The 130,491-nt window shown below is 52.8% G+C and overlaps 1 protein-coding gene and 1 long non-coding RNA gene across 3 annotated transcripts; one reads left to right on the forward strand and one right to left on the reverse strand.

Annotated features, from left to right (window-relative positions):
- The first annotated feature begins 53,874 nt into the window (after window positions 1-53,874).
- On the forward strand, window positions 53,875-118,099 carry Shisal1 (shisa like 1). The gene is made up of 5 exons (XM_040754051.1): window positions 53,875-54,017; window positions 77,187-77,282; window positions 80,414-80,627; window positions 91,482-91,799; window positions 112,671-118,099. Coding segments are annotated over exons 2-5 (600 nt in total). The 5' UTR covers window positions 53,875-54,017; window positions 77,187-77,215; the 3' UTR covers window positions 112,672-118,099.
- Window positions 97,591-100,594, reverse strand: LOC110340403. Of its 2 annotated transcripts, XR_002382205.2 has the most exons (3): window positions 100,478-100,594; window positions 99,819-99,986; window positions 97,591-98,283 (listed from the first exon to the last, which is right to left on the reverse strand). It is a non-coding gene; the product is annotated as an uncharacterized LOC110340403 (long non-coding RNA). The 2 variants fall into 2 exon arrangements; XR_005880089.1 differs by lacking the exon at window positions 100,478-100,594 and having other exon boundaries at window positions 99,819-100,211.
- Window positions 118,100-130,491: the final 12,392 nt, after the last annotated feature.

Here is a 130,491-nt window from a genome sequence, read left to right on the forward strand (position 1 = left end):
GTGAGCAGCAGCTCATCCGCCTGGCGCCACCCATGCAACACACACCGACACATGACGTTTTCCTAAGAATAGAAAGGGTGCTGCCCTATAAGTTTATTGGGGTGACTTGGGACAGTAGGGGCACACAAGTATATTAAAGTCATATCAGGGAAAATAGATCCAAGAACTTATCAGACATGCTAGACCAAGGAAAGGCTGTAAGTCTCTCACCCGGACACACAGAGAAATAGACATCTAGCACGGCAGTGGTGATGTCCCCACCAACCGGTCAACCTGACCACCCAGAGTATGTGCCAGGGGACCGGAAGGCAGAGAACTCCTAACTGTCCCGGGACTTCAGCTCGACTCTGTCCCCACTGTTGACATGGCCTACTGGAACTGCCACCTGTCCATCTTCATATTCATCATTAGGACCCACCATCCATCCACCTGTCTGTCTGCCTGGACCTGGTCCTGCACTTCAGTTAACTCCTGCAGCCCAGCTCTGACTCTGGAGCCTGACTCAGTGGCTGGCAGCCTCTCCAGCTCAGCTTGATTTGTTTTCAATACAGAGACTCCTACGACCCCATTTGTTTCCCAGCTTGGACCTCTCAGGCCTTGTTGGCCCTTGACAGTCATTCCATAACCTGCCCATACACGTTCTTTTTGTTTTTTTTTTAAAGATTTGTACATTTATTATGTATACAGTGTTCTATCTGCATGTATCCCTGAAGTCCAGAAGAGGGCACCAGATCTCGTTACAGGTGGTTGTGAGCCACCATGTGGTTGCTGGGAATTGAACTCAAGACCTCTGGAAGACTAGCTAGTGTTCGATCTCTCCAGCCCCTATATACACATTCTATAGTGAGATTTACTGTGCGGTGCATCGTGTGTGATTTTGGAGTTAAGATTAGTAATTAAGATCAAAGCAAAAGCCTGCATCCTCCTCACCATAAGGAGAGCGGGGACATTAAGCACATTGCTGCCACTGAAACCACCGAACCATGAGAATTGTTATTCAATAAATTCTGACACTGTGGAAAGATGCAAATGTGTACTAACAGCATACTCACAACAGCGACCCACCCTGTCCCTAGCACCCTGAAGAGCTGCCCAGGCAGGTGACTGGCTGGTGCACAGTCCTCTACTTAACATCTAACATCAAGCCAGGGGTAGCGTGCTCACCTGCTAACGATGTCCTCAAGCCCTCTGGCAGTCAGGCGCACGGGCCCCGAGAGGTACTGCAGTTTGAGCCTCTCGTTGAGAAGATGGGGAAACTGAGGTCAGAGAGAACAGGGACCCGCCTGAATCACACTTCCGTCAGGCCTGCACTTCTTTAGAGCTAGCTCCCACTTGCCAGGGCTGGCCCTGCCTTTCCTCATTCACTCATCTTTCCATCAAGGCACCGTCACACCCAATCTGATTGGCCTTAGGGAGTGTGGTTTCCTCAGAGCAAACATTCAGAATGACAGCGCCAAATTATTCCCCCGAAGACCCTGGTGTCCAAGTGCCCAGTTCTCCCATGAGTCTCCAGGGGCTTCCCAAGGCTATCCCTTTTCCACTGGCCCCAGTGAGGCCTGGCTCTCATTTTCCTGAGGTCGCTGAGTCAGGGAGGGCTTGTGTCTGTATCTTAGGGTCAGAAGCAGAGGCCTCTGGAGCTATTTGCCTGGATGAAGCAGGCAACTGAAGGGACACTAGGAGCCAAGCCTCCTAGAGGTCAGAGGTCACTGTGGCTGTCACGGCCACCATTCCTGTCAACCACGGACTCCTCTGGAAGAGGAGACTGGAGATGGGAGGTGGTCGAAGGATGGCGGGGTGAAGAAGACTCCCTTAAAAAGTGTCTCGTGTTCTTTTCGGAATCCTTGAACAAGCCCTCCTCAGGATGTAAAATAAGGAAAACCCACCAAAACTTCAACCGGAAAAGGAAAGTGTCCTCGCGCAGCTCTCCTACCGGGCTGGTGCTGGGAGCTGCAGCAGCTCCCGTATCCAACTATAAATATATGCCTTAGACAAAATTGAAATCATTCTATATTTACAGCCTGTAATCTACTTTACTCCCTCACCACCATTCCCCAGGATATTAAATAATTTTTAGAAAACAGTTTGAGATGCCCCTGTGGTATGATGTCATGGGAAGCCCATCATTTCTTGCCCCCTCCTCTGGGAGACCCTGTCCTGGAATAGGAATTGCAGGACTGGCCTTTTGAGGGTGGGGTCTTGTCCTGGGGATTGGCTCCCTGTTGCGGGGCAGTGGTGTGTGGAGTCAAGTCAGGGCACCAGCAGTAACTCCTGCAGGGCAAGCTGGCTGGCACTGGCCTGCTTCTGTGAGGTAGGAGAAGTCCGGACCCCTCCAGGGAGGGGGAGATGGACAGGCTGCTACCTCCCCAGGCATTTCTGTAATGTAGGCCTGTCGTATTCCTCTGGCTGAGCCTGCGGAGCCCTCCTGGAATGCATGGCCATGGCTGAGAAAACGGTGGTGGTGAAGGGGCTCCCCATTTCCTGATGCAAGGCTGGAGGCCCCCAGTAGACTGACTGTGTTACAGCTCAGATGGAAAGGTATCCTGGCAGTCAAGAGCCAAGGAAACCACAAAGTCACACTACACAACAAGCATCAAGCAAGAAATTTACTGGGGGGGTGGGCGGGCAATGACCCAGGACAGTGATTGCCTCCGCTTGGGTGAGAAGCAGCAGAGAACTGAGCAGAAGATGGGGCGGCAGTGGGGGGATGAGGGAGTAGGAGGGGCGGGGGCGGGGCATGGTTAATATAGGGTTTCTGAAGAGGAGGGCAGAGTTTACCAGGGATTGGAGGGATTATGTGACCTGATCTTGGGGCAAGCACAGGTATTGGTGGGATTTTTTTTCCTGTAGGGTGGGGCCTGGATGTTGGAGCTCCTCAAGGGAAGGGCTTAGCTGGTAGAACTCCTCAGATGGGGATGAAGGGTGGGAGGCAGGGGTAGGGGTGGGGAGTAGGGAGGTGAGGGGGCCTCGATGCTTGTGTGCCTCAAGAGGTCAGGTCCTACAGTCAGAGTAGTCTAGGAGCCTGGTGGTCTGGTGGCCCGAGGTCTCCGGGGACGGCGCTTTCAAGAAGTCTGTGAGCATGGCAGAGAAAGCAGTTCTGCGGTGTGAATAGCCAACACTGATGACTCTTTCCGTGTGGGGAGGGGATCTCTGCCTGTGTCCCCAGCTGCCCTGATACACCATCTGGTCAATTCCCTCTTTCCCCAAGAGGGTAGCAGAAGACAAGAATTCCTGACCAGAGCTCTCCGGGACCCTGAAAGAACAGAGGTAGTGGTATCAGCCTGGAGGCTCAGGCATCCTCCAGGCAGTAAAGGAAGAGGAGAGATTTCCTAGGCTCTGCGCAGGCTATAAGGGTCCAGCTTCCTTGGCTCAGGTTCAAGTACCTGCAAAGAGAACACTCGGCTGCTACATTGAGGCCAAATCTTGCTGAGTCCAGTTTGCAAAGATTAGCAAATTTCTGTCATGTAGATCCCCCTGCTGCTACCATTTGGTGGGGCCCTGTGCAAGTCTCTTGCCCTTCAAAACCCTGGATTCCATCAGTCAGAGTTGTAGGATAGGACGGGACTGAAGGTAGTGCACCGGAGGGGAAGGCTTCGGTCCCCTGATTTATTATAGACTGTCCAGGACTTTTGTGATGTGGGCAAGGGGAGCTGTGATGGGGCCCCATGTGTGACCCCAGTTGGGAAAAACATGGAATAGGAATTGCTGGTGACACCAACCCAGATGCATGCTGGACAGGCAGGTCTGGTCTGCTTCACCTTTGGGATGAGGAGACTAAGGTAGTCAGAGAAGGGAGCACCCTCCCTCACTTCATCCCGGGCTTCGGCAGCCTATCATCAGAAGGACCTTGAGACCCAGGCCCAGTCCTCAATTTTTACATGAGTATGCATAGGACCAAATCCTTTAAGGGTCTCCACTCCCTTCTAGAACATTCCCAATCAGGGACAGCTCTGCCCATAATGGGCTAGTTTGAGTAGCTGCAAATCTCAGCTGGGATCCTGGCATCTGGGGAAGGGCCGGGCTCTAAAAATAAACCTAGCCTCAGCCTGAGAGCAGCCAGCATAGCTGGAGTCTGAGCACAGTGCCTGACACTTATACAGATGACAGTGGCCCCTGCCTGGCTGGAAAGCCCTGCTCTGGGGTAGTGCCCCCCCCCTTGGGTGAGTTAGTAGCCAGTGACCTCTAGGAATATCAGGCCTAGGCTCTGAACACCCCCCACCCCCACAAGCACCTGCACGTATGTGACCCGGCATGAGATGTGCCTGTCTGGGGAGAGTCACTTGGGGGCTGCATTGAGGTAAGATGTGGCCTGGCCCTGGAATGCCCGAGTAGCTTAGAGAAGCCGCCTTCCCCTTCTGCAGGACAGCGGCCAGCTTCTTGGGCAGGTAAGTGAGGGATTGCTCCTTGGGAAGGGGCTGCCTGTGGTCCTGGGATGAAAGGGGCTCAAAGGGAGGCAGGAGGGGCTTTCTATCGTCCCCATGTCTGCTCTGCTTTAGCTGGGGAGACAAGTATAAGGATCTGGCTCGTGGGAGGGGGCCGTGTCCGTGTCTGCTTAATACCCTTTCTGTCTTTTACGACTCCTGGCCACCACCCAAGCATCACAGTCTTGTCCCCTTCTGCGGATGTGCTGCAGCACAACCTCAGGAGAGAAGCTGTACTAGGTGGCAAGTGGCCTGGGTCTTTGGGAGAAGGGTGGCTCCCTTTTGTTCCGAGGGGTGAGTGGAGGAAGTCTGGCTGAGGATCTGCTCTGCTGGGGGACAGCCACTGATCCCCAAAGTAATAGAGTAAGTTCTGGGCCGGAGTCTCTGGTTTTCTGACTCTGTGGCAGTTTTCACGGCTCACCAGAAGGAGTCTGTTTCTGTGGGGTCTGCTCTGGATGCTAAGCCAGGTCCAAGGGGGCTGATGGGAAAGCACATGACCCATCATGCATCTGGAGCTCAGAAGGGCTGTCAGCTTGGGCTTTCTGCCTCCCTGGTTTTCTGTGCCTTGTCCCTGGACACAGAGCATCTTCCCCCAGTGGTGAGGCCATTAATGCTGATGGGCTCTGTGGGTGCAGGTGCTGTGGGCAGGCCTGAGGGGCCTGGGATGATACTCAGTGGACTCAGAGAGGGAGGAAGGAGCTGTGATGGTTTTCCTTGTTGTAGAAGAGCTGGCAATTGCCATAGTCAGTTCCAGTCAGGCTGGTGAGACAGGAATGGTGGTGCAGGGGTTTTCAGGAGTATTTGGCTCGTGGATGTGGCTTCAAAAGGGGCATAGGCCCTGGAGAGGGGCATTCCACAGTGGTCAGTTGAGAAATGTCAGGCAGTCCACACTAGGGCAGAGACTGGGCTGGGGGCTGGGGACTGGGGGCTGGGACAGAGGGTAGGGCTAGACACATGACTCCTGCTACAAGTACCCGTGACTCCCACGTCCCACCCACGCCTCCCTTGCTGCCCTCTCGCAGTCATATAAGGGTTGACTCCTGCTGTCTCTTCTCTAGCTGCTTCTGGACCATCTGCTTAGGGGTCTTGCCCTCTGACTCTATCCCAGTTCACCTGCCCCTAACTCCCAGCTCCCACACAATGCCTAATCTTTGTATGTGACCTATGTGATTAAAACCAGGTGATTGTCATCTTGGTTAAAATTCCAGCATGGGCTTGCTCCTGGGGCCAGCACAGCTTGGCTCTGTGAACTTGACAAAGCCCTTGGTCCCTCAGCGACACCATCTTCTCATCAATAAAAATGGAGTGAGGCTCCCTTCTTATCAAGGAGCCAAAGGATTAGCAAAGCAGGTAGAGGAAGCAGGAAGGGGAACAGCATGGGGTCATGCCCAGGGAGGAGCATGCCTCCTGCGTTACCCTTGAGGTTGCACCCAGGGAGGAGCATGCTTTGCACATAGCAGTGATTTTAGACATGGTCTGACTCTGTAATCCAGGCTGCACTAGAACTCGTGATGTAGCTCAGGCTGGCTTTGAACTTGCGGTAATCCTCTTCCCTCAGCTGTGGCAGTGATGGCTCCTGTCTTCTGATTAAAGTCTGTGCCTCCAGAGCCAGCATATCTCAGCATATCATAGGCCTGCAGCAAAGCGTGGTTGAACATGAACATTTACATGCTCACAGCACATGTACTGGTACTAATACATAGACTGGGCAGCCTGCAGTAATTCCGCCTGGGCCTCATCTCCTTGGCTCCAACTTTCACACCAAACTCACCTGGTAAGGATGATGACCTGGAAGCAGCCCCTTCCCTCCTCCCCCCACTGCTTCTGCACTCAGGGTCCAGCCAGTACTATAGACAGAGGTTGGACCACAGCCATTCAAAACCCTTTCTGTGGGAGAGTGTTCATGCTGAGGCTCAGTCCAGAAGCCACTGCCAGCTTATTAACCACTGGGTCTCTGTCCTGGGAGCAGTAGCTTTGTGTCTGTCACTTGATTTCCTATCTAATGCAGGCTTGGGGTCATGTCCTTTCCCTTGGTGCCTCTGAGTTTAGCCTGTTACCTAAGGCTGCTCGTATACCTGCGTGGGGCTGAATGAGGTTCTGTGTCCACAGTTTCCCACTGAGACTGAGGAGTCAGAGATGGCATGACTTAAGAAGGGCCCAGGCCATGGTCAGTCAGGCTTTGCAAAGGATGCCTGGAAACCAAAGCAAGGTCCTCAATGACAGCCTACTTATCCCTTAGAGATTGGGAGGACGTTTAACTGGTCATTCCCGCTGAAAAATTATCTGACTCCACTCACAGCAGATCCAAATGCTACTCTGTGTGTTGCCTTTGAAGAGACCTTGGGGTCAGGGCATCTGCTGGGCTGGTGGTGCAGAGGATGAAGTTTGCCCATAAGTGTTCATTCACATTAACTGCCCACCAGGGAGGAAGGAACCTTCCTTTGGTCACCATGCATCTCCACTACATGGGTCAGCTCTTGAGGCAGCAGCGCTGTGTAATAAGCATCCCCAGTGGCTTGCAGAAGCACACCTGGCTTCTTCTCACTCCTTCTCACTGTGGCGTGGCTGCCTTGGTGGGGGATGCTGCCTCTCAGCCGGTCTGGGGCCTATGCCTCTCTTGGTAACTGCAGAGAGACCAAAGCAAACTCCACCGGCCCACCGAAGTCTCGCCTGCTCTCACAGCAGCTCACTCACAGGGCTGCACCCCAGGCCACAGAGTTCCTTCACTCTCTTGGACACCCTGCAAGGTCAAAGGGTAGAGAAAGTGGAGAACAGGCAGAGACGACCCTGTCCTCCACACCCACCTCCGTCTTCTTCCTCTCTCTGATTCATCTACCCTTCTCTGTCTTTGCCATGACTCCTTGAAGGCGATCCACCCATGCCACTGTTCCCACGGTGGGAGAGGGCAGAGTGGAGGTGTCCTAAGCTGTGGATGCAGAGGTCAGCAAGTGTGGTGGTTAATATCAGCAGCTCATCAGGATCTGGAATACCCTAGGAGACTAGTGCTGGGCACGCCTGTGAGGGAGTTTCTAGATTAGGTCATCTAAGGAGGGAAGCCGCTGTAAACATGGGCAGTATCATGCCATGATCTGGGATCCTGGACTGCTGAGCACCAGTGTGCATCTCTCTCTGCTTCTGACTGTGGATGTCACGTGACCAGCGGCTTCATGCACTTGCCGCCACGCCTTCCCCGCCATGATGGACTGTGCCCCGGAACTGTGACCTAAATAATCCTCCCCTTCCTAACTATGACAATGAACAAAGCCAAGTTCAGAGACATCACCAGGTGGAAACATTCCTCCCAGTGCACAATGTCCAAGACCAGCAACGGAGACCAGCAAGCATCTGAAGATGCTAGAGAGGACAGGAGACTCTTCCAGGGAGGTGTCCCCCAAACAGCAAAATGCCTGGGTCTCAGCAGACAGAAGAGGGGACCTGGGATGAGCTGGAAGGTTATCTGTCATCTGGTTCCCTTGCTGTTTCATGCTGAGCAAGTCCATCTCACGCTAGTACGGACCCACAGAGGGGTCAGTCCAGGACCCCAGCAAAGGCCATGCCACTCGCCAGACTTGATCCCTCAGAACTGCTATGATCCCTTTTGGCTCCAGCCCTGGATACAGTGCCAGGACCCCATGATGCCGAGCCCAGAACTGGAATTGCCTCCTCTTCAATCGCTCATGCCAGTGCAGCCTCAGAGGCAGCGGCTGGGCTCCGGAGAGTTAGCCAGCCACACAAGTAAAGAAAGACCCGTGGTTTAAATGTCACTCATCAGCACTGCTTCACATTCAGCATTCACCGGTAACATAAAGAATCCGTAGTTCAGTGCCCTTAACCGATGAAGGTGTTTAAATGTCAGCAGGTGCAGACGGCTAAGAAAACTGGACTTATTTTTCCTGGCTAAACACCCTCTGGTCCCCCAAGATCTCAAGGATCCAGGCAGAAAGCTAACACTCTGGACATGAATCTAAGATCAAGGCGTTTGTATGAGGCGTCTCCTCCTCATACAAGCCTTCTGGTGAGACCCGAGATGTAGGAGCCCAGGGTCCTTGTGTCTGGTGAGGGTATATTCTTAGCATATCTACGGCACCTCAGAGCTTCTATTTATCCCGTATGTGGAATGAGTTATGCTCTCTTCTTGGGACCATTCTCCAAGAGGGATGAGAGAGAGAGAGAGAGAGAGAGAGAGAGAGAGAGAGAGAGAGAGAGAGAGAGAGAGAGGGAGGGAGGGAAGAGAGAGAGTTAAAAGAGAGGGAAGAGAGAGTTAAAATGTAGAGGCTCTGGGAGTGAAGATGTTAACAACAAGACCAATGGGGACAAGGTCAAGGGGGGATACGGAGGGTGTTAGGGACACAGAGAGAGAAGGGATAGGAACCTAGTCACCCCGTATCTTTAGTGACTGTGCGCTCAGGAAGTGAGGGACTCTGAAGCCAGGCCTGGGGATAGCCCTAGACTGCCACATGTCACCATGATAGCTAGTGGTCACTACCTCTCAGTGCCTTCATGGCAGCAGCGCCTGTCTCTGCTCAGAGTGAACGTCCAGAACGGGAGCTGTGGATTAGTTAGGAGTGTGCTTGCCTGGCATGCGTGCAGCCCTGGGCATGATCCCAGCACTCTGGAGGTAGAGGAAGGAGGATCAGGAGTTCAAGGCCATCCTCAGCTACAAAGTAAGTGTAAGGCTCACCTGAGCTACTTGAGATCTTGTCTCAACAACAACAAAGTGTTCCTTGGCACTCAGGAAACCTCCCTAGCCCTAGGCAGCAATGTCCCTTTCACAGCATCTCCAGGGGAGGGATAAAGGGGGAGGGGAGAGGGAGGAGAAGGGAGGGAGGCTAGCTTCAGGGCCTTAGATGGGCATGACTTCACAGTGGACTGCAGTGTGACGGCTCTGAGCCTCCCTTTGGTGGGTTTTTCAATATCATCTCTTCTAAGGGAATGCCCTGCTTGTGGGATGGTGTGGGGCCAGCTTCTCCATGTGGGGACCACCCCCTTAACTCCTGGTTAGAGACAGTATGGCAACTCCTGTGTGAGCCTGTGTCTTCCAGAAGGCCCATCTATCTGTGGGGCAATAGACAGTTGGAGGCAGCAAAGGACACAGGGACTTCCTTCCTGGGTCTCTTTCCTCCCTTCCCAGCCTTCCCTGGGCTCTGCCTTAGACATACCTTCTGAGCTATGCTAGGGGAGCAGGACGACTGACTGGAGTCACCAGACTTGTGTGGGCAGATGGGTCACCTGGAATCCTCTTGAGGTCCCTCTGAGTTCCTGGAGACAAGCGCCGGTGGCCCCCTGTGTGGGATACCTGCCTCTCCTGGCCTCTACCTACCTCTCTTCTCTGCTGACCCCTCTCCCTCTTCTCCCTCTCTCATCCCAAATGGCCTCTTCAGCAATTCAAATGCAGCGTGTGTTTTCCATTCTTGATTTGAAATGTGGACGAGTTGGGCATTTTCTCTTCTCCTGTCTCACAAATGTGCAATAAAAGCCACTCGCCCGAGCTAATTGAATCGTCCTCCAGCCCTCCCTGAGAGGCCTCTGGCCCTCCATCATTTATGCCAATCCTCCCCAGCAAGAGGTACTCAAAGCTAGGAACCTGCCCTGTCGGGCCTGCAGGTCCAGCCCCAGTTTCTCCTTGTCATCGGGTGATGGCAGTGCTGGTGATGGTGAGGGACACACAATAGCTCATCCTCTGCAGCGCAGACCTCCCCTCCCCTCTGTCCTGTGGAGCCCTGCCCTAGTACACTGGAGCAGAATGACTGTTAGGGTCTCAGGCACAGGGGAATCTATCAGGTCTGGGGTTCCTACTGGCCAACCTCTTTTCCTAGCGACTTTTTTTCCTAGAAGGTGTCATCCACCCTTTCCCCTTCTGAAGAAGAGGACCAAGGATGAAAGGAACTTGCTGGCCACTTAACTAGTGGCCATAACTAAAGGGACACAGCGTGTATTACACTGACCCAGAAAGGCCAGCCCATACCTGGGTACTACAAAACCATGTCTTGCATCTCTCTCAACTGTTCCTTGGCCCTTCTGTTGGCCCTGCTGTTCTCCTTGTCCCAAGGACACCTGACCTTCTGATAAATAAGTAGTCCCCATTCAACTGTTGTCCAAGAGCAGGAGCAGTGGCGGATGGGGACCGTGGCGTGGAATCTGGTGAGGAGGTAGCCTGAGCGCCCATGAACCCCAGCAGCACAATGCGCACGGCACAGGATCCACCTTCTCCTTGGCAAGATCTGTCCACACAGTTGTGTTGCTCCTGCAATCCCGGGACAGTCCTGAGGCCAGCTGGTCCCTGGATCTCTGAGATACAGAACTGGAAGAGAAGTTGTGGCTAATATGACTGAACCGAGGGGAAGGGCAGAGCTGGGCGCATCTGGAGCCTTCCTCACTGTGGCTGATTCTCCTCAGTAGTCGGTGGAGTAGAGAGAAAGCTAAAAAAAATCATTGAGGAGGGCTGAGGTGGTGCTTAAATGATATGCAAATGAGCCTGAGATATGCAAGGAGACCTGAGATAGTTGCTAGAAGTGGGCAGTACATGTGCGTGCGTGCGTGCGTGCGTGTGTGTGTGTGTGTGTGTGTGTGTGTGTGTGTGTGCGCGTGCGTGCATGTGTGTCTGTCTGTCTGTTGGTCTGTCTGTCTTTCTGTCTGCAGGGTCTGGACATGGGAGATTCTGGGAGATCTGCAGGCTGGGTAGAGAGGAACTTGGTCCCTCTTCTCTGGTCCTTTGAGAACATCAACCCACTGCTGTGACTCACTCCTGATTATTTGCTGTTTCCTTGACTGGGGTCCAGCGCTGGGTCTGAACATGGGACTGGCAATTCTTTGGAGTTAGGTAATGTAGAAATTCCCCTGCCTGGTGGCTGTCAACCTGCACTGTGCCCTCACTGTCACTTTAGAGACAAGACCCAATCCCTCCTGACCTGGCCAGCTTACCTCAGAGTGGAGCTCCCAAGTCACAAATCTTCTCACCACCCCTGTGCTGGAGCCCCCAGCACTGTGCGGTCCTGTCGCCGAGCCTGCTCCGAGCTTCTTCAAGGGGTGGCTCCCAGCTCTCTGACCTCCTTGAGATTGGTTGCTTGGAGGGAAGAACCGCTCCTGGCAAACTCCTCTCACCTGCCAATTAGCCCCGTAGATCTGTGGAGAAAGAGCCTCCGCACCCGATGAAAGCCTGGAAGGCAATTAGGGTCACTGCACCTCCTGGTTCTCATCTCTTCTGCTCCCCAGAAGGGCTAGCCGCTTCACTGAGGACTCTGAGCACTGTTGAGACTGTTGATGTTCCCAGTCTGAGGTCAGAGCTACAGAGTGAACCAAGGGGACCAGGGCTAACGGGGCCCAAAGGGACTGGCTTCACCCTTCTGTCAAATCTGAGCTCTCACAGCAGGGTGCTGAGGGAAGGCTGGGGATGAGGAGGGAATGGATTCATCCCCTACTTGGTGCCCTGTGTGACCTAGGTGAGTGACTCCAGACCTTCCCCAACCTGTGGTCAGAGCCGTAGAAGCTGAGAATGGAACCAAATGTCTGTAATCCCAGCACTACGAGGAAAAAGAACAGGGCCTTCAGAATTCTGGCCCTGGCCTGTGGGTCTACTGGCATGGGTGACGAGGTCTGAGAGGCCAACACAGTCAACGGTGACAGCTCTTGGTAAACAGCTACTAAATGCAAGGCTAGCCAGGCAACAGGCACGGGTAACTCTGTCTGGCTCATCATGTACCTGGGCAGGCCCCTCCCTCTTCTCTGGAAGCCAGAGAAGCTCTGCTCACCAGGTTGCTGGCTTCATTGTTTTGCTGTCAATAGTTCTGCGTAGACAGCAAAGGAAGTTGCTAGAACTCATATGTGTTGTGAGCATGTGTGGTCAGGGCCTCAGACTTTACTGTGTTGGTCCTAGGAGGTACAGTTCAGGAGGCAGGAGGATGTGTTCTGAATGAAGACTGCCTTGGCTATATGGCTGTGTATGATCTCTCTTGACCTGGAAGTATCATGTCTATAAGTGGTGGTCACATTAACTACCTCCCCCTTTACCTACCCAACACTGCACAGAGCTGGGGCAGTTCCTCCTTAGCCTTTCCCTCTGGTACGTCCCACACTCTTGTAGCCTGCATTTCTGACCCATCAGCTGCCCTCGCCCCCACCACAAAGCCCCTCCCACCTTTTGGTCCTTTCTCACCTCTGCAGCTCCTTCTGGCTTCTGCCGCTTGTCCTGCTCCGTTCCAGAAAGCCAAGGCCCCAGTTTTGAGATGATTCCTTTAGAACCCCAGCATCTCCAGCCCAGGGAGCCAGGGACATGTAAGCCGATACCTGGGGTATTAATCAGGAAGCAGGACTGGTTGCTGCCACCTACCTCTGTGCTCTGGGGGTCTCCAGAGACCCAAGGCTTCTGATGCTGAATTGTGTTCCCTGGAGAGACCTGGAACTGATTGGTACTACAGCCATGGAGTCTCCTTGTGAGGACAGGCTTCTATTTCTGCCTTTGCCACCTGCCTGCAGGTGGAGACTGTAAGAGGTGGCCCTATTCCTTGATGGAAGCAGCAGGACTGATGGACAGCCAGGGACCTAGCTATCTTGGTTGAGGTCCTGACCCTGGGTGAGCTAATGTCCCCATTGCACCCTTCACTTGGTTTTCCACACAATGAGCACAGTTGTGCAGGCCCATTTCAAGGGGTCATGGAGCAGCCTGTGTGCTGTGCTTAGTGTGGGCATAGCACAGAGAACATCTGCCTGCAATGACCGTCAGACATGGCCATGAGCTACACATGGTGCCAGGCTTGCCCAAAATCCAGGGATGCCTTCCAACCCTAGGCCAGAGCCTTCGCCTGCCTCATCTCCCTCCCTGCCTCACCTGGTGGGGCAGTCTCCCACATCCTCACAGCTTCTCTGGACCCCATAGCTCCCACCTCCCCAAGACTCACCAGTCAACACTTGCACACCCTTTAGTCTCCGGGCTTCCTGGATGGATTGCGTCTTCCCATCTGCTTCAGGATCACAGCTGTGTGTCTCAAGGTAACACTGCTAACCATGTGGTCTCCTCCCCCACAGGGTTGGTCACCCTGGAGGGGGGCCTGGGCCACATCTTCCTCCTTCTCAACTCCCCTCCTTTTTAATTCAAAACGTTACACACGAGCACAGCCATGTGAATTATACATGTAAGTCTCACAGATAGTATAAATAGTGTGCCAGCCTCCCCCACCTGCTCCCATCCTCCACTCGGGCTCTCTCCCCTCAGCCTCAGTTTGGGGTTTGAATACTGTTAACAACGCACATCCACACGTATTACCGGCTCAGCAGCACACCTGGATCCCCTGCTCTGAGATGAGGCTTTCTCCATGCCCTGATCCTCCCTCATCTCCTGCCCATCCCCCTCACGGTGTTTTCTTCCCTTACTAACTCTAATTGGTTCCATGATCTCAAACCTGGGCCACTTAGGCCTGCCTGACTCCAACCGTGGCTTCCTAATTCTGTCATACTCCTGTCCTTGTGTTCTCCATCAACCAGATAGTGCTGGTGACATCAGGGCTGCCCCCTGCTGCAAACTTCCTAGCATCCTCAAACAGCTCTGGTCAAAGCTGGACTCTAGCTGTCCAGGGTCCAGAGCCCAGAGCATACGCTGAACTCACTCCACCCCAGCACCCTCCCCTCTCTGTGCCTCTGCTCACCCTGTGTCTGCCCCACCAAGCAGCAACACCCCTGCCTCAGTTTCCTTGAGTCCCCCAGGCTGCTACCAACCGTCCTAGTTTGCCTTCTGTTGCTGTGGTAAACACCATGACCGAAAGCAATCTGCAGGGGAAAGGGTTCGTTTTCTCACAGGTTACAGTGCTTTATGGAGGGAAGCCAGGGCAAGAACTGGAGGCAGGAACTGAAGCAGAGACCATGGAGGATCCTGCTCACTGGCTTGCTCTGAGGTCCATGGACCAGGACTGGGCCCTAGGAGAGACTCAGAGCATCACATCACATCCACATTTCAAAACCACACTGTGTACAGGGGAGATTGGCGTGAAGTCCGTGTCATCAAGTGGGGATGGCGCAGGCACCAGCCAGCACCCAAGACCCCTGTGTGTGGTCCTCTTTGGTGAATATCACAGAGGATGCCTGCCACTTCCTCTTGCCTTCCTTTCTGTGCCCTCTTCTCTCTTGTGGGAATCGCCTCTGTCTGCTCTGCTTCCCAGAGGACAGTCAGCCCAAAGAAGAAGATGAAATATGACCCAGAATTCCCAGACTTTGTACAACTGAACACCAACACGCTGTGTGACCTTTGGGAAGCCACAAGACCTCTCTGAGTCATAGCTCTTATACACCAGAGAACACAAATAATATCCTCTCTGCCAGGAGCCAAAGTGTGGCTCCAAGAGGTGACAAATGAGACCAGATTCTAAGAAGGACAGGCAGCTCATTTGTGGCCAAGTTGGTATTCATCCATCGCCGTCATTGCCTGAAGAGGGCGTCTGGCTATATCCTGCTAGTCTCCGCCATTGGTCGTGGGCCCTGAGCTCAGCCCATCAGCATTCAGAAGTAATCATCTAGTGTGATTAATGTTCTTTCAGTCCCCGGGAGAGACCATGGGCTGTGGTCATTGTAATCAGACTTGTGACAGCCAACGGCATTAATAAAAATCATTAGTTCCCGGCAGCTAATCCTGTGAAGAGATGGACAGACGGGCTGTTTGAATTCTGTCACTTGGTGTTCTGTGTTTAATCAAGAACATTTTTAGACAACTTGTCAGGGAGATGCTGTAGGCAGCCTAGGAAGGAGCTAGGCCTGCTGGGACCTCCTGCTGTGACGGAGCCCCAGGCCTGGCCCCTCCTGCCCCACCTTCTCAGCAAGGCTGGCCTCTGACAACTGTGCTTGCAGAATGTTTGGGGCAGGGGTAATGCCAGTTTCTCTAGACATAAACCTGCCCGGGTCCCTCTCCCTAAAACCCTCTCCTTTACTCCCAGCTATCCACACACCAAATTGTCCACTCTTTGAGGGCCTGGGATCTGCTCCTATCCCCCTGACCTCTGCAATACTCCAATGACCCTCCCTTGGCCGCCTATACTTTTTCCTGTGCTGTCCTTGACACCTGGGACATCCCCTTCCTCCCCTGCTAGGATCCTGCATGTTTTCCACCCTGCCTCAGTTTCCACAGGAAGCACCTGCTAGTCCCCCCAACCATCCACCCCCACTTCTGCAAGCCCCATCAGTCACTTGTGTCTCTCTCACACCCCAGCAGCTGCTTTGCTTGCCAAACCCACGGATACTTAAGTCTCCCCATCATCACCACCCAAGCCTGAGCACCCGTCATGAGAGGCCCCTCCCTCGCAATTCCTGCAGCCCAGGGCCTGGCCTAGTGTGGGTGTTAACTGCACGGGCATTGCACAGGGCAGAGGAGGCACACGGGCACCAGTGTATCCCTGGCCTCCAGAAACGCCTGGGGACAACAGACACAAGACCCCAGAAGATGCCATGTGAGGTTAAAGCGAGAGGGAAAGGAAGACGTGTGGACCGGCTGGTGTGGCTTGGCCGTGCACAGTTCTGGGTTCAGCCCCTCCCCTCGCATCTTCCCTGCTCAGGCAGCCATGTCTCCAGCGACAACTCGAGGAAGCAACCTGTGACCATCAGGGTAGTCTCTCTGTAGACCCACTGGTGTTAGGACCACCAGTCTTCAGCACCAGTCTTCAAGCAGAAGGTGGGGGAGGGCCTCATGGTCCCTGTCTATCTTTTGGCTCTGAAAACACCTGCCATGAGGATTGGGGTGAGCCTGTCATCTTTCCACTAACTACCTGGGTCTCTGCCAGTATCTCCTACATTTCCTTGGCTCTTTGCCCTGAGGATTCTTGTACCTCAGGGTCTGCCAGCAGCCAGTGAGGACCACTGCAAGCTCTCAGGCAGAGCCTTCCCGGAGGGATTTTATGGTGGATTGCTTTCCTTTCGTTGTGTCCCCAGCAACTACAAGCTCAGAGGTTTAAACAGCATTTTTTTTTTTTGGCTGGAGGATGGCTCAGGGATAGAACGCTTGCCTAACACATGTGAGGCCCCAGGTTCTACACCTGTGCAACCCGAAAGAAGCAAACAAACAAACAAACAAAATCAGCTCCAGAACTACCTATTCTCCCACTTGTCTGTGGAGAAGGAGCCTGGTCACTTTCCCTGGCTGAAATCAAGCCATAAGCACCTGCACTCCTCGTGGAGTTTCTGGGAACTTGGGGGCTCTGGGGAATCGGCTCCTAAGGAGGAGGACTGGGTCCGCTGTGTGCTTGCTGGGTGAAGGCAGAGAACCATTCTCATCTTCCAGAAGGAACCTATGGTCTCAGTTCACAACACCCACCACAGTGTCCGGGCCCACAGTGGAGGTCACATCTGTCCGTCTCCCCACTTCACCCTCTTCCTGGTTCCTCGTCCAGGGTCTAACACAGCCTTGGGCAGGTTGCAGGCCCCGTTTTTCCCACCACAAGGCTCCTCCCCCCAGTCTAGTTGAAGAGTCCTTTTGTCATAGAAGGGGGCAGTCACAGGTCCCCCAACGTTACAGTGACGTGCAGTCAGAGGGCTGGGTCCCTGCTGGCCAGGGCCTTGCACCCCAGTGGGGAACAGAGAAAGCATGTAGCTACCCCTGGTGGGTGGCCCCTTTGCCACAGGAGGGTACACACAGCTTCTGGGGATACAAGCGGAGACACCATTGAAAGCCCCTTCACAGTGAGCACAGGCAGTAAAGAACACAATGTCGCTGTCACTGCCTGGGAAGTTGACCTGAAAGGTCTGGGAGCTGGCCAGCATAGTCCTCACCCATCCTACGACAAGCCTCTGAATTCACTCTCCGTGGGGATTAGCACTTTTCAGTGTATGAGACAGAACTGTTCACACATGCCTCTGTGTTGGGTCGCACCCGCAGGATCACAGTCATCTGCCCATGGCAGCAGCAGTGGTGGGGTGGTGGCCTTACAGGAGCTCAGCATGAGGGCTCTCTTACCACAGTCTCCCACCCCACACCTCTACCCAGTCTCCAACTCCAGCAGGACCCCGCCATCGGGACCCCTAGCTCTTCCTCAAGCTTGTTTTTTTTGTTTGTTTGTTTTTTGTTTTGTTTTGTTTTCTATTTCCAGGTCCTGGAAGGCACTCTCCACTTTCCCCTCAAGGCAGACTGTTCATAGTCTTCTGCCAGTGACATACCTGAAAGTGGTCAAGCCCAGGGTCTCGGGAGAACCTGGGGGTTTTGAGTTCTTGGACCCACAGATAGGCAGCCTGGAGCCAGGGGAAATCAGTGCTTGTAAACACTGGAAACGAGGGCAATTAGGGAGAAGTTCTCCCCCACCCCATTAATTCCAGGCAAGTGCGCTTCATGTCTCTCTAGGGCCCCGTGAGCTCCTCTCCCCACTCCGCCTAGCACGATAAGCCATGGCCCAGGGGACTCAGCTCTGTGGGCAGTAGGAGCTGCAGGAAGGGTCTGTCTGAGTTGGAGACAGGGCTGCACTGAGTTCACATTGCACTCCTAGTGTGTGACCTTAAACAAGCTCTGTGCTGAGCCAGGCTCGGGGACGTTGGATTGTCTGGATGGGCTGTGGGACACCCCTCTGGTTCAGTCTTGTGTGTGTTCGCTTTTGCTCTCAGAGTGAAGTGTCCACGTGACTATGTCTGGGGCCAACAGCAAAAGTGAGCAGAGGGGTGGGAGTGGGGTTGACTGACTGTGATGGGAGCTGGGAGCTTCAGGCAGTGGGTGGATTTGAATTCAGTAAACCCAGATGGAAAGCCAGGGTGGGGGGAGTGGGGAGAAGGCTGAGGCAAAGACGGAGGAACAGGAGATGTGCAGAATCAAGGTAGGGAAGGGGGTGCTGAGGGCCTGTGAGCCCACAGCAGAGGGACAAAGCTAAGGAGGGCTTGGTCAGACTCAAGGCTCTGTCAGAAGCTTCTGGAATCCCTGGGGCACCTTCTGCCCTGGGGCCTTGCTTCAGAAAGTCTGGTCATGCAAGGATCGACCACCTCCACCCCTCCCGTGTGGTCTACTCCGGGGCGGGAAAAGCAGGCTGTTCTAGGTAACCCGGGAAGGCTTCCTGGAGGCAAAGACTGACCAAGCCTGCACAGCAGCCGGGCCTGGAATGGGGAACGGTCTTCTCAAAGACACAGAGCTAACCCATGGGAAAGGTGGAGGTAGAGAGGCAAAGGAGGTTGACCACTGCACTTGTCACCTGACTTGTTTCCTTAGCATCCCCTCCCCTCCCCAGTTCCTCTGAGCCCACCATGACACAGATGGGGAGCACGGGGGTCCAGAGATGCTTGACAGCCACTGGTGGGTGCAGGATTGGCATCTACAGAGGAAACCTGGGTACAACAGCCTACCTAGCTGGGTGTCTGGGCAGGGGACAGACAGCATCAGCTCTGAACTGTCCCAGGCTGCTTTGGTGTGGGGAGGAGAGCTGGCTGGCTGAGTTCCTGTGCAGGGAACAGCTCCCAAAGGCGCACATCCCCACCCCCCAGAGTCCTGTGAGTGTGGCCGAGGCTGTGGGGGCTGCCACTACTAGGGGCCTGGCTCACTTAGCTGCCCCTCGGCACAACCCACACCTGATTCAGGTGGGTGGAGGGTGAGGGCCTCCTGGGAGCTGGCCGAGACCGCTGCTCATGTAAGCCCTGGCAATGAGGCAATGATGTCCTGAGCTTTGCTTTAAAGTCCTTAATGGATTTTTTCCACTCCATAAAGCCGCCCTGCGGTCTAGCAACGCTAATTGAGATCTGGAATCAAGACGAATGCTCTGAGGGCCCGAGCCAAGCTGAGTGTCGGTCCCCAGGCCCACACCCGACCTCCCAGTGCTTTAATGACTAGAGGAGCCAGGCATCAGGTTGAATTGCTATCTGTCTAGATCCCACAAGCACAGGATGGCGTTCCCAGCCAGTATCCCTGTACACCAGCAATCCACCTCAGCTTTGCAAACGAGGTGTGTGCTCTGCACTCATGGCAACCCCATAAACTGGCATTCATCCATGTGTCTTACCACCCCACAGGGATTTGGAAAATCAGAGGCACCTCTGGCCCAGGAGCCCCTCCCACACCCCCAGCCTGTGCATGCACACCCTGAATGCTGGGGTGCTCACTACCAATCTTCACTATCCTGGTGACCCAGGTGCTCTGACCATGTGGGTGTTGGGTAGACATTACACCTGACTCTCCCCATCTCTGTCTCTTCCTCTTGCTCCACACCTGATCCCAAAGGCCATGATGGTGTGGGCCACACATTCCTCATAGCCACAGCCACACTGTGAGTTCATTCTTCCTCCTGAGTCCTTCTGATCATGTAGGGATAAGGGGCACATGGGGACATCCAGTAAGATGTTTCCTTGCTGCAGAGTCACAAGCCTTCCTGGCCCTGGCACCCCCCCCCATCTACTCCTTTGCATCCTTCTTAGCACAAAGCCTACAGTAATAGCACCAATGGCAGCAGAAGATATATGTCAGGATCTGCAGGCCCCGCAAGGGCTGTTCTGGGTAATTCATGGCTCCACTTTCCTTTGCTCGGGGGACAGGTGCTCAGGTGGTCTTTCTAGGGGCCTCCCAGCTATGGCTGAGCTCAGTTGCACAGCAAGGGGTCCATTCTTGCCTTGCTCACCTGCTGCTGCATCTTCTCACCCCCTTCCTCCTCCTTCCTTGCTGCCTCTTACAGCTCACTCCCCCTCCAGACCCAGGAGGCATAGACAGAAGCCACCTGAGCTAGATGCCACCCAGCTTCGGAGGCTGCAGGGGCCCACAACCTGCTGACGGGAGGAACAGTGAAGACAGTCCAGACACACTGTGCCCACCTCTCAAAAGGGTCTAGCCTCTGAGGGAGGATGCAGGCGAGGGTACCTCTCTGGTCCAGGCCTAGACTATTTGTGAGAATCCCAACCTTGGGTGACTTGGGGTGAGTGATTTTTCACTCTCTGAGCTTAGTTTACCTACCTATGAAACGGGAGAACAAAGGGACCCACAGACTGTTCGTGAATGGGTTTGTGATGTGTTCTTTCTGTGTTATCAAGCAGATAGCAGATTTCCTTGTCACCCTCCCAGGACCTGCCCTTACTGGTTGCTGTTTTTGCACCTCTGCTGCCTACTTAGCCTGGCCCTCCATGCTTAAAGTCATATGTGCTGGACTCACTAGGAAGTCTCAGATCTGGTAATGTGATATTCAGCTCTGTACTGTTTCTCTGCAACTTTTAGGGGCCACTTATCAATTTCTAAATCTATACCCCAAAGCCTGCTGGTTTGGGAGAGTGTGGCATGCACAGGTCACCATGGGTGGGTATGGGTATCTCTGTTGCTATAAAGCCTTGCTTCCTTTTCTTGGTAATTTTCTGACACTTCTGGGCGGATCACACACGACTTTCTTTAGATGCATTCTTGGATGTTCTGTGCTTCTGATGCTATCATAAGAGACTTAAATTTTAAAATTTTGTCTGCTAGTGAGGGGGAGGGGGGAAACTCTTTCTGAGGATTTACCAGATGAAGAGAAGGGACCCATAGTGAAAGTATGTCCTCTGTCCCTTTGAGATGCTAGGTTTATATCACCAAGTGTCCCTCCCCAGTTCAGCAGGGCTCCTAGTCTCCTCCTTGAGCACCCTACACAGCCCTGGCCATTCCATGTGTCCATTGTGTGTCTCCTTGACTTGGTTTAATCTCCTCCGCCTATGCTCCAAACAGTGAGCCATCCCCAGTCACCACAAGAGAACCAAGTGGTTAAAGATATGAGGATTTGATGAACAGTGAGCTGGGGTGAGACAGGAGGCTCCTGGAAACCACTGCTCTGCGCCCTGCCCAAGCTTGAGTGGCATGGTGAACCTGGATGGTCCCCAGGCCCCATACCATCTGTCCCCTAGGCAGCTGGCATGCATGGACCCAGTTCTGACTGGGCCACTGAGTCCCAAGCCTATTGCTCTGCTGCTCCCTTGGCTTTGGTCTGTTCTCAGCCTTTAAGCACTCTGGGCTAAGCCTCCTCTCACTCTTAGGTGGGAGGGGCTTGGGGGAGCCTGTGCTCGCAGCAGCCTGAGAAAGCTGAAAGGCAGCCATCACTAGCTGTGACATGTGGAGGGCACCTGTGGAGTGGGCCACAGCACAGGGGGTGTACAAGGACACAGGGGCAGAGGTGACACAGGGACAGAGGGAAGAGACCTGCTGAAAGCCACCTGCTGAAGACTCCTTCACTAGGACCCACTCACAGGTGTCATATGGAGACTTCCGAGGGCCTGGGATGGGTTTGGGTTCTGAGGTGGGGCCAGACGAGACATGTAAGGCAATGTGGACTGAGGCATAAGGGATGGATCCGGGATGATTGATTCTTCTAAAGTTCTAGAATATTCTTGGCCTACAGCTAAGCTACTAACCACTTCCTATAATCTCTAGGGCTTCATTGTGGACTCCTGTCCATCCCCCAGAGGCTGAAAGCTGTCTTCAGTTCCCTTCCACATCCCCATCATACCCCCAGTCACATCCCATCCCACCCATCCCACCCCATCTCATCCTATCCCATCCCACCCTATCGCCTACCCCACCCTACCCCACCCCACCCCACCCCTGTCCTATACTCCATCCCATCCGCAGCACTGGTCATACTCGAGGCTTCTATTCCTAGAGGGCAGGGAAGGGGACCACATTCAGCAGACACTGGGTCCATCAAGAAACACCCTGGGCGAGTCCCTTCAGTCCCACTCCTCTGATGGTGGCAATGGTACACTTTCTGGGAGCTGCATGGTATCCGAAATAAATCACATGCAGGCCTCTGTATCTATCATGAGTGGACAGAGCCTGGGGAAAGGGAGCATGAGAGTTTTCTTACCAACAAAACAATTTTTAGCTTAAAAAAAAGCTATATCTGTATTTCTTTTTTAAAAGAGTTTATTTTATTTTATGTGTGTGTGTGTGTGTGTGTGTGCCTATATGCATGTCTGTGTACTGTATGTATACAGAGGTCCTAAGACAGTAAGTATCAGATCCCTTGAAACTGGAATTACAGATGATTGTGAGCCTCCATGTGTGATGGGAATGGAACCCAGGTCCCCAGCAAGAGCAGTAAGTTCTCTTAACTGCTGATATGTCTCTCCAGCATATCACACTTAGGAAGTGTCATCTGGCAATCCCAACTTCCAGCCACTTGGTGGCTCCTGGTGGCCTAGGACCTAGGCATATCTGGGCATCAGACCCCTGGACACCTTGCAAGCACTACCCACTGATGGCCTCAGCTTCTCCATACACTCTCAAGTGCCTGTTTCTGTGCCTCTAGGCAAAGCTCTGGTGAGCCTCTGATTGGCTAAGGTGGTCACATGATCACCATTGCCTAATGGGACATTTCTAGTCAAAAAGGCATATGATAGTGGGGTCCCCAAAATGGGTGAGAGTTCAGGTGCCTTGTGTCCTCGAGTCATCTGGTAGACAACGGAATCATCCAGGCAGGTGTCTCCTGCCACAGTAGTGCAGGCATCCCTGTGGGATGGAACCTATGACCATTGTCTAGAGCTGCAGGCACAGGTGACCTCATACCTGAGGCTGAAAATGACAAACTTCCATCTTTTCATGGTGTCAGCAGAACTGGCCCCTTCCGAAGGCCCCAGGGAGAAATCCTCTAGACTTCCTGTCCCTTCTAGACCCTGGTGACTGCAGTGTCCCTTGCTCTGCTCCAGTCTCTGCCCACCTTACACCTGTCCCTTCACTGGCTGTATGTCTCTTCAATGGGCATAAAGCCCCCCAAATCCAGCACAACCTCGTTTTGATGAACCACATATGCCAAGAGCATGTTTCCAAGTTCTCAGTTGGCTTTAATTGCCAACATAACACAACCTAGAATCACTTGAGAAGGAAGTCATAGTCGAGAGTGTCTAGATCAGATTGGCCTGTGGGCGTGTCTATGGGGGAATTGTCTTGACTGCTAAATGATGTAGGAGGGCACAGCCCACTGTGGGTGGCAACATTCCCTAGGCCGGCAGCTTTGAACTGTACAAGAAAGCTGGCTGAGCATCAGGCAGCCAGCAACTCTTCTGTGGTTCCTGCCACACGTCTTTGGCTGTGAAGTGAGCCCATTGGTTGGAGATAGTGCCATGTGGATAGCAAGCACGATTGCCTTGAGCTCCAGTTTTGACTGCCCTCAATGATGAACTGTGGCTTGGAAGTGGGAGAGACTTGTGGGTATTCACAGGTGAGCCAAAGGAAGTGTGCTATCACATGTAACTGCCAAGGAAACCATCACACTTTCTACACAGGGTCCAGCTCCAGTCAATTCCTCCAGAACCAGAGCCAGGTCACTTTCCCCAAGGCTACCTTGCGGGATCCTGCACTTATAATCATCCTTGCCAGGAGCAGCTGCAGTCAGTTCCCACCCTCAACCAGGAAACGGGTTCCGGATGTTCAAGCATCAACACTTCATTAATGCTGCCCATGGCATCTGGTTTGGATGCTGCTGGAGAAAGGCCCCAAGTGCTTCCAGAGACCAGGGTGATGGCTAAGTGGGAGCCCAGGGGCCTGGTGACATTATCCACAAGAAACCTTCAAGTACTCCCAAATCTCAGGAAAAAAAGCAAACATCTCAATGGAATTCACAAACCTCCCAGTCTTGTTTGGGCCACCCTGGATCTTTCTCTGCCTCAGTTATTTCCCAAGGTTCTGCCTCATGGCCTTTGCATAGGCTTCCTCCAGCCCACCCCTTCCACCAACCAGCCAATCCCTGACCAGCCCCTGGGTCTCGGCGCTAGGGCTTTTTGCTTGGTCTGGGGTAGGTCACTACGAGCCACTCTCCAGATGCAGCACTTCAGTTTTTAGTTGCTTTATTACTGGTGGTGATCATGTGCCTCAGATAAGAGTTGATGCTTGTGTGGGTATCTGTGCGTGACATGTATGTGTGTACATGTGCCCATATGTATACATGTGTCTCTGTGTGTCAGTATATAAGCTTATGTGTGTGTGTGTGTGTGTGCAAAAACAGGCACGTGTGTGTATGAATTAGAATGTGTGTGAGCATATATGAGCATATATGTGCATGCGCATGTATGTGTGTGTATGTGTGCGTGCACGCACTCGAGAGCATGAGCGTGTTTGTTGAATAGCCATCCCCTCTTTTGTGCTAAGAACCTAAGGATAGATCAGAGCTGCAGCCCAGATTTGGCTTCTTCAAACTGTCATTTACGCCATGAAAAGATGCATTTGCTTCAAAAAGCTTTTGAAGGCCAGAGCTTCTTTTCAATGTCCCTGGCTTAGATGGAAAGGCCTGTCATAAAGGCACAGCTTCAGGAAGTGTGGGACACTCAGATGGGGGGGAAGAAAGACTCACTCTATGCTGAGATGGCGCTGCCATCCACAGCTGGCCGTGGTTAATGTGGACTTTTGGTCTCCCAGGACAAGCACTGACTCTTCTGTAGCCATAGCCTTTGCCCTGCGGTGCCCCTAGTCTCCTGGGACTTCTGGGTCTGCCTTTCTCCATGCCCACACGTGACTGGCACAGCCCCGCTATGCACCAGGCTGTGGCAGTGGGTGACTACCTTGGGCAGGAGGACACATTCCCAGCTCACAGAGGGTCACTAGCCCTGCCTCTGCTATATCTTCTTGTATTGGGGAACCCAATCCTCAGACGACTCTGCCCCATAACCTAGTCACCTTCTCTCAGCAGCCTAGGCTTGTGAGGGTCTCCATCGGTGATCTTGGGTACTCCAGACACTGGCCCGGAGAGCTGGAAGTCGTGAGGCCAGATGTCTCTTCTGCCCACAGGGACCATCTTTTCCTGGAGCCCTCACGTGGACTCAGGGAGACAGCAGGAGCTGACTATGGCTTGCATCTCTTCCCTTTTTTCTTTGGTGACCTTCTCTACTGGCCCCTGGTGGCCAATGCCCCCATTATCCTCAGCTTTCCAGGATCTGCTGGCCTTTCCCAAATTCACACTCGTTACAGACTGGACTGAGTCCCTTTGTCTTGTGACTCCTAGTGCATCATAACTTCTGGCCACCATGGCATGTGTGTCTAGCTCTTGAGTAGCTGCTTGTCCCCACCCCTCTCCATGGCTCTGAAACTTGCCTCAGATGCAGACAAACACAGCCAGGCCCTTCCTCTAGCTTCACCATGGTTTAGCCGGACAAGTGGCTGAACCCAGCCTCTGTCACAGCCCAGGGCCCCTGCTGACCGTTCCAGGTAGCCATTGGCTGTGGCTTCTGCCTGAGTCATGGCAGTCAGAGGACACGAAAGGCCAGTAACACAGAGTGGCTCATCTCTGAATGAGCTTGCCCACTCAAAACTCCTCCCCTCCCAAGTTCGCCTGGTCACACCATGTCCTTCCCACAGTGCCGTCAAGGAAAAGAAAACTTCCTGGACAGGACTTGGCGCCAGCGAAAAAGGGGTTCATAGACAACTGAGGGCTTCAGCTAGTGTGAGAAAGCCGAAACTCCTTGGAAAGAGGGACCAGACCCAGCGTGGCCCGTGGAGGTGGGTTTCCTGAGGGTGTCCCTGCCTCTGCTATGGCTTCCTCTGCTGAAGGAGGGCTTCTTTCTTCACCCACAACTCCTGTCTTCCCAGGGCCGAGTGAGTCCCCAGTAGCAGGAGATGGTGGTCCTATCACACTGGTTCTACCTTACATGAAACAGGAGGAGGAGAGGTGGTAGTGATGGACAGGAGTCAGGCCCGAGGTCTTGACCTTTTCATCTGCTTCAGGGCTGTGGCCTCTTCCTGTACTCTGTCCCATCACCGGGTCAGCTCAGAGCCAGTTGGTTCTAGTCCCAACTCCAGCCTCATCAGACTGAGAGCCAGGGCGGGATTCCCGGAATGTCCTGGGAAGGCCCTGGACACTGTCCAGGCCACACCATCCACTGATGGAACCTCTCCCATTTACAGGGAACCCCCTTTTTCACCTGCCAGCATCCCAGATCAAGTGGGAGGGGCCCCTTCCTTCTGGAGTGCTGGGAGCCATCAGGGCCAGGGCTGTCCTGGGTATGGTCACCACGACCTCACAACTTGGAAGTGAGCCTGACTGGCCTTAGGGCATTAGGACTTGCTAATATGCAGGTGGTCCTGTTGGAGGTTCCTTGAGCTAACTCTGGGACTGCAGAGGGACGGAAGGTGCCGAGGGCCACCATACTTGGAAAGCTGAGCTTGCTTTTGTCACCCGTGTGCTGTGTGTCCTCCCAGCTTCCAAGTCACTGGTGGACTTTCATGGCCACCACCCTCTGCATCAAAGTTTGTCACACACACAACTGGAAATCTGTTTCCACTTATGGCCAGTTCTTGTCAGATTTCCCCACAGCACCCTGAGGGGGCTCTGGTGGGGACAGAGGCCCAGTTGGTAGGTAAGGTTAAGGGAATTGCATGGACCTCGTAGTCATTCAGTATCAGAACCACAGACTCACTTGTCACTCAGCAGCTATGTGCTGCGAGTCAGGAAATGATGGACTCATCCACTGAAGTTCTGGCTGTATTTTGTTGTTGTTGTTGGTAGTGGTGGCAGTTTTTTGTTTGTTTGTTTAGTTTCTTTTTCGAGACAGGGTAGCTCTGGCTGTCTTACCTAGAACTCACTCTGTAGATCAGTCTGACCTCAAAGTCACAGAGATCAGCCTGCCTCTGCCTCCCTGAGTGCTAGGATCAAAGGCATGAGTCACCACTACCTGTCTTCTGTCTGTGTTTTGGATGTTTGCCTTGGGCGGGTCACTTGGACCTCTCTGGACTCCATCTATGAATCTGTGGAATGGCCACAGTGGGCCTGGCCACCATGGGCACTGGATATGAGTTAGCATGTCCTAGGGTACTGCCCAGTGTTTGCTTCCCTGTTGTTTTCTGCCATAAAGGCTTCAGGGTGGTTGAAGGGATAAAGGAGAGGCAGAGAAGTCACCGTTCCTGCCTTCACCATGCCTAGAACACTGACAGACAAAGACATGGCCAGAAAAGTGTGAGCCTGGATGGCAGCGGTCTCATGGAGACATTGTGTGGAAACACTCTTGTCTGTTTTTTGTGGTGGTGTTTGAAAAAAGGCCCCCCTAAATCCCATCACCCTCTCCTGGCCAGGGTCCCACTGCAACACTCACCCAGCTTCCCCTATGCCTGGATTAAATCTGTGTCAGTGGGTCAGTGAATTAATCCCAGCACTAAGGCTAACTGCTGCACACTCTGGAGAGTAAAGCCAGGATAAAAATATCCACTGTGCTCAAGTGATAAGAAAACACATAAAATAAAAGGTGGGTTGGGGGCCAGCAGCCATTTAGGAGGCTATGCGCTAAGTTCTCTGGATTCCCAGGCCCTCATCTCCAGGTGTAATATGTAGAGCCATCAGGTTTGAGCGGATGCAAACTGTATCGATGCACCCCATTTCCTCAGTGACTTTTGTGAACAGGGTGACATCACTAGGAACAACTGTGTGCCTCAAACTGCTTCTCAGGTTTGCATTGCTGGCCATGGACTCCAGAACCTCACACACATTAGGCAGGCTTCTGCTACTCAGCGGCATCCCAGCCTGGAATCTCCAGGTGTGAGCAGAGCTGCTTGATGTCAAGGAGACCCCGTGGTGACTACCAGAGGCTCTGACCCTCAGGCCGCTCTCTCCTCCTCACCACTGTGGCACTCAATTACCTGCCCCCTCCACAAACACCCGAGTTTGTGTGCCTGCGTTAAATGACAGAGAGATTTCACTGTCTTCTTCTGCAGGCCCCAAGTCCAAGATCAAGGCATGGCCGGGAGCCCCTCTCCTCTGCTGTAGAGACTATCTTGCCCTTGTCCTTTTAAGGTTGTCTGTGTTGGTTGGTGTCCTGACCCCTTTCTGTTAGGACCCCCACCATCTACACTAACCACCTTTCTGACCCGGTCACTTCTCTAAGACTGTCTCCCACATTGCCGCATCTTCAGGAGCTGGGGGGGGGGCTGAATTTCATTGAGAAGGGAGCACAGTGTGGCCCCAGCCACAGGATTAATCAGGACTCTAGAGCTATGGATCACCCATTACTCATGTCCCAACAGTGTCACCCAGTCAGACAGACCCATAACTGCACCATGAGACCTGCCATCTCACCAGACCCAAAGCCTGCTGTCTGCCTCCCTACCAAGCACTGCAGCTTCCTAAGCCGCCAGCAGTGGCTATGCCGCGGACACGCTGGAGGCAGTAGCCTGGGGAACCTGGCACACCTCTCTCTCAGCAACGGCTGCCGCCTGGACGCTGCCGGCTGAATCTGTGGGTGGTGGAGTGCTGGTTTCCAGCCTCGAGAAGTGTACATTGTCCTCCAAGTGGCAGGTTGGCCAGTCACACTGGACACAAAGGATGACTGAGAACTAGGGTCAGATTCCAGTCTGGCTCCACATTGGCTCCGCCCAAAGCCCTTACTGAGTGACTAAGAAGGTGGTGCCTTCCCCAGGGAAATCTGGCCCCCATCTGTTCTTCCTACCCCTTCCTCACCATCCGGATGGAGCCACTTGACACACCACGCGAAATATGCATCAGGGACATGTCTTGGCTGGAAGGACATGCCGTGCTGGCCCCAGCCCTGAATTCCTCCACTTTGGTCCCCAGGGCCTGCCAGCTGTCACCAGCCCAAGCCACTGCAGGGCACGAAGCCGCTGTAGTGAAGAATGTGTGCCTGCCTCCCGCTGAGAATTTTCTCCCCGGATTGTGTTGCATGTGGTGGGCCTGACCTGCGAAGGGTCAGTTTGCAAAACCCTGTGCTACTGGGTGGAGGAGGACCAGCAGGCGACATATGACAGTCCTTTCTGTGTGCACAAGGTGCTCCTAGCCACCCACTTAGGCTGTCAAAATCCTGTATCAGAAGTCAATTCAACAGCGCAGACTCTGCCCCAGGAAGGGACACAGTGGAGTTTTGCCTTAGGGGGGCTGTATACTTGCAGTGTAATTGGAGTATGTTCCAGGGGATGCCTTTTCTCACACCCGCCTCTGGTTTGCAGGTCCCATCTCCTTCCTGCTTCCTTGGAGTTGTCTCTCTCAGCCTACATCAGCTCCTTTAGGGGGGACCTATGTAAAGGGAAGCCTTTCCCTTGCCAGCGGCTTGGTGTCCCCCCCCCGCCAGTTGCCTGGGCTCTACTGCATTGTAGTCCCCAAATAACACACAAGACACTGTATTAATTATGAAGCTGTTGGCCTTGCTTGTTTCTTACTGGCTATCTCTGACTTAAGTATTTATCCCATAATTGCTAATCTAAGTATTTCTCTTACTGGAGAAGTTTCCAGGCTTCTTATCCCTATGGCGGTTACATCTTGACTTCCTGTGTTTCTCCTACCCAGAGTCCTCCTCGACTCCTAGTCCCACCTATCTTGCTTCCCTATTGGCCAACAGTGCTTTATTGACATATACACAGGACTTCCCCCATCAGACCTAGGCAGCCCACCTTTCAGTACTCGCTCAGTCTCTTCCTCCATTGAACAGTGGTGGACTCGTGAGCATGGTCAGGTCAAAGGTCATGAAAAATGGATGGGAACTGGTAGGGAATGGCTTTCTAACAAGAAAGTGCGGTGCCTGTACCACAAGCAACTCCAAGGTATCAGGAAAAGAGAGACAAGACGTCCAGCTGTTTGTACTAAGAGAATGCATGCCTTTATTGCTAGGAGAGTGTGTGTGTGTGTGTGTGTGTGTGTCTTCATTGCAAGTGCTAAGAGGTCTCTCTCTTGTAGGAGGGAGGAGCTTTATATACAGGTTTACAGCACAGTGGAAAAAACCCCAGGTAGAAGAGAGCATGTTTTCCTCCTGCTGAATGTTGATGTCAGAGGGTCAAGGCCAGGACAGTAAGCCAGGACTAGAAAACAGGAAGCACTTGGACTGGAAAACAAGTTCCACTTGTAGGCTGAGCAGCAACTCACAGAGACCCGGTGGGGCTGGGGCCCAACACCTCCCACCTTCTTTATATATAAATTAGCACCTATCTCAGGTGACTAAGGCATTAATGCCAATCTTAGTATCAATAACCAATCCTGTAAAAATGTAAACAAACATTTATAAACAATATTTGGAAATGTGGGCGTCGTTCTTTCCAAACTACTTCCTGCTGTTAAGGGGCACTGAAATACCATGGGGATCATGACCAAAAAAAAAAAAACCAGAAACCTGTTTAAGTTCTTGTTTTTGTGGTCTGTAAGGCTGCCTCATCTCAGCTGTTTTAGATGTTGGATCACCTGGGCCACTGCTTCAGGTTGTCTTGCTTCATCAAACCATACTGGAAGGAACCCACAGCTTTTTATTTTCTGTGGAAACAAAAGCAGAAATTCTTTTCCCAAGTAACCTGTCCTTATATTTAAATTTAGAAGTCAAAGAATTTTCAAAATATATGTTGGATTAATTTAGCAGCATTAATAATCAAATGTCTTTTAGCAATTAAACAATTTAAAGACAACACAACTGTACACAGTATCCAGACTCTCTGTGTGTTTTTCATTCCATATACTTTTATCTTTTCCTTTTCTTTTACTTAATACCAGTACCTCGTTTATTAACTGTTACCAATTTTCAATTCACCCACTTTTAATCCATCCTCCAACTGAGGGTGATCTCTCAGGTTCCCCTTTCTTTCCTGACCTTGGTGTCAGGCGAAGGCCTGGAGATTTAATCCAATATACCTTCTCCTTAGAAGGTGATCTCTCAAGCAAAGCCTGGAGATTTGACCATTCACGTTTACTGTTAGAAGTTGAGGTACCTGTTTTTAATTCTTTTCTTTCTCAAGTCTCTACTCTCCTGAGTCTTCTCTGACCAATCTTTTCTAGTCTTTCCAAGTCTCTCTGGGTCTCGATGGGACCTCCAATTGTGGCGCCAGCACCACTTGTTTTCACATCTCGGTGGGACCTCCAATTGCAGTGCCCGAGCCACAAGCAACTCTGAGGTATCAGGAAAAGAGAGACAAAACGTCCAGCTGTTTGTACTAAGAGAATGCATGTGTTGCCTTTATTGCCAGGAGAATGTGTGTGTGTATGTTTTCATTCCAAGTGTTAAGAGGTCCCTCTCTTGTAGGAGGGAGGAGCTTTATATACAGGTTTACAACACAGTGGAAAAACCCCAGGTAGAAGAGAGCATGTTTTCCTCCTGCTGAATGTTGATGTCAGAGGGTCAAGGCCAGGACAGTAAGCCAGGACTAGAAAACAGGAAGCACTTGGACTGGAAAACAAGTTGCACTTGTAGGCTGAGCAGCAACTCACAGAGACCCGGTGGGGCTGGGGCCCAACAGAAAGTGTTGAAGGATGTCACCACCAGCTTCCCCTGGCCCTTTGCTCAATCTCCTATGCAGCCCCACAGAAGAGGGGCTTAAAGCATCAGCCAGGCTTGCCTAGCATGAGCCTAGTGGGTAAGCTAATTCTTCATTATCATGAAGTCACTACCTGGGCCAGGCTAAGGTCATGTAAACCTCATGAGAGTCCCCAGGGAGCAGGTTCCCTGGTTACCTATTTTCAGGCCATGGAACTGGGGCCCAACTGACCAATGTGTTTCCCTGCCTGGACATGGACAAGCTGGATGGGTCTCTATAGTCACAAGGACCCTGGCTGTTGGTCTCACTAGAGACCCTGGGGTAGCAGGTAGAGGCCCTGACCTGCTCCCCGGCCCCCGCCAGATCTCTTGTCCTGGTTTCTCCCTATGAGACTGGGCATTTTGCTATCTGAAATGGGAGACAGCTGCCTGAGGGTAGTCCAGTGCCACCACCTACCCATCCACCTGAGAAGTGCTCTCAGCTATAGGCGAGGACCTCCCCTCTGATGCTGTGGGAAACAGTGTCCATACCAGCCCTGAGTCCACTGCCTTCCCCCGTCAACTCATCCTGGACTATCACCCCAACCCCTCACTCCTTTCACAACCATGCTGGAAACCCCATCTCTGTCAGAACCCACAGGGGTTCCAGACTCTGGGTACTAGCGCTGTCAGGTCCTCAGTGTGGCTTCATTCATGCTCCTCCTGATCTTGAACACCGGTCCTCCACTGTCACCGTATCTAGGATACTGCTGAGCCTTGCCAAGTGGGTGGAGGCCTTGGCTGGTCCCACTATTACAGATCTCTGGTTAAGCATCCCTGTGAACCTGACACCAAGCTCCAGCAGCTGCCCTGAGCTCTCTAAGAGGCTGTTCCCGGGCACTTGGAGCCCTGCTGTTCCGTTCAGCTCTGGGGAGCCCCATTTCCAATCAGCTTCCTTGCTTCCCACCCTTGCAGTCCCAGCCCTCAGCCCCTCGGCAGGATTCCTTCCTTGATGGACAGCTTGGCAACAGCGCACCACCTCACCTCATCAGTCCTGGATCTACTTGGTATATCCCCGAGGCTGGCCTTGAACTCCCAATCCTCGAACTGTCCACTTTAACTAGCACCTGGTGCAATTTCTCTTCCGTGGACATACCCTGAGCCCCCAGCAGCTGAAAGTCCCTGAAACTAGTCTATGACTAGTTCAGCTGGGGCCTGACATTCCAAGGGGTGGCTTTACTACCGCGCAGCTTGTCTTAGTCTGTTTTCTGTCACTATAGTAAAATACCCAAGGCAGATTGTTTTACAAAGAAAAAAAAAGGCTATTTAGGTTACTGTTTTGGAGGCTGAGAGTCCAAACAGCAGAAGACTGGCTCTAGCAAATGTCGTGAGGCAGAAGGGGGAGAAAGTGTACGGGAGAGAAAGAAAGAGGAAACCAATGTGCCTGGGGTCAGGCTTGAATGAGCCCAGAAATCCCATCGAAGTGGGCATGCTCCCACTAGGCCCCGCCTCTTAAAGATCCGGTTGCCTCTTAAACACCCACACTAGAGACCCACCTCTTGACACCTACACCTTATGGAACACACATTTAAGCCACATGCAGGCTGTGAAACTCCTGAGTGGGCTCAGCCCCTGCTCCTTCATTGCCTTCTGCTAAATCGTGGTATAATGAAGAAACCACACGCAGAGCCCAGAGCCCAGAGCCTGGCCAGGAACGGATGTTGGCAAGCCGGTTTCTTTTTCTTTCTCCAGCTCCTGTTTACATGACGACTTAAACCTGCCAGCACAGAGAGACTGTGTGTCGCTGAGGCATTCTGTCTTCAATGAGAAAAGCAAAATCTCTCAGAGCCGGCCACATCTGCCAGCTTCCCCATTTAGCCCTCCTTTCAGCGGACAAAAGGACCGGTGGGTGGCCAGCCTTGTTCGCCAGAGCGGGAGGCTGTTGGCGGCAGTGGTGCTGGGCATAGGTGTCCCTCCAGATGGGCTCTGCCTTTTGTCAGGGAATGTTCAGCAGCCGGTCAAAGGGGCTTTTCTTATCCTCAGGCACGTGGCTCTGAGCTCTAGCTGTGAGGTCAGTACAGCTAGTCTTACCCTTACCTGAGTGTCTCACAGGTGACATGTGTCCTTATATCAGCTGGCTTTAAGAGCAAGGCCTGGGGGGATGCCAAGGCTCAACCAGTGTGCCTTCTCAGAGCCTTTCCCAGGGGAAGGGTGACTAGGGAATTCCTGCTTCTTGTCTGTTATGAAACATCCAAGGCCATCTGTTCTGTGGCACTTTATGGATAGCCTGGCCTCTCTAAGGCTGGGTCAGGTTCCCTCTGAGCCTTCAAAGCCCCTGAAGTCATATCCGTGGATCCCTGATCATCCGAGCTACCTTTGGGCACAGCTCCCTCCTTGGAGGCTGGTGTCAATGAGCTTGCAGAGTGGCAGGAAAAATACAGATGCTGGTGTGTATGCCCACCATGCCCTGCATGACTTTAGACTTGACCTGTGGCTAGGGAGGAAAGGAGGAAGGACAGATATACAAACACAAGTACAGAAAAGCTGAGGTCAGATGGGTTGCGTGCACTCTGACGAAGCAGCATCAGAACAACATCTTGGAACCCGGTGCATTTGCTCTGTACAGCTCACTGTGCAAAGCTGGGTTGGGTGTGTGTGTGGAGGGGTGGGTTCTGAATGAGGTCTCTGGAGGTGGGAGATCTGGGGTTGCACTCATCTAGGTCCTAGATTTCTTCTAGAATCTGGGAGGAGAAAGCTGTGGTTGCTAGTTTTTGCTTGTACTGTCAACATTTGCACTCGGATCAGAGGAAGGCTTTGCCATCCCTTTGAGCTAACCCCGGGGTGGGGGGGTGGCTTTGCCATTCCCATGGGTCTGATGCATTGGACTGTTGGCACGGCTGTCAACAAAACACATTTACTCAAGACTTCCTGAGTTCTTTACACATCCACTCAAGGCTTCCTGAGCTTCCCACACACATGTCAGAAGTGCACGGAAAACTACCCAGACAGGATAAGGCAGAAAGTCGAGCAACAGGTACAGGCTGGTTCAGTGTGGTGACACCATTAACTTCAAAAGGCTATCTTCACAGGTGCCACTGACTAAGGGGCGTACAACGTGATATTCACAATCAATGACCAAAGTGTGGGCAGGTGAATCTCCTCCTGTGGCATGCTTCCTTCAGTGGGTGCCCTTGCCCTCCTACACCACCCCATCTTCACACGCACGCACGGTTTCCCTGGCGTGCCAGTTCCTGTGTCGAAACTGAGAGTGTGAGACCCTGAGACCAGCTGGGCTAGGGGAATAGCTGGCATACTCTCCTCTCAATCAGTTACAGGACAGGCGCTTCCTTCTACACATTCTGAGGCCCAGGGCTTGGACTTTACATATGAATCTGGGGACAGTTCAGCCCCAGGCAGCAGCACCCAAGCATAGCAGGAAACCAGCTGCAGACCTGGGAAATCGGTTAGTGTTGTGGTCCATCCACCAGAGAAGACTACTGAGACACTGGCTTAAGCCAATAGAAGTTTTTATTAGCTAGTTACACTACAATGAATGTTCAGTCTCCCAGTGTAGCTCTGAGTCTTCCTTGGGCTTTTAAACACAAAGTCCGTATCCTGAGTTGACATACTTCAGTTAGCAATAACAGTTAGCCAGGAGCAGAACTGCCAAAGCCAAAAATTAAGGTTAATACACTTAGAGACTTTCCCAGAACTATAAACTTGAATGGATTATGTCTTTGTCTTCTTTATGGCAGGTGGGGCTGTCTATGTGCTTAGTTCTACAGCCTAGATGGTACTTTCATCATGGAGTCAGTTATGCTAAGGCCTGGGGCCTGCTGGAGTTAGGTCAATTACCAGGTGTAACTAGCTATAGCCAAGGTGGAGAGGGGACCATGGGACCCTGAGACCACTGGGAACGTGTGGAAACCTGAGCTTGCTGGGCAAGTACTGTCTCAGAATCTCTTCACAAGGCAAATGGCTTCACCTACACCTCATTCCCTCAGACCAGAAACTAGGGGATCACTCTTCACTCCTGAGTCTTTCTGCCTCCACTCACATAAAGTCTAGAGAATTCTGGAATCCAGCTGCTCATTCTTCATAAGTGTGTAAGTCAGGGTGGGGGTAGGGAGAGAATGGTGGCTGAGAAGGAGGAGAGTGAAGAGTTGGGTGTAGGTATGTCAGAGACACTACCCTGAGAAGAGAGAAGAAAAGTTAGTTAAAAGGCCTTGAGGCAGGAGACTGCTTAGCTGAAGGCCCACCGATCTGAACGGGGGGGGGGCCGCGGCCACTCTGGGTCCCGTTCCAGCCCAGGACTTGGTTTCTCCAGAGCCCAGTCCCTTCTACTTCCTGCCCCTGGTGCCAGGGGGAAGCCTCCTTATTTCAATCACAATTCCAGTTCACATTCAAGCCCCAGCTGCTGTTCTCTGTGTGCGCTGAGCCTGGTCTACACCAGCAAGAACCGAGCCTCATGAGCTACGTTATTGAGGTCTCTTTATGTAATGATATCGTGCAACCCGTGGGCAGAGAGCTGAAGAAAGCCCCGGAAATAATTAAACAAAGCCCACAGCTGTGTGGGAATCAGATCCCTCCCTGTAGAAAAACCACAAAGGAGTCTGCAGACTTCCCCGTGGCCTCTGGCCTCACCTCAATTGCCACTGAGCATCCCTCCTCTCCTAAGGTGTTACTCTGCGTTAGATCCATGGCTGCTGATAAATGAAGAGGGAAAACTCCCATGCCCAAGTGGGAGCCACCTGCCCGGGCTCCCCCCAGTTTTCAGAGCCCCAGGCAATTGCTGCCCTCAAAGTGGTACCCGAGGGTGCATCTATTCATCTGGCAGTTTATCCCTAAGACCTAAGGGAGGCACACATAGACCCACCAGTGCCTACCCTCTCTGGAGATCAAATCTAGATCAAAGGGATGAATTTGTAACAAGGATAAAAAAAAAGGCAAGCTGCCTAAGGGCTGGGAGGCCATCAGAGTAAACAAGAGATAACATTAGGAAAGGAACAGATAGGACATCCAGGGGTAGGTGAGCTGGGCCAGGACCCTGATGAGACATGTGCATTTGCGAAGGCTCATATGAGCCAATCCAGTTAGCCCTAGGTTGGGACATTTTAGAAAGAGGGGACCAGCTTGGTGCTGCACAGAGGACATGGAGGGCTGAGGAATATGGCATACCATAACTGTAATACCTTTTCCTTGGATCCCTGCAACATGCCCAGTGCCCAGTTAGAAACAGTGGCTGCACAAGTCCCCCACCCCATGACCTCTGCTGACTGTGACTTGCCATCATCAACGCAGCGGGCTTCTAGGTAGCCCACCTGTGGGCTCCTCCATGTTCCCCCATCAGCATTCCTGGGCCTCCTCGTTCCCAGAGGTCTCTGGAGCATTTCTGTTGCAAGTTGATGTGCGAGAGCCCATTTCTGCGTCAGCAAGGGTGCAGTGGGCAGGGCTACAGTTGGGTAATCACTCCTCAGGGCAGCATGAGGGAGAGACTCTTCCTGCTTCCATGTAGGATGCTGCCTGTGATAGCTATCCCTGGTTGTCAACTTGACTGCATCTGGAATGAACTGTAATCCAGAAATGGAGGGCACACTAGTGATCTGGATCTTGAGGCTGGGTGACACACACCTTTAATCCAGACCTTGAGACTGGAAGGCACAGCTTTAATCTGGGCCATACCTTCTGTCGGAAGGACAATGGAAGAAGGAAGCATGTGGTTTTCGCCTGCTTGCCCTCACCTCTGTCAACACATTCATTCTTTCTTTGAGATCCCAGCAGACCAGCCGAGACACCCAATTTCATGGACTCATTTAGCTAACCATTGTTAGATTGCAGCCCGTAAGTCATTCCAATAAATTTCCATGTGTGTGTGTGTGTGTGTGTGTGTGTGTGTAATATACATGTATGTATACATATACATATATGTGTATATGTATACACATGTACATATATATATATACATAGAGAGAGAGAGAGAGATTCATTCCATAAGTTCTGTGACTCTAGAGAACTCTGAGTAATATAACACACTGACCCTTTCTCTCTGTTTTGTCAATAGATTCTTCTGAAGTCCAAACACTGCCCAGTCTTTAGCTGAGCCCCAGTCTCCAAGTAGGAGGCGGGGAGGAAGACCCCTAATGTGAGATCTATGTTCGTTGGTCCTTCTGTCCTTTGCAATGTGACACAGATCTCCAATAGGGGACTGAGGGGGCTTGTAAGATCTATTTAGTCTGAATCTGTTACCTGTGGCACTATACCACCCACACAGCCGTGAAATCCTATGACAGTCCCCGACCCACATATGTGTACCTGTGCTGTGCTGTCCCTAGGCCTGGAGGATACTTGATAGCCTTTATGAGTGGGAAGCATCCTATTAGGAGGAGCAGCCCATGCAGATGTTCTTTTCCAGCTCAGAAAGTGACTGCTGGGGCTCTTGTTCAGGCATATCCCCTGGATCCCCCTACCCTCAGACACAGTGAGCAGGGCTGCTTTTTGTTCTCCAAGCACCATCGCCAAAGCAGCTGACCCATGAGGAAGCAGGAGGTATCCTACCGTATGCCATGCACATGAACATCTCCGTTTGATACAGGATGGTAGTCTGGGAGAGGTGCAGGGACTCCTCCAGTGCCACCAGGTCCAGGAGAGCCTGGCCTGAGCTTTGCTCCAGGCATAGGGCTTGGAGAAGCACTCGGCCGTTAGTCTTTCCTGCTTCTGCAAGTGAATATGGGCAGTTGAGGCCAAGCAGGTAGCTAGCAAGACTGGAGAACTGCGGGGCTGGATGGGGCCTGAGAAGGGACCGCTATCCTTGGGTCACTCAATGGGGGCAGAATCAGGGTAGTAGGGAACCATTCCTATACCTTGAGGCCAGGCAAGGCCAGGTTCTCCTGGGCAGCAGGCTTGAGGTCACCCCTTTGCAAGTGGCAGAAGGATGTCCTCAACTTACAGAGACTTCGGAAATAGGACAGCCAGGTGCTGGCTCAGCACATTTAAAGGTGGAAATTCTCCCCACCCAGGCATCTTTCCTGTCCTCCAACAGCTGGTAGGGCTTAGCCATGTGCCTAGAGACACCAGCAGCAGCTGTCCACACTGCGGGGAGCATGGCACACAGCAGGGGTGGGCAATGGGACTGCTGTGTCCCAGGCCCATCTCAGAAAAAGTCACCTTCTATCCCTGGGAGGGAGCTGACTTCGGTGGAACACTCTGATGGAGGGCCCAGGCAGGAGGGAGAGTGCTTAGCACCTAGCAACTGCCAACTGTCTTGTCCCATTGCTGTCATTTAAACAGGTCCATGATCCCACCATTTGTCACTGTTCTTCAATAGGTGGCAAGGACCTGGACTGTGTCTTGGAGTAGTCCATACTCACTGAGGTGTCCATCTCCTAGGCATCTTATAAATACTTCTCAGATGTAACTATGCATCCCCGGGGAAGCTGGGGTCTCATTTTCTAGAAGCCCACCATCTGGTGGGGGGAAGACAGACATATCACCGTCCGATGCAGATGCTGCAAGGTGTGGACCTATAACACCATCTACTTAAGAAAGAGGCTCAGGCAGAGAGTGGCAGGCAAGTTTGAGGTAATCCTGAGATACACAGTGAGCTGAAGGCCAATCTGAGGAAATCAGTGAGATCCTGTTTCCAAATGAAAAGTAAAAACAAGGCTATAGGGTGGTGTGGCTCATAGTGGAGCACTTTCTTTTTTTTTTTTTTTTTACGAGACAGGGTTTCTCTGTATTGTTTTGGAGGCTGTTGGTCCAGCCTGGCCTCGAACTCACAGAGATCCGCCTGCCTCTGCCTCCCGAGTACTGGGATTTAAGGCATGCACCACCACCACCCAGCTGGTGGAGCACTTTCTTAGCCTGTGTAAGACTCTGGCTTTGGATCCCAGGACTGTGATAATAGCAACAAAAGCAGAGCTACTTCTCTTGGTGAGTCCCCATGACAAGACATGAGCTAGAATCATTCACACCCTCCTGTGTGCCTCTGCCAGCTTTAAAGCCACATAAGAGGCCAAGGTTACCACCTCGTGTTGGTCACAGACCCCGAGTGGAAGAGAGGTCATGCTAACTTTTAGATGATGGTGGTGGCCATGTCAGGAGATGGAGGGGCCTTGGGCTCTGGCATAGCTGGATGGTGGTCCAGTCCTCTGAAAGCTGAACCCATTAAATACGTGTGACTTGGGGCAGAACAGAGCAGGGCTTGGGGCAGGGAGGCAGTAAAATGAAGTTGGCTATCAAGGCCCTTTTAGCTGCCATGGTGGGAGCATGTAAGAAACAGCTGAGGAGGGTGGGAATAAAATCCCGCAAGATTTTGAGGGAAGTAAGTCGGGGTAGACACTCAGAGCTCTGAGAAGTGCAAGGATGAGTAGCAAAGCATAGGCATCCATCCACTCACCCATCCACCAGCCCACCCAACTGTCTACCACCCACTCATCCATCACCACCATCCATCCATCACCCACCCATCCACCCATCCATCACCCACCCATCATCCATCACCTACCCCCCCACTTATCTATTAATCCATCTACTTGCCCATCTGTCTACCCACCTACCCATGCATCCATCTATCCATTCATCTATCCATTCATTTATTCATCCAACCATTCACACACCTGTTCACCAATTCATCTATCCACTCACCTCTCCACCAATCCATCCCCCCACCCTCCCATTCATCTGTCCACCTACTCACCTACCCATCCATCCATCCATCCATCCATCCATCCATCCATCCATCCATCCACTTACCCATCTGTTTGGGCATGGTCAGTGCTACGGGTATGTAAGATCTCTCCCTACACCCACCCACTCACCTTTCTATCCATTCACCCACCCAGCTATCCATTTATCTGCCCACATATCCATCTTTTTTTTTTTTTTGTTACATATACAGTGTTCTGCCTACAAGCCAGAAGAGGGCACCAGATTTAATTGCAGATGGTTGTGAGCCACCATGTGGTTGCTGGGAATTGAACTCAGGATCTCTGGAAGAGAAGCCAGTGCTCTTAAGCTCTGAGCCATGTCTCCAGCCCCCATATCCATCTTTCTAATTACTCTTCATTTACTCAATCCTGCATCCACCTACCCACCTGCACAATCACCTTCTGGATGCCCACTTGTCATCATTTCCCAGGATGCACAGCCATGGAAACTTGAGTCCATGGCGAAGCTTCTCAGTTTAGTCAGGGAAGCCAGGCCTCTAAGGATGGCAGGACGCTGCAGAGTGCAAGGCCACCCTGAGTGGACTGGCCGGGCCTGGGAGGCTTCCTGGAGGAGGGAAGTTTTGAGTCTCCATGTCCCCTGAGCAAATCCAGTAACTTGTGGGAACCCCCCAATTATCTTATTATCTTTCCAGTGACACTGCAGAGATCTAGAGGCAGAGATCTTGCACGTAGGTTTATAACAATAGCACAGTACATTGACACCCCTGCTGGAATCACCAATTTATCTGTGAACTTATGGGGAGGCCAGAAGGTTAAAGAGAAAACCCTAACAATGTGTAAAATTGATTACAACACCTTCATAAAAAAATAAAAGACATGGTATGTCATTATCTGTAGCTCGAACTCTACTTGGTCTTAATAATAAAAACTTGGAGTCAGGTATAGGGGTTAATGCTGAAAGATCAGAAAAACAGAGCAGCCAGCCACTAGTTCTTGCCTCTACTGAATCCTCAGACCAAAGGGCCAATCCTGTCCCTATGAATCCTCAGACTGAATGCCATGAGCTCCTATCTCCTCCTGCCTTTATTTCTCTCTCTGCCTAGCCATATCTGTCTCCACCTTTCCTAGTGCTGGGATTAAAGGCCTGTGATCCCAAGAGCTGGGATTAAAGCTGTGAGCTCTGTTTCTCTTTGAGGCTGTATCAATCTAGTGTAGCCCAAGGTGGCCTTGAACTCACAGAGATCCATCTGCCTCTGCCTCCCGAGTGCTAGGATTAAAGATGTGTGTGTGCCATCACTGCCTGGCCTCTGTGGCTACCTAGTGGTTTAGCTCCACACTCTGATCTTCAGGCAAGCTTTATTTGTTAGATTACAAGCAAAATATCACCACCTATCTGCTGTGTGAAGAGTCTCTGTATTTAGGCTGTGGGGAGAAGTGATTAAGCTTGGGGATACACTCAAAGGGAACGGATAAAGGTGTGACACCAGTGACAGTTGTGCTCACTAATAAACCACCAGCAACAGGTTGTACAATGACCGGACTGCACATGACATCCCAGGAACTTTGAATGCTGTCACATGTCTTTCTTCCGGGAGGAGTCACTGAGCCTGGGCCTTTGAGGATGCTATGAAGCCCGACACACACAGAGCCCTGTGACATAGACAACACTATGGACACTGAGTTGAGTCCCCAATGAACTCCATACAAGCATAACTCTGTGCTGAGGGCTGAGACAGGCATAAGGCCTAAGGGAAGCAGGGCCCTGAGTGGCCGCAGTGGCCCGAGACTAACAAGGACTTGAAAGATGCTCAGGAAAGGACACGGTGCCAGCCCCGGTGGCCTTTAGGACCCATCTAAGCAAGGCTGAGAAGATGAGCTACCTTCTGGTAGCAGGTTGGCAGGAGCACTTCAGCACTTAACCGAGGGCAATGGGGAGCCAGAGCAGGGTTGTGAGCAGGGAGTGACACTTCAAACTGGAGTTCCATATACATCTTCCTGCTGTATTTAATTGACAACTCAGGAGCCAGAGAATGGAGTTGGAGTAAGGCTTAACGACTGTCACACAAGCCAATGTGGGGGAGAGTGAGGTGTGGGCCAAGGGGCACCTGTGGGTATGTATCAAGGGGAGCATAAGGAGGCCCAAGGAGAACAGCTTTGCTCAGGGAGGCCAACATTCTGGTGATGGGGAGCCTGTCTGGAAGGGTGAACAAGCCTACAGCGGCAAGGGTGGGTTCCTCCTGTCATTCTCAGACCGGCCCCCATGCCGCCACACAGACCCCCTGACCTGAGCTCCAGCCTTGCTGACATCCATGGAAGCTTTCCCTGTTGCTTCTTCTGTCTCTCCTGCTAGGCAGCTTCTGCTGCAGAGCCCCAAACTGGCTGAGGTGTGTCTCATAGGGACAATAGGCTATTGGCCTACAGCTGCGACAGTTAATCCTCACTGTCGGTGGGTTAGAATGATGCAGAAGCACAGCCCTGTGTGTGTCTATGACGGTTTCCAAGGTTTCACTGGGAAGACCCATCCTGAACGTGGAGAGGCATCAATGCAGGGGCCTGAGTCCCCGAGTGAATGCAAGAGAGAAGCCAGCATTGCTCACCTCTGCTTCCCCACTGCAGATGCAATGTGACCCACCGCCTCTCACTCCTGCCTCTGTGCCTTCCCCACCATCACAGACTGTGTCCCTTCTTAAACCACAAGGCTCGCCCCGCCCAATCTGGTTCCTGTCAAGTATTTGCTCACAGTCACAAGGAAGGTGCCTGAAATAGAAAGCTGGCGCTAGGAAGTAGGGATGACACTGTGATAAGCCTGACTGTGTGGTTCTCAGGACTTGGGGACCACTTTGTGGGAGGGGTGTGGAGCAGTCTCGAGTTACAGGTTAAGCAGCCCCAGAGTGCTGTAAGTCAAGCTTAGTGGGATCGCGAACTTTCAGAGGGGCGGTGGGACTCTATCAGGAATTGGGCTAGACCCACGTATTTGGCAGAAAATCCAGCTTCATTCTGTCCATGTCCTGAGAACTTGGGTGACACTGGACTCAAAAGTAAAGGACTGATCCGTTAGATGGGGAAATTACGAGACAGTCGTGTGCCAGGTTAGTGCATGGGGCTGTGGCCTGGTTACTGCTCCTTAGTGCGTGGGGCTGTGGCATGGTTACTGCTCCTTAGTGCGTGGGGCTGTGGCATGGTTACTCCTTGCTGCTTCTCTCCAGGTCATAGTAACAGAAAGTAACAACTGGAAGAGAAAGATGTGGGAAAACCTACAATCTGGCTAAGGGGAGAGAATGAGAGGGCTCACGGTGCAGCTGAAGCAGCTATCACAGTTAAAGAGATCAACACCACCAAAGAGAAATTTCCTGTCTCCACTGGGACACTGGGAGAGAGGCCCTGAGGTCAAAGGCATCACCATTAAAGGCTCCAGTAGAAATGCAAACTCATCTGAAAGGGGAGAGGCTGAGCTGAGGTAGTCACCACAGGGATCCCTACTCCAGAGTCATCTTTGAAGTTGAACAGAGATCACCTCAGCTAGGGTCCAAAGAGGCCCACTACTCTTCCAGCTGACAGCATGGCCCAGATGTTTTTATAAGCACAAAAGATACAAAAGTAAAGGGACTGTACAGGATTTGGGGATTGCAGGAAACCACTTAGACCAGGCTCGGAGTCTTTGCAAACAGGGCCATTGCATGAAGCTATGAAGACGAAGCCTAAAGAACCATGAATATCCCAAGACTTTGGAGATGCCAGGACTGTCAGAGATGGACACCCACTGAGGAAACCTGCTGGCACAGAGTGAAGCTGGCCCGAAAGAGAGGTCAGATATGCTTAGGTGGCAGAGCTAGGGAGGCGGGGTGGCCCAAGGCTGTTGGCACGAAGATAATTCCATCCTGAGAACCAGATGCCAGATATGGATCTGCAGTGTTTGGTGTTTTCCTCGCTGGGTCTGAGCCTTGCTTTGGTCTGACCTTTCACTGCTGTGTTTCCGTTCCTCCCTTTTGGAATGAGAGCATTCACTCTGTAACACCATTGGAAATATGTGACTGTTCTTTTTTGTTGTTGTTTTTATAGTGGTTCGTGCGTAGGGGATCGCCTGGGTCTCAGAAGAGACTTTGGGCTTCAGAATGATGTTTTCAACTTTTGAAGGCTCTGGGGACTTTCAGAGACGGACTAAATGCATCCTGCTGTGTGAGATGGAAGGGAGGCTTTATGGGCCAGGGTGAGAACCTGTGACTTAAAGTGATGTGTCTGTGTCAAGTTTGTGAGGGATGGAGCAGCAACTGCTCGTTTCCATCATCAACTTGACTGGATTTAGAATCACCATGGAAACGCACCCCTGAGTTTGTCTGTTGGAGTGTTTCCAGAGAGGTTTCACTGATGAGGGAGGACCCATCTTGAATGTGAGCATCACCATTCCCTGGGCTGGGGTTCTGGGCTGAATGACAAGAAGAGAGGAAACTGAACACCAGCATTTATTTCCCTCTGCTTCCCATGGGCACAAAGTGAGAACCTGCCTTGTGTTCCTGCCTCCGAGTTCCTTCCTTGCCTTGATGGGATCAAACTGTGACTGGAAGCAAGTCCTTCCTTAGGTTGCCTGTGTTGGTCACTGGTCACAGCAACAGGAAAGGGTACCAGGCTCTGGTCCCTAAGCACACTGCTTCTCAGCCTTGATTTGTTTGTGAGGTGGGATTGGTGATGATGGCAGCCACCTATCACAGTAGGGCAGGTGACATCTGACTCCTGCTTGAGTGCTGTCACCCAATACATGGTGCAAACAGCAGCTTTGGCTGTAGTTGCGAGTAAAATGAGGACATTTTGCTCAATGGCAACATCCACCACATAGGATTATGAGAGTAGAAAAGCTCCTATTGTCCAGTAGCACTGCAGGCAGTAGGGGCCCTGTGTGTCTGTGGTACTGGGGTAGAGATCATATGGCACGGTCAGTGCACAGCTGGGTTCTAGGCACTGGGTAGTGGCCGTGTAACCAGCACTGCCTGACCTGATATTGTTCTTTTGGATTGTGAGCTCTGTGCTCACCAGGGAGGAGTTAATAGGGGCCAACCTGCTACGCCCTGCCAGCTGTAGTCTTGCCCTTTCTGTGCTGACCACAACTCTCAGTGCCATTATTTTACCTTATACTTGAGTCACCCTAGTGTGGATTTGCTCACTGTGACCCTGGGAGCAACAGTCTATCTTACTATGGAACATTTGCACTGTGACATAGCTTCCTAATGTCCTTGTTCTCAGTGGCATCCATGTCATTAAGTGGCAGGAGCCCTCCACACAGGGGACCTAATGTAAATGAAGTGGCGAGCTCTGGGTCTGTGTCTTTAGAGGGCTGGGGAAGGTGAGGGTCAGTGGTCATGGGGGCGCTGGTGAGACTTATGAGGAAACATGTAAAGGAACCCAGGCCTGGCCTAAGGTGTGTGGACCCAGGTTCTGAGCATCAGCATTTCCTTCATTCCCCTGTTCCAGAGGAGCTGAGACTTGGCTGGTAAATCAGCTAGGAAACCCCTCTGACAGGGCCACCACACACCCTCCCTCAGCCTTCCACTCCACACCCCACCGGGCCTTTTGGAAGTTTAGAGTCTTCATGTATGTGAGCCCCTGTGACTGGCTCTCTACTGGGAGTCTCCCCAGAATAGAATGCAAGCCCTTCGCTCCCTGAGCTGTACAGAAACACAATTTTTCAGTGACGAAGGCCACTGGGGAGGTCAAGTCAACAATCTAGGATGTTAAAAAGGCTTGGAACCCCATGGGGTTCAGGTGTTTGAGCCCTTGAACCCTGGATAGCCAGCATCCCCGTGCCTGGGTGGAGTCATCCAGAAGCCAGCAAGGCTGAGCTTGCCAGAACCTTGTACTTTTGGCTGGCAGTAAGCAAGCTGGGAAATTGAGGTCTACAAGGCAGAGAAACTCCTCCACCCCCACCCCATTCCAGAGCCTTCTATTCTGTCAAGGGTGGCACTCTCTGGAGAGAGCGGTGGTCCTAGCTGTGTGATTCTATGTAAGTCACTTAAGATCTCTGGGTTTGCTGTGTTCTCTAACAGGAACTCAGAAGTGACTTCCATGACAGTTGTGAAGATTTGAGGGACATCTGGGTGGTACTAGGGTGGGGGTTAGATCACCCCACCTGGCTTTCAGTTAAACAGACATGTTATTACACCCAGCCTCTCAACCTAATCCTAGAAGGCAATTTCCAGCCCCATCAAGCAGATCAGAGGAAGACGGCCAGAGTGTGTCCGCTTGTTAGGTGAAACCACACAGCCAAGCCGAGTCTTCTGCTCTGGCCTTGCTTGGCCCTTGGAAACTTAAGACAACTGGTTTGTGGAGCAAAACTCTCCGCACCAACCTTCTAATACAGAGTCTCCCTTCCTCACGAAGGGGTAGCCCAGGCCAATGGGAGTCCTCAGATTTCTCCTCCTGCCCAGTTTCTGAGCTGTGCGGCTTGGGGCCAGTTAGACAATTTCTCTGAGCCCCCATCCAGCAGTCTAAACACAAAGGTTGGCCCGGGACCTGCTCCCTGTACTTCTCAAGGACACTTGGTGAGCCAGGAAGGCTTCTGTTTGTGCCAGGGCCATAATTAGCCTTATGTTGGCACCAGGATTCTGGGTTTGCCGAGGAGTCAGGGCTGGGTGGAGGTCAGGCCTGTGGCTAGGGTTCTCACCCAGCCAGCTGATGTATATACTTTGTTAATTTTTGTGGTCTCTGATTTGGGTTTAATGGTACTTCTGCGGGAAGACGAGGAGAGCTATGTATGAGAGCCACCAGCTGTGGAGAATCCAAATCCACATGGGCCAAATGAGGGAGGTTGCCACTGCCCATACAAACTGATGTTCCCAAGGCCTGGGCTGGTCTTTCCCTCTATCAGCATGAGCACTTCCTGTTGTGAATAAACAGTGAGGAGCTGGGTTTTGGGAGACCCTCTGCCTGGGTCACCAGCTGGCACAGGATGGACTGGGACTGAGGCCCAGGGTTCAGAGTGTCACTGACGCCTGAATGGAAGCCCACACCTTGGCTTGTCACCCCTAGAGTCAGCTTGCCACCTGGGGACCTGTTTGCGAGGACAGGCTGAACCATCAGCTCCCCCGGACTTGTTACAATTTGGTGTGCCTTCTTCCCTGAGAATGGAGCCTGGTGCTTCCTCGGCAGGGAACTATTAGTGAAGGTGCTGATGAGGAAACTGAGCCATGATCCTGGTCTCTGGGGCCTCTTGTTTCCAGTTTTGGGCAGTGAAGTAGGTGACCTATCCCTTGGCTCCTTACTGACCCCAGAGGCAGATGGCCCCGGTAGCCTGATATCCTACATAACAGGGCCTGGCTTAGAGAATTCAGTAAATTGGGAGCCTGAAGGCCCTTTCTACTGCCTCTGATGGTGGCAAGTCCTTGTCTTCCCAGGGTAAACAAGCAGAACAGGGCCCAGTCCACTCCTTAGGCTAGACCACAGTCTCCAAAGCAGGGGGATAGGAGGTCAGAGCTGCGCTGCCCCGGTTCTGTTGGAGTGGGGCAGATGAGTTATCAAGCAGAGGATGACTTCAGCAGTCATGGGCATGAGCCCTTTCATGAAGGTTAGAAAGTTATGCTTGGCACACCACCAGCATCCCTTTTGGTCCTCATGGTCAGCGGCAGACAGACATTCAGCTGGGCTCTGGGGTCCCTCTGCTCAGGCCGCACAGGCTGTCATAATGGTACTCAGATGGAACCCAGGCCCTTGCACTTCCTGCTGGGACCAGAATGCCCTCAGCCTTTCCCTTCCTTGCTTGGAGAACTTCATCAGTACCTGGCAGTCTCACACCCAACCCCTGCCACACTGGGACACTGGGAAAATCCTCTACTTCTGTTTTTTTTTTTTTTTTTTTTTGGTTTTTCGAGACAGGGTTTCTCTGTATTGTTTTGGAGCCTGTCCTGGAACTCACTCGGTAGACCAGGCTGGCCTCGAGCTCACAGAGATCCGCCTGCCTCTGCCTCCCGAGTGCTGGGATTAAAGGCGTGCACCACCAACACCCAGCTTAAATTCTCTACTTCTAAGGGCTCATGGGGTACAGTCATCACACCTCATAGCTTCCTCGTCCTACACTCGACAGATCAACATCCTTTGTAATGTCTGTGCCCTTCCCCCCTTTCTTCCTTGCTGTAAAGCCCCAGGTCAGCTGCTGGAGCCATCTTGAACCTGGGTGAGCTATGAGTGCCTGCCTTAGCTGTGAGAAATGTGAGCTGTCGTGCCTCACCTCCTTCAAGACTAGCCGGGAAAGTGGTTAGGACAGCTGCAGTCAAGAGGGAGCAGGCAGGGACACAGGGGAGGATTGGGAATCTCCAAGGAGTCCCAGTGTAGGCAATCAGGTCTTTGGCCATTCTGCAGGGCATGTGGCCTTGGAAGTTTTCAGGGCTCCTGAGCCAGTTCCCCATGTCTTAGCTCCCAAGCCCCCAAGCTGGCTGCGGCATATGCTCTCTTCAGTGTGTCTGACCTGGTTAGTTGGCTGCATCTACCTCCGTGAAGAGTGCAGCCAGGGCAGCCTGGCACTAAGCCTCTGAGCAGCCTGGCTTTAGCAGGCCTGCTCCTATGGCACAGGGAGGCCAGGGTGGTGCTGTGATCTGTTATCTCCGGAAGACACTGTGGTCAGCCGGTCTCACTTTCTGACCAAGGCAGAAGGGCAGCAGTGGCTTTGCCTGGGTGACTTTCACCTCAGGGTCCTCCATGTACTTGTTCCAGCAACTGTCTCTTATCTTTTGTAGAGAAGCAAGGATTGGAAAGTCTGGTGGTCCATCATGGGTTTGAAGACGAGCTGAGGCCTGGTGATGCTTTTTCCTTACTTGGGGGAACAGGGACCTCTGCATGTATTGTACACTGGGGAACTGGGGCCCAGGGTTAGAACCCCAAAAGCTTGAAGACGAGGAAGGAAGAGACTGATGGTCCTTGGAAGGTGGGGGCCACTCCCTAAAGGAAGTCAGGGAGGGACGTGTCACAGCTGGGAAGTCAGCTGGCTCTTACCCCCTGGGGCTGCGCCTCCCCCTCAGCCTTCCCCAGGAGGATTCCAGAGAGAGCAGGGTGGAAAGCCTTATGCCCCCAACTTCTAATTAAATGGCAGCGATTTTGACGTGGCAGGTGATCTTCTCGGGAAGCCTGGCTTTAAATTTAGCTTCCTCCCCAGCCAGCCCTTTGAAAAGGCTGCACTCCGCGGAGAGAGAGCATGAGTCATCGCCAGGCCGGCCCGCCTGCCTGCCTGCCGGTCGCCTGCCTGCCGCCTGCCTGCCTGCCCGGTGAGCAGTTGCTTTTGCGGGGGAGCAAGCCTCCCGAAGGCTGAGACATAGTAAATAAGGCTGGGGGGTGAGGGTGGTGCTGGGGTGCACAGCAGGGCTCCCTACTGCAGGTGCTGAAATGGGCTGAGAGCAGCTGCCTGATCTGCTCTGAAGAAACCAAACCCACCTCCCAGCTCTGCTCTGGGTGGAGGAGGGGACTCAGCACAGATGTATTGATGGTTCCATAGATGACCAGTGAGCCGCCTGCCTCTCCGGGTCCTTCCTGCTGCTCCCTGCTCCACAGATGCAAAAGGGAAGGAGGCTGGGAAACACCCACCTTCACCTTTGGCCCCTCAGCCCCATTCCCGAGTCTGTGGTAGGTCCCTCGGGGGCTGGCAAGATGGCTCAGTGGGTGGAGGCCTTCCTACCTTCCAAGCCAAACAGCCCTGAGTTTAACCCCTGGGAGCCATGTAGTAGAAGGAGAGAACAGACTCCCAAAAGCTGTGCTCTGACTCCCACATGTGCACTATGGCACACGAGTGTGTGCGCACACACACGCGTGTGCACGCACACACAGGACACGTCAATACAATGAAATACAAAGAAGAAAATGGAGGCTGGAGTGTGGCCCAGTTGGTAGAGTGTGTGCCTAGCATACTCATTTAGATTCCATCCCCGGCAACACATAAATCGTGCGTGGTGGTGCATGCCTATAACGCTAGCCCTTGGGGAAGTGAAGACAGGAGGGTCGGGAAGTTTGAGGTCACCCCTGGCTGCTTGAGAGCCTCTCTAAAAGAAAAGAAAGGAGAAAAGAGGAACTAGGTTTGTGTGGGGTTGAGGTGAAGATACTCAGATAGGAGGTTGACAGGGATAGTTGGGGTAGCCCCTGGTGCAGGCTGAAGCAACACAGCCACAAGTGAAAGGGAGGCTGGGGTCGCCTGGACTGAAGATGCCGGAAGGAGCCCCCAGGGAAACACGGCCCCTCAGACACACCTTGGTCCAGGGCCAGCAGAACTGTTGACTTAGGCTTCAGAACTGTAGGGAATGGAATAGTTGTGTGACATGTTAAGCTGCCTCGTGTGTGGTCATTGCTATAGCAACCATAGGGCTCTGGGATGCGGAAGGGACAGCGAAATGGAGTGGGGACAGACAAAGGACAAAGCCTCCTTCTCTCTAAAGGACAAGAGGGCCGTGGCAGGACCTACCAAGCCAGAGCTAGCTGGTTGGGCTAACAGGGCTGAGGTGATGTGGTCTGTCATTAAATCTTCCCACTGGTCCTGGCCGTCATTCTACTTCACAGATGAGGAAACTGAAGCTCAGGGGGCTAAGGGATTTTGTTCAAGGTGGGGGCACCTGTGTAATGGGGGCATAGTGCAGACTCGGGCCCTGAACACGTGGAAGAAGTACATGTGTAGGGTGTGAGGGACCTCATGCGCCCACGCTGGCCTCACTGTGGCTGGCACAGGCTGGCTGCAGAGGAAGTGGTCAAGGGGTGAAGACAGGGGCCTGGGGCTGTGTCTGTGGAATTGGCCTGGCCAGGGGCCAGACTTCAGCTGTCGTTAGCAACTTGTGAGGTTCACGGCAGTGAGCCCCACACGTCTTCGGGTGCCTACACCCATTGCAATATGAGCCTGCTCTGCATCAACGTTGGAGGGACGAAGAGGACACCTCCACCCAGATTGCACTGTACCCAGACCCCTCTCACCCAAGACAGCCTGCTCCACATGTGGGACACACGCAGGCATGCCTTGCCTGGGGGACATATGGGAGCAAAGTGAGCTGCCCATTCATCCCACCCACCCCTTGTGTCCAAATATCTGTTGACACATCCCCCAGATACCATCTACACCATGGCACACTCACCTCATCCAACACACACCACACATGTACACATAAAAAACATGCCACATCCAACTCCCTGCACACACCACATACACCATACACACATCCCACGACACCTAATGCCCCATCACACCGTATGTACAAACACCCCATACCATATCATATAACACACATGCAAATGACACACACAAACATAACAGTGTCACAACACATACAATATGTACTGCACAGTACTCACACCTACACACGTATATCAGATATCACCCACAGGCATCCCGCACAATGTATCACATGTTACGCCCTGCTCCCCCCAGCATGCACTGCTCCTTCGAGGTCCACATGAGAGTGTCTCTGGTCACAGCCTCCACTTCTGAGAGCTTGAGGTCAGAGTCTCAATGGAGCCAGAGATCCCTAGCCTTACCTAGCCCTGCTCCTAAGAGGACCTGCAGCTGCCTCCATCCCTCTGGTCCCATGCTGATATGGAATGGTCAGAGCCATCAGAGGGGCCTCCTGCCATCTTTGACCTCAGCTGAAGTAGAGTCTTCCTCAACTTCCTCTTTGGAAGGAGAGGTTTGTGTCAGCCAAAAGCCATGTGGCCAAGAAAGAACACACAGTTGCTTCGGTTTGTGTCCAGAACGCTGAGTGCTGGGGAGCCCCTCCCTTCTGTGCCCCCCATCCCCTCCTCCCAGTTACCAAGCAGACTTTGCCCCCCAGGCTCTCTCAGAGCCTGGCCTCGCCTAGCTTCGGTGCTAAAGCCGTTCCCATGGGCAGCCCTGGTCTCAGATAGCTCAGTGAGTCAGTCCGGCCTATATCCATGAAAGGAACCTGGGCATGGATGCTGTGACAGATGGAGGCCAAGGCCTTCATGGACACAGGCTTGAGTGAGAGACCGTACTGGTCCCTTCCATCTGACACCTCTTGGAGCCTCCTTAGCCTCAAAAGCAGCAGAAGTTCCGGGCAGGTTCCAGCATACCATGGAGCTCTTTCTAGAGCCTGCACAAAGTTCAGTCTGGTCCTACAGTGAAGGGGGAGGGTCTGTTCTGGAAGGGTCCATCCATGTCCATGTGTGCTCCTGGAGAGGAGTATGAGGCCCTTGGGCTTGGCTTTGGGCCTTTGTTCTACCCCTTGTCAGATGTGTGGTTCTGAGGTACTATTCAAACCTCTCTGAGCCTGTCTGTCTGTCTGTAGAGTGGAAAGGAACCACTCAGTGCTGTGGCAAGGAGTCAGTTCAAGGTAGGAAGCACTCAATCCTGTTTTCCTTGAGGTTCCACTGAGGTCTCAAAAATCGAAGGGGGGGCTGGAAAGATAGCTCAGCGGTTCGGGGTACTGACTGCTTTCCCACAAGACCCAGGTTCAAATGCTAGCACCCACATGGCAGCTAACAACTGTAATTCCAAGATACGATACGACACTCTCACACAGACTTACTGCAGTCAAAACACCAACTCACATAAAAGTAAATAAATTTTTAAAAACCTCAAAAGTGACCCGGCTATGTGGTGGCAGCAGTTTGGACCTGGAGAGGTGGATCTGTCTGTCCAGCTGCTCAAGGGTATTCTCATTCTTCAGTGAACAGTAAAGTTGCCCTGTCCTGATTGTCCCCTGAGAGCAGTGCAGGGTCCCCATGAGCCACCCACCAGGCTTTCTGAGGCTGTCCAGGCAATGGGAAAATATAGGCCCACAGGCTTGCGGCTGGAGCCCAGCACCTCCTTGACCTTCAAGTCAGAGATGAAATGGGGTGAAGTCAAGACTAGGGGTGCTCTAGGGAGAGACATGGGGTGAGGGCTTAGACCCAGATCTAGGAGGCTAGGGAAGCAGGGATCTCTCCCAAGGAAACTCAAACCAAGTCTGCCCCTGCCTGCCTGGCTCAGGGGTGTCAGGCATGAAAGATCTCTCAGCCGGAGGCCGGAGATGTGCACAGAGTGGGTGGGGCAGAAAGCCATTGGCTGCACGGGGCCGGGGTCTGTGCTGGAAGGAGAGGAGGCTGGATCCCTCCCTCCCTGCAGGCAATTGCTGGTGACGAGTCTTTCTCCGAGCAGGTATGAGGCTGGGTAGCAGGTGGGAAGGAGGAGATGAGGGGAATTGAGGGGAACCCCCTGGTGGAGGTTGGGGAGGGGGAAGGGAGAAGAAAGAAGAAACTGGAAGAGAAGAGGAGGAGGGGGAGACGGAGGGGGAGAGGAAAAAGTAGAAAGCTAGGAAGAAAGCGAAAGGATGAGAGAGAAAAGAAATGGGGGGGGAGAAAGAGCCAGAACTAGAGAGAGATGGAGAAAAAAACAAAGGCGGAGCGAGAGCAAGGTGGAGAAGGGAAGTGACTGGGGTGGGGAAAGAAAGGGGAGGGAGAGAGAGAAAGAGAGGGGGGAGAGAGAAAGAGAGGGGGGAAAGAGAAAGAGAGAGAGAGGCAGAGAGACAGAGAGAGAGAGAGAGAGAGAGAGAGAGAGAGAGAGAGAGAGAGAGAGAGAGAGAGAGAGAGAGAGAGAGAGAGAGAGAGAGAGGCAGAGAGAGAGAGAGAGAGGCAGAGAGAGAGGCAGAGAGAGGCAGCGAGCGGAGCACAGGCCAAGCCAGCGCAGGGCAGCAGAGGGCGCGGCGGCGGCCGGGTTGAACGCGGCGCGGGACGCGCGTGGGGCGCAGCGGGCGGAGCGCGGCCGGAGCCCCGGAGCCCCACGCGCCCGCAGCCTGGCGGACAACTGTTGCGGCGGCGCGCGTGGGCAGCCCCGCGCCCCTGCAGGCGGCTCCAGCGGGCGCCAGCTCCCGGCTGCATAGCGAGGAGCGACCGGCGCAGGCACGAGGTGAGCTGGGCGCGGAGCTGCGGGGTTCACGCGCGGCTGCGGGGCGCTGGCGGGACGGCGTCAGGGGCGCCGGGGAGGGGCGAGGTGGTGGTCGCCGGATCCGGGCAAGCGTCCCAGAGCGCAACGGGGCCGGGCTGGGAGTCGCCGCGGAGCGTGGACAGCTGGGTTCCCAGTGCGCGGGGCAGGGCTATGGAGCCTCTTGGCTGCTTGGGGTCCCCGCTTGGCAACACCCGGGACCCCCTAGGCTGAGCCGCCGCCTCCCAAGGCCGGATCGATAGTAATCCCGCGCCTGGGGTTGGGTGGCCGGGCGGCAGCCTCCGAAAAGCTCATTAGCACCAGCCGTTGTCATAGCAACGAGACCCCAGCGTCTTCGGGTTCTATTTATTCTAATTATTATTATCATTATTAGTATTAGTATTTCTTATCCAGCCAGAGGGAAAAGAAAGGAAGGGGGGGTGCAGCGCATCCTGGCGCCTCCAACTGTTCTCCTTGGAAGGAGCAGCGCCGACTGCCTGATGGGCCAAGTAGAGTCTGCTTCTGGACCGGGTCCCCCAGACTAGGGTACCCGGGTGGGTGACAAAGTGGCTGCTTACTGCCCCAGTCAGACCCCTGGGACCATGGAGGGATGGGGAATCATAGTTACATAATGTGTCCCGAGAGTATTTACATGTAAGAATTCTAATGCTCCCTCCCCCAAGACTTTTCTGTGTTTTCTGGTGCCCTGTGTTTAGTGGGTACTCCTGCCCCGGGAACCCCGATCCAGCATAGGAAGAGAAAAGTGCCTTGTGTGGGAAACTACGGGGACTTCTCTTGAGGCTGTGTGACCTTGAGCAGGGCTCTCAACTCCTCTGAGACCATCTCTCTTCCCCATCTATAAGATAGAAGGGGAGTGGTCAGCAGAGGCTGCTGTAACTCAGGTCATGCCGAGAAAACAAGCCCTGTGAAGTTGCAGTGAGCAGCGATGCTATGTGACCCCAGGCTGGTCTTTGGACCTCTTTCCCCGGATACTGTCTAAGATGCCTTGGTCACTGACACTCTATGACTCGAAATACTGATGATCCTGCAAGAGGGGCTCCACCCAGAGCCAGGCAACCCAGAACTCCCTCCCCTCTGACCCCAATTTGTTCTTTTGCTTGATTCCAACTGCCTAAATGTCCCTGGGAACATTTGAGACTGTCTAAGTCCTGTTGGCTGTGGGGGCTGATTGGAGATATCCTTTGGAACGACTCTAAAACCAGACTTGGGTCCCTGGTATCAACCCAAGCTGTTCAGGGCTTCACAGAACTGAGGTCTCTCCCCAACGCTAAGACCTCCCTAGGAAATCTTTTTCCTCTACACGGTGTTGCTTGCTGGTCCTGTCCTGGTGGAGGGAGGATCTGGAAGAGAGATGACTAGAAAGTTCTACCACCCATCAACCCCTGAACCTCCCACCTAGCTCAAGCTAAGCCAAAAGCATCCCATTAGGATTTATTTTTGAATTTTGTTTTAGCTTAGTTTTTTGTTTTGTTGAAACACCTTGTCATGTTGTAGCCCAGGCTGGCCTGGAACTCAGGCGGTAGCTTAGGATGACTTTGAATTCATTGTAATCCTCCTTCTTCAGCCACCAAAGGGCTGGGATTACAGGTGGAAGCCACTACTGCCAGCCAGCCATGGTCTGGTGGGGTGGGGTGGGGGTGGGAATGGATGGCAGTGTTAACCTCACTGGCACTCTGGGTTCCTGCGCTGACTCGAGTCTCTATCAGGGCAGTCAGGGAACTGATAGACTGGGAGTGGGGAGAGAGGCTGCTGAAGGCAGCCACCTTGCTGTCCTAGGCCATCCAGCCTGGGACTTGTTGGGGCAGCTGGGCTGGAAAAGGAGGGGCACGGTTGGGGTTGCGGGCAATTCTGCTTGCTCAGACCCTTAGGGAAAAGAGTGCAGTTGGGACCTGTCCAAAGGAAGACAGCTGAGGGCCACTCCCTGATCACCTGCCATCCATCTGTTCCCTCACTGCTCTTCTTTGGGGCCTTGGGCCTGGGCCTTGCCCTTGATGGCTCTCGAAGAAGCAGCTGAGGAGAGGCCCCGATGAGCCATTTGATCGTGGGGCACAAGAGATGGGCATACAGGAGAGGGTAGTAGGGTTGAGAGTCGTGGAGGAATATGAACTCCCTACAAGCAAACTTGTGGGCAGTGGGGAGGGGACAGCAGCTCGTTGACCGGGCAGGGCTGGGAGATCACACTGCTAGGTAGGGAGGGCAGAGGACATGACACAGTAGGGCCCTAGGAACCTACACCCATATCTGGGAGTGGAGATAGGCAACAGGGGAGCCGGTGAGGAGCAAGGCTTCCTGGGTCTTAAGGTTCCCAGAGGGGAGCACTGCGGAGAGGTGGGTCAAGCGAGGAACTGCCCCTCCAGCACAAACGCAGCCCTGCTGTTTGGGGCCTGGCTTCTGGGGGAAGGTGGCAGGTGGACTCCAGGACTGGCTGTGTCAGCTGCCTGTGCCTGCAGGAAGGGACTTCACTGACACACACTCTAAGCTGCGCCTGCAGTGATGGGATTCCATGAGGCAGGCAGTGCCAGGAAGGGCCATTGTTCGGAGCAAAGCCCAGCTTTGTGCCGTGCCTTATGGACTCTCATGTGAGCCCCCGAGGGTACATTTGCTGGTTCTTCTGTACTAATGGGGGACCAGGTGGGGAGAGACCAACAGTCAGAGCCCAGCTAGCACCCTGCTACCGAGGACCAGGCCACTTGGCCTGGAGCCTAGCCTTTCACCCTTGCGAGAGAAAGGAGTTGGCTGTGCAGATGTTGTAGTGACCACTGGGGGTTTGGCTGTGCAGATGTTGTAGTGACCACTGGGGGTTTGCTCGTGAGTATTTCCCTATTTGTTTTCCTTGTAATAGTCTCAGAATATGGCTCCTTCCTTCCTGGAGGTGCTCCACCTCTGTTAATTCATCCTTCATTGCTATGGCAAATACCTAAGCATCGGGAGGCTTTATTTCCCAGCCATTGTCCTGTACAGTGGTTTTCAGAAGCTTGGCAGCAGGTGTAAGTGGGGAGGTTGTCCTGCCTGTGCTGGGTCACACCTCCTTGGTACATTGTACATCTCCTGCCCTGGAGGTGCTACTTTACAGGCCTGATAGATGAGGTCCTGTCTCCTCCTTCTCCTCATTCCTGCCCTTCCATCCTTCCAGCAAGTTCATCACATTCCAGGGCCCCTTGCTGTGGCTGCTTTTAGATGACACACACCCATCCCCCTACCCTGGGAAGGTGGCAGGGACCTTAGGCCTGCTCATACTTACCCTTAGGAAGCCCCATCTAGATACAACTAGAGCACTGGCTGTCTGAACAGACACTCTCCAACTGGGCCCTGGCTGTCCCAGCTGCTCTGGTCCTACTGATGTTGCCCTCATAGACACACAGCTCAGTCTACTCCCTCCCTTTGAGGATAATCAGTGTTCTCTGGGTATCTTCACTTAGCCTGTCCCTGGCAGGTTGGGGACACCTTGCCTTGGAAAGTGCTGGGGCCTGTGAACCCCGCTCTCTGTAGCCTATTTTGGAGATGGGTAGATATGAACACTGGGTATCTGAGTGGACCATATCTCCAGGAGGTTCTTGAGAGCTGAGGTTATCTAGCCAGTGATGGTGGGAGTCACTCAGAGCCTGAGGGTAGGGGTGTAGATGCCTTAAAAGATGGACTTTCTCTACCCCCATCCCTCACCCAGACCAACTCTGGAATCCCTTCCCTGGCCATGCAGACACTCACCCATTTGTATTTCCAAGTAAGTCTCAATGAATAGGCCATGCAGGCCCCAATGTGCCCAGCACCCTTCTCTCACCCCCTTTTGGGGGTACTGAGCACCCCCAGCCAGATGTCTGCACAGCTGACCCCAGAAGACATGGATACACACACCTTGGAGAATAGAGAAATAGTCTTTGCACATCCCAAATGACACCCATTTAACAGTGAATTAAGTTCTGTGAACCCTGGGAGAGAAAAAAAATAATTTTGTTGTTCACACTTCCCTGGAAAACAAGAGCAATCGTGGTCTTTTAAAAGCCAGCTCTGTAATCTGCTTATTCCTGCCTGGCAGCTTCTTAGGAACAGGCAGAGGGAAGGCTGGAGGAGGGACAAAGCTGCCCTGGCTGAGAGCCCTGCACTGGGAAGTAGGACTGGGAAAGTTCGGCTCCTGTGCCAGGTCCTGAAGCTCCTGGATACACGAGGGGCTCATGATAAAATGTCACTTTCTTAGAGATCAGCGCAAATTAAGGCAGACTCCTTCCAGCGTCTCATCCGTGTTCCCAGGCGTGCCTCGGCGGCAATGGGGACTGCTTCACGAGGCTTGTTGGGAACCTGCAGCTGGAATCCAGCTGAGAACAAGTGTAGTTAGCGTTCATTCACTCCCAACTCCCAGAGCACCTTGCATGCCGTGCATGCGGAAGCCAGGCTCGGAGCAGCAGAGAGAATTTGACCCATTTGCCCTGCTGTGCTGCGAGAATACAGAGGTACCCGAGAGGGGCCAGGAGGGCTGTCGGAAAGGGGAGCTTCAGCAGGCACCTTGAAGGGTGTGCAGGAGTAACGCCCAGCAGAGGAGGCGGAGGACGTTTCTAGTAGGAGTGTTATCTGTCCCATAGAAGCCTGGCCCCAAAGTGACATCTTCAGGCTTGAATACATTTCCTTTGTTACAGTCTAGCTTGGCATGTGTCTGGTTCCTAGCCCTTTGTGCCCGTTGTCACCTGTCACCCTTAGACAGCCTGAAGCAGATTTCTGATTCTCTAAGGAGAGCTGAGCCCTGAGAGCAGGAGGGATGGTGGCCAGTCACAGACGGATGCGGCTTGACCCTGGCCTGAGTGGGCTCTGTGAGGGTGGGAGACAGCATGGAGGTTGTTACTGGAACCCAGCACTAAGCTGAAGAGCTTCAGACTTGGGGATGTGGGACCTGGGGCTGTCCAAGTTCTCTCGTGCTCCGAGCCCCACTCTATGCATACCTGGAAACAGGCTGATGGAGGCTTCATGAGTCTGCAGGCAGGGTGGCATCTTTGCTGGGCCCCAGATGCCCAGCCTCTGTCAGCACAGCAGGAAGCCCACAGCTCCATGCCCTTGGTTGTGCCACTATGATGTCTAGATAGTCCAGGCTTCTGGGAGCAGGTTTGGGATGTGGCCTTGCTGGGTGTAACTGCCTAGAATCAGAGCCCTTCTGGGACTGAGCCCAGCTGCTGTGCTAGGGCCTGTCACCAAGGCAACGAGCCCTGGGAGTCATGGAGGCTATACTGGGCTCCATTCTGGACAAGTCTCTCCTCTGCATGCTGCTCGCTGGGGGACCCTGGGTAAGTTTTGCAGCCCTATAGCCTCAGTTTCCTCACCTGCAAAATGGGTGTCTGTTTAGAATGCATTTGCTACTGCCTTCAGCAGCAGACCTGCTGCTCTCTCAGAAGCCACACTGTGATGTAAACTCGTGTTACTCTGTTGTCATTGCTGCCTCAACGGCTGAGCAAGCCGTTGGTGCCCTTGGTGCCCCGGCCCTGCAGCTGGGGTATCCACAATGGTAGTTGTCACTGGAATATCAGAAAAGGATGCCGCAGGCCAGTGTCATCCCCACCCCAGCACCATGGCAACTGCTGAGCAGGGGTGAAGAGGCAGTGATGGACTGGGAGTCTGTTCCGCTCCACGCCTGTCAGCCAGACAGGGGCCCGTGCTTCCTTCTGAGGGTCTTAACATCAGGGGTATCTGATAGTGACACAGGTGCAGAGAGGATGGAGCCCGGACTGTAGCATTCTGAGTACCCCACCAGTTCCATCGGTGGCTCCTCTGTCCCACTCCAGCTCTGACTCCTCTCCGAACCTCCGTTTCCTCATCTCAGGGTTCCTGTGGGATTTACGTGAGCCTGGTACATAGTAAATGCTCACCACACACTGACAAGGGATGACACAGATACCACAGAGGCCAGGGCAGGGCAGGTGTAGCATGTTGGACAGGTTTGTTCTAACTGAAGGGAGAGAGGGATGGCTGGTGCAGAGGCGACACCCTCCAGTCTCTCTCTCGGCCACTATTTGTTGACTGGGTTGGTGGCCCAACCTGGGGCCCAGGTACGTTGGTGTCCCAGAGTTTGGTCCTGCAACTGGGCAGAGCCACATTCTCTGAACTCTCCATCGCCCTGGAGTGTCCCTCTGACTCTTCCCTCCCCATCATGCACGAGGTCTCCTTGTGCTGCCACTCATTGCTCGGAGCCCTGGGAGCAGAGGCAGTGTGTTCGAAGGGCACCTGCTGCCTGTAAGGAGAACAAAATCAGAGGAGGAGCCTGGGCCCAGAGCTGCAGCGATGGGAGGGATTGGCGCCCAGGAGCATCATGGCATTAGCCGTGAGTGCCACACGGCGCTGGATGTTCTTCTCCAGAGCCCAAGGCACAGCACCGAGAAGGGAAGTCAGAAACCAGAGGTGCCGGAAAGCAGCCACAGGGCTGGGCAACTTTGCCGGCTCCCCCTGGAGCCCCACTCCTGACCGTGGCTCCATTCTGCTGCTCTGCAAACAGCACATGCTTTCAGCTTCATAGCCAGTCCCAGCAGAGGGCTTTCTAATGCAGGACTCACCAGAACCCAGGCAGCTCGGCTCCCTCTCCCATCTGCGGGAGGAGAATGCCTTGGCCAGCAGATGCAGGCGGCGGGGAGGATGGTCTCTGTCTTGGGCCCACCCTCAGCATGGTGGCCTCACTGGGTGCCCTTTCCCCTCTCTACCTCAGTTTGCTTCTTTGTAAAGTGGGTCCACATCAGGTGGCTGAGGACACGGGGCCATTTCCTCACCTACTGTTACCCAAATGCCTGGGACAGCAGGACAGGGTAGCCAGCCTGGGGAAGCGACGGTCTGTAGGAGGGGCGTGGAACTCTTCTCTGGGTGGCCTGACTTCTTATAGGGTACGGGATGAGTGAGGAAGGGCTAGAAGCCTGGCTTCCAGGCTAGAAGGGAGACTGGGAGGGAAGCACAGGGAGGCAGGACTGGGAGGGCCACTTGCCCCGTGCGTCTGACCCGTAGGACTGCCCAGCAGGGTCAGAGCCTGTAGCCTCCAGCTGTGGCCTGGCATCCATGGAAAGCGGAGTGGACGCAGAGATCATAGAATCCATACCTCATCCACTCAGATACAGCATGGAGTTCACTACCACCCACGGTTGTGCCCAAAGCAGACATTACTAATCAACTCATCCTAGCAGGACAGGTGACTCTGTGCACTGCGGTCTTATGAGCCCCTCGAGAGGACAACTAGCTACCGTGCCTGCTGTGGGCTATAGGATCACAGAGCTGATGTAGTCCTTTCGTGTCTGTGGTTCAGCTTTGCACCTACAGTAGTCTCCTGGACAAGGGAGCTGGAGGGTGGGGCTCCATGGTCCCAGGGTGCCTCGAGGATCCTGTCCTTTCTAGGGAAGTAGAGATATCCCACCAAGGGCCTCACATCATTATGGGTCCCCAGTCAGGGGTTCCCCTGTGGAGCACAGACCCCCTCCCCCCCCCCCCGTTCTGGATCCAGATCCTCACCTGTCACCTGCAGGTCCCAGGTCCCAGCATGAGCCCCGGACAGGCTTGGGTCTCCATCTAAACCCTGGCTAAAATAGGAGGGGAGGATGTCACCAGGAGAGAGACCAGCCCAAAGGCTTGCGACTTCTCTCCTGAAATCCAAACAATCGGACAATCTGTTCGGGATCGATTTAGAAGCAGCAGAGTGAAAAAAAAAATCAGCAAATACAGTGTGAAAGCTATTTTTTCTCCCTCAGCGCGGCTGGGAAGCGGCTGGGCTGGAGTTTATTTGTAACCTGGCCAAGGCTAGCCAGGCCTCTCCCCTCCCCATAGTCCACTCATGCCCTCCCTTCCCACAGCCGCCTCCTCTACACCCACTTCCAGCTGGACACCTGGGGGCTCACTGAATGACATCGCTCTCCTTCAGCCTCTGGGAGCCACAGAGACAGCCATGGTGGGCTTTGTGCTCCCCAGGCACTTGACTGGGGTGGGGGGAGCTCCCAGGAAAAGCACTGGGCCAAGGCCCTGCACACCAGCGACCCAGGATGGCACATATCCCCAAGTCCTAGGGGGCATATGTAGTAGCTGTTCAGTAAACAGTTCTAATCTGAAATGGTGAATGGACGGGGGAAGGGAGGAGGATCAAAAATAAAGCTCAAAAATGACTCACGTGTCCGGCTCCTGGTCACACTGCTCTTGGTGGGGATGGCGCTGCAGCCGATCGGTCTCCAGGGCCTTGTCTCTGGGGTCAGGAGGCAGGCCTGGACGATTCAGAGCCTCTGAGACTGTGAGAGCCTTCTTCCCACGCTTCCCTACCCCACAGCTGGACCTGAGGCACAAGCTAGTTATGTTAAAGTGGCATGCTGGACGCAGAGCCAGGGCAGAGTCAGGGAGGGGCCAGGACAGAAAGCTGACACTTCCCTGGTGGCCCGAGTGGTCCCCTGGGAGGCTGGGGGCTGTAGGCAGCTGATATCTGTTGGTGTCTCTAGGCACCTCTGGGCTGTGGAAATGCTGGTGCCTCAAATGTGCCTGCTGTTCCCTCACAGGTGTGGGAGGGGACTCCTGGTGACCCAAGTTGGTTGGTTCAGAGACTGGCAGCTTTCTCCTCTAAACCCCATTTTCTTTCTGAAGTCCAAAGCTAAGAGCCAAGTTCAGTCTAAGTCCCCGGAGCTGTGTGATCTTAGGCAGGCAAAGCGCCTCTCTGGGCTTAGGTTTTTGTTTTTGTTTTTGTTTGGTTTTTTTTTTTTTTTTTTTTTGTACTGCAAACAGATCACAGGGGCCCTTCCTCTTTTGAATATTTAAGCTGCCGAGGTTTGTGGAGCCTGGCACATAGTAGGTGCTCAGGACAGTCTTTTCTCCCTGGTTCCACTGTGTAGAAGCAGATACTCTGTTTAGGCTCTGACTCTATGGATTTCAGTCCCTGGGACGGGGGTGTTTCCCCAAGTGACAGTGGGATCAATGTCAGGGCACAAGGGAACCCTTGAGACCGGGGTGTCTTGAGTACCCACCATGATTCAAGCAGGAGCCACATGGATGGGCTGGATGGGGTGGAGGCAGCGTAGACAGCCCCATACCAGGAAGGCTGAGACTTTACTTGGGTTCCGATCTGACATGTGTGACCCGCCACAGGGTACGTGCCCCATGCATGTGGCAATGTCTCAGATCAGGCCTTGATCCTTCTCTGAGGCCCCTGGGTGGCCCTGGCCACTCCTTGCCTTCCCCGAGCACACACAGGGGACCAGTAGGAGGAGGGGCAGCTCCAAGGTCAAAGATTCACTCTCAAGCCTCCCCTGCCTTAAGGACTAAGCCGTGTACACAGGGTCCTCTCTCCTCAGCGGCTGTGGTCGCCCTCTGAGGGCGGGCACCCACCCACCCACCCAGTTCCTCCCTGTTTCTGGTTCTCCTTAGCCTTTTGCAGACCAAGCTCTTTCACAAACAGCCTCTGATGTTACCTCCCCGGGGTGGAAGAAAGTTCTGAGCCCACAGTCCCCCAAAGTGGTGCTAATTAGACCTCCAGAATGCTGTTTACCTAGACATCAACGGTGGCCACAAAACATGGCAATTTCCTCTCTATAACCAGACACCTTCCCATTGGAAAAGGTCAAGTTTCCTAGGGTGGGCTGGGGGAACTTGGCATCCTCTGGGTATTGCATGATGGGGCTTTGCCTTCCCAGATCCCCACCTAGGGTGAGCCCCCAAAGTGAGCTTTTGTCCTCGTTTGTTTTCTATTGCTGTGACAAAACACTGAGCTAAACCAATATGAAGAAGTGCTGTTTGACTCATACACCCCGGGTCACCCTCCCCCACCTCCACTACCTGAGAGAGGTCAGAGCAGAAAGTCAAGGCAGGAACCTGCTGGAGGCAGGAGCTGGAGTGGGGGGCATGGAGGCCGCTCCTCACAGCTTCTTGCTCACCATGCTTTCTTATAGAACCCAGGGCCACCAGCCCAAGGGAGGTACTGCCCCACTATGAGGTGGTCCCTCCCACATCAAGAAAATGTACCACAGACTTGCCCACGGGCCTTTGCTCAGCTGATGTTTCCAGATAAACCCTAGCTTGTGTCCAATTGCTGAAAAACTAACGGGCACAGCTTCAAAGTTTCCCTAAGGTGAGCCTCCCCACAAGAAAGTTCCTCAGGAAGGTCCCCCAAGGTGAGCTCTCCCAAAGGTGAGTGCCCCCAGAGCTGGGTGGGTTGGTGGACAGTCCTTCCATCATCCCCCTCTTGGCATCTGCCTGGGAGGGGCAGACAGGGTGCCCGCAGACAAAAGCACGGACAGGCTACTCTTGTCCCAGTGTGATTAGATCTACAGCCTCCTTTTGGTCAGGGGGTGAGGAGTGAAGGGGGAGGTAGCGAGTGATGCTCTCTCTGCTCTGAGGGGGGCAGAGGAGGGAACCCCTGAGGCAGAAGCCCTGGGGGTCTGACCTGGGAGGAGGCACAGGCAGGAGAGCCCCTGGGAGCCAGGTCCCTCTTCCAGGAGAGACGACCTGAGGTTTGATCTGGTCCTGAGGGAAGCTGTGACCCCGTGGCTCCAGGCCTTACCGGGTAAGAAGGAGTGAGGGCCCCACATGGAGATTTGTGCCTTAGCTGGTGTCTGCTTTGGGGCATAGATGGAGGTGTCCTTGATCTACTCTACAGCCTCCGCTGCCTGCAGCCCTGGGGTGAAAGGCAAGTTTGGGAGGTGATAATCCAAGATAGATTTGGGGTTTGGACCACTGAGGAATTCTGACTGGGGTGGGCTTGATACATTTGGGGTGCCAGGGGCCGCAGGCCAGCTGATGTTTCCAGATAAGCCAGCAAGGGAGAGACTTGCCTGCTCAGATCTGGGCTAGAAGAATTTTCACCAAGGGGAGCAGGGCCACTCTTTGCAGCCTTAAGAGGTGTCTGGTCCTCTCTGTGTCCCGCCGTGCCGCTGAGAAGCCACCCTGAATGGCAATGAGAACAGGTAGGTCTTGCCCACCAAGGCCCGTAATCAGGTCACAGGTCATCTATGGGGCTGAGCCACTGTTGAGAGGAACACCGAAGTCTTGCCAGGCTCACAGTGGCAGCTTTAGTGCCAATTGTGGTGAGTGTGAGAGGGGACTCATCAGTCCCAGCCTTGGACCAAGCTGGGGACAGCTATGCGAGCGGCCACAGTCCTCCAGGCTGGCTAAGAGGCTGACTGTGACTGGGGGGGGGGGCGCCCATCTCTGTGGCAGTCCTATTTGCATAAGTTTGAAACTGATTGGCCTAGAGGCAACTTCATTTGATCACAGATGACAAGCCTGTAGTAGGAACAGCAGCCGCCATCAATTAGCTGCCTTGGTGACTTGATTTGTTATAGTTGGCACTGTCGCCGGTCCCCAAACTCCCTCCCCCTCACTCCTTCAATTCAGCATGGTCCCCCAAGGGTACTCCTGCTTAGGGCAGCTCAACCCTGCAGACATGTGTGTGTGTGTGTGTGTGTGTGTGTGTGTGTGTGTGTGTGTGTGTGACAGTGGCACTGGAGCTGTTAGCTTGTAGCCAGGTTCCCAGGCAGGATGGGGTAACCCAGAGCTTACAATTAATTCCACCTGGCTCACAGGAAAGGGGTGGCCTGAGGGCTTGCAAACTTGGGTTGATGGTTTGTGTTAATAAAGCTTTACTCAACACCATCAGCCTTTCACTAGCTCTGTCTTGGAGCAGGGATATTAAGCCTTCCTAGCTCACCAACCAGTATCTGCAACAGCCACACTCCAGACACAGTGATCAGACACATCTGGGGATCTGCTTTCTGCACCCCAACAAAACACCTGAGACAATCAACACAAAGGAAGGAAAGGTTGTTTTGACTCATCATTTCAGAACACCTGCACATGGTAGGTTGGCCCTGTTGCTTTGGGCCTCTGGTAAGGCAGAGCGTTGTGGTAGAAATGTGGAGGAAACTCCTTTATTTACCCACTGGGAACAAAAGGCAGTAAGAGGAAGGAGAGGGGCCGGAGCCTTAGCACCCCCTTCATGCATGCCCCCAGTGGCTGGAGGATTTCTAGCTAGCCTCATTGAAACTGACCACCACCTTCCAATAGTGCCAAGCAGGAGATAAAACCCTTAGTGCATGGACATTAAACTCTGGCACCCAAGCACCATCCCATTAGACAGATGGGAACACAGAGGCTGGGAAAGACTCCTCATTTGCTCAAGGTCCCAAGCTGGAAAACTGTGCTCATTGTCATACTTGGCACACTTACTTTGCCCCCAGAGCGTCACCCTGCCAAGTGGCTTTCAGCTCTTGACTCTTCCTAGTCTAGATCCAAAACAAAAGCTTCTGCTAGGAATGGTGCCCCCTTCAGGCAGGTCTTAGAATAATCTACTTTGTCCCCGTTGGGCTGCAGTCATGTGATCCTCTGGAGAACCAATGGAGGCCATTCTTTTTCCTCCCCTCTCCCCGCCGTATGCCGAACCAGATTTCTGCTCCCAGCGTCTGTCCAAGTGTCCACCCACTTGGGCTGTGAGCTCTTAGAGGGCCAAGCAAGAGACCAGAGCACAAGCCTATTTATTCCTTCGCCAACACGGAGAGGAACTATTTACAGTGGAAGGAACAAGCCCCTAAGAAGCCAAGTGCTCCTTAGCCATGCAGTAGGGCCTAGTGAGAGGCGACCTGGGCTCTCAGAATGGAATCCCCAGGTTAGACCAAAGTGCTGAGCTATGAGGTCATCTGTGACTATTGGTCCCAGTTGACAGGAGAGAAAACTGAGGGATGGGGTCTCTGACCAAAACGTTTCCCAAGGGACAGGGTTCTGGGGCTCCCATGAAGGATGCTGGGAATCACGGGGCAGGGAGGGGGCAGGTCCCTCCTGACTCTCTGAAGGCATGGCCAGCCTGTCACTCTTGAGACATGTATGCTTTATTTTTAAGTGTGTGTGTGTGTGTGTGTGTGTGTGTGTGTGTGTGTGTGTGTGTGTGTAGGGCAGAGTTCAACATTGGCATCTTTTGGATCTTCCTCAATATTGCTTTTCCATCTTACGTTTTGAGCCGGGGTCACTCACTGACTCAACCTAGTGCTGGCCACTGAGCTCCAGGGGTCCACCCATCTCTGCCTCCTCCGTGTTGGAATGACAGGCACCCACTGCTGCACTTGGATTTTTACATGGGTGCTGGGGATCCAAAATCAGGCCCCCATGCTTGCATGACAAAGTGCATTTCCTACTGAGTTGTCTTCCTGGCCCCTATGGGTTTTTGTTTGTTTGTTTGTTTTTATGTAGAACTTCTCTACATTGCTCTATATTTTATTTGAGGGACCTAGACCATGGAATCAGATCTGTTGCTGCACCTGGCTTCCAGCTCTCTCCCATCTACATCCGTGTGGTGCCTTCAATAGTTAGTGTTTGTTGTTGGTCAGTGATATAGTAAATATCCCCGTCTGATTTTTTTACGAGAGCCAGGCGCCCGTTGCTGTGGGTCCCGGCAGAGTCTCCCATTTTCCCTGTGGGCCTTGTCACAGCTGCATGTATCCCAATACATCCAGTAGATATATATTTTATAGCTCTCTTCAGCCTGGTAAAAGAGTGTCTATCTGAATTCAGTCTTGGGAATACAAGCATCTCCATTGGCTTTGCATGGCTGGGGTGGCCTGGGATGTCTGGTGTGATCATTCCTTGCTTTGACAGCTGAGGAAGCTCCAGCATTTCTGTCTTGGGTCAACGTGTTTTTTTTTTCATCCTTTTGCCTTTGGGCTATTTCCAGGTCTCCCTCATAAACAGCGCCACTGTGAGAGCATTCTAGAACTTGGTGCCCTTGGGCCTCTCTCTGCTTGGCTAAGAAGGGGGTGTAAGCTACACTCCTTAGACCTGATGTCTGGTCCGGCAGAGGGGGATGGACCCCTGACAGGCCCCCCCCACCCCGTGCTCTTTGCTCGGCTGGCATGCAGCTGGTTTCCGTGTGGCCCTGCGTCTGCCAAGCAGGAAGTCAAGGATCCTAATGTGGTACCAACTTTGTACCACTACTCAGGAGGCAGTGACAAAAGTAGCTAGGTGGCCCAGTTACTCACGCAGGGAAGCATGGCTAAGAAGTGGCAGAGCTGAGGCTTGAACCTGAGTTCAGATTCCAAGCTCAGAGCCCTTCCTGCTCCCCTCAGATACCTCGGTTTGGGTCTCATCTTTGTCGCAAGCTAACTGGGCACATTACTTCCACCCCACGCCCTCGCTTACACACTGGGGATCACCTTAGCATCCCTAGCCTCAAGGATGATATAACCTCCTAGCCCCTACCACAAGGTGGTCACGTGACTGTGTACCCCTCGTGGTGCCCAGCCCTCTGGGCTGCCACGGTCCATCTGGATTATGGCTAGATAAGGGCACAGAGACCCGTGTGTGCTGCCTGCCAAAAAGAATAAAAACGGTTTATCTCTGGCCTTGCTCAGGAGGATGGATTCCAGGGGCAGCAGGCGGGAGCTCAGGGAGCTGGCCTCCTTTATGGCCAGGCTCTTAATGCCACCCAGAAGCTGAAGTGCAGGCTGCTGTGGGGATGCCAGCCAGTCCAAGGCAGGCGGTGGCGGGGGGGGGGTTGCTGAGCCACACAGATCTGGTGTGGAAGGTGCTGTGAGATGGGGGAGCCAGTAGCAGGGTTGATGTGGAACTGGGGTGCAGGGTCAAGAGTTGTGTCCAGCCTGACACAAGCATCTCAAAGAGCAAGGAAGGGTGACTCTCGACACAGAAGCCCGTCAGGTCTGCCCATGTCCTAGCTTGCCACCCCTTGCTGTGTGACTTTGAGCTAGTATTGACCCTCTCTGTGCCTCCGTCTAGCATGGAAGGTGGCTAGGAAAAGAGCTAGGTGAGAGACCAGGGCCTGGTGTGGTGTGCTGAGAGCTGTAGGCCTGAGGTGGGGTAAGTCGGCTGCTCCATGGACCAGCAGGACATGACTGCTACTCTGGGTTGGAGGGTGGGAGTTGATGGTAGCCATCATGGAATCAGGGCAGGACGTTGGCCAAGCCGGTATGGAGTCATGCAGTGATGACCTGCCACCTTTCCGGGCTCCTGAGATATCTGTCCTTGTTGCTATGCCCCACACAATGAGGGCACAGGAGGGGTCCACACAGTGACACTCTGCCTCCTGCCGGCCTCCTCTGAGCCAAGTCTCAGGGGGTTCGCATGTGTGCTAAGTCCCGGTAAAAGGCCCCCAGAGCTGGGATATTTCACAGGACTGTCTTGGTCTGCCCATCTGAGAACTGGGACTCTCGCTGGGTGCTGAAAGGGCCCCATGGGACAGAGTCTGGCCTCCAGAGAGTGCCGGGAGGGGGATCACTGGTGACATGTTCCTAGCCTCTTCAGCCCCCGGAGCAGCCGGACTCCTTCCAGCACATGTAGGTGGGGGGGTGGCTGGCTGGAAGCCTCTTTTGCCTAAACAAGGCCCGACCCAGCTTCTTGCCTTTCTTGGGGGTTTAGGGCTGATGGCGACTGAGAGCCAGGAGAGAGGCCAGCGGCTTCAGAGGGATTACAGCTTATGCAGTATGCAGGTTTTCTGGCCCCTGCCGCACAGAACTCTGCAAATAGACAAGGTCTTGTGGAAGTTTCCAGAGAAAGGTAAAGATTGTTGGGGCCAGTGATAGGAGCCTGGATGCTGAGGGGTAGAGGCTCGGTAGGGGTGCACAGACAGCTGACTGATGGCCCGTTCATGCCCTAGCTCTGCCACCCCTTGCTGTGTGACTTTGGGCTAGTGCTGGCCCTCTCGGTGTGTCAGTGTCCTTACGCAAGAGCGTGACGGTGACTGGGAAGAGAGACCGGGTGAGAGACCAGGGCCTGTTGTGCACTGAGAGCTGTAGGCCTGAGGCAGGAGTAAGCTGAATGTTCCATGGACCAGCAGGACATGACGGCGGGGTGGGGGGAGTGTGGAGTTAGCTGACCCAGGCCTTCCCACTTCTTCAGCTTCTGGAAGGTTGGCTGACCTTAGGAGCTCTGACCCTGGTGACAGCTGACTTTAGACACATGCACTATTCCATGAGGTCCCCTCCCTACCCAGTGAAGCGCCCTTCTATTGCTCCATGTCCACCCAGTAGGCCGGCCCAGCGTTGCTAGGCAGAACAACAGTGAGGACGGATCAGGTTCCCAGGGGGCAGGTGTTCACATGGTGCAGCCTCTCCACCTTCCCTTCGACTCCCCATTCTCTCCTCCCCTGCACCCCGGTGCTGGGAGTCTCTGTGAGCTGTGGGGTGACTGTGATGAAACACACGGTACCTTCCTCGTGCTCAGAACACTCCCAGGCCCCGCTGGCCTGCTATTCCTCCCTTTCCTACCCTACCCGCACAGTTTTAAATTCGCCTCCTGCCCCAGGGCCTGTGCACGGCTGGGCTCACTGCTGGCAGTGTGTCTGTCCCTTAGGATGTGTGGGCCGCCCCATTACAGACAAGAAACAAGCTCAAGACCTTGCACCTGTCCCTGGCACCAAGAGAGGTGCCACATCACACTTTGATAGGCAGTGGGAGTGCCCGCCATTCCTCCCCCCTGTCACCGTAAGGGACATTCCTCAAGTTGCGTCTCTCTCCGTGAGCATAAGCCTGGGCTTCCTGAGGCTGGCTCTCTCCTCTGAACGGCTGGTTGCCAGGAGGCCTGAGGCAGAGGGTGGTCATGCTGAAAAGGCAAAGATCACCTCAGCCAGGCCCTCCCTGTCCTCGGGGGCAGAGGGAGACTGAGGCCCAGTAAAGAGCTGATAGTGGTCCCGAAAAGAGCAGGGCCCCCTCTTCGGGCCTTAGTTCCCCCCCCCCGTGAAGCAGGATGGCAGTGGGGGTCGGCTCAAACATCTAGCAAGCACACACGGGACTGCTGATGGGTGTAGAGCGGGGAGGCTCTGGAAGGGGGCAGCCCCGGCTGGGTTCAGAACTTGGACCCTCTAGAGCCCGATTGGCTGTGAGGTGGGGAGCAGACGCTGAGGGAAGGGAGCCTTAAATGGGGATGAACTCTGCTCTGGAAGGGGGCTCAGGGGGGCGGGCGGGAAGCTGCATTCTTCCTCAGACAGGATGACATCGTGCACATTGGGGCTCTGAGCTGGGTGGGCGCCTGTCCCACCAGCCCTGGGGCTGGGACCCCTTGATCGGATGAGGCTGCAGGTCCAGGTGGCTCAGCACAAGGAGCTAGCCATCCTCACTATGCCTCTGTTTTCCTGCTCTAGAAGTTTCTAAAGCTTTGCCAATGTCCAGAGTGTCCGCAGAGTTCCTACTCTGGGGGAAAATGGATACTTATTTAGGGTCTACTGTGTACAAACTATAGAGCTGGAGTTAAAAGTCTGGGAGACTGCCAGGCTGTCAAGCCGTTCGCCAGCAAGGGTAGTAAAGGCCATGCAGGCTGAGGAAAAGCCTAGCAGAGCCAGGGAGAGCTGGAGTGGCCTCCGCATGGTCTTCACACACATCTGCTAAGGGGCACGGAGCCTCTCGTGACGTGATCATTGCCTTTGGGAGCTGCTTGTGGACAGCTCCTCCTGTGAGCTCAGAGCCATTGCAGGTGTGCCTGCTGCCCCAGCTTCAAGTCCTCTGTCTAGCGTCACTATCCTCCGCAAGGTGGGTGGCATGGGCCCCCTGTCACACACCAGAAGACAGACCAGCGAAGCAGCTTGCCCTTGCCCTCCCTAGCTAGCTCAGTGCCAAGGCTCCAGCTCAAAGCCATCTGTGTTGGTACAGAGCGGAGTCTGCACCCCGAGTCCAATGAGTTGAGGCTGAGCAGCCCCCAGTCAGCCTGTGGTGGACCACCCTTCAGCTCCAGCACACCTCTTGGCCTCTCTGAGCTCTGGATTGTGGTTCTCATAAAAGGAGAAGGTGACTCCATTCAGCCAGCTCAGCATGGGTGCCTACAGTGAGCCACACCCATTGCCCCAGAAGACAAAGAGCCAAAGGAAAGTGGTCTCAACAGGGTGACACAGGGCTAGCTAGCATCAGCTGGGATAGACTCACAGTAGCTGCCCTAGGGAATGAGGGGCTGACCTACCCCTCCCACTGCTGGCCAAGCACCCTGGTTGCAGCTGGTGGGTCACCTCTCCTGCCTCTTCCCGAACCCATACTGCAGCCACCCCTCTCTGACCAACACAGTGAGGGAACTCACCCCTGTCCCTCCTACTGCCTCAGACAGATCAGAGTCACAAGCTTTGATCTGCCTCCAAGCTAACGGTGACGTGTCCCAAGTTCCAGGTACATATTGTCCTAAAAAGCAAAACCCAGGAAGCTGACATCAGGCTAACTGCTGGGGACAGCACTGGGAACTTGAGTGACAATTGTCACTCATGACGTGTCTTCACAAGACTGTGTGGGAGCTGGTGGGTGTTGGGTCTACACATGCATCCCTCTGGGTTGTGGGGTGTGTGTGTGCATGCATGAGTGAATGTCTCTTGGGTTGTGTGTGTGCTGAGCAGACATGCAAGCGTATGCATTGTCTTGGTAGTTGTGTCTGAGTGTGCATGGGCCCGTGTCCCCATCAGCTGGCTATGTAGCCTCACATCCCGGTCTCTGGTGTGCACTTCTTGACACTTTGTTCCCTCCACCCACGCACAGTATCTGGCACAGACCGGGATGGTGAGCCAGGGTGAGTGGGGAAGATGCTGAGCTCTGTCCTAACCCTGCTGATTGCCATTTGTGTTCCCTGTTTATGGCTCCCATCTGGCCACAGGGCTGCTACCCACAGGACTGTCTGTGAGACCCTGGAGGGCCTAGGCCCGGTGGGATTATTTATGCTAACACTAACGTCTCTGCCACTGGTAGTGGGGCCCAGGTTTAATCACTAGCTCATCACAGGACTGGCTTAATGCCAGTTCTTACCAGTTCACCCGTGGCCGTGGGACTTTGTCTACCAGGTTTGCTTGGCTCCCTGTGGCAGCTCCTCAGGTGTTCATGGGACAGCACGGCTACTTCAGAGGTGAGGTGACATTGACCTGTGCCACATAAGCAGACCGGATATGGACATCCCAGACAGTTCACCTGGGCATGGGTAGCTACAGCAGGGCAAGACTCTGGGCTTCTACTTGGGGCCACTTGGAACTGAGAAAGTATAGAACTCTCCCCACAGCTTTTGGCTTCCTCGTATGCTTCAGAGCCTGGGACTGACAAGTGACTTGTCCTTGTGGCCCTTGTCTGGCCCCTCACTTCACTCTCAAGACAGGACACAAGCCACATGAACACCATGGCCCACAGTCCCTGCCCAGGCCGAGCATCGGGACAGTTAGGGTGGGATACCATTTTGGGGGGCTCTTGAGGTGTGATTGGGAGGGGAAGTTGTAAGTGGACTCTGCCCATTGAGCCTCTGGCCCTGACTGCAGGGTGGGGAGGGTGGCCCTGGGGTAGCGAGGTGGCACCTGCAAAGGCTCAGGGGAGCCACAGGCCCTGGGGGCAGAAACCTATGCAGCAGGTGGTATGGGGGGTGGTGAGGCAGAGCCAAGGCTCCAGTGGCCAGCAAGGCCTTGACCTCCAGGGTAGGTGATGGTCTGGTCTGATGCGCACCATGCACCATGGAATGTGGGCCTGCCTGGGAGCCGGGTTGGTGATTGACGCTGATGCAGAGACCTGTAGGCAGCCCGTGCAAGGGCTTCATGCTGCAGGAAGAGTCTTGGGAGAGCACAGCAACTGTGACTTCAGTCCATTTCTACCCTTGTTCTCAGGCTCAGAAGACCGAAGGTCTCCCAATCACTAGAGGTGTGTGTGGTTGGTTAGAAAAAAATGTGTCAGAGCCAGAAAATAGCCCCAGGCAGAGTGGCTGACCCTGAGGGCTCCACCTGCAAGCCTGGCTGACCCTGACCCTCTAGACCCTGGGACACCCTCCCCACACCCAGCGGGCTGACATCAGGACTGAGCATCAGGAAGCACCAGAAGTGGCTGGGTGACCAGGCCGTGGACCATTGACGAGGCCCTCCAGTATCTCCCTCCCGCCCCCCTGTCCCTTGCTCACCGTGCCCTTGCCCTGCAGAGCGCTGATGACGGGAAAACAGGCCCATTCTTGGCGGTGGGTGGGGTCTCATCCATCTCACCAAGGCCTGTTTCTCTTCACATGCCCTTCTTCCTCCCCTCCCCGCCTCACCAAATTCGGTGTTTAAAAATAATGAAATCTCAGAGCAGCAGTCCCCAGCTGACCCGAGGAGAGGGTGGGCCATGGTAGTGCGCGCCGGACACGATCCTGGACCCTGTCAAACTTCAGGCAGTGAAGTCCCACATCACTCTTCAACTACTCCGGGGGTTTTATTGTTGGTGGCAGAGCTACCATCGTAGGCAGTTGACCGGTTTTCAAAGTGCTGGAACACACGAGGATAAATCTCAGACGAGCCGGCACCACACGCTCCCTGGGAGGCCTCACGGGCCACCATGCTGTTTTGGCGTTAGAGGTAGAATGCTCTTTGCCTCCTGTCTGAGTGGCTGTGTGAGACTGGGCGGTGCACACCACCTCTCTGAGCCTTCATTTCCTCAATGCTGAACTGACCTGTGGGTGTTGGGTTAGTGTGAAAATCAGCCGAGGTGATATGGTGATGTACGGGGAGAGCACACCAACATAGCAGGTGGGGAGAGCATGCCAACATAGCAGCCACCTCTAGGGGTGTCACAGACCTCAGAGGCAGGCCAGAGGAGAGATAAGACCGCTTTCAGTCCCTGCCCTTCTCCAGTGGAGTGAAATTCAGCAGCCGTCACTCTCTGCACGTCCCAGAGTATCTGACAGCCTGGTGCTCCCTCCCCACCAGGGCCTTCAGTCCTGGTTTACTTCTCTGAGGCCAGACCCAAGTGGGGGCTGAGCATCAGTTGGACCATGAAGCTGAAGACGATTGAGACCTTCTCAGGCTGACTCACAGTTAGCCACATGGTCACTTAGCATGGGCAGGACCAGCTGGGATCCTGTGGGGCCAGGGTTCCCCCAGAGCCTGGGAACCCTAAGCTAAGCCCTCTGCTTGGGCCCTGCAGTCAGGTCCCAGTCAGGGACCCTTCTGGCCTGGCAAAGGAACCCAAGGATGAGCCCTCAACAGTCCAGCTGTGGACACCAGGAACAACAGCCCACCCCTTGGACAATGATTTCCTCCTCCATGTGCTCAGAGCCTAAACCCAGAGCCTGGCCGGCCCCCAAAGTGCTGGGATACAGGAGCGCCTGCATATCTCAAAGGAGACCAGGGGCCTGCATTCCCCAGAAGGCCTGGCAGGCCCTCGATGCATGGGAGGTAGACTGAGCTTTGAGGGAGGACAGTCTAGCAGGGGAGTAAGTGAGTTAGCACATTGGTGTCAGGAGAGTGTGAGATTCCACGGGTCTTAGTTGAGGGGCAAATTGTCTGTGACTCCAAGGTGACAGGACTTGGATTATGACAGCCTCAGCATCAGCCGGTACACCGGGTCTTTGCTGGGGGTGAAAGCTAAGAGGTGGGCTGAGGCGGATGCCCTGTGGCTCTTAGAGTCAACCTCTCCCCCCTCCCCCAGCTCCTCCTTGACACAGAGACAGCCCTGGGGCAGCCCCGCCTCACAGGCCAGAAAGGGTGGGGGGATGGGCACCTGAACACCCAGCCAGCCTCCCCGGCCTCTCCTTCTGAGCTTGTAGGGTGAGAACCCCCTACCCCGGTGGTGAGGGCATCTCAGGGGTGCTCCCTCCTCACAGCGCATTTCGCATTTCTCGGAGCTGACCCTGTGGGTTTCCGTATGGAAATCCTCTCCTAAGTGCTCTCAGAAGCCTTAATCTCTGCTCTTCCGCCCAGCAGGAGCAGGGGCGGGAGGCCAAGCTCAGAGCAATTAAGCAGCTTACAGTTTAAGAGGGACTAGAAGGAGGGGGTACAGAGGGGCCCGCCCCAGGCCCATAGGGGCCATGCCACCATCGAGATGCAGTGTTGAGCTTTGGTGACATTCGTCCTGATCGGCAAGCTTGTCCCCTCTGCCAAGGTCAGCATCTGTCCCTACAGGTACATATATATACCCCAAGGCCTGGGCTACTGGAACAAGGGCCCCTAACATACATGCCTGACCTAGAGCCAACCTCCGCGTCACCCCAGTGGCCCTCAGCCGACCCTGACTGATCCCTACGGAGGCAGGGTACAGGGTGAAGCCCGAGTTGGTTCCCCCCTTCCCTCTGTGACCAGGTGGAGAGTCCCCGAGGGCAGGGTGGCACCAAGTCTGCTGCAGAAGGCTGAGAAGGGCTCGGGGACAGTGTGGGCTGAGACAGGGGTGCTCCCTATGGCCCCGGGCACGGCCCTTGTCACGTTGAACTGTAGTTTTGCACTTGGGCATTGTCCCTGACTGTCCTTGAGAAGCTGATGCTTGCTGTGCAGGCACTAGAACCATATGAAGGGGCAGGAGTCTACCCTGAGAAGGGCAAGGACCCGTGCACCACGTAGGCTGTGGTAGCCTAGTGCTAGGGGCCCGCTTCCGCAGATACAACCATTCTAGGCACTTCCCCTGCACGAGAGTGAGCTGGATCTGTATTTCTGGGTCCATCTTATTTCACCAAACCCTACGGCCAGCAAATTCTTCCACAGTGTAGGGTGTTTCAGAGCCTTCTTCCTTTCATGTTGGTAGTAGTGGGAATTGAACCCCGGGCCTTGCGTTCTAGTACTTAGCTGCCCCCCCCCAGCTCACTGCCTTCCTTTTTCAAGGCTGAGTAATATTTCACATACACGTGTTTTGTTTTATCTCCTCCTGTCTGTGGAGACTTAGGTTATTTGGGCTGCTGTAAATAAAGGCTGTGGGGGTGGGGGTGGGAGTACACAGTGGAGCCTCTGCAGTGTTCCGAGTCCCCCAGCACTGTTCCCTGCTTACTTGTGACACTGGGACACACACCACCAGAGAAGGCTCCCGTCTCCATTGTTTGCTTCCTCTTTAATCGGTTGCTGTGTCCCTGGTGCCTAGAAGGGTGGCCTGGCCATTGCCAATGTGCAGAAAGGTTAATGGAAATCACCCTCGGAGACTCAGCAGGGAGGCAGGGTCTCAAGCCCTGAGGTGGCAGGGGTAGTGGACTTGTCGTCCCCCCTCCTCCTGGACACCTGGATGCTGACTTCACCACCTGAGCCGTCGGCATCCTTTGATTAAGTCTCATTTTGCCGTGAAAAGCAAAGGAGGTGCCGGGGCTGCTGGGGGAAGGTCATTCATTCCAGAGAGGAAATTGGATGGAGGTGTTTCCATCCTCCGTTCGCCCGCCCCGACTCTCCCGCAAGCTCCCGTCGGCTGCTGCCTGTCTGCTGTCCCTCCTCTGTGGGCAACAAAGCAAGTGTGGGGAGACAGTTGCCGAGACTCTCTGTGTCTTACACAGGCAGCGCCGGACGGGTCAATGCCAGCCGGATGATGACCAGTTGTGGCCAGCGGTCCTGGAACTTGCTCGCAGTATTCTCCCTGCTGTTTCCTGCAGGTAAAACCTCTGTGGGGCTCAGTGGCTAGTGGGGAGTGGGGGGTCCCTTCCAGAGCAGGGCTGCAGCTGGGGTTCTGCATGTCGGCAGGGCAAAGCACCTTCGTCTCCTGATATTGTTTCCCCATCAGGGGATGAGCTATTGGATGCTGGAGGCAGTGGAGCTGCCGGGAGCCTGCATTCAGATTTGTCCCTCTAGTTCTGCAAGTCAAAAGTAGGCAATGCCAGTCTACCTCTCTGATAGGTGAGAAACTGAGGCTGGAGAACAGAGCTAGTAGAGGGGCTAGGATTCAGACCCAGGACACGGGAGGAGCCACACCCTCCTGGTACCAGTCGGCCCCTGGACTGACACTGAATGCAAGCTTGGGCTCATAGAAACCAGACCCTCCGTGCCTCCAAACTAGAGTGGAGTCAAGAACAGAGACGACGCAGCCGGTCAGCCAGGACCTAGTCCACGTCTGGTCCTGCACAAAAGCACTCGCAGTGCTGTCTGCCTTTGTCTCGCCCTCTCCCCTCCTGCGTCTCTGAGCCATTCTCTTTCCTTGTATATTTGCCCCTTCTCTGTGTATCTCTCTTAATGTGTCTCTGGTTCTTTGTATGTCTCTCTCACATCCCTTTCTCGATCTCTCGTCTCTGCCTCTTTCTGTCTGTTGTGCGTGGATCTCTCTCTCTCTCTCTCTCTCTCTCTCTCTCTCTCTCTCTCTCTCTCTCTCTCTCTCTCTCTCTCTCTCTCTCTCTCTCTCCTCTCTGAATCTCCCCACACTGTGGCCAAGCTGTTGCTCAGGACTTGTGGCTTCCTTCCCTCACCCTTTACTTGGGGTGTGTGCAGCTCAGAAAGAGTTGTGAAGGGACTGGGGTGTGGAGAGGACTCCCAAGAGAGGTCAAACTGAGGCCAGAGTCTGGGGCCACCCCTACCCCAGCTCTCCCCCATGTGAAGGGTGACTGGTCCTCACCTCCCCAGCTCCCCCCCACGTGAAGGGTGACTGGTCCTCATCTCCCCAGCTCTCCCCCATGTGAAGGGTGACTGGTCTTCATCTCCCCAGCTCTCTTCCCATGTGATGGGGAGGCCCTGGTCCTCATCATCCTGGGTGTAAAGGACCAGCCGCTTCTTGTTATCCCTGAGGTCAGGGACTCAGAGGAGGCAAGTGGGTGGTGATCACACAGCTGCAGACTGTTGACTCCAGAGCTGGGGTTCACCATGCTTCATACAAGTGCTGGGCTTTAGTGCCCACGAGGGCTGAAGGCAGTGAGCATGCGCCTGGGAGTGTGCAAAGAGCTCCTTGGAGCCCCCACCACGGGGGTGCTGATCCTTCTCTAACAAGGGGAGGAGGTGAGGTGGGAGGCTAAGAGCTTGGGATATCATCCTCATCTAGGGCATCCACGCAGCCATCCGGGTCCCTGTCCAGGACTCCTCTGTTCCTGGGGAAGCGGCAGGACTTCCGGTCACTGGCGAATGACTAAGGCTGGTGGCCAGAGCGTCCAGGAATGGCTGAGGGGCTGTGGGCCAGGTCTGCTGGTCTCACCTGTGTTCACAGTGGCCTCTGCAAAGGCCTGACGGTCTTCTGCTGTGTGCCGTGTCGCATGGCCTGGGGCCAGTCCCAGAGACAGGCTTGGTCTTTCAGTGGCACTCTAGGTGTGTCCAGCATCCCCAGGTGCCCGCACTGGGCACACAGAGCCACAAGAGGACTTCATGTCATGCAAGAGTCACGGAATTTGATTACTCTCCTCTGCCCCTAGCCATTAATACCACTGTGTGCAGTCGCTTTGGGGCAGTGGTCCCCAGCCCAAGCACACGGACATCCCTGTGGCAGGCGCAAAATAGATCGACCCCCCCACACACACACCCAGAGCTCTGCTGCGGAGAGGCCGAAGAGCCTCCATTCTGATTAGCATGCTTGGTGAGCCAAGGCTCTGAGTCTTGCTTTTCTCTTCTGTATGGTGGGAGTAGATGGGACCCGGTGGTATGTCTCCTTGGGGCATCACACCAAGTGGCCTCTGCATCCCTGGGCAGGGCTCTGTTCAAGAACAAGAGTGGGCTGGAGTCTGGGGAGCCCCTACCTCCCAGCTTGTGTCCACAGGAGGAGGAACTATCCTTCAGGGAAAGGCCTTTGGAGGCAGCTAGGCACCAGCTCTCAGGGTGCCCGCCCCCTGCCAGCTGGCCTGCTGGGGTCCCCTGCGGTGGCGGTGGCGCTATGTGGGCTGCAATCTAATAACCTCTCAGTCGACAGCGCTTCTTGTGGGAGCTCTAAGAAGCCAGGGCCTTTGTGCCTGGGAGATGCCTGAGCCAAGAAGCCCCTTTTCAGTGATACAAATTAGATACAGTGAGCCCTTTATGAAGATACTAATTAAGCCAGAGACAGCCTCTCCAGCTTTTCCATTGTTGCTTTGTTCGCACTCAATCCTGTTTATCACCGTCAGTTCATCCTGGTTTGCAGCAGAGGAGGCTGAATAGGGCCTCCTTCCGTGGGCCAGGGAAGGGAGGATCTGGGGCCTGCACAGCCCTGTATGTGTGGGGCCCAGACAGGACCTTGCTTGGGTCTGGGGCAACAACTTCTAGACTGTGAGGCACTAAGGAGTTGGCACTGTCAATACAGGTGGACCCTAGGTCCTACGGACCTAAGTAGGAGAGCCTGACTCACACCCAACCTACTCTGGAGCAAGCTAAGGTGGGGAAGGGGCAGGGAGAGATTGCAGGAGCTTTGTTAAAGTCCTTTGCCGTCAATGCTGACCAGCTCCATCAATTCCTTTAGACCTCTCAGTTTCTCTGCCTACGAAATGACCACACAAGCCTGACTACTAGGATGGCCATCTGGATTAAGTGGGGAGACCCCTGAGACACAGAAGGGTGCCTGGTCGCTGAGGGCTGAGATGCAGGAGGGGGTCCACTAATGGGAGAGAGCTTCAAGGATCCCCAAGGTGCACTCAGTCTGGGATATGAGTGCTGTTGTTCTGACAGAGTTGGTGACAGGTTTCAAGGAGGCTTTGGGGTGGAGGTGAGGCCCTTCCTGGACCAGGAAGACTTCCTAGGGAAGGGAGGAGCCGACAGGACCCTGAGACAGGCTGCTGGTCCCTTCTCCCTGGCACCTGTGGGCTGCCAAGGGAACCCTGGTGAACCTGGTGTCTCTGTGTTCCAGTCCTGTCCGCACACTTCCGGGTCTGCGAGCCTTACACAGACCACAAAGGCCGCTACCACTTCGGGTTCCACTGTCCCCGGCTCTCAGACAACAAGACCTTCGTCCTTTGCTGTCACCATAACAACACGGTTTTCAAATACTGCTGCAACGAGACAGAGTTCCAGGCGGTCATGCAGGCCAACCTCACGGCCGGCCCCGAGGGCTACATGCACAAGTGAGTACCACCCCACCCCCCAACTGCTCTGGCCACTGCCCACCTCTGCCCTGGGGATGCTCAAGACCACATGTACAAGAAGGCAGGCCTAGAAAAGACTTCAGGCAACTTTTGGCTCCTGGCCTGACTCTCCGAGCTTTACTGTTCCCACCTGAGAAACGGATAGCGCGTCCACCTGGCAGCCCCGCTGCAGAAGTAGAGTGGGAATCTAGTCTGTGAAGCTCAGAATTTACCAGAACTGTTTGCTGACTTTGTGTATCCAGTTTTTATCTGATAATACTGGCGATAGCACTGATGCAGAGATCTGTCCTCCGGAGGTAACGTGTTGAGGTCAGGTCTTCAAGAGGAATTTCCTGGCAGAGCATCAGGGGGCTGTGCTGAGGGGAGCACGGTGGGTCAAAGTGGAGCTGAGTGCCCTTCACTGTGCTCAGGGTCATCGGCTTTCTTGTGGGCTGGCTGTTGATGTGGCTTTGGCATTTTTATTCTATTACATTCTTGCATTTTTAACAGGAAACCTTTATATATGAAGGACATATGACACAAATATTTTCCAGTGTGCCTTTCGCTTTGAGATGCTTTTTTTTGCACTTGCTCAACAGTCTTGGGATCGCAGGACAACTATTAATTCTTTTCATGGTGGCTAATTTGGCCCTTATGGAGAAAGGACTTCCTTCTAAGAGACCATCAAAAAGTTCTCCTATGCTTTCTATTTTGTTTCGGGTTTTACCTCACAACCTTTGATCGTTGCTTAGTTCTTACTTTCTTTTCTCATCACTATGATAAAAATACCATGGCCAAAGCAACCTAAGGGAGAAAGGGCTTATTTTGTCTCATGGTTCCTGGGGATACAGTCCATCCCTGGCAGGGAAGACATGGCCACAGGCAGGGAAAGTGTGGTGAAATAAAGGAAGCTGCTGGTCGCATTGTCCCTGCAGGGGGTGAAGAGGAAGTGGGCCCAGGTTATAAAGACCAAAGGCCACACACACCCCAGACTCACTTCTTCTAACAAGGCTCCCCGTCCTAGAGGGTCCACAGATTTCCCCAACAGTGCCACCAGCTGGGGACCAAGTGTTTAAGCAAGGGAGACTGGGAGGAATATTTCACCTTCAAAGACCCACAGAGCCTTATGTCCCTGCTGAACTGTCTGACTTTTTGTTTTATTTTGTTTTATTGTTTGTTTCTCTGTGTTGCCCTGACTGTCCTGGAACTCACTCTGTAAACCAGGTTGGCCTTGAACTCACAGAGATCCTCCTGCCTCTGCCTCCTGAGTGCTGGGATTAAAGATGAGCACCACCACCACCAGCCCTGTCTGCCTTCTTTCTGTCTACTGGTGTGACTTTCAAAGTCATCTAGCCTATGCTATGACATGCTGCACATAAGCCCCAGCCAGGGCAGAGACTTCTGGTCTGTCTTCATGTGTCTGTGGGTTAATCATACCTGGCTCCTTAGCCCCTGAATTTTAGAACTTGCTTAAGTGAGTCTCTTGTTCCCCCTCCCCCATCAAAAAAAGCCAAAATCCTATTAGTATCATTTACCACCGCAGTTACCGAGTTACAGATTCATAGAAGAAACAAGGTTTTGTGATTCTCTCTCTCTCTCTCTCTCTCTCTCTCTCTCTCTCTCTCTCTCTCTCTCTCTCTCTCTCTCTCTGTCTCTTTCTCTTTCCCTTTCTTCCTTCCTTCCTTTCTTTATTCTCTTTTGTGTGTGTGTGTGTTTACTGTTTCTGCTCAAGAACACACAGCCTCACCATTGGTAGTGGCAGCAGCACTTGAGAGGCAGATGCAGGTGGATCTCTGAGTTCAAATCCAGCCTGGTCTGCATATTGAGTTCCAGGACAGACAGGGCTGCTACTCAGAGAAACCTTGTCCTGAAAAAAAAAAAAAAAAAGAACACACAGTTTCTTTGCCCATTGATTCAAATTTTCTAGTTTTCTAGGCAAGTGTTTCACTACTGAGCTAAGCCCAGGCCTTCAAATTTCCTTTTGTAATGCTTTTGATTTTCCTCGTAGGGAAGTCATGTGTGTTGTTTGCATTTGTTTGTAGCTTGTTCTTTTCACATTGCTGTCAGAAATAGCCTCTCCCTTTACTCTTCTGACTATAGATGATAAAAATTAGGGATCTTTATTTACGAATTTCCTCCTCGGTTTTTGGAACATTCTTTCACTCTATTCTCTCCTGTTTCCAATTATGCCACTTGGAAGCAATCACTCTGTATCCTCTCTTCCCTGCTTTCGAGGCAAGAGTTCACAGGATAGCCCCCAGAACCCGCATGCAGCCTCCTAGTCCTGGGGTCAAAGAGTGGGCCTTGATGCCAGGCTAACTTTCACATTTTTTGGCCTCCTTCCCTCCCTCTTTCCTCCCTCCCTCCCTCCTTCCCTCCCTCCCTCCTTCCCTCCTTCCTTCTCTCTCCTTCCCTCTTTCCTTTCTCCCTCCTTCTTTCCTTCTTTTCTTTCTACTTACTTCTTCTCTCTCCTCCCTCCCTCCCCCTTCCTCTGTTCTTTCCCTCTTTTCCAGCCTTGTAGACTAGTATCTCTAAAAATGTCAATGGCCGGGCATTCTTATCTTCCTTGGCATTTCAGGAAGCTTCAGATACTTCCCCAGTGCACACAAGGTGGACTCCTGCTGTTGGAGCACGTTTCCCTGGTAGGAATAATGGGCTGGGTTATGCAGTGGCTGTGGATAAGATCCATGGTAGTGCTGGGAGCAGCAGCGTTGCGGAGCGGAGCCTCTACCTCACGCTAGAGCTTGAGGCTTCGCTACCAGACTCTGCTCGCGCTGGGGAAGGTGCCTCTTTCCTTTGGGTGGGTAGGAGATGCAGACTCTCTGACGACCATCCAAACCCCTCCTCCCTCCCACCGCGGCCAGCTCCTGAGAGCTCCTTTCTCAGATGCACGGTGCTTCCCCCTGAATATCCTGCCATCTGTTTGGGCCTCGGAATAATCCTGTGTGTGAAGTAGCTCAGCAAGCCCCCGTCCATCACAGCAGGGCTGGAACCAAGCCTGGAATTTGGCCTAAGCCTTCTGTGAGACCACGGGCTAATTCCACGAGGAAGAAGTGTAGTGCAGGACTAAGGTTGGGATTTCAGGGTGCTGCAAGAGCCCGTGAAAGCCCCATAACCACACTTCCTTGAGGTCTGGCACCTAGGGTTTGGGAGCCTCCCTTGGAAACCCACAGGTTTCTATAATCTGCTCACACAGGGTTTCCCACAAAGTAGGCACAGGGGCCTGACTGTAGCTGCTGGCTGCCAGTAGAAGGGCCTTTCCCCCGAGGGAGTGGGAACAGTGATTCTCCGAAGCTTAGCTTGAGTTTTTATTCTTTGGCCTTCAGAAGCATACCTGGGGTATAGCATCCCTGAGTCAGTGCTGTCTGTCCATCCTGCTGTGCAAGCCACAGGGACTCTCAGCCACAGTTTATTTGATACATAAGGAGCGGAGGACCACAGTCCACCTAAGACTCTGGAAGACCCCTTAGGAACTCTGAAGAGTCTTCTGATAGAGGCAGACCTTAGGGCAGAGGCCCAGGCAGGGATGCCCACAAGGCCCCCTGATGTTGGGATCTGGCCATTCTTAGATGTGAGATCAGCTAGGCCTGTGCCTTGTCAGACCATCCCCGGGCTGTACCTGCCAGACGTCAGGAGCATCCCACGCACACCCTTCAGACGGATTTGGGGTCTGCTGTCCTAGGACATCCTCCTTTGTAAGTAGCCAACTTCCTGATGCTCCCTTTCCACAGATGAGAGCGTGACCCTCTGAGGATGTGAGGTGAACCACTGCAGGCAGCTGGGGCCCTGTTCCTCACCACCAACCTAGCACCTCCTCTAAGGAGATGAGGCAACCGGATGTAGAAGCAAAGTGGGCAGACTCCTCGCAGAGGAGGAGGGCACAGGGGTGAGACCTTGTTAGGCCTGGTCTCCCAGGTGGGGCAGGCCTTGCCAGTCAGGATCAGGACCTTCCAGATAGGAGTGGGGTTCCCCAGCCAGTGGCAGGACCTCTCAATTGTTGGGACCGGAATCCTTTTTGTATCACAGGACCTGTTCTTGGGATGAGGCCCCTGGGGACCTAATCAGTTCACAGAAGCCAGAATGTGGCCTGCTAGGGAAGCAAACCCCACTGAGGAGCCACAGGAGCCCTCTGTCCTGCTTCCAGGCTCGTGGACTTTGTGGGGAGGACCGAGGCCAAGGGAGCTGCCATAGGGCTTGGCTTTCAGGTGGAGTCGGTAGCAGAGGGGTGACAGGAGGATGTGTCTTTGGGAGCAGAAGTCAGGGTGACAGCATGGCACAGTCAAAGAAGGTCACTGTAGGGTAGGCTCACAGTGGGAAGCCACCTGTTGGCTGTACTACCATTTAGGACCTTTGCCACAGCAGGATCACAGCCACTCAGGGACTGGAGTCTCCATCAGCCTCATAGGCCCTTGGGTAGAATAAGGGAGGGACCAGAAACATATTGACGAGGTCTCCAGGTGATGGCAAGAGTCTAGGCTAGGGACACAGGAGCCCTGTACTATTGTTCCATACACACGTCCAGGAAGCTGGGCCTTGTCTGAGGCCGGAAAAGCTGTGACACCTCCACTGAGGCTGGAGACCCAGAATCTCTGGCAGATCCAAACCCGTGGGGGTGCAGCCTGATGGTTCAAGCCAGCTATGGTGACCCCAGAGGGCCCTGTTCAGAGTGCGGGCTCCACCTTTTCCACCGTGAGTCAGCAGGAGGTGGGCTGGTGACCTAGCCAGAGCTGCATCTCTCTCTGCTGCCTTATTTATTTGTGTTTTTTTGGATGAACAGAGTGGTGTGTGGCGGTTCCGGCTGCCTGGCAGAAAGGCAAGCCATGGAATGAAAGGAGGCTGCTTTGCCAATTCCTCCACCGCAGCAAGATGCCTGCTTCCAGCCATGCAGGCAGCCAAAGGCCAAATGGGGGCCAGCCAGGCACTCCTGCACCCCTGTCCCAGGCAGGCCTTGCCCCTGGAGTCTGGGGAGGCCTTTGTTAGAGCTAGAGGAGAGAGCAGTCAGCTCTTCCCCCCCCTTCCTCCCTTCCCCTCCCTCCCTTCTTGCTCTTTCATTGTCTTTCTGTTTCTCTTTCTCTCTGTTTGTCTCTCCCTCCCTCCCTCTGTCCCTCTGTCTGTCTGTCTCCCTCCCTCTCCCTGTCTCTGTTTCTGTCTCTCTCCGTCTCCCACTTTTTCCCCCTCTCTGTCTCTCCCTCTCTCTCTGTTCCATCTCTCTCTGTCTCTGTCTCCAGGGACAGGACACCAGGAGCTGGCTTGAGCAGAGGAGCCTGCAGGTGTAGGGATGGAGTCTCCAGGGAGACAGAGCAGCTGTCCCTCCTAGACCTCTCAGGCTCCTCAAGGCTTCTTCCTGGGCTCTGTCAAAGCCCTCCTTTCTCAGTGGTCACAGCAAACTCCACAGTGTGGAGTTATCCACCTGAGTCCCAGCATCCTGTGTCCCCCATGTGGCCCTCCTATACCCTCTGGGCATCTTGAAGCATGCTTTGAACTCTGAACCTGGCCGGCCAGAGTAGGGTTAGAATCACTGGGTCACTTTACACAGCCCACAGTCCTGCCAATGCTTGCCAAGTGTAAAAGCGCCTTACCCATCATCCTCCTTGAGAAGATCTTCTAGACTACCATGGTTCCTTGCCTGAACACCCCTTCCTCCAACTCCAAATAGACTCCCCCGGACTTCCCTGCCACCCATAGAGTGGTTACATGTGAATGAGCCCAGTTGCCAGGCCTGAGGCCCAGAGAGGGTGGAAGTGTGTCTGAAACCACACAGCACACAAAGCCACAGCAACACCTGTCTAGCTGTCTCCTGGATCCAGCTGCACTGAGGGGATGTCCTCCTGGGATGCTAATGGCTCTGCACATGGACTGTCGTGGCCCAGGCTGGTGTAGTGGTCCCCATCTGGGGCAAAGGGAAAGGGGCAATGGTGAAGTCACATGTGGCATTTGGTGGCTCCTGCTAGGAATGGCCATGGCACCTCTGCTCACATGGCCCTAGCCAGTGCCAGCCCCATCACACCCAGATCTGCCCAAGCCCTGGAGAGAGGTGTTGGTGGGTTTATTCAGGGCCTGCGCCTGGGTGTGCCGCTGGGTCTAGCTGGCTCTTGCATGCAGCATGCTGCTTCCTGACCCAGTAGCCCAGCCCTTTGGTCAAGCCTGCAAGCCAGAAAAGACAGCAGCTGACTCTACTGGGACTCAGGCCTGTGCCACCCACCACTGCACTGCCTGACCTCTGTCTTCATGTGTGGCCTTAGGTGAGGAGGTACTGTGCCTATCTGGACATAGACCTATTGAGTACGTTCTCTGTGGTTTTTATTTGTGATCGTTTAGAGACAGGGTCTCATTGTGTAGCCCAGGCTAGCCATGAACTCGGCCTCCTGAGCGCTGGGGTCGCAGGTGTGCACTACTCCACCCAGCTTCTGCTGTGCTTCCCACGAGCCTGCCCTCATTGGTTTCTTCTCTGTCCCTTTCTGTTTTGTTTGAGACAGGGTCTCATGTAGCCCAGGCTAGTTACCAACTCTCTATGTAGCCGAGGATGACCTTGAATGCCTAATCTTCCTGTTACCACATTCCAGGTGCTGAGATTACAGACATTTGCCAACACAAACCCTTTATGTGGTTCTGGGAATAAAACCCAGGGCTTCAGGCACTCCAGGAAAAAACTCCACTGGCTGCAACCCCCAAGGTCCCTTCTCTTTCTTGGACCTCATGTCAGTTTGCGAAGCCTCACGGTTACACCCCCAAAGTGGGACATGTCGTCATTCCTACTCAAAGGAGAAACTATGGTTCATCTTCCCAAGACTATGGAAAGTGAATTTTGAAAAGCTGAATTTGGGTCCTAGGGGCTCCCACCTGCAGAGCCCGTGTGTCTCCGTTTCAAGGCTGACCAGGACACTTCCACAGTGTGCTCTGAGTTCCTGGATGAAGCCTGCAGGGGATTGTTCCCACTCCCAAACAGCCAACCCAACCAGCAGGCCAGGGATGCTGCAGTCAGGGTCTTCCTGCTCTGACTGACAGACTGGGCCACTGCTCCCATGACTTCCTGGTGGAGATGGGGAGTGCCAGGCCAGGCCAGGCTGCAGCTGTCTGCCGATGGCTGCTGACATAGCCGCTCTGCTCCACAGACACACTGTGATTGCTCCAGCAGTGAGGTTCTGTTATCACTTTGGAAATCCCAAGGAAGCTGAGTCACACAGTCCCGCACAGGCTCACGCCACTGTCTGAGGCTGGGCAGTCACAGATGCCCCACCACAGACTCTGCCTTTTATCTTCTCCCTCCACGCAGGCATGGGCTGGGCCCTGGCATCTGGATGCAGTTAATTTCCAGATTGCATATTTTAAATTACATTTTAAAAATTAAAGACTCAAATCCTTGCAGCTGGCAACCTTGGAGGGCATGGCCTGGGGGCTGCAAGCTGTTGCAGGGAGGTCTGTGGTCCTGGCACCGCACCTGCCACACAACGGGGCATGTTCCCTGTAACAGCACCTTCTATAGAAGTGGAAATAAACAGGCAGGCAGGGGCACTGTCCTGCTGCAGAGGCCAAGCTGTGCACGCAGGTAGAGTCAGGGTGAGAGCACAGAAGCCAGGGACTCCCTCTCGGGTGTCTAGCTCATGGATGAAGTCTTCCATGAGACACAAATGCAGAACACACTGTGGAAGTGTCCCCGTCAGCCTTACCATGGAGTATCCCCCCCCCCCCCCCGTCATAGATGAATGGGCTCAGAAGATGTGAACCACTGGGACCCAATTTCAACTCTTCAAAATTTACTTTCCATAGTCTTGGGGAGATGAACCTCAGTTTCCACTTCAATAAAACAGAAGTGACTTAATCTCTGTGAGTGGTGGCACGTGATTGCCCCTCTGGGGGCTCATCTGGAAAATGGGCTCATCACTCTGAGACCAGGGCATGCAGCCTAGGCTCAGAACTGAAAGCGTCCCTGTTTACCATTGGTCATTCACACAACGATAACAGCTGTCTAGCGCTGGGCAGTGCCACATTCACCCATGTCCTGCCCATCCTCAGTTCTCGCTGTGTCCACACTACAACCCTGTGTGGGACACAAAAGGACAAGTTTGATGCTTGCCTGCCCTCAGGGAGTCCCCAGTACCGTGGGGCAACAGCATTAATGAATGAAACATATGAAGCTCTAGGAGGCTTCCTATGGTCAAGCTATGACCCAGCCCCAGGGTATGCTCGGTGCACACCAGGTGGGAAGATGCATCATAGGTGGGGTGACTTGGTCCCTAAGTCTTGGGTGGGACATCTCTGGAGCTGTCTGTGTTGGGTTTGGCCCAGGTGTTCTGAAGAGTTCGAATCCTGGTACTGCTGACGTGACTGGGGGGGGGTGTCTTAGAGTAGACTTTGGTCCCCCAGACGTGCTTCTCTCTGCCCAAATTCACTCTTGGGCATGAGAGGTCCATTTCCTGCCTTCTTGGCTCTATGCAGAGCAGAGACCTGCAGCTGACCCTTGCCCTGTGCTCACTTTTGGGGTGTTCCTAGCTCCAAGCAGGGACACCAGCCCTCTTGCTCTGGGTGCCAAGTAGCATCTGCAGAGAATGGCCCTGCTCCCTCGCCGCCTCCTCAGCCCCCAGGCTGCTGCCATGGGAACCACCAAGAACAGCCTGGTTCTCAGAGCCCTGCCATGGGGGCTGCAAGAGAGAGAAATCTGGGGAGAGCTGGGTGCCTGGGGCCAGAGCCCGCCTAGACATCTGTCTCCCGTGAGCATGGAAGGGCCGAGTTGGGCTCTTGGCCTTTTGTCTCTGCCAGGCACTCTCTGTTATGCCCTGACACTTCCAGGCAAAGCTAGTGTCCATTAACAAAAGGCCCCAGGCTTGGCTGTCAGTCATTCACACCTTTGCCTAGTTTGGCTGTGAGGTGGTGTTGTGGGAAGGAGCTAAGATTTCTGGTGTTTAGGATTGGCTGGGATCTGAGCACTGAGTGGTACTGAGCCCAGGTACTGAGTAGTACTGAGTTCTGAGCACCTGACTTGAGGCTGCCAGGCTCCATGTGCACAGCATAGCAGAGCCTCCCTATTAGCCCTCCCCCCCCCCATTGTCCTGCTCCCAGGGGAAGTCTTCAGATCAAGAACTTGGCCAGCTGGGAAACATTCCCCTGAGTAGAGAATGAAAGTGGGCTTATTGGGTCTGCTTCTGTTTTGGCAGGGCTGGGTAGGGGATGGCCACCCTCTCACCACCTGAGGGCACAGCTGGAACTAGGAGCCAGCCTTAGAAGATGCAGAGCTGGGAATCTAAGTGGAGGAGAGACTTAAGGCCGTACCTTACACGGAGATGGGCAGGGTTTCTCATAGACCACACAGCAAAGCAGACAGGCCAAGGCTTCCTAGCTTAGGCAGGCAGGAGCCCCAGCTCCAGGTGGACCTCCAGGGGCTGCAGCACTCAAGGATCCTGTCTGGACAGAGCCGCAGGTCTCCCTGGAGTGGAGATATCTAGCTTGCTTCTGCCAGGCCGCTGGGCCTCTTCTCGACACCCTGGCTGGCCCACACCCACTCAAGCAGATGCCCATGGCAGGGGACAGACTGAGGTGGGTGTCACTTGAGCAGTTGATAAGCCAGGCCCTTTAAACAACCCCAGTCCCTGGTAGGTTCTATCAGGAGTTCAGCAACCCAGCTTCAGTGGCAAACTTGGAACCAGCCCACTCTAGGGGACTAAGACCCCAACCTGGGGGAGGGGGCGTGGGGGGGACAGATATGCCAGGTGATAGGCACTAGAGGAGAGGTTGGGCTTAATGCAGGCTTGGAGGGTGTGGAAGAGTCTCAAATGAGGGTACCACAAACAACTGGGCAGAGGGGAAGGGGGCGGGGATTCGGGAAAAGGCTACCTGGAAAAGGGTGTGGCCTGTGCAAAGGTCCTGGACTGGGAGTGGCCAGATATGTACTTCAGTGAGTCATCAGGGCTTGCTACAGCTTGAGAGCATCTGAAGTGCTAAGCCCTGAGGGCTCCTGCTGTCTCTGCAGGGCGACTGCAGCCTCTATGGGGAAAATGCTGTGTGAGGAAACAGGGGTGATGGAGAGGCCAGAGATGCGGCTCAGTCAGCAGAGTGTTTTCCTAGCATGCCTGAAGCCTCAAGTTCCTTTCCCATCACCACACAAACCAAGCACTTGTCATCCCAATGCTCTGAAAGTGGAGGTTCCTTGGCTGTATAGCAAGCTCAAGGCCAGCCTGGGCTTCATACGGCCCTATCTTTAAAACAAAACAAAACAAAAAGCAATACTGATACTAAAAAGTCATGGATGGAGGAGATTAAGGTTTCCCTGGGATCAAAGTGAAAGGACCTTAGCAAAGGTGGGTGCTGAGCTGATGTGGGACTCACAGACACTGGGAAGGGAGGTCTGCAGAGGGCCCAAAGGTATAGCACCCCTGCAGAGGGCCTGGAGGTGTAGCACCCCTGCAGAGGGCGGGTAGCATGGGGGGTTCTAAGGCACATGTGGTGTGACTTGGTTTACTTTGTCCCAAGGCAATGGCAGGCCTCCAGCTTCTGCCCTTGGGAGTGAGGCCAGGAGGGATGGAATAAGAGCGCCCTGGGGCAGTTGTGGTATGCACAAAGCCAGCAGGGAGCCAGGGCACACACTGGAAGAAGTAGGGTGAGGTAGGGGCCCTAGTTATGGGAACCCCAATATCCAACTTAGAAAGCTTGGAGCTCTTGCAGAGTGCCTGTTAGGGAAGGACCCAGGGATTCTAGCCTAGAGCACAGGGCAGGGGCAGGGCAGTGGCATACGAGGGAGACAGGGCAGGTGAGGGGGAACCCGAATGCCCGCAGTGTCTGTCTGTCAGCCTGTGGTGGATGCTGGCCGATGGGGCTGGTGCCGTTGGGAGTGTGGCTCAGTCTCTGCTTCTCCTTCTCCAGCAACTACACAGCACTGCTTGGAGTGTGGATCTACGGCTTCTTCGTGCTCACCCTCCTGGTCCTGGATTTGCTCTATTATTCCGCCATGAACTACGACATTTGCAAGGTTTACCTGACTCGGTGGGGCATCCACGGACGGTGGATGAAACAGGACCCCCGGCGGTGGGGGAACCCTGCTCGAGCCCCTCGGCCTGGACAGCCAGCCCCACAGCCGCAGCCTCCCCCTGGTGTCCTGCAGCAAGCCCCTCAGGCTGTGCACACGCTGCGGGGAGACACACACAGCCCACCCCTGATGGCCTTCCAAAGCTCATCTGCCTGGTGAGTGTTTGCAATAACAGCTTGGGTGTACTTGGTGGGCTTGATACTGTTACTGCTGCTGCATTCAGCTCATGAGTGACCAGGCTGTTTGCTGTCCTTGCTGTTTGCCAAGGAGGACTTGAAGCCACTCATGCTGGCACACATGCATGTAGATGAGAAGCCAAAAGGACAGGTTGTCACTTGAGTTTCCTAGTTGACAAGGTGAAAGGGGAAGTTGGATGGCTTTTGTGTGTGTGTGTATGTGTGTGGTTTGGTACTCAGGGATTGGGAGCGAGTTCTCAGCATGAGGCCAGAAAGTAAACCTGGTGTTTAGTTCCTTTTCTGTACATACCTGGAGGTGACTCAGGCAGGCTGTCCTGCAGTGGTTCAGAAGAGAGGATGCTGGCAAGGGAGGTGACATATCAAGGACTTGGCGTTGGGGATGGCCAGGTCTGGTCTCATCTGGGCAGCTGTCATCTCTGCCCTATACTCCAGTGTCATGGTGATGGTAGAGGGTGGCAGTATTGCTCTTCAGAGCTGAGGACTTTGAGAGCAGATATCTCATGGGGCCAAGTGACCCAAAGACAGAGACAGGCATGGCCTGCTCCTTGGCCCAGGGTCTTGGGTGGACAAAGTCTGGGGGCCTAGGCAGTAGCTGTGGGCACAGACTCTGGGCACTCAGACTCTGAGCACAGCATCCCTGGGGGTCACAGCCCAGAGCCCAGGCTACAAGGTCACCTTGAGCCCTCTTGCCTGTGACCTCTAGCACAATGACCACTGGGCTCTGTGGGTGACTGGCCAGAACAAGCCTCGTCTCTGTCACTTCCCAGTACTACAATCTCAGACTGTTTTGTCACCCTCGATCTTCCAGTCCTCGTGAGAAGTCAGGGCTGTATACCCCTTCTTGGGCTATTCTGAGGGTGCCTGTGCATAGTAGGCACACCATGAACCTTTGCTGCGTCTCCTAGGAGGTGCAGATGAGCTTGTTAGCCACTACTGGAGCAGCTCCCAGGTAGCGACCTTTTCAATAATGAATGGCGTGAATAATTAATTGGATGCACTTGCAGTCTCTTGTGCTTATGGAACGAGTAACTGCCTGTCTATCATGTAGGAGACAGCCACTGTCTGTTTTCCCTTGGATGGGCCCTGGCCTGGCCCCTGTGGTAGGAGGGGAGGGCATGGAGAGTCACCAAGACACAGATGAAGGGAAAGCTAGACAGTGAGCAATCTGTTTACTGTGCCCAATGGCGGCACTTTCCCAAGTGTAAGCCTCACATCTGTGTAACAGAGCACCCAGAGCTTACTGGCCAAGAGGGCTTTGCCTGGTGGGGTACTGAGACTCACTGGGAAACATCTTGGTGTGGACAAGTTTTAGGTGGAACAGGTCTCCTCTACCCTCTAGCTTTGAATCCCCACCTGCTGCCCAAGAGGGCAATGAAGGTCATTAGTGTTCTGTACTCCTAGCTGGGTGTTTGCCTGCATGGAGGCCCATGGTACCTGGAGACGTACTGAACTGCCACCTCTGTTCCTGATGCCCCTGGCTTACCTGCTGTGAGTGCTGCGGCTGTCTCGGTGTTCCCCCTTCCTGCACTGGCTTTCATTAATTTGAACATATTGTGCACTGACTGTACGCCAAGTGTCATGCTGCACCTTTGGAACAGAGGAGGTAGCAGGGGTGTGCCCAAATCTTGGCACTGTACAAAAACTAGTTTATAGCGTCTGAGGGAAGGGGTCTGCCCGGCCATTTGGGACTCACATACTATGGAGCTCAGATATCCCTGCTCTCCTGATTCCTTCTACAGACTTGGGAAGTTGTGCCTGAGGCCACCAGGTTACCCATTCAAACCATAGCCTAGAAGCCCATGGGCTGTGATATGTTGTGATGGAATGTTCTAGTCACTGGTCACATTTGCACACCACCTCCCTGTCCCTTTTTGCCCTTGGATGTGCCATGACCTTGGATGAGGCTTCAGTTTTGTCAGGGGGGAAGCAAGGGGAAAGGGCTGAACATCCTTGTGGACCTCCTCCTTTGCAACCCGGGGATCCCCTGGGAGCTTAGAAGGATGGGGTGCAGGACTATGGAGGACATCTGAGCTCCGCCCGAAGCTACCTCTTCCTCTTTCCTGACTTGTGGTGAAGGCCTCAGCCTCAGCGTCATGACTGCCTGCTTCTCTGACTTCTGGGACATAGCTCCCAGCAAAGGAGCCAGGTCACCAAGAGGGCAGTGGTGGCAGACCCATGTGTCACTTGGCCCCTGGGGAGGCTTTCTCTAAGCTGATCTGAGCAGTAGATCTGGACCCTCTAGGGAGATCGAGGCTTAAGGCCAGGTGGCCAGCTGGGCAGGGCAAGTCAATGGCTCCTGCAATATGGAGATCCAGGCAGCTGTGTGTGGTCTCAACTGCCCGGGTTCTAGGGCACCCCTGCCCTGCTATAGGGAAGACAGAAAGCTGTACCACCGACCACCCCCACTAGCAGCAGGGCCACCACCAGGCCCGTGGCTCCCAGCTGGGGTTTAGTGAATGATAAGCCCTGGGTAGTCCCTAAATTGACATTTCTGCAGCTATCCTGGAGACCCTGGGGGGGGGGTTGTGGCACAGCCCTGGCCCCTCAGGCCCTGTGAACACCCACGCATCATCTTCTTGAGCATGGTGACTGCCTGGCTGAAGGCAGAACCAACTTCCAAATTAAACAGCTGTCCTGTCCCATGTCACTAACTGAGTTAGGGAGCAGGGGAGCCAGGGGAAGCTGGAGGCTCACAGCCTTCATTGAATTTTACAGAGGAGTTTTCGTTTAGATTCTCAGGCTCCATCTCTGTCCAGGCGTCCCAAGACTCAGCTCCCTAAGGCCCCAGTGCCCTCCACACCTGAATCTCTTTACCTTCCCCAGGACTCTGCCTTCCTCAGGAGGGAGCACTCCAGCCTTCCTCAGGAGGGAGCACTCCAGCCTCCCTCTTGGCTACGATTGTGGCATCTGCTATCCCCAGACCAGCTGCCTCCCAGGGCTTCTAGGTTTCCTGCCTGGCCCTGTCCCCTGCTGATGGTCCCACAGCTTGCTTTTCTGACGCACTGTGGTTCCTGGTGGTGGCAGGCTCTCAGCCCGTGTTGGGGCTGCCTGTGGCTCACAGCAGATGCTCCGTGAGTCTGCTGTGACAGTGCAGCAGGTCAGACAGTGCACAGATGCAGCAGCGCAGGATCTGGCTGAGTGTGCTCCTCTCCAGCCCAGGACCACCTTGGGGGAGCTGCTGGCGCCCTGGAGCTCAGCATATCAGTCTCTGCGTCTGCCTGTGACAGGTGAGGAAGGGTCAGGTGTCATGTTGGTCACCCCATCCTTGTCCATTGGCACTTATCTGAGGTAAGATGTGCAAGGAAGTGCCCCCTACCACACACACACACACACACACACACACACACACACACACACACACACACACACACCTTCCCAGCTCTGCGTGGCATTTGGCAGCTGGCTCATCAGGATCTCAGGGTTGGAGTTGTCCTCACCTCACAGATGGGGAAACTGAGACTCATACAGTGTGGGTATGGGCTGTGCGGGTGCTGAAGGCAGAGTTGGAGCATGGGTGATGCGGCGAGCTGCATCACTAAAAGGCCACTCGGGTGTTCGTGGTGGCTCACAGCGCTCCCTGGAGTCCCCGCACACCTCACAGTCGTCTCCACGGAAGCGCCTCTCCTCCTCAGCTGCCTTACGCTGGTTTCTCATCCCTTGGCAGGGCCTCTGAGTCTCGTGACTTTCTTGTGTTTCTTCCTCCCCTCCTACCAGGAGGGAGTGCTTCAGATATCTGCACAACTTGTCTGCTGTGTCCATTGCCCCCACCCCCACACCTCTTATGTCTATAGGCAAGGAAACCGAGGCACATTGCAATTGGGTGACTGACCCCGGGTCACCGGCCAGTCAGTGGCCAGAGCTCGAATGAAAATGGACTGATCCCAGCCAGCTTAGAAGAATGCTTGGCCGGTTGGCTATCCACCTCTCACCCACGCTGAGGCTTGTCTGCCCTATCCTTTGTCCCTCACAGCAGACTGACCCTTTTAAAACGTAAATCAAAACCAGCTAATGGAATCAAAATCCTCTTCACCTGCTCACCCAGCACAGCAGCCTCCCTGACGCTGCCCCGGGGCCTCCGCAGCTGCTGCTCCCAACCCAACAAGCGACTCTCCCAAGCCTGGAGGCCTGGCTCCCTTCCTTCCACCAGGCGCAAGCCCAGAGCCTCTGCCCAGAGACAGTCGGTCCTCATATCTCCTCTCCACCTCCTCCATACCCCGTGCCCCGCACCATCACCGTCTACTCCCCGCACACCCTTTTGGTCCCTGTGATGTGTTACCACCGCCTAGCAGTGTGTCTGGTTTCCTGTTGGTGTCTGTTTGTCTGTCTGTCTGTCTGTCCTACTGGAAGGTAACCCTAGAAAGCTGGCCCCTACAGGGCTCCGGCACTGAGAACTCACCTAACTTGTGGTGGGTGCTCAGCAAACACAGTGAGTGAATGCCCCGTGTCGCTCAGGATGGCGTGTTGAAGGCTCCCATGCAGGTCAGCTCAGTGAGTGAACCACGGAATGCGCAGCAGGTGTTCCCACCGGCTGAGATTGCAGAGCTGGGCAGCTCCTACAAATGGGCCACTAAATGTCCCCAACAGCTCTGTAGCATCAGTGTTCTCAGAGCCAGTCCAAGAGACTGAGGACCAGGGGAAACCACAGTGGCCTGCAGTCTAGGCAGGACATGGAATTCAGGATGACTGATGTCAGAGCCCATGCTCCAGACATGTAAGTCCCTTCTCTATGGAGACATCTGCCTCCTAAGACACCTAGGACACCTGTCCCAGGCTGGGTGTGTCACCAGCTGGAGAGTGTGGATTCCCTAAGTGGGCCTCACCCACCCCTGGAGGGTCTCCGAGTGTCCCCGAAAACATAGGAAACCTAGGGCTCCAAGTAGCCCTATAAGAAGCCCTGTGGCATGGGGGCAGCAGTGATGGAATCTCAGCCTGGGCTCTCGATGTTCCGCCCCTCCCTGAAGGCTCAGGAGATCTGGTACTTGCCTGGCCAGGAGGCTTGGGCATCAGGGCCTTTACCCTTTCTCTTATTCCAAGACCAGAGTTGTTCCTAGCACTCAAGGACCCAGCTGAAGTAGCGGCCTGCCTGCCCACCTGCCTGCCCACCTGCCTATCCACCCCCAACCACCCCCTGCCCTCCCCCTGCCCACCCTCTGCCCTCCCCCTGACCACCCCCTGTCCTCCCCCTGCCCACCCACTTGCCTGCCCCCCACCTCCCCACCTGCTGCCCAACCCCCGGCCACTCCCTGTCCACCCCCCACCCAACCTCTGTCCATTGCCTGCAACCCACCCCTCCCCCCACTCTCCTGACAGTCCACCCAGCCAACCACCTGCCCTTCACTGGCTGTCTGATCTATCTGTCTTCCCCCCCCCCCCACAGGAGGCCGGGCTGTGCAACTGTGCTGCACCCCCACTTACTTCCAGTCAGTTTAATCCCCACGTTTCCTAGTCAGACTCTAGCAGACTGAGAACAACTGTCTCAGAATTGGACCTGGATTCATACACACCCGCCTCTTGGAGCCTCTGTGTTCCCATATATGAAATGGGTACAAACCAGATTGCCTCATGGACTCCTACCGAGGATTCCAGTGTTCCAGGCCCATTTCTCAGTGAACAGGAGTTACTATTATTGGTCTTATTTAATTAGTAAACAATGGAGGGGGGAAAGCCATCAGGCCCACCTGGCTGCTGTTTTGCTTCCTGCTGTCCCCCTGTGCCTACTTTTTGCCTTCCCTTCAAAGACACACAGCACTTGCATTCTGGCTTTATTCACAGTAAATTGGCCATTATCATGCGGATTTCCTTAATGTCTCTAAACATCGTTTTAGCATCTACTCGGTTGTGAAGATCCCGCAGGCTGGCATTAACTTAGTTCCCCACAGAGCGACTTTTAAGACAGCGCATACTCTTTTTTTTTTTCTTTTGCTGTGACAAACAGCAGTGGCAGGGCTGTGGGAAACCAGGGGTGCAACCAACACCTCACTGGCCCTGGCCTCTCTCCAAAGTGAGTTACTTCCTCCGGACAGACTCCAGAGGAGCAGCGGTCTGATGGCTCCATGCACAGCTGCCGGGTCTGGTGACACCACAGATGCCTTGGATCATGATGCAACTCTGGGGCGCTATCTCTTTAATTGTCATGGAGATGTTACTAATTCATTCTGTCTCCTCTCTTGATGAGCCTCCTGTCTATTTCGCTGTGCCTCCAAGACCAATGATAATTGTCTCTGTTTCTATAAAGCAGCATTTATTTCTCAAATCTTGGTTCCTTGGGGTTCTCCTCCACCCCCTCACTGTTTACTAAATACATTTTTTAATTAACTTTCAGTCGAGTTGCTTTTCTGGAAAAACCAGGCCTGCTCTGAGTGGCACAGCTCCGGCTGGATTCTCAGTGTTTCCTACTAATGTCCCACAGGCAAAGGAGTTTTCTGTCCCACGCCAAGACTGGCTAGAAAGATGGTGGAAACAAGAGGTTTCTCGTTAAATGGCTACAAAGTTAAACAGTGTAAGCTAGTGGTTAGATATACAGTAATGGGCATGGCCCTTCAAAGCTCCACACTTCCTGTTACATTCCTGCCTTGGCCATGGCTATGCTGCTGAGTTAACAGAATGTAATGTCTTGTCTGGGAGCTATCTGCAGGATGGACTGGGATGGGCTAGCCTGGGGCATCCCTTCTGCATTTAGTGATAGTGAGCTGGGGTATTTGCACCTCAAAAACAGGCAGCGTGTGCTCCGCCCAGTGTGCTGGGTTCAGTCAGTGTGTGGGGACTTTGCTGACCTCTGAGGACAGAATGTTTAGTGCTTGCCAACTCTGACACCGGGCATGAGGATCCCAGTGCTGGAATGTTGCCACCTTAAATAGCCTCACCTGCCCCTTGGACTGTGACCTCTCTGGGGACAAATGTGACTCTTCTGCATATGTTAACAAGTAACTCAGTGTCTACAGGGTCACCCACAGGCTGGTGGTCAGCACATGGGACCACCATGGTTCTAGAAGGTCAGTTTATCAGCTCCTCCCAGCTCCAGGCCATTCCAGGGAAGGGTGGAAAGCCAGACTGGCCCCTTTTTCTGTAAGACTGGAACCTTTGTCCCTGAAGGGGCTATCACAGGCTCCTCTTTACCAGCTTCCTGGCCCCAGCCTGCTTCATGCCAGCCTGAGTGGTAGCAAGGGTTGCACAGACATCACGGAACCCTCACTCAGACAACCAATGCTTATTGGAGGCTGACTATCCTATCCTGTGTTGAGGGTTAGGAGCCAAGAGGTGAAGAAGGCAGAGCCCAGAGCTTTCAGAAGCTACCATTGACTTGGAGAAGGCCCACGCTGACCTCCACCTGCTTTGCTTGGAAAAATCAATGCCTTCCATCAAGGGCACATCTTAGAGACAGCCAGGGAAGCCACTTCAAAGGCCACTCCAGAGTGACCTTGATGGAGCAGGGAGGTTGCAGGCATCTCTTCCAGCCTCAGTTCACAGCAGACTGTAGGTCTGGAGGGCCAGGAGCCTCTCAGCAGGCTGGGCAAGGGCAGCCTTTGGGTCTGGATCTCTGCGTCTTTTGAGTAAGCCCCTACCTACCTACCTGGGAAAGCAGGGGCTTCAGGAGACTGCAGGAAGGGTCTGCTGGGAGTCTGCAACATGACATTTCCCAAGTGACCATCCTCACCCAGGCCTGCACCCTGTTGTGGAGACCACAGTGATCCAACCCACACACTTGTATGGAATTTTCATTAAATGTCCTAACGCAGTAATTGTATAAGAAGAGTCACCAGTAAAGAGGCATTTCATGAAGGCCGGGTATGACCCTTCATGAGGGAGGGAGGGTCCCTCCACGTTCATGAAAAAAATACCTATAATCATGCTCCGAGCAACAGCAACCTACCCATGAGAAGGATACCAAAAGCCCACACCCGCCTGTTTCTTCCCACTCATGTGCTTTGGAGGAAGGGACATGGCCCAGGCCCCACCCTAGCTGGAAGCAGAGGATACCTTGTGCCGTTGCTCCTCCAGCCACACGGAAGAAGGACCTGGGGTTGAATTTGTTGCTATCCACTTGGTCCCTGGATCTTTGTAATCCCACCTCCTCTTCCTGAGTCATGCTGGCTGCATGGGCTGGGGTTCGAAAAGACTCAACATCTGGAGCTGGGCGCCGTGGTTCTGAGTGGGAAGAGCCAAGATGCACAGCTGCGCAGGGCCTACAGCCCCAGAATTTCTGTAGTCTCCATCACTCTCCAGTCCTCCTTTCCAATTTCCCTACCCCAGCCAAGTGAGCACCTAAGACACTTTACTGGAGTCTCATGGAGGACAAAAGCCTCCTCCCATCCAGGAACCCTTGGCTGCTACTTCAGGGGGACAGGCTTCACCTCCACAGACCCTCCTACCTCCTCCTGCCATGATCTCCTGACCTGAGCTACCCAATAGCCTCTCTAGGCATCCCCTGACCAGTACACCCACAGTGTGGGAGCCGGATTCCCTTATCAGACAACTTCCTCCATTCGACGGGGCCAGGGGTCAGAGGGCATAGGGAGAGCTGCACCTCCAGGTCTCTCTCTTGTAATCACTGCGTCCCTGCCTCTTTTGTGTTTCCAAGGACGTATCTTTGTTGCCTCACAGAGCTCAAATCCAGATGTGTCCCGATCAATACACACATGTAATGGACCGATGCCGTCTTCCTAAAAGCCATTAGTCAGTCAATGGCAATAGTGTGTCTCCCAGCTGACAGCACGAGGAGGGGGGCAGAACTCTTTGTGGAGCCTGGGGACAGGAGCACAGCAGTCCATTAGTCTGAGAAACCTGAGCTGCTTGGTGGGGGTTGGGAAGGCCTAGTACCACAGTGGGCAGGTGCCACCAAGAGAACAGTGGCTGTGCCCAGGCCAGGGGTAGGGGCTGCACGGGCTGTTTTTGAGGAGGACAGGAGGACCTAGAAAAGGTGAATTCCGGGCAGGTGAAAGAGCACAGTAGACTCCAGAGAGACTTGGGCATGGCATGGTAGGTCACTGTACTGAGGGCTGGACGCTCTGGGTTTCAGGGGAGAAGAGGAAGGCGGGGTGGATCCTGAGTAGCCAGAGAACAAGTCACGGGTGAACAGGAGGCCAGAGATGCCCAAAGGACAGGTGGGTCTCCAGCAGGCATGGTGGCCAGGAGGGATGATGGGTAAGCTACCACCCCTGAAAGATGGCTTGTCTCTGGTTGTTCTGGTAGCAGTAGATGTTAAGAGAAGCTTTTTCTTTTGCTAGCCGCTTTGGTTTATCACCCGCCAGCCACCTGGGCTCTGCCGCTTTGTAGTCCCCAAATAAACACACAAGACGCTGTATTAATTATGAAGCTGTTGGCCTTGCTTGTTTCTTACTGGCTAGCTCTGACTTAAGTATTTACCCCATAATTGTTAATCTAAGTATGTCTCTTACCGGAGAGGTTTTTGGGCTTCCTACCCCAATGGCGGTTACATCTCGAACTCTCTTCTTTCTCCTTCCCAGAATCCTCCTAGACTCCTAGCCCCACCTATCTAGATTCCTATTGGCCAGCAGTAATTTATTGACATATACACAGGACTTCCCCAACAAGTAGACAAGGAAGTGGGGTGGTGTGTGTGCATGTGTCTGTGTACCTGTGTCTGTGTGCACGTCTGTGAGTATGTATCTTCGTGTGTGGGGGGCTGGATGTGTATGTACCTTCATGTCTGTATTCTCTGATTCACGGCTGAATGTGTACCAGCACGTGGTGTGCTGTGGCATCTGTGTGACATAGTATGTCCTTGTGTACCAGGAAGTGAATGTGTTTACGCATTGTGCTTGGGTTTGACCCTAGATGGTGCTTCTAGGATGGTGTCCTAGATAGTTTTCTGTAGCTGTGATAAAACCCTGACTAAGAGCAACTTAGGGAGGAGTTTATTCGGTGTATGGGTTACACCTCAGCAAGTCAAGGCAAGAGATGGAAGCAGAAACTACAGGAGAGTGCTGTTTAGTGACTCCCTTGCCCAGTTAGCTTTCTTCTACAGCCCAGGCCCACCTGCCTAGGAATGACACCGCCCACAGGGGGCTGGACCCTCCTACGACAATTAGCAATCAAGAAAATGCCCTGTAGGTAGATATGCCCCCAGGCTGGTCTGGCCTGTGCAGTTCTTCAGCTGAGGGTCCTTCTTCTCAGACAACCCCAGGCGCGTGTGAAGAGAATTGCTAAAGCTAACCATGACAGGGAGCCTGCCCTGGGCCTGGGTGACTCACAGGTTAGTCTGCAGAAAGAAGAAACAGGTCCCAGTCTGCACCCAGGCTTGAGAGAACACAAGTGGGACCAACATGACCAGCAGTCATGGATAATCAGGGACAAGAAGTGACACCCTAGGTGCAGTAGATGACATTTACTCCACATGATTCACAAGACATGCATATACCCAAGACTGGGCTGCAGGTCAGGGCAGACTATCATAATAGACTTGATCCCAGCACTTATTACTGTTTCCCAGCCATAGCCAACTCCTATTCATCCCTCAGAACCTTGCTGAGACCATTTCCTTGATGGATGAGGGCTCCTTCTTCTGAGGGTCCCCTCTCTCTGTGTCCCCCGCAGTAGGAGCCCTAGCCACTCCGTAGGAGGAGGGCAAGGCATGCCTGAGTCATCAGAGTTCACAGCGTCATAGCAGAGTACTGGGCAGGAGCGGGCGCCTTGTTCTACCCTCCGCCCCCCATGCTGTTTGACCGTGGGCAGCCGTGACCCTCCGTGTCACCTTTCCACAGAGCCTCCTGACCTTCTTGGGCTGCTGGTGATGCTAATGGAACAAGAGGGGGTAAGTGCTTTGAAACCTTTGGTGCAGGAGGTGAAGGCGCCTTGATCCCCACGGGGGAGGTGGGCAGTTCCAGACAGAGGCCTTCGGGAGGAAGGATGGCGGCCTGAGCGGCGGCTGATGTAGAACACAAGTTCCCTGTTAAGGCAGTCCCATCAATTATTGACCAGTGCGACATTAAAAATTAACTACATGGACGCGTGTGTTAAAAGGCCCGGGCCTCCCACTGCTGAGAAAGAGAGAGAAAAGACAGGGAGGGGGATAGCAGGATGGACTAGAATCTGGGAGCTCCAGGGTCCCCGACCCACCCTGCAGTCCCACTCCCAAGATCTGCTGCCTGCTGACCTGTCCTCCGGGCTGTAACCCCGCAGAGGCTCCCTGGCCAGCAGGACAAGGGCATGCCCTCAGCTGCCAGGCAGCTTCTTTCTGAAGGAGTGATCAGGGCTCATGTTCAAGGTCATTGCTTTGAAAGAGTCTCATGTAGCCCAGGCTGGCCCTGGACTTCTGATCCTCTTGCCTTCCCATACCCAGTTCATGTGGTTCTGGGCATGGAACACGGGACTTCATGCATACTAGGCAAGCCTTCCAGCAACTGACACACACCTTCATCTCACACGGTGAGTTCTTCACAGTACCACAATGTCCTCAGGCAGAGTGGACTCTGGAGGACACTCTGCCAACAGCATTCTCATAGAGAGGCATCACCCTTTCTCAGGGAGACCCACCAGGGAGTGACAGGGAGCCAGACCCCGGATAGGGAGAGGTCAAGGCCATCCCATCCTACCAACCTCTCAGGTGGGAGTTCTTCCTGCCATTTAATGGTACTGGGGTTCCGAAAGGTCATGAGCACATCCAAGGTCAAACAGCCAAGGAGAAGTTGGTCCCAAGAAGCCTCCATGGCCCCAGCACAGATGAGTGCAAGCCAGAGTCACTCTCCTCCACATCACCCTCGTTGCTCATCCCTTTTAAACTGAGGCCACAGTCAATAACTGTCCTGCTGGGTGACCCAAGAGACCCTTCCTAAAAAGACTTGCTGATGGACAGGGGCCTGTGAGGGAACCAATGAGTTACCGATACCTCATGCTGGTTGAACGTGGACCTGGAAGCTTCCCTGGTACAGGTCACTGGCTTCTGAAGGTGACATCACTGCCGTCCTCTTGTCCAAGGATTCTCTCCCTACTTACGCAATACCCATGCACATCCCTGCTGAGCAGATGAGTTGAGGAGGCTCACGGAAGCAGGTGGCCATAGCTGGGAGGAAGGGAGTCGAGCTCATCCCGAGGGCTAACCAGGACCTGGTTCATGCTCCTAGCAGCCAAGCCAGGGTCTTGTGTCCGAGACTCTGGACACAAAGCTGAGCTGCAGGCAGGTTGGGTGCAGAGGCAAACACACACACTTCTACAGTGTGGAGCAGAGCGGAGGGACCCCGGAACTCAGGGACCCCAGAGTCATGGGGCCCTGGAACCCAGGGACCCTAGAACTGAGGCCTCAGAGCCACAGGATGTTTCGACACCTACATCCAGGTGGCAGGCCCGCTTCTTCAGAAGGCTGTATGGGGACTTCTTGAGGTACTTACCCTCACTGGCCCATGCCCCCCTCTAGCAGCTGCCCTCTGACCCCTGTATCTGCTTCCTTTCTTTAAAGCTGTTTTAAAGTTTCATGTGTATGGATGCTCAACCTAAGTCTGTGTACCGCTTGCATGGCTGGTTCCTGCTGAGGCCAGAAGAGGGAGCTGGATCTCTTGCAACTGAAGTTATTGGCAGTTGTGAGCCTCTGTGTGGGTGCTGGGAATAGAATTTGGGTCCCCTGCAAGAGCAGTCAATGCTTTTAACTGTTGAGTCATCTCTTCAACCACTGCTTCTGAGACCCTTTCGTGTCTAAGACTCTCCTGGGCATGCCCAGCCGGATGAGCTTGACCATGCATCTTGTTAGGACCCTGAATGGGATCCCAGCAGCAAGCTCCCTGACTGTTAAGGTGGAATCACAGTCCCCAGGCATCAGGCAGGGGACTTTAGCGGCCTTGTCCACATATCCCTACTCAAATGTGTGATGGTGGTCAGGGGTGGGTATGTACTTAGCTCTGCTGCAGTTTAGAGGAGGGGCTTAGCCTGCTCACATCCTCATCCAGCCCCACTGTGAGCATGTCGCCTCAGAATGCACGTTGCTTTCCATCCTTTGCAGGAACAGCACCTCCTACTGGAGACCTGCCACCTGCTGTGACCACATCTGCTGCCCAGGCTGCCACTGTGCCCTGGTACTGCATCTACCCCACCTCCCATGCTTCTCCCAGCATCCCTGCCTTCTGCTCCCTTGTAAAAATGTACTTATAGCTGTCCCAACTGTGGGGTTGCTGGGAGAACACCCCAGGAAATGTGTCACGGCTTCTGCCCTGGCCAGGCAGCCAGCCAGCGCTAAATGGCTATAAGCTATTGTCATCCCAGGAGCCATGTCCACACTTCACCTGCATTTAGACAGAAGCTTCTCATCTCTCCTTTGCTTTTATTGTTCCAGACTCTCCTGGCATTCTGGAAGCTTTCATTACTATTCAAATTGCCAGGTGCTCCATCTCATTTCAACCAGGCTGCAGACGCTAGCCCGCCCCGCCTGCCAGCTGCACAGCTCCTCCTGGGCCCCTTGCTTGACTCAGCATCTGTCACCAGCGAGGCTGTGCAGAATGGAGGCGGTGCGGATCAGTGGTTAGCAGCACAGTCTGGACTCTGAGCCCTAGCACTGGCTGGACATTGACCCTGGGCAAGTCAACTGTCCCCTCAGAGCCCAAGTCCTTTCCTAGGAAGTTGTGAAAATGGGCTACTGAAGATGGAGCTGACCAGTACAGCGGAGAGCACTCTGAGGACACCTGGCTCAGGAGCATGGCCCAGCCCTAACTTGCCTTTCCCAAAATCTTCTAGAATCCCATAGCCCTGGGATGGAGTCTGAGGACCTTCATCTAGAGTCCAAGCCTGAAGTAGCCATTGTCCCTCCTACCAGGCCTGCTATGGTTTTCAGAATGTCATCAACCAGGCCCCCTTCCCTGTCATCTCCCAGCATCCTCCAACTTCCTTCTCAGGCTCCCACTGAGCTGAGGACCAGACCAGGTCCCCTAGGACCCAATTTCTAATGTGGCTAACACAGCAGGTACCCCCTGCTCCTGTTTGGGGTTCTTGTATTCTGTCCCAGCTCAGAGTCCTGCAGGGCAGCAGCGACATGTGACTTCATCCTGTGATCCCAGCACCAGCTCAGATAAACTAGAGAAGACACTACCAGGACAGGCTTCCAAAAGTCACGTGGGAGATAGTGTTATAAGGAGCATGGCTGGGCCTGGGCCTACTTCTCCTGCAGCTGGAGTCGGTGAGGGCTTGGGGCCAGCAAGACTTATAGGAGACAGGCTCTCCTGGGGGGCAGGAGCCAGCAGTCAGTCAGGGTCAGTTCCTTTATCCTGGTCTCCAAATGGCCAACGGTGATTGCCATGCAAGTCAATAGTTCCTTCTGAAAGGCTAGGCCAAGGGCGGGTATCCCAACATGCATGGTCTTTGCTGTGCTAATGCCCAGCCAAGGCATGTCACAGCGGTCAACAGCGACCACTGTGTGAAAAAGTCCTGGAGGCCCCGAGTGGCATTAAGCCGGTGCCCGAGGCCCTACAATATTAAATAACTTGCCCAGGGTCACACAGCATTCCAAAACCCAGGACTGCTTGGCAGTGCTCAATAAAACCCAGGCCCCTCCATGATGATGTGGACTATGGGGTAACGTTATGGACGCCTGTGGGAGGCAGGGGAGCTTCAGTAATGGACACCCAATGAGGGTTCTTGATGGATGTGTAGGAGTTTCTCAGGTGTAAAAGAAGGAGGATGTGTCTAACAAAGTATACTGGGATTTCTGAAGTGACCTTCGGGATGGAGGCTGTGAACCCGGAAGAGGTACAGTCCAGCAATGGGAGGCCCTGAGCTCCCAGCCCTGGCATCAGGACTGAACCCACTGAGAAAGTTGGGGTGTTATCAGAGACCAAGAACCAAGGATGTTAAGATAAGACACTCAGTAGTCCTGGGGCAGCCTCAGCATCCTGGCTGCTCCGGTCTCTGGTTCAGTCCCCCCCCCAAGGTGTCAGAGCCAATGTCTCTAAGCTGTCACAGCCTTCAGCTGTGACCCTGTTGCTGGACAAATGACCTTCTCACCCTGTGACTGGAGGGACTGAGTGGCATTGCCGGATCAGGGCGTGGGCATTTGACCCATGGGAGTCTGGCTCTCTTTGGTTGGTCTTTTGGCTCCCTCAGTCTAATCTGTGCTTTCTGTATGCTGGGCACCATGGTGGCCCTGGGGATTTCAATGTGGCCAAGCCAACACCAAACCCGGCTTAGGGAGAGACGCAGTTTAAGTGGCCCAGGCTGTCAGCAGGGCAGGGGCTGCCCCAGAGAGAGTGGAGGTGGAGGTATGCTCTAACCTTGGCAGCCGACAGGTACCAATGGGAGAGAATGGACAGAGCATGCTGGGTACATGGCATGTGTTTCCTGCGTCAATAGTGACTGATAATGGAGGATCACATGGTACAGAGATCAGGAGGCCCTGGGATGGGCCAGGGCAGCGAGGGTACCAGGGGAGGGTGTGGGGATTGGGGACACTGTGTGTCAGTTTGCACAAAACTGTGACAAAATGCTTGACAGAAGCAACTTGAGAGTGTAAGGGTTTATTCCATCCTGACGGGAAAGGCATGCCAGGAGGGAACGGGGTGGGCGGGGGTGGGGGTGAGGGATGGCTGATCACACCACATCCAGTAAGGATGCAGAGAGACGAGAGAGCCTGTTCAGCTCACCTCTGCTTCTTAGTCACCCAGGGCCTCACACAAGAACTGTGCCACCTACTTTCAGGGCAGATCTCCCCACCTCAGTTATCTCCATCTAGTTGTTTCCACACAGACACAGCCAGAGGTTTGTCTCCTAGGTCATTCTAGATCCTGCGACGTTCACCATGGGTGTTGTTGACCTTATCACACGCACCAAAGGAATGAGATCCAGACCTGGGTCTGAAGGCACGAGACCAACATCCCAGTCAGGAGACGTTTGGCAGAGGTCATCTCCCCTCCTCAGCCTCTGTGGCCACAGTGACGAGGTCCCCTTGTGCCACGCATCTCCCATTCACACACTAACCTCATCAGTTTCACCTTTGAGAGGCAGAGCCTCGGTGGAGGAAGTGGGTAACAGGGATTGGCTTCCACTTCCTGTCTGCTGTCTGCCTTCCGATCCTCCCAGATGTGAGCCAGCCGGGAGACCCCTGCTTCTGTCACCTGCAGTCCAGGGCTGTTCACTTCCGCATGCCCTTCCTGGCCACGATGGACTGTGTCCTCAAACCACGGGCACAGACAAACCTGCTGTGCTCTAAATTGCTTCCATTCGGTTCAGGGATGTGGTCACTGCAGGGAGCGGAGCGAGGAACCCCCACTCATAACAACCGCTAGCAACAGAGTAGCAAAAAGTTAGTTTATTTTGACTTTGTAAATTTGGGCAGCAGGACCGTTTCTATACTCCAGCCCAGACCTTTCCCCTTTTCCCTCACTGGCTAAGTAAGCCGGGGTGGGGGTACAGTTGTGCACATCATCTGCCGCCTACAAAGTGGACATAAGGGTTTATTTGTACATCCTACATTTATTTTAAAGCTTTATGAGTGCATAACTGGGTCATGCCCTCAGGTCGCTAGGTAAGCTTGGCAGTTTGTAATTTTTTACACTAAACTTCTAGCCTGGGTGGGGAAGCTGGATGAGCAGGTGTCAGCAGGCCCAGCATCCCCTGATCGTCCGAATGGTAGCTGGACCTAACCTGACCCAGATGGTCCACTTTTTATCTTTTACTTCTCACAGTCACTGCAACAAGAAAAGTAACATTGGCCTGTGATGATTAATCCCCTTTTGATAACCTGACACACCCAGGAAGAGGGAAGATCAGCTGAAGAACTGCTTCCATCCGATTGGCTTGTGGCCTTGTCCACGAAGCATTTTCTTGATTGTTAGTTGATGTAGGAGGGCCCAGCCCACTATGGACAGCATCTTCCCTAGGCAGATGGGCGTGGAGTAGGTGGAGAGGGTAGCCAAGGGTGAGGCTGGGAGCAAGCCACTAAGCAGCATTCTTTAATTGGTTTCTGCCTCAAGCTCCTGCCTTGAGTTCCCGCCTTGACGCCCCTCCATGGGGGACTGTAACCTGTAAGACAGAATAAACCTTTCTCTCCAAGTTGGTCGTGGTCACGGTGTTCATCACTGCAGCAGAAAACAAAGTAGAATGCACAGTGTAGATGGTGTTGAAGTCCTCGGGAAATGCTGAGGCTCAGGAGGAAGCAGAAGGACACAATCTGAGGGATGGTTGGCTGTCAGGGACCTGGGCAGGAGTGTCCTCAGAAGCCAAGAAGAATCAGGACAAAGGGTAGGAGCACCCTTGAACAAGAGGCATTGCTGAGTCAGCACCACTAGACCAGCGCTGGGTGAGGCGTGGCAAGTGCTGGCCGCAGATTTAGCAGCCTGGGGGGGGGCTCTGGAGACTGTGGCAAGTCATTCTAGTTGGAGATTGGAATTGGGCAGAAAGCACATGGGTCCTTGATTCCCAGCTACCATCTCCCTTTTTGTCTTTTACCTTCTGCTATGTTAGAATCTCCAACTGTTCACATAGCCCATTGCTTTCCAAAGAACCAACAGTTAGATTTGTTTATGAGAGCCATCTTTGGGGTAATGTTTCCATTTTAATCTCTTTCTTGCTTTCCTGGGTCTTCCTTGGTTTTGTTTGTTTTTGTCCTTTCTAAACTGTTTTAGTTTGGTGAGCTCCTTGTGTTTTCACATTTCTGAAGAGCTCATTTTAAGGCTATGAAACAGCCTCTTGGTACAGCTTTGGCTGCATCACTCGGCTTTGGAAATGTTATTTTCATTTTTGGACACTTTTGAGACTCCTGTTTTTCTTGTCAGATATTTTGTGATTTTTTTTAATTCTTCACCCTCTCACTCTCTTTGACTCAGGTGTTATTTTTAAAAGGTTATAGAGTTTTTAGGGGTAGACTTTATTTTGCTTTGTGAGTTTTTTTCTGGTGTGTGTGTTCATGTACATATGCACATGTGTGTCTTCCTCAATTTCTTACCATTTGAGACATGGTCCTTCACTGAACTCGCTCACCAATTTGACTGCCCTAGATGACCAGCAAGCCCAGGAATCCTTTACCTGCCTCCTCCGTGCTGGGATTACAGGAGCCCACATGGCACCTAGCTTTTTATGTGGATGCTGGGGCCCTGAACTCAGGTGCTCACACTTGTGTGGCAAATACTTTAGTAGCTGAGCCCCAGCCGTTTATGTATTTATTTAGAGTCTTGGTGTATAGCCCAGGCTGGCCTCAAAACTTGTCGCAATCCTTCTGCCTCTGTGTCTTGAAAGCTGAGATTATGAAAGTGTACCACTTACAACTCTTACTCCTGAATCACACTTTTTGTTCAAAATTCTGTTACTTTATGACCAATGTTTTGTTTCTGTTGTTTGAAATTTAGGTCTGATTGTCAGCGTGTGTGTGTGTGTGTGTGTGTGTGTGTGTGTGTGTGTGTATGAGAGAGAGAGAGAGAGAGAGAGAGAGAGAGAGAGAGAGAGAGAGAGAGAGAAAGAGAGAGAGAGGAGATTCCCTTTTGTTGGCCCTCCATCAGTCATGGAGAGAGTAGAACTAGATGTACCAACGATAGCATACTCTGCCTCTTTTTCTACTGCATTCCTGGCTGTCCCTGTGGAGCAAAGCTGTGTTGTCATGTGCGCAGGGATTCACTAGTGTTGGACCTCACTGTGACTGTCCCTACCGTTCTCACACACTGCTCTTGCTTTTCTTATTCTCTCTGCCTCTTGCCCTGCCCCCACTTCATTTTGGTCTCATATAGCCCAGGTAACCTAGAACTCCCACCACACCCAGATCATGCAGTGCTGAGGACAGACCCCAGAACTGTGCCTCGGAAAGCACTGAACTGGGCTTCATCCCAGCTACACCCAACTTCGGCTGGGTCTGATATTCTGACTGTGACTCTGAGTTCCTCCTGGTACACTGTTGCATATATCACCACGCATGCTTTCTTTTGAAGTGGGTAGAGTGCATGAAGCAGAACCTACCACCTGACCGTTTTGAGCGTAGGCTCCAGTGCTGTGAAGTGCTGGCCCTTCTGAGTCGCTTGGCCTGAAGTGGAATATATCTGCGATCCCCACTAAGCGTCTTCTTTTTTTAGCAAATTTGTATGGCTCACTAATGTCTACTGCTGCAGCAGACACACACTCAGTCCATTTCTGTCATCCTGGTTTATGATACATTTTTGCGTTTATAGCTTTGGTGGGGGCTGTCAGTTTCCCCCATATGGCCTGGGTTTTCTTTGTTTTATTTTCCGTGTAAATGTCTTCTGATCACTCAGAAAGCTGTGTTTGGATGCCATGGTTACTTCCATAATTATAATGGGATGCAATAGGCTTAATCATTTATTTCGTGACACAGCATTTATTTTCTCCCCACAGTGAACAATGTCGGCATCCAGTGTCTTCGCCTTTCTCTCCTCTTGTCTCCTGATCACGGTGTTCTTTTGTCCTATGCTTCTTCGTACCTCTGATTTGACCTTAACTGCTGAGGAATTCTTCAGACCCCCAACTCCAAATGAGTCAGGCCTCGTTTATCTACGCCGCCTCCTCCTCACCTCGTTCCTCCTACGATCTGTTATTTATACCACTTCCCTGTTTTCATTTCCATTCTCTTTTGTACTTGTCAGAACCCTTGGGCTTTTTCAAACATACTCCTAGAGTGAGCACCTCCTCCATGCCCCGCCGCTTGCCCAAGCCTGTCCTCTGGTAATTTATTTAAGATGGGTTCACAGGGATAGTAATTCAAAAATATATCAAACAAGTCTTTCTGCTAACCTCACACTTGAAAGGTGGTTCCTATGCCCAGGCTTTAAGTTGCTTGGTTCATGCATCCAACAAGTATTTATTGAGTCCTACTGGGTGCCAGTTGCCATTTTAGGCCTTGGAAATACAGGATAAGGAAACAGCCAATCATCTTGACCCTCTTTCAGTCCAGTAGACTTTGACTTCCCTGTGTCAGTCACCCCCATCATGTGGTCACCCTCATCTGCAAAGGCCTCTAGGAAGACAGGGATCTGTAACTGGGTAACTGTTTTATTTATTTTTTCAAAATTACCTTCATCTCTTTATTTCATGTGGGGGGGATGGGTGTGGGTGTGTACAGGGCAGTGCACGTGTGGGGATCAGGAGCAACTTTTGAGAGTCAGTTCTCCCCATTCGTTTGAGGGCAAGCACATTTACCATCGAGCCAGCTCACCAGCCCTGGGTAGTTGTTCTTTGTGTGGTGGGCTGTGGAGCAGGAATAGATGGAGTTTATTCCTGCTCGAGGTTGTCCTGCCTATAGCCTGACTTAGCCACTCAGGGCTCTCAGTCCTCAGGCCTTTCTTACATCCGTGTCCTTACCCACTGGTCTCCTGGAATGTCTCGAGGTTCTTTTCATGACTTCATCTGCTCTGAAGCCATGGAGACCTGTCCAGTGGTGTGAGTTCAAGAGGCATAATGGGTTTTGTTAGTCATATGAATGGCATCTGTTTTGAATAGTTGTTAGCTCGTTACACAAGGATGCTATATACGTTTTCATTCAAATCAGAGTACTTTGGAAGGCTAAAGACTCACGGTATTAAAGTGAAATACATATGTTCAATGGCACTGGAACTGTCTCAAGCCAAGGTATATATAGTCAAGTTGGAACCCTATTGGGTCTTATAAGTTGATCTGATGGTTTAAAGAGTGAGATTATATTTACCTTTGCAAGCTCTGTTCTGACAAGCAGCCTGCTGACTCTGTTAGATTTTCCAGGTAGATTATTTACAGTTAATTGTAATTTGGGTTTTTGTATTCAAATCCTGGCACTCCGTACATTTTTCATGTCTTACTGTGTGGGCCAGGAGCTGTAGTATCCCATGCAACCACAGTTTTGCAGTTTCTTGTGTTCAAAGTACAAATGTCATGTGTTCTTAGCTTCTCCTCACTCTGATGCTTGATATTTCTTTCTTCCAGAAAACCCTTTTGCTGTGCCTCAGAATGGAGGAGGCTAGACTCAGAGCACCTGGCATAGCCTCCAAGAACAGCTTCAACCAAGACCCCAGGGAGAGCCGGGGCAGTGGTGTGGTAACAGAAGAGGAAGTACCACCTATGCCCAGAACCCCCTTCTGAGAACTTCTGAGATTAGGAGCAAACTCAGGGTCCGGGGACAGACAGGGTGCAGGAGTGGGTCTCTGAGCCACCTGTCTGCAAGCAATAGTTCTCTTTGGGACTGGTGGCTTCTGAGAAGAGACTCGGTGTGGACTAAGATGACCAACACCTAGCTGCCCTGGCTGACCCCAGCCAGAAGGATCTGGGGCCATGAGTTGTACCATGGCCCAAACACTGACATTTCCCCTGCCTCCACTCCCTCCAATAGTGGCCCCCTTAGGCCTATCCATGTCAGAATATTGACTGTGTGTACGCACACATGTGTGATCAGGGTGTTCTTTCTATATGTTCATTCAGCTAGTTTTTAATCGAGCCCCATTGCCACTGGCTGTAGGTTCTCAATGGGAACAGGTTACCGTGTGGCTGAAGAGTCTTGCCTGTGTCCTTGTCTGAGGCTCAAGCCTCTTGCTGTGGCTGGTGGAGTGGGCAGGCACAGGGCCCAGCTTTCCTGGAGCATACCAGTGAGGATGGTTTCTGGTGGTATCCATTCCCACAGCAGCAGTAATGAGGAAATATTTCAGCTGGCTTGGGGCAGCCTAGGTTGGATGTGTTGTGTGCACCATCACAGTTTCTGGGAGGTGGGCACGTAACACCCCGTTAACAGTGCAGCTTGGGAAAGGTGCCACCATCATATGGTTAGGAAGTGGCCAGCTCCTAACCCAGGTCCCCTGGAATGGTCATTGGAGCAGGTGCCTGACATTGTCACAGTGAGTGCAGCACCTCCCCAACCCAGGTCCTCCACCATCACTGTCTGAGTCTCCCCCATGAGCTCACACCTGTCACACGCCTGCCATGCACCAGACCAGGCAGTGATAAGGTCCAGGTCCAGGGGTGAGGAATACCAGGCTCCGCCCTGGGATGCTGCACCTTGAAGGGAGAAACCCATATAGAAAAGATGAAGATTCCTAAGGAAACCTAGAACAGAGGGTTCTATGAATCTGTCTACTTAACATGAGGGTTTTACAAGTAAGCCAGGGTACCTGTAACATCTGCCCACAGAGCTCATCATCCCCACCCCAAACCCACTGCCCCCAAAGAAAACATACCCCGGCCCGTGAAGTGACCCTGTCAATCTCCAGAGGCCACACTGACAATATATACATGACCATCCCACCCCTATGAACGAGGCCAAAGCGTCCTGCCCTCAACCCTTCGGCCCATCCTCTTGAATCTGCATCCTCACTTGATTAGCGACACCCCTACACGGGCTGGCCAGCTGCCTACCACACGCTGTGGGAGACAGTGCGCGAGGGGCAGCGGGGTAGGAAGAACCAGTGTGGAGGTGCCCTGGGGGGTCACAAAGGCACATTGTGGAGGCTTGGGTGGTCAGGGATATTTGAGCCCCGGCCCAAACAACACACAAGGCCAACAATAGGATCTAGAAAAGAGGAGTCAAAGAGGAGGCCACGAGAGCCACATGACTGTCAGGTTCCCAAACAAGCTAGGGTGGCCAGGACAAAGTGCAGCAGAGGTCAAGAGATGGTTCCACAGAGGTCAAGAGATGGTTCCACACGCCGATGTCTGTGGTCACCATAATGGTGTACACACACACACACACACACACACACACACACACACACACACACACACAGTGTTTCTCCACTGAGTGCTGTGTGCTAGGACACAGAGCTCTTTCCACTCTGGCTGGCTCTTCATCCTCTCCCCCCCCACATGAGGGAGAGATGTGGACCTGGAGGCTGTCACTCTGCTCGCTCTCTATAGAGGCCGACTGGGTCAAAGGCCTCTGTCTCTGCACCCAGCCGGTTTTCCTCAGATGCACTGCTGGGCCCTGCCCACAGCCTGGAAAGCCTATGCTTGGATCTTGATTAAGGAATGGCACGGACCCTCTCCCACATGCTGAAGCATCCTAGGATGTGGAGCAGCCATTGCCCTGGGGGGTTCTTAGCAGTGGACCAGCTTGATCAGGCCACACGCGCAGCCCCTAGGCAGAGCCTCTACAGGAGAAGGGACCCATCCCCAATGCACAGATCCTGATGTCACTTCAGCAAATAGATCACAGGCAAGACCAGGGGCCCTCCTGCCTCAGTTTCCTCACTAGTGAGAGGAAGGAGTCAAACCAGACGTTGAGGGGACTTCCGGCTTTGGGTGATTCTGAGTGACTCTTGCAGCTGCTTGCACAGGACTTATGGCTGCTTCCTCTGTGAAGCTTCCTCCCTCAGACACAGGAGGCCATGGCCATGCAGACAGCAGGGTACTGAGTGGAGGTGGGGTTCTGTTAGGGAATAGCTGAAGGCCCCCTGAAGATTCTGGTTGAGGGTCTGCATCTCTCAAACATGTGTCTGAGGCTGATTCTGAACACTCTCCAGGACACAGGAGTACCCCCGTCACCACAGGTCAGCACAAGCCTTGACTTTGCAGGCCCTGCTCCTTCCCAGCTGGGTGACACTGGCTTACCCCCCCCCAGTCTCTCCAAGCCCCCTTTCCTCACTTGGCAAACTGGGGTTAGAGGTCAGGCTCTTACCCCATGCCGCCTCACAGAGCTACTGAAGACAAGAGCTGTGTCTGTGTAGATGTGAACACTGGGGTGGGCTGCAAGACCCCAGGTGGCCATGATGAAAATCTGTCCCCTGCCCGCGGTGTCTGTGGCTGGCAGATGTGTCAATTACTAGCATGTCCTGAAAAAAAAAAACACAGAGTAGAGACATGTTCCTGAATAGTTATTGAGCTGTCTCTGCCTCCTCCAACTGTCTGCGCTCCCCCCCCACCTTATTTTCTGTGGCCTCAGACCACAGTACACTCCAGTAGCAACAAGTAGCCACAGGAAGCAGAGAAGGTGATGACACTGTGTGCCCATGAAGGGTCAAGGGACTTCCTTGTATCTGTCTGACATTTTCCCACTAGAAATTGTATGTCCTTAGTGAACAGTTTTATACCCTGTCATCTGTGTGATCTGGGACCTCCATTCAGAACTCCTCCCTGGCTGGCTGTAGTCACCAAGGAAATGGCTTGTTCATCATGTGTGGGAGTGGTCAAGCATCTGATGGTGACTGTCACCAGTGTGCAACAGGCCTTAATCCAAACAGGAGCACACACACACACACACACACACGTTCACACACATTTACACATGTGTATACATGCACCCACACACATAACATGTATACAGATATGTGCACATCCACGTGTGTACATGTATACTCAAACCTGTGAGTGTAATTTACACACGTTTACATGTTCAGTAATAAACACCTGTGAACACACACACATATATATGGGCACAGGTATAGACTCCTGTGTATGCATACACACCATATGCCACATGTACATGTTCACATATGTCCACAAATACACTCACATGTATACATATGCACCTACATGAGAACCATACATACATGCACACACATGATTCTGATCTGATCCCTGGAAAGCTCCGATACTGCAGACAGCAGTGGTGTGTGCAGCCATGCTACCAGGGCAGAGTCACTTCCAAGAAACCCCATCAGGCAACCCTAGCTCCAAAGTCGAAAGAAGAGACTTGGGGTACCAGACAGACAAGTCAGGGATGCCAGTTGAGGTTGTCTTCAGCCAAGAGCTGGGTCTCAGTCATCCTGTCTAGTGCCCCTCCCCAGGTCCTTGAAAACAGCAGGACGTGATGTGGCTGTGCCTTGTGCTGACTGCCACCAGCCCCCACCCCTGTCCATTGCTTACCATTTCAGCCACTGTCCCCTTGACTGCTCCTCACGGCTGGTCCCCAACTCTGCAAGAGGTTGTGAGAGGATCCAGAGCCTCGAGCTCCCAGACATTTCTTGTCTCAATTTCTCCATCTGTCTGCTTGGTTCCCACTAACGGGACTTGCTTGGGAGGTAAACATGAGATTCCCCAGACATTTGGGCACAGGTGACTATCTGAGTGGCCTCCTGGGCATTTCTTGTGTATGTGAAGGGCAGGGAGCCAGCACACTGTTTTCCAGGGAGCTCTGGCAAACACAGTTCACCATGTGTGTGCCAGTGTCTGCCTGGTCAGAGGACTGTGAGGCAATGATGTCACAGGGCAGAGGCGGTGTCCTGTACCCTCTAGAAAACGAGCCTTCGTGCCTGCTGTGTGTCGGGTGTCTCCATGGCTCCCTATCCCTTCTGTAGCCTCAACAATGCGTCTGCAATTCATGGGCTGTGGTTCGAAAGATTGGCCGAGGAGGCCGTCAACGCAGGGACACGTACCACTCACAGGCTGCGCAAATCCTCAACTGTTCAACAGACGCTTGCTGAGCGCCCCTGCCTCCCTGCTTTGTGGCCAGCATCCACCAGAAGCCCCTCCTGTGTAGACAGATGTGCTATGTCAGAGAACAGGCAGTGGCTCAGTGAGGGACTGGGGTCCACCACTGGAGACCTGACTCACCGTGCCTAACAGAAACACTCCCACCCTCAAAATAAACACAGAACATTGATCCCTCCCTCCCACAAAGTGACCTTGGAGGTGGCATTGCCTGTCCCACCCCACCCTGTTTCCACTTCAAATTCCTGTCAGGTAGTCGGTGCTAGACCTGCTAGTGAGTGAGTGGATTTAACCATTAGTCACTCAGTGGTTAACACTCCTATCCTTATGTCAAAGCCCTGACCCGTTTACCCTTGACAAACTCAAACTACCCTCCAAAACATACAGAGTCCCCTTGCAGTCAGTGTCATCCTTACGCACGGGATCAGTTGCCCGAGTCACAGGGCCACCACAGCCTCCCATGTGGCCATAGCTGGTACTTGACTAGAGTGAACTCTGAGGCTTGCCTCTCACACCCAGTCTCTTCCCATTTCTCCCCATGGTCCGTGTTCAAGCTAGGGGGAAATGTCCCCATCTAATACCCACCGGGTGAGCATACGGGCAACGTGCAATAACCAGCAAAGCTGCAGGGTGAGAGCCCGGCCACCCTAGAGGGGCAAGGGACCTTCCTACAAAGGACTAGTTCCTCCCTGTGTCAGTGGGACGAAGCAGGGGCAGGGCTGGGGCAGGAAGGTATCTCTATGCTGGAAGCGCCAGGCTCACGTTGAGAGGGCATGGGGGTCTCTCTCAGATCCCAGACTGGGAAAACCAAATAAATAAATAAATAAATAAATAAATAAATAAATAAATAAATGCTGATATCAGATAATCTTCCCCTCCTGAATCTGATGTAATAATGATGTGTTTTACACTGGCGCTGTCTCCCTGTGTTTGTCTTTCTACATAGTGGTTTTTATAATGATGTCCTTAGTTTTAATAAAGGAGAAGTCCAGTTAACTGTTCTCCTGGTCGAAGTTGGTTTTGATGTTTCAAAAACGCGATGGAAATCTGAGTGGTGTGACTCATCGCCATGGGCTGAGGAGGGAAGAGGACCAGAGTCTGGGGGCTCAGCAGAGGATTGGGAGTGGGGTCACAGGTCCATCCTGAAGACCTCAAGGTTTGTTCAAGGTCCAGGACAGCAAGCAGGGCCAGGCAAAGTCTGTTCTGAGTGGGTGCAGCCTGGGTCACATGATGAGGACAGAGACAGTGGAATAAGGTTTGGGAGCCTGGGCATGACTGTCCTGCTGCTCTATAGGTACTCTGCAGGGGTGGCCCTGTATGGTGCTATAAGGTTGGGTCCCCATCACCACACCAGATACAGAGCCGGGCGTTCTCGGACCCTCCAGAAAACACAGATGATGGTAACTTGTGAACATGGTCACTGACAGTGGTGTGAACATGACTCTAGTGGAATGTTGGAATTGAGGACACTGGGTGTGAGTGTGGGGGGGGAAGCAGCTAGTGGTGTTATGAACCTGAAACTGCTCTAAAAAATCTGTTGCTCAATAATCAAAAGCAAATGTCTCCAGAAAGTAAGGCAAAATGCCTGGACCCATCCCTGTTGCTCAGGGTAGTACTGGATACTGGAACCAGAGTGAGAAGATAGGAAAAGAAAAAAAAATCCCTCCTTGCATATGACATAGAAAATTCCAAGGAATTTACAGAGATTCAGAAGCATGAATTCAAAGAGCTGCAGAACACTGGATGAGAAGCCATTAACCAATTGATTTCCACCTACTAATCTCAAACATAAGAACAAGAACATTTAAAATCCTATAACAGTCACAAGTCCCTCCACCTCAAAGTGAATACTTAGATGCAGATATGAAAATAATGTGCATGACTTAAATACCCAAAAACAAACAAAAAACACCAAAAGAAATTTTAAAAATTCTAAATCAAAGAGAGACATACCTTGATTGTGGATCGAAAGACCTAGCATTGGGTTATAGAGATGGCTCAAAGGTTAAGAGCATTGACTATTCTCCCAGTGGTCCTGAGTTCAATTCCCAGCAACCACATGGTGGCTCACAACCATCTATAATAAGGTCTGATGACTTCTTCTGGTGTGCAGGCAAACATGCAGACAGAACACTATCTGCATAATAAATAAAATAAATGCTTATTGGAATTGAACCCATAAGTGGGCCAATAAAAATTTTAAAAACCCAGAATGATAAACATATCCTCTCCAAAGCTCTGCTCTGAGACAGGCCCGTTTAAAGAAGAAGATACAAACCCTATATAGACTAGAGGAAAATACTTGCAGACACATAGGCACCAAATAGCCAGTAGCCAAAACACATAAAGGAGACTCAGAATTAAACAAGAAAGCATCACATTAAGGGCTGGGGCTGTATCTCAGTTTGTAGAATGCTCTTCTAGCATGCCCAAAGTCCTGTGTTCAGTCTTAAGCACCACATAAATCGGGTGTGGGGAAGCACAGCTTGGAGGTGGAGCAGGGGCATGAGGCATTCAAAATCATCCTCAGTTGCCCAGCCAGTTGGAGGTCTGCCTGAGATTTGTTAGAACCTGTCCCACAGAGGGAGAAGGGGGAGGGAGAAAGAAAATGGGAAAGAGAGGAGAAAATGGTTAGGAAAAAAAACTAGACATGAAAAGAAGGTCACTAAAGGGAGCCCTGAAGGCGAATGATTCTGATGGAGGCCAATTACCTATTTTTATTTTATTGGCTGTGCTTTTAGCCTTGTATCTAAAAAAAAAAAAAAAGACTTAATCCAAGTCCGTGGAGATTCCTCTCAGCCTGACAATTTGGCCTCTTCATACATGCCTTTGGTCCATCCTGAATTAATTTTGCATATGGTGAAGTTTAGATCCAACTTCATCCTTTTGCATGTGAATATCAAATGGTCCTAGTACTGTGAGAAATCATCCTGTGTCAGAAATCAACTCGTTATAAATGTGAGGTTTATTTCTGAACTCTAAATTCTCTCCCAGTGACTAATACATCTCCTAATGCCAAGAACACACTGTCCTGATTAGCATGGCTCTGTAGACATCTGAGCCCTCTCTGTTCTGTTCCATACTGTCTGGGCTGTTCTGATTCCTTGTGGAGGGTATGAACTTTAGGATCTGCCTCATGGTTTGCTCAGTGAAGCCATCTGGGTGCCAAGAGGGACTCTATTGTGTCTACAGACCAGTGTGAGGAGCACGGCCATCTCAACACGGCCACATCTTCCAATCCATGAACATGGGATGTCTTCTCATTGACTTGAATCTTACTTCACTTCCATTTTCAGAGCCCAAGTCTTACCTCTGTGATGCTAATCCTGGTTGTCAAATTGACACACCTGGGAAGAGGGAACTGCAATTGAAGAGTAACCTCTATCAGCCTGGCCTGTGGGCGTGTCCATGAGGGATTACCTGGACTCGTGATTGATGTAGGAGGATCCAGCTCACTGTAGGTGATATCAGCCTTGGGTAGATGGTCCTGGGTTGTATAAGAAATGTAGCTGAACATGAACCAGAGAGCAAGACAGAGTTCTTCCATGGTTTCTGCTCCCGGTTCCTGCCTTGGGTTCCTGTCCTGGCTTCCCTGAGTGATGAACTGTGACCTAGAATTGTAAGAGGGGAGGGGAACAAAACCCAAAAACCTTCCTCTCCGAGTTGCTTTTGGTCATGGTGTTTGTCACAGCAACTAAATGAAACTAGGACACCCTTCAGTTAAATATTAAAGAAAATGAGTTGGTGTAAGACCTCATAACAGAAATCCAAACTGAAACTGCAGTGTGACATCATGAAACACCCAACACAGCAACAAAGTCAAGAACCACAGCAAACACTGCAGGGTACATGGAAAAGGGGGGACATCTACATCACAGTGGGGTGTCAAACAGCCAATCATTTTCTTTTTAAGGGGGCCACGAGGCAGAGGGGGTGCTCAGTAGTTAAGAGCACTGACTGCTCTTCCAGAAGACCGAGTTCCCAGCAGCCACATTAAGCAGCTCATAGTAGCCTGTAAATCCAGCTCCAGGGGATATGATGCCCTCTTCTGGCCTCCACATACACTGTACTCTAGTGCACATAGACACACGGGTGCGCGCACGCACGCGCACACACACACACACACACACACACACACGCGTGCACACACACACACTTGCATGTAATTAAAAACAAGAGATCAATCTTTAAAAATTGAACGTGAAACTAGCATATATATAGCCCAGAAGTCACACTCCAGGCATCTGCTCCAGATGATTCAAACTGAAACCCACAGGAAACCTGCACCGCTCAGGCTGCTCTTATGATTTTCTTCTTCAGGCTGGTGACGAAACAAACTGTGGTGCATCTATACCACAGGATACCAAGTAGCAATAAAAATAAACTACTGATATATACAGAAATCTAAGAATTAGTGTTCAGAGGGGGGAAGTTAAATGCTGTAACATACTATATATTATATGGAAGTTATGTACTGTAACATACTATATATTATATGGAAGTTATATACTGTAACATACTGTGTATTATATAGAAGTTATATACTATAATATGCTGTATATTATATAGAAGTTTTATATAGTGTAGTGTATAGTATATCATATAGAAGTTATATACTATAATATACTGTATATTATATAGAAGTTACATACTGTAACATACTGTACATTATATAGAAATTATATACTGGATGATTCCGTTTCTTCAGCATGCTTAAAGTTTATCAAAGATATGGCTGATGTATTAATGATTGCCAGGGATCAGTGGGAGGACAGAAGGGAAGTGTGTGTGGTTGTGAGTGAGGACAGGAGGGATAGGTCGGACCTTTAGCCCCAGCACTTAAGAGACAGAGGCAGGAGGATCCCCATGAGTTTGAGGCCAGCCTGATCTACATAGTTCCAGTACTGTTCGAAAACAAACAACTACAGAGAGCACAAGAACACACAGCTAAAACATTTAGACCCAAGCCCCGAAGTGACCCCATTAAACAGGTGTGAATGAAAATCTCGAATGATGCCTCCACATGTGTACTGTGACATATTCGTGTATGCACGTGTGCACATGCACAGAAAATAAGTGAATGAGAATGTTGTTGAAATTTTTATAGAATGGGTATTTATGAAAGATACAGCATGAATATATAGGGAGAAATTAAAGTGAAAGGACAGGAAAATATATCAAGGTCACTAATCCCAACCCAGCAAAGCCACCAGAGCTTGTATTGGTGACATCAGGGAAGGGGAGAGGAGAGGGAATGGAAGAAAGGGAAGGAGGGAGTGAAGGAGGTGAAGGGATGGGTGGGGGGATTGGAGGGGAGGGAAAGATCTAAATGACTAAGGAGCAGACAGCTCATGATCTGCTTCCAAACTGATGCTGGAGCTTAGCTCGCTGAAGGCTAGTGATCGAGCCACACCTCCCACAGATTAAAGTAGGATAGAAATACAAGACAGAAGGAAAAGAGCAACGATGATAAACGCACAACCAAGGGGGAAGAAAGTACACACAACAAAGGAGGCTGCAAAGCCAAGAGATGGTTTGCAAGAGAAGCTAATGCATCCCACCAATCCTCAGTGAAACTCTTCAGGATGAAAGTCAGGACCACACAGAGACTCACATGGGGCATGTGGGGGACCAACTCCACAGCATTGAGAGGCAGATCCTGTCAGGGACGCAGCTGGGACATGAACGGGAATAGTGAGTGATCTCACAAAGGACTTCAGTGAAGTATCTGGTCCTGTTCTTCTGACTCTTCTGCAATGTCCCTTATGGTCTCTGTCCCTTTCATAGTGTGAGCATACAGCATGATCTCCCAGAGAGACAGCAACAAGGCTACCTCAGAGATGGAGGGTAGCTCCCACCCAGCACCATGCCTGCAGGCACCTTGATAGTGGCCTTCAAATCCTATCATTCGGTTGCCTCTTTAGTGTGGTTAGGCAATGTGTCAAGCTCCATACATTTATATTGTTTATAAATGACAGAGATATTTGAAAGTGAAATGTCCTCCCTGGGGTTCGGTGTTTTAAACATTTAGTTCCTGGCTGATGATTCATTCCATTTGGGGAAGCTATGCTCCCTTAAGCTAGTAGGATCAGTCTGGAGGAAGCAGGTCTCTGGGGAGGGAGGACGGCAGGCCTCCAGGGTTACAGCTTGGCCCTGTTCCCTGTCCTGCTGAGGTATCAGCAGATGTCTACCACAAGCCCCATCACCATGGAGCCACCTGCTGCCATTTCCCCATCCCGATGGACTGTATCACCTCAACCTATAAGCCAAAACAAGTCTCTCTTCCAAGACTGCCTGTGTTTGTCCACAGAGAAGGCAACTGGTGTAAAGAAATGATATGGAGAATCAGGGCTGGTGTAACAAACCTGGCCATGTGGTTCTTAGGCCTTTGGAACTGGCTTATGGAAGGAATGTAGAAGAGTTCGGAGCTGAGAGTCGAAGAAACCCTAGAATGTTTAAGATTAACAGGTTAGTCATGAGGGAGTTTAGAAGGTCAGAATGCCAAGTAAAGTAGGAACAGAAAAGGCTATAGACGTCTGTGGTTTGTGCTGCCACCCAAGGCCATATTGAAGTCTGTGGTCTGTGATGCCACTGGGGACCAATTTGAAGTATGCTGCCACAGGAGGCTGGGTGCGTGTCTCTGGTCCATGCTGCTGCCAGAAACCTTGTGGAAGTCTATGATGCAAGCTGCCGCTGGCTGTTATGAGCAAGAAAGCATCTTTTGCAGTGGTTTTGGTGACTCAGACTCACAATTGAGAATGAGAGACATAGACAGTTTCTGTGACAACTTCACCCCCTCCCCTCAAAAAAAGAAATGGTCCAGACTGGAAGCCATTGAAGAGAGTCCTTAGACATTGTGATGAAGATACTGAAGTGTAGCTCTGCACAGCTGATGGCTTCTGATGGTGTGGGGTAGAGGGGAGGGACTCAGTGTTCTTTAAGGGGCTGGCCCCTGGGAGTTTGGCCATGCTCCAGTGAGTATATGGGCAACACAAGTTGGACTCGGTGTATTTTTTCTTTTTTCTTTTTCCTTTCTTTGGGAAAGGCACCAAGTGGAAGGGTGGACATGGAAGGAATGAGAAGTGGGTGTGATAGGGGTGTATTATAAGAAATTCCCAAATAATCAATAAAACCATTTTTTAAAAAAGCTACACTCTCGAGGTTTCAGAGAGAACAGACTCTTCCAGGAACTGGGCTGGAGCCAAGAATCTGGCTGCACTTTGCCTGTGTCCTGAAAACTTGTTATAATTCTATAGGCAGAAAATTCAAAGTAATTGAAAATAAAATTAAGCTCAATAGGTAGGCATAAGAATACCACACTTGCCGGGCGGTGGTGATGCACGCCTTTAATCCCAGCACTCGGGAGGCAGAGGCAGGCGGATCTCTGTGAGTTCGAGGCCAGGCTGGACCGACAGCCTCCAAAACAATACAGAGAAACCCTGTCTCGTAAATACCAAAAAAAAAAAAAAAAAAAAAAGAATACCACACTCACCATTCACACAGAGTCTAATGTGGATCAGTAAAAAGCTATGCCTGCACTGGGCTGAGGGAACTGGGCACCCTTTGTCATGTCTCCTTGACAACCTGTGATGGTCTGAATGAGAATGACCCCACAGACTCATATGTTTGAACACTTGGTCCCCAGTTGGTAGAACTGTTTGGGAAGGATTAGGAGGTGTGGCCTTGTTGCAGGAGGTGTGTCACTAGGGTTGGGCTTTGAAGTTTCAAGAGCCCACACCATTCCCAGTTCTCTTTCTCTGTCTCTGTCTCTTTCTCTCCCTCTCTCCCTTCCTCCCTCCCTCCCTCCCTTCCTCCCTCCCTCCCTCCCTCCCTCTCTATATATCTCTATCTCTATCTCTATCTCTGCCTCTTACCTGTAGAACAAGAAGTAAGCTTTCAACCATTCCTACCATCTTGCCTCCACTTGGACACTGTGGACTCTAACCCTCTGGACCCATAGGTCCAGTCTAACTCTTTATAAGTTGTCTTGGTCATACTGTTTTCTCAAGCATCAGAGAAGCGACTAAGACAGGCTAAAAGTGAAGCAAGAAGTTCTGCAGAGACATATAAAATTGCTGGACATGGGGAAATATTCCTAACCAATACTAGATGCCCCGGAGTTACAGGAGACACGACAAACAGTTGGTCATAAAAACAATAATCATTTTTTTACCTAATAGAAAATGGCACAGTCAACATCAACACATGCAGCAGAGATCCGGAACACAAAAGCCACAAGCAAGTCCTGGTTTTAGCACACTGTAAACATGGACACACTGACAGAAAGGAACAAGGGACTCAGCAGGGAAGTGCGAGGGACATGGAGAAGTGGAGAGGCATTGACCATGAGACAGGGTATCTGGCGAAATGACGAGGCACCACCAGACTGACAGGAACAATTCTACAAGGTCTCTTTGGGCACGTCCGTGAGTAGGCCACCTGCTCAGTACTCTAGAGAAGAGTCTAGAAAGGAGCACCCCCTGTGATCCTTCATGAACAGAATGGAATTCTGTGTGGAGTGGGAGCAAATTGTGTGTGTGTGTGTGTGTGTGTGCACGCGCGCGCGTGTGCACACACGCATTCTGTCTACAGGGGGATAGGCTCCAAGATGTGTTAGTCACTAATAAGCAGTCTTCCACCCGGAACACTCAGTGTCATAACTGTGATTTTCACTCTTACAGTGAGACGGAGGTGGAGCGATGTTGTGGGCCTCACTTCTCGGCGTGAGCCACCTCTTTCTGGATAGAGCAAGAGTTTTCAGATCTCAGAACATTTTTTTCCAGCTTCATCCTGCTGTTCATGACACAGTAGCCACAGACATGACGCACCTTGAAGTTGACCGGGTTGCTAATGTTCCCTCTGTGACTTGCTCGAGTCTAGACAGTCAACAAAACAATCCATCTGGCCCTGAGGCGCAGTGCTTGCCAGGCTTCGCGGGGCACACACGGCCCATAGCCAACTCGGAATGCCAACATGTCATCCCCGAGTGCTATCTTGGGAGAAATGTGCCGTGCACCACTGGGTCATGTTCCATAGCAACAGTCAACCACTTTCAGAACACCTACAATGGTAAAGGAGGCACCACGAATATTCTGAACATGTATTACCTTTGTTTTCCATATAAATGTGTCTTTTTTACATGTTATTTACCTTTGAGAATTTTGTAGGATGTATTTTGATCATCTTCCTCCCCAATCCTTCTTCAGTCCTCCCAGACCCACTTTCACCCCTCTCATAGACTCCCAACTTCATGCTCTCTCCTCTTTGAAAAAAATCCACCGAGCCGCACATACGCTCTTACACGTGTGGCCATCCACTGGAGTGTGGTTGACTTACCAGGGGCCAGCGATATCCTGAAGCATAACTGTTTCTCCCTCCCCAGAGGCCTCAGTTAGGGGCGGGGGCTCCGAGCTCCTTCCTTCCGTGCTGCCCTGTCAACTGGCCTGATCTTGTGCAGACAACCGCATCTGCTGTGAGATCCTGTGAGCAGTCCTGTCATGCCCAGGAGACCCTGTTTCTTTCAGGTCCTCCCTGACATCTGATCCCTACAATCTTTCCATCCCCTCTTACAGGACGGTCCCTGAGCTAGGGTGAGGGATGGCCACATAATGTGTCTACGGAAAGTTCCCATTATGAACCTTTGCTGACTCTAATAGCTGACTCATAAACTCCCTGGAGCATACACAATCTACATCCCAGGCATCCACACCGGCTCAGGCCACTGCTGACTGATGGAAGGGACTGGACTTCCATGCAACTATTTACAAGGGTGAATTGAAGGGTGTTGTACAGTGGATTTAAAAGGATTGTCACAAAGAATTGTCAATCAACAAAGCGGAGAAGACCTAAGATGGCAAAAAGTACATTGTTGGTCATGCTTTTACAGCACCGTGACCCTTGGTACTTCTCTCTATGCATCTGTGAACACTGGTGCACAGTACCATGAGACTCAGAAGAATAAATCAGAGCTTGGTTGGCCCAAGGATGGGCTGGGTAGGAAAGAGAAAGAGGAGCCAAACAAAATAGGAAAACAGAACCAAAGAGGCGGCCAAGAAAGCGAACCATGCATATGTTAACCCATTTGGCATTTGTGTAAAAACTATGGATGCATTTAGTTTATTTATGTTGCTTAAAATTCCATTTTTCAGTCAAGGTCTCCTCTGGCCAGTGGTTTAGAGTCTCTGCCTATGCAATGAGTCACTCCCAGATGAAACTGGTGCTTTGGTTTGAAACACCCCCAGCATTCCTCGGCTAGAAAACTTGGTCCTCAAGACTATACTGTGAGGTGGGAACTTCTAGAACATGTTTAGATCACAGTAACTGTACCTTCAGGAGTGGATTCGTGCTACCATAAAAAGGCTGGGGCAAGCGGTGGTGCTCTTATATTGCCTTCCAACATTCAAAGGTGCAGCAGAACTGCAAGAACATAAATTTCTGTTCATTATAAAGTATTGGCTATGGAGCATGCTGCTGAGCCAGAACGACATAGAGCATGCAGTCACCCATCACCATGTTCTGTGGCAACGCCGTGGGCTATGCTTGCACTCCTGTTGTTCTGCGTTGTGTGGAGTGCGAGAGTGTGAAGATGTGAGACTTCACATGACCTCCCTTGGCTGGTGGCTAATGCAGGCAGCTATGGGATGGGACCTCAGCTCCCTTCCACAGGCCTCTCTTCATGGCATCTTGAACATCCTCACATGATGATGGCTGGGGTATGGGGTGTGATAATGTGAGGCTCCACATGACCTCCCTTGGCTGGTGGCTAATGCTGACATCTCTCTGTACAGGGTAGCAGAGACTGTGGGGCCCTCTGGAAATCATCACAGCCTCAAGGTCCATGCAGTACACACAGAATCATGGATTCATTGAGACTGGGAGATGGAGGGAACATTAGTGAACATCCAATCCAAATATCTCATTTGGTATCGGGGAAATACAGACTCAAGAGAAGAAGATGATGTGTCTGCCATCGCATAGAGACAGAGAACAGATACCAGCTAAGTCTGCAGGCAAAATAGTACCTTTGTCATCCTTGTTTCTCTAGTGACTCTTGATTGATAAGACTAACTAGTTTTCCCGTCCTTGCCTGGACCACATATATTTCCATCCATTCATCTACCATCCATCCACCCACCCACCCATCCAACCACATATCTATCTGTCTTAGTCTCTGTTCTATTGCTGTGAAGAGAAACCATGACCAAGGCAACATTTATAAGAGAAAACATTTAATTAGACTTGCTTAGAGTTTCCGAGATTTAATCCATTATCATTATGACAGGAAGTCTGGTGGCATGCAGAAGACATGATGCTAGAGTAATTGAGAACTACATCCTGATCCATAGGCAGAGAGAGAGAGAGAGAGAGAGAGAGAGAGAGAGAGAGAGAGAGAGAGAGAGAGAGAGAGAGAGAGAGAGAGAGACTGGGACTGGCATGGGTTTTTGAAACTTCAGTTAACCTCTAGTGACACACTTCCTCCAACAACACCACACCTCCTAATCCTTCTCAAACAGTGCCACTCCCTAATGGCTAAACATTCAAATGCATTAACCTACGAGGGTCAGTTTTTATTCGTTTATTTTTATTTTTATGTGCAATGGTGTTTTGCCTGCATATAGGTCTGTACGAGGATGCCAGATCCCTGAAATTGGAGTTACAGACAGTTGTGAGTTGCCATGTGGGTACTGGGAATTGAACCCCGGTCTTCTGTAAGAGCAGTCAGTGCTCTTAACCACTGAGCCATCTCTCCAGCCCCTGTGCCATTCTTATTCAGCCACCACGCTATTCATCTGCACATACTCAGAGACATACGTATTTATATACCTGCACACATCCACCCTCTGTGGGGCCCTCTGGCCTATCCATTTGTCTGTGATGGCTAGTCTTCATTGTCAAGTTGACTGGATTTAGAGTTGACATGGAATCACACTTCTGGGTGTGCCTATAAGATGTTTCCATTGACATTTAACTGAGGAAGGAAGACCCATTCTGAATGTGGGTAGAACCGTCCCATGTGCTGTGGGTACCAGACTAAACAAAAAGGAGAACCGGATTACTCCGTAGCCTTTTGACGAAGGTGAATGTGAGAAAGAGAGCGAGCTGAGCCCCAGCATTCCTCCCTCCCTCCCTCTCTCTCTCTCTCTCTCTCTCTCTCCATCCTGATTGCAGATACAACTGCCTCATTTTCCTGCCACCACGGACTATGTCCTTAAGCTGTGAAACAAAATGAATTCCCCTTGCCTTAAGATGTTCTTGCCAGGCATTTTGTCACCCCAATGAGAAAAGTGGCCAATACATAGCCCATCCATTCACCGTGAACCTTTCCATCTATCTACCCACATCCTGGGCACCATGCTGGATGTCGAAGGCTGGCATACCTGTGGACACCTGTCACCTGCGTTTCCTATATGAATCACCTCAGTCTTCATTTCCCTGTGGCAAGTCTCCAGCCTGTAACCATCAGTGACGGTCATAGGGTGCTGGCTGGCTGGGTGCCCTGTGAGTAGCATTGCATCATAGCTGAACAGAGGCCTTCAGCCATATTCCCGCTGATGGCAGGTGAGGAAGGAGCTGCCCCAACAGAGAAAGACACTCGTGAAGCCCTGAGCAAGCACTACGCAAGCTGTGTTTTCATGCTCCCCCAGCGTCAGTGACACCATGAAAAACAGTAACAATCAGTATCCATCGTCCTGGTGATGTCACTATCACAGGAAACATAGGCACACAGTTGCTCCCAGCAGGGCACTGGGCACTGTAGTAGTCCATTGCCTCACTTCTTTGTGAGAAGTTGGTCCCACTGCTGTTCCCTTCTATGGATGATAATGCTGAGAGTCAGAAAGATTAGAAATGGTCCCCACATCCGACAGCTAGCATCAAGGAGTGCCTGCCGGGATCAGCTGTGCACATACCTTTTTACACACACTCACCTGTTTTCTTAGGATCCAGAAACATACATTGACTGCCTGTCATATACCATCGAAGGAACCTCCATCCCAATAGTAGAGGACAGAAAAGCAACAATAACTAATGAAACGTTGTGTAATGGAGGGCACTCTGGGAAGACAGAGTAGAGAAAGGCAGGGGTGTGCAGGGTGAGGAAGGGTCACACCAAGACGGTGAGCAGGACTAACGGGGGTGAGGCCACAGTCCCAGTGGGTTTCTTGGAGCACGGCGTCTAAGAAGAGGAACGTCAGGTGCAAAGTCCCTGGGGTGGGGGTGCCTGGCGCATCATCAGGGGAATCCCAAGGAGCGGAGCATGATTCCATGAAAAGGGGAGGAGAGTGCAGGGAGGTAACATGAGATGGACGCAGAGAGACCCTGAGGTGGACTCTGGGGACCTTGGTAAGGACTTGAGCTGTACTTCCAGTATAAGGCAGGGTGGCTCAGGGAGGTT

Source organism: Mesocricetus auratus, unplaced genomic scaffold (genome assembly GCF_017639785.1).
Source record: "Mesocricetus auratus isolate SY011 unplaced genomic scaffold, BCM_Maur_2.0 Super-Scaffold_100010, whole genome shotgun sequence".
Taxonomy (NCBI): domain Eukaryota; kingdom Metazoa; phylum Chordata; class Mammalia; order Rodentia; family Cricetidae; genus Mesocricetus; species Mesocricetus auratus.

Bases quoted from the DNA above. Each gene is read 5' to 3' on its own strand.
- Shisal1 (XM_040754051.1), top strand. From the start codon at position 77,216: ATGATGACCAGTTGTGGCCAGCGGTCCTGGAACTTGCTCGCAGTATTC. The intron at 77,283-80,413 runs GTAAAACCTCTG...TCTGTGTTCCAG, and splicing joins CTCCCTGCTGTTTCCTGCAG to TCCTGTCCGCACACTTCCGG. The intron at 80,628-91,481 runs GTGAGTACCACC...CTCCTTCTCCAG, and splicing joins CCCGAGGGCTACATGCACAA to CAACTACACAGCACTGCTTG.